Source organism: Medicago truncatula, chromosome 3 (genome assembly GCF_003473485.1).
Source record: "Medicago truncatula cultivar Jemalong A17 chromosome 3, MtrunA17r5.0-ANR, whole genome shotgun sequence".
In the NCBI taxonomy this organism is placed as follows: Eukaryota; Viridiplantae; Streptophyta; class Magnoliopsida; order Fabales; family Fabaceae; genus Medicago; species Medicago truncatula.
In genome coordinates, this window is record NC_053044.1 from 6,525,673 (window position 1) to 6,669,851 (window position 144,179).

Sequence of the window (144,179 nt, forward strand, 5' to 3'; positions counted from 1 at the left end):
CTAATGTCCTAGGAGAACGGTTAGCATGACCTCGGGGGCACCAATTAATGCCCTAGGAGAACCGTTTTGAGAGTTTATGAAAACATCTTATGACATGTCTTGAAGTTTTCAACTTATTGATTAACTCTAAAGGATAGCTTATGACAATAGTTTAACTTTATTTTATCTTTTGTTAAAGAAATAGCAAGCATTTGTATGAAAATTTATGCAATAAGTGCACTTAATTATTCTTCCAAACAAAACCTCATTAACGAAAGAGAGACTTTGAATATCAAACTTTGATCAAAAAATTTGTTTTCTAAGTGCCTGAAAAGAAAGACAGAATAGTGTTACTTGGCTATCACTGAACCTCATTTTCTCTACTATCTTTCTCTCAATAAATGTCATCATTCAACTTCTAACAGAAAATTACATATTAATTATGTTATAATCATTACCATATAAAAAACTTGTGAAAGAAATAAACAATTATATCCAAATACTCGTGAAAGAAATAAACAATTATATCCAAATACTCGTGAATAGGCATGACTATCTATAACTGTAACCTGAACCAAATTGTGTTCAATCAATGGAATGTGAAAAGGTGGTTCAAATTATTGATCTCCGTTGTGCCGAACCAGACCAATGTATAAATCTTCTACAAACTTCAAAGAAAAGTCAGGGAGGTCCACACCATCGGAAAATTACAGGAATTCATGAAAAGAAAGATGTATTGGACCAAATGAGCTATCATTTGACAACTAAAGCAGGGAAATTGCATTTTCCTTTACAGATTAATCCAACCGAAGTTGCAAACTCAAAGATGTCAATTTCGAAAACTTGTCTGTGGAAACAGAATATGCTGTTGTAATTACTTCTGTTCTTCAGCTGCATTCTCTCCTCGCCGCTGATGATGAAATGGCTGGGAGAATCTCACCAGCAGGACCAGCATTTATCAATCTGCAGAGAGCAGTACACATAGGTCAGAGGGATTTCGTAAAGTGTCTCGAGAGATATATGATCAATGCATATATCTTGAGTTGTTTTATCCAAAGTTAGCAAACAAGACGGGAAGATGGATGGGGTTTGTACTGTCATATTTCTTTCTTTTCCAAGTTTTAATTTTTTCTGTATAGATTTTATATTTTTGTTCTCTACATTTACTAAGTGTTACAAAGAAGGAAAACAACATATCCATCTTTGTTGAAATATGAAAATAAATCTTTAAGCTGCTCTCAGAAGTATATTGCATGCTGGTTGAAGGTGTATAGAAGGAGTACTAATACTTGCTATTTAATATTGAATATATTCTCCATACTGATTTCTGTTAAAAAAAATATATCTAATTGCTATCAAGACTTTTTTGTTTACACATGCATATCAGATGTAGCAGCGTCATTGTTAGAATTCTCTGGTTGCTTTAAAAAACTTATGTTGCTTGCCTATTTACTGTCATACCTTCAAACATAAAGGCTCTCAATTCCGCAAAAACGTCACTGTTTTCAGAAGACATCGTCATTCAGATATACTTATACGAATCGTGTCTCTTCTAAAAGGTTCATATAGGCATGCTTTGAAAAACTAATTCACCTATGAACAACGAAAAATATGAAAGTTTATCTAATAAAAATAGGACTTCAACAATTAAAATACTTTTATATCAATAGGTAGAATAAGTAAAATTTGAAAATAAAGAATCCCATCAGATGGTTTTAAATAATTTGTGCTAATAATTAATGAAGCACTTAAATTAGAGGCTCAAGAAGCTGTATGTTATGCAAAACCTATGATGATGATAATCTGTTTGGCATATAACATGAATATAGCAGAGAAAAGTGAGAAAATTCTTGCAGCCAGCCAATGTTTCTGTATATTTTATTTTTAATATGCCGGTGCTGAATAATAACAGCCACGAGAAATTTGATTAAATCATGGTTCAACTATGATTAGAAAATACCAAATTTCACTGATAACAAAGTGGCAAAACTTTCAATTTTTTATTTACTATAATATTTTCTATAATATCCTCACCTTATAATTGGTAGACACAAGTAATTCTCGATCAAATGTTTTCTGGGGAACCTGAAATCAGAGTCATAAGAATATTAAGAGACCCCGAAAAAGCAATACAAAGTCACAAGAATAAGAAAGAGAAGATAATATGGTGAATTAAATTAAGAAGAATTACATCATGCACAACTAGCCGCAGCGTCGACACATTCAAATGTGGAGCCTACAATTGGACCATGCATGAGTTTTGTGGAAGTGGAATAAACAGCTACATACTTCTGGTTGTGTGTGAGAGCAGTGGTCAATGGTCATGCCATTCATTTGGTCATGAATGAGAATGGATGGCAACAAAAGAGAACGGTTTCAGGTCACATGTAAGCGGTCAGAAACGCCATTGAAACATATATCACAACAACCGTGCACTGTTCAACATAAAACACAGTAGGCTGTGCATTATTTTTACTATTTAAAAGAAAATTTACTAATGTTTGACAAGTATAAACAGATTGGGAAATGTGGTGCACCTGGCTACAATAACATCTCATCTCAGCTGCCAATCAGGAAATTGTCACATAAGGAATGTGAGAAATTGTATGCCAACGCTCTCCTTGCTCCTTTTGGTACAACTGCTTAATTAATGGACAGTCATGAATGGACAAAGTAGAAAGGGAGATGGGTAGACCCTCCTCTGGCAAGCTCTCAAAACAAGGACAGTCTTCAATATATAGAGATTCAAGTGAAGTGAGGTGGAGAAGACCCTTGTAGTTGATTTTTCTTAGGTTGGAACAATTTGTCAACTCAAGAGAGTTAATAGTTGATGGCAGCATACTCTCCTCTGGAAAGGATTCCAAGATTTCAAAATCATCACTAACACTCAATTGTTTTAAAGATTTGAGTTGGAACAAACCCCACTCCTCTCTCGAAGCCTTTTCAAGGTGGATGGCAATTCATTTATCAAAATGCCATCACATCTCTTTAGTTCTAGCTCACTGATATTACCAGCCTTGGGAATTGACGCCTCCAACTCTTGGCAATCAATAATCTCCAATTTTTGCAAACAAGGAAGGTATTGAGGCAGGTCACTTTTCAACTTGGGACAATGTTTTATACAAAGCTCTTTAAGAAAAGGGAAACCTCCACGACATAACCATACCTTCCATTCAGACATGTTCTTAAAACACAATGTTTCAAGGGATCTAAATGGAACATTTGATGAATTATAGCCGCAAAACTCTGAACCAATGAACGTTATTCCATGACATCCTGATATGGAAAGCTTCTTGAGAGAAGGGAACTGCCCAAGTGGTGGCAACTGGGAACAATATTTACATCCCAACAATTCAAGAGATACTAAATTGGGTAGATGATGATCCCCAAGCCAATTAGGAAAGCTACTACCTCTGTAGTCATTGATGCCGAGCCTCATGAGATTTCTATTTGGTCGAAGAGCCTCCAAGATCGAGACACGTGCTTTAGTTACTGAGTGATGAGTAAATAATGAGTAGTTTTTATATAATATTTGATTTCGTTTTATTTAGATTTAAGTTTATTTTATTTTAATATACGGCCATGCCACCTCCTAGGCCTACTTTTGCTGCTTTTGCTTCATGGACAAGCTGCCTATTTTGACCTAAAAGCCCGTGGTTTCTTGTGGAACATTCTACTGAATAGTTGCTTAGGTTTTAAGTCGACATAAGACTATAAATAAAGTATCTAGCTATCACAACAAATCATCTTTTGTTCTCTGAAATAATAAGTGACAATTGTTTCTTTGAATAAAAGTTCACCTTTATTTTATGTTCTTCTTCCTCTTCTTCTCTTCTATGTCTACAACGAACGTTAGTGAGTAGGCTCTCCTTGTCTTGGGATTGTTGGATAAGTCTAATAACGTAAACCTAATCAAACCAAACCATAAACCCTAGTTTTATATAAATCTACTTCTACTTTCTAATCTAATTTCACCGTTTTTATAATGAATTAACAATTACTAAGCTAAGAAGCGAATGCGGAGGGTTTAGTAATTGTTAATTCATCATCACAAATATTAAGCGAAGGATCGAAAGATGGATTTTTAATATTGAAACAAGTGAAATTAGACAAAGGTTGCGAAACATGAGAATAGTCTAGCAAACCTTGAGACATATAAAGTTTCGTTCTTCAAGGATTCTAATAGAAATCAACCATGAGAATAGGCGTGGTTGCTGGAGGAACACACTCACTGAGACCGAAAGGAGATGTGATAGGCTAAAGAGAAACTTATCTTTAGAAAGTAGATCAAATATAAAGTTAGAAGTTTAGGGTTTGTTGGTGAAGGATTTGTTGTTATGATGAACCAATAATCCCAATGCTCTTTTATTTTTATTCTTTTCTTTTAATTAAAAATCCAAACTTTCTCAAACTCTCATCTAATCATTATTTAAAGTTAATTGAATTCATAACTCCCTGTCGGAACGATACTCTTTTATTGCTACATCGGTAGAACTGTGCACTTGCGGTTTTATCCCATCACTGAGCCATCCATTTCTCTCAATTCATCGTACGACAAACTTAATTCTTCTAAATGTTTCTTATCTTTCAAATTTGCTGCCATAGCATCTGCTGGATCAGCAACATTTACAACCCTGAAATTTGAAGCCTTCCTTTAAGGTGGTTGACTTCTGCCAACTGCTTAATATCATATCCATGTTGCTCTCCCACAACAAAATCAGTCAGAATCTCAAGATTGAATAATTCTCGTATCTCCTTTGGCATCTTCTTAATATGCGTTCCTTTCAAATTAAGATGACGTAAATTGATAAGTTTGCAAAAATTTGATGGGAGCTTAGTCAATTTAAAACATTCTTCCGGTAAGAGCGTATGCAAATTATACAACATGCAAATGGAATTAGGTAAGCTTGTAATTTCAGTGTAAGAAAGGTCTAGATAGCACAAAAGCTTTAAATTTCTTATCAGATCATCAGCTAGCTCTAAAAGATTGGAACCAGAGATAGACAACATCCGCAAATATTTTAATAATTTTAAGAACAAATTAAGCTGTCCGTCGGTGCTTAACTTAAATCCGCAAATATTTTAATAATTTTAAGAACAAATTATAACTGTCTGAAAGTAAAAATTCGACTATTTCCTCTTTTTCACGCTCTCTACCATATACGATAGATTCAGCCATGAATGATGAAGTAGCAAAATCGCTGGCTCCATCTTCATAATAATAAGAACTATGAAGTTGCAATCTATCCTTTTGATTTGCAAGAAACTCTAACCTCTTGAGCAATACTTTAATCCTAGATTCAAATCGATTGATAGAACCTGAAAGATAGCGTTGTATCTTTCCCTTTTGTTGTGCAGCATCAGTAGCAATGACATCCAATACTTGCTCTAATTCTTATACCGCATCACTGCCATCATCTTCACGTCTAGTTTCTCGTACTACTCTGTCTCTTCGTCATCCAGCACTTTATTGATAGACTTCAGTGTGATTTCAAGTTTTTTCACTAGCCCATCATTCAAGTAGTCTCTGAAATCTGTTGAAGCTAACCTCTCATAAATCAATTGAATGATAGGGGAAAGAAATGCCTGACCAACAACAACCTCTGCCATGATATCAATTAATTGAACAAAAACAAAATGATCTGAGCAAGCGTGTTTCACAACTCTGGGATGTAGGCTATATGCAAGCGTATTTATTTATTCATTGATTTGTTTATTGTTACAATACCAACCACCTCAACTCTATTCACTTGTTTCAACCATATATTCTTTTTAAAATGATAAACTTATGTCAAATAACACCTAGAGTGGGAATAAGCTGGCCTAAGCTATAAGTTGTTAGGCATAAGTATGTTGATAAAAAAACAAATAATTCAAGGACTAAATTTAATATGTAGTCTATCATATGCTTATGTTATTGTTGGAGTTTTTTTATTTTATTTTTTTAAATCTGATATGATAAAAGTATTTAAATAAGTAATATCACATGCATGTTTCCCCCCAGCCGATGGAAGATTAGGCGAGTGTTATTGCAACCGAATGAGGACCATCTGATTCTTTCTCAACTCTTATGCATAGTACATGGATCTTGAAGACTTTCGACTAAGTCAAAGCTTAGTAGAACGGAACAATGAGACATGAAACTCAAGATCCTTGTTTTTAGCACCATTAACCACAAAGAGTGACGAGTAAGGAGTTTCGTTTCAAGGAAGATTGTGCACTATGGAACGTTATCAACGGATCAAGTTGTCAAGTTGGAAGATGTCAGCCGAACTAGGGCACTACATGTCATGTCATGTCCTTCCGTCTCCTCCAAAACCCAACTCGCACAAAATCCACAAATTCATGTGTTATTTTGTATCAGAAAAAAAAAACAAATCTAAATTTTTTAGTTTTTGAAGACGGAGATGCTCTAAATTCCAAGTTTTTCCAAGTTAAAAAAAAAGTAAAAAAAACTTCCAAGTCTCTGTTTAGATATATTATCCGGTTCATTGAAAGATATTATCCTTTTTATACTAAAAAAAATTAAAAATAAACTTCGATACATCATACATTAAATAAGATTTACTGTATAAATTAAGAAACATTTGGAAATGTAAAGTGAAAATGGCCAACAATAATTAAGTGGTTAATGAGCTTCCATCGAACAACGAAATTCGGATGGATGGAATAATTCTTAGACAAGTGATATTGCGGAAGAACTTTGGAAAGATTTTATGAGATGAAGGAAAGGAAGAAAAATGTAAAATTTCGGGTTCTTTTTTATATGAGAAGCAATCTAATAGAACAAGTAAGTTGATAAGTAATATGTGTTGTAAAATTAAGCATAAAATATTATCTCTATAAATAATAAACAATATATAAATATAATAATTAATTTATATTGATGAGAATAAACAAAAGAGACAAATCAATTAAACTTATCTGTCTTGATATTGTTGTAGAATTGACCATCTACATAATTCAATCAACATCTTTAAACACCAATTTGATAAGAGAACTGCAACATGAACAAACGGTGGAAGTAGTCTGAGACATGCTGATCACACTGTCTTTAAGGATTTTCCGCTTAATTATACTCTAATCCTAACATACCCTGCTTGGTTTAAAACCAAGGATGCAGAAGTCGCAAGAAGGAAAATTTTCAGGAAGATGAGAACCAAATGTTGTGTATAGACTCATGAAAAATCAAATAATACATGACTTGAAGCTTATGGTTTTTGTTGTGCTATTGCTCACTAACCATGAAAAGGGAGAATTTTCTACAGTACGGTGTAAACTTCTACTCCCTTCTCAAGTGGTAAAACGTGCAGCAATAGAGATACACATATATATTTAGTTTTAGTGAATTAAGGTTTGGCTAAACAATATTATTTTACATTCAAGAGATATTAAAGCAAAAACGGTTACAAAACTTTGGAGTTGAAAATATGTTACAAAACCTGGTCAAAGATTATAAATAATAATTAGATAATGATTTCTATTAAAATATTTTTTATATATTTCTCAATTAAAAATATAGGACACAAAATATTTAAAACTTTTGAAATATACTCAAAATTTACAACAATATGAAATGCAATCTATAGCAGGAAAAAATAATGAACATTTAGCATAGAGAGGAAATGACCTAGGCGTGTTTCAAGTTATCAACTAAGTGAGATGTGATTGATCATCAAAAAAATAAATAAATTGGGAAACATCAATACTTTGTTATTCACTACTAAATTTTTAAATTGATAAGCTTATGAAAAATACTGGCTGGGAATAAATTGGGTTGAGCTAAAAGTTGTTTAGCCTAAACTTGATCTGATAAAAAATTTCAAGGATTAAATCTTGCATGTAATCTCTTATATACTTAAGTTTAGGTATGAATTTGATCTTTTATAAAGTTTGGTATGACTAGTTAACCTACATAAAAAAAATAATTCTAAAGGATAACTTTTGTGAAAACATTTAGAGTTTATGAGAACATTTTATGACATGTCCTGAAGCTGTTTTCAACTTATCGATAAGCTCTAAAGATTGCTTATGAAAATAGTTTGACTTTATTTTAACTTTTGTTATAGAAACAGCAAGCACTTGTATGAAACATTTATGCTTTAAGCACTTAGTTATTTTTCCAAACAAAACCTGATTATGAAAGAGAGACTTTGTATATCAAACTTTGGTCAAAAATATGTTTTCTAAATGCCTGAAAAGAAAGACAGAATAGTGTTACTTGGCTATCACTGAACCTCATTTTCTCTACTATCTTTCTCTCAATAAATGTCATCATTCAACTTCTAACAGAAAATTACATATTAATTATGTTGTAATCATTACCAGTAAAAACCTTGTGAAAGAAATAAACAATTATATCCAAATACTCGTGAATAGGCATAACTATCTATAACTGTAACCTGGACCAAATTTGTTAAATAAATGAAATGTGAAAAGGTGGTTCACATTATTGATCTCCATTTTTCCCATATGAAACTATAAATCTGAAAAATACAGGAATTCATGAAAAGAAAGATGTATTGGACCAAATGAGCTATCATTTGACAACTAAAGCAGGGAAATTGCATTTTCCTTTACAGATTAATCCAACCAAAGTTGCAAACTCAAAGATGTCAATTTCGAAAACTTGTCTGTGAAGACAGAAGATGCTGTTGTAATTACTTCTAATCTTCAGCTACATTCTCTCCTCGCCCTTGATGATGAAACGGCTGGGAGAATCTCACCAGCAGGACCAGCATTTATCAATCTGCAGTGAGAAGTACACATAGGTCAGAGGGATTCCGTAAAGTGGCTCGAGAGAGATATGATCAATGCATATATCTTGAGTCCTGATTCGCCATTGTTGGATCTATTTTTAGGCAGTTCACCTAAGAAGGATATTTGCTTAACACTACGCAAAATCTACAACCGCAACTTTTAGTGATTACTGAACAGGATCAAATCTATATAGATGTAATTTAATGAAGAGAATCAACCGAGCATTTAAAATTCACTTTTTGACTGCTTGGACTCAACTGGTACGAGGACATCAGTGGATCAACAAAAGAATGAGCCCATGCTTCAATAATAACAGCCACAAGAAATTTGATTAAATCATGGTTCAACTATGATTAAAAAACACCAAATTTCACTGATAACAAAGTGGCATAAAAAAAGGGCAACCCGGTGCACTAGAGCTCCTGCATATGCAGGGTCCGGGTTTCAATTTTTTATTTTCTGCAATATTTTCTACCACTTCTTTCTAACAATAAAAAGTAAAACAGAAAATCAAAGTTAAAGGACATGTCATATCCTCACCTTATAATTGGTAGACACAAGTAATTCTCACGCCTCTTTTTTCAAGTCTCATGTTTTCTGGGAACCTGAAATTAATACAGAGTCACAATATTAAGAGACCCCGAAAAAGGGATACAAAGTCACAAGAATAACAAAGAGAAGATTATATGGTGACTTAAATTAAAAACAATTACATCATGCACAACAAGTCGCAGCGTCGACACATCCAAATGCGGAGCCTACAATTAGACCATGCATGAGCTTTGTGGAAGTAAAATAAACAGCAACATACTTTTGGTTGTGTGTGAGAGCAGTGGTCATGCCATTCGTTTGGTCACGAATGAGAATGGATCGCAACAAGAGAGCATGGTTTCAGGTCACATGTAAGCAGTCAGAAACACCATTGAAACATATATCACAAACACAGTGCACTGTTCAACATAAAACACAGTATGTTGTGCATTATTTTTACTGTTTAAAAGAAAATATACTAATGTTTGACAACTATAAACAGATTGGTGAATGTGCTGCACCTGGCTACAATAACATCTCAGCCGCCAATCAGGAAATTGTCACGTTAGGGATGTGACAAATTGTATGCCAACGCTCTCCTTGCTCCTTTTGGTACAACTGCTTAAGTAATGGACAGTCATGAATTGACAAAGTAGAAAGAGAGATAGGTAGACCCTCCTCTGGCAAGCTCTCAAGACAAGGGCAATCTTCAATATATAGAGATTCAAGTGAAGTGAGGTGGAGAAGACCCTTGCAGTTTATTTTTCTTAGGCAGGAACAATTTTTCAAATCAAGAGAGTTAATACTTGATGGCAGCATACTCTCCTCTGGAAAGGACTCGAAGATTTCAAAATCATCACTAAGACTGAATTGTTTCAGAGATTTGAGTTGGAACAAACCCCACTCCTCTATTGAAGCCATCAAATTAGGGCATCTTTCTATTCGGAGGCTGCCTAGGTTGGAAGGCAACTGCCTCCCGAAAAATGATTCCAGCAATGGACAATCGTACAACACGAGAGAATTAAGATTGGTGAACAAGTGTAGTGCAAAAGGCAAGGAGGAAGAGTGCCAACTTGTTATGGTTAAAGTGCGAAGAGAATTACAGCTACGCATATCCAAAGAGGACCATTCTAGATTTTGACCAAAGAAGTCTTCAACTTCCAATTCTTCAAGAAAGGTACTGTTAAATAGAATTTTCTCTAGGGCGGATTCAATGATCTGAGTTCCACAAAGGATGACCTTTTTCAAGTTGGATGACAATTTATTTATCAAAATGCCATCACATCTCTTTAGTTCTAGCTGAATGATATTATAAGCAATGGGAATTGAAGCCTCCAAATCTTGGCAATCAATTATCTCCAATTTTTGCAAGCAAGGAAGATGTTGAGGCAGTTTCCTTTTCAACTTGGGACAGTATCTTATTGAAAGCTCTTTCAGCAAAGGGAAACCTTCAATACATAACCAATCTTTCCATTCAGACATATTCTCAAACCGCAAAGTTTCAAGGGATCTAAATGTAAAATTTGATGAATTATAGCGGCAAAACTCTGAACCAATGATACCTATTCCATGACAGCCTGAAATGGAAAGCTTCTTGAGAGATGGGAACTGCTTAATTTGTGGCAACTTGGAACAGAGTTTACATCCCAACAAATGATGATCCCCAAGCCAATTTGGAAAGCTACTACCTCTGTAGTCATTGATGGTGAGCCTCACGAGGTTACTATTTGGTTGAAGAGCCTCCAAGATAGAGACATGTGCTTCAGTTTCTGAGTCATCTATTTCTCTCCATTCATCGTACGACAAACTTAATTCTTCTAAATGTTTCTTATCTTTCAAATTTGCTGCCATAGCATCTGCTGGATCAGCCACATTTTTCAACCCTGAAATTCGAAGTCTTCCTCTAAGGTGGTTGAGTTCTGCCAACTGCTTAATATCAAATCCACGCTGCTCTCCCACAATAAAATCAGTCAGCATCTCAAGGTTGATTAACCCTCTCATCTCCTTTGGCATCTTCTTAATATGGGTGCCTTTCAAATTAAGATGACGTAAATTGATGAGTTTGCAAAAATTTGGCGGGAGCTCAAGTAGTTTAAAACATTCTTCCAGTAAGAGCGTATGCAAATTATACAACATACAAATGGAATTAGGTAAGCTTGTAATCTCGGTGTAAGAAAGGTCTAGATAGCGCAGAAGCTTTAAGTTTCTTATCTCATCAGCTAGCTCTGAGAGATTGCAACCATTGAAAGATAACTTCCGTAAATATTGTACTCTTGAATACAAATTATACTGCACATTGGTGGATATCTTAAAGCGTTTATCACCATAGCCTTGTGCTTCTACCATCAGACTCCGTACTCCTTTAATGTTATGAATCTGCTTTAGTTTTCTATCACCATCTTCCAAATCAAGGCAGCACCAAATGTGACGTGTCCTTTGAGGGATATCTTGCACTTTCACACCCTCTATTCGTAAGCAGAATTCTCCTGACATTGATGTCGCTAAATCATGGACAAGATCATGCATGATGAAATTGTACTTACCAGCCCAGAATGGCATAATTGCTGATTGTTGGAAAAACGACATTGACACTAGATCATTGAAGAATTTATTACCCAACTCTTCTTCATCTTTGGCTATTCCCTTTATCAAACCTTCTGCCATCCAAAGTTTGATTAATCCATCCTTTTCAAACTCATAACCCTTGGGAAATATAGAACAATAAGCAAAACAATGCTTCAGATTGGAAGGGAGGTTAAGGTAACTCATTCTTAGAACGGAATAAATGTTGCTGTCACTCTCAGGTAAACGCCACAAATCAGTCTCTAATATCTTAACCCATTCATTTTCAGAGAATCTTCTTTGCAAGAGAATCCCCAATGTTTTCAGAGCTAAAGGCGACCCCCCACATTTTTCTACTATTTTCATACCAATCGATTCAAGATTTGGATATTCAAACATATTCCTGCCTTCAAAAGCATGTCTTACAAATAAACTCCAAGAGTCACTCTCCTCCAATTGCCTTAAATGAAGTATCTGGGTGTATCTCATGACTGATGCAACTTCTTTATCATGTGTTGTCACTATCATCCTCCCTCGAGAAGGTTCCTGGTTAAAAATAAGTAGTAACCGCTCCAGCATATTGCAATGTTTGATCCATACATCATCTAGAACAAGCAAATATTTCTTCCCTGCTAGCCGCTGTTGCAATTGACGTTTAAGTATTTCCTTGTCGTCATCATATAATGTTGATAAAGAAATTGACTTGAGAACTGATTTGATGAGATGACGATAATTAAAAGATTCTGAAACATGGATCCATCCTATAACTTCAAATTGATCCCTCGTCATGTGGTCATTGTAAACAAGCTGCGCAAGGGTTGTCTTACCTATCCCGTCCAGACCCACTATACTGATTATGGATACCCGGTTGTAACCGTGACTGTCTGAAAGTAAAAATTCAATTATTTCTTCTTTCTCATGCTCTCTACCATATATCACAGATTCAGCCACCAAAGATGCAGTTGAAAATCTGCTGGCTCCATCTTCATAATAATAACGACTTAATTCGTGAAGTCCCAATATATTCTTTTGATCTGCAAGAAACTCTAGCCTCTTGAGCAATACTTTAATCCTAGATTCAAATCGATTGATAGAACCTGAAAGAAAGCGTTGTATCTTTCCCTTTTGTTTTGCAGCGTCACTAGCAATGATGTCCAATAGTTGATCTAATTCGTATACCTCATTACTCGCATCATCAACCCAATTCTTCACGTTTTGATTCTCGTACTTCTTTGTCTCTGCGTCATCCAGCACTTGATTGATAGAAACCAATGTGATTTCAAGTTTTTTCACAAGCTTTTCATGGAGGTAGTCACTGAAATCTGTTGAAGCTAATCTCTCACAAATCAATTGAATGACGGGGGAAAGAAATGCCCGACGAACAACAACCTCTGCCATGATATCAATTAATTCAACAAAACCAAAATGATCAGGCTATATGCAAGAAGATCAGTTTGGTCAACGAATCCCCACACCTACCATATTACCATCATGTTTATTTATTCATTCATTCATTTGTTTATTGTTACAATACCAACCACCTCAACTCTATTCACTTGTTTCAACCATATATTCTTTTTTTAAGGGGTGAATATTTTGTTATTCACTGCATTTTAAAATGATAAACTTATGCCAAATAACACAAAGAGTGGGAATAAACTAGCCTAGGCTAGAAGTTGTTAGTCTATCATATGCTTATGTTTTTGTTTGAGTTTAACCTATTATAAAGTCTAGTATGATATGTTAGTCTACTTAAATGAATTTCTTTTCATATAAAAGTATTTAAATAAGTAATCTGACTTGTATTTGTTTACACATAAAATAATTATCTTGTTAGCCAAAGTCGACTGATAGACAATCATAGGTTAGGCATGTTCCCCCCTCCCCCCCATGGAAGATTAGGCGAGTGTTATTGCAACCCAACGAGGACCATCTGATTCTTTCTCAGTCTAATGCTTAGTAGAACTGGACAATGAGGTACGAAACTAACGATCCTTGTTTTTAGCACCATTAACCAGAAAGAGCGATGAGTAAGGAGTTATGTTTCAAGGAAAATTGTGCACTATGGACGTTATCAACATATCAAGTTGTCAAGTTGAAAGATGTCAGATGAACAAGGGGCGCCCCAAACCCCTCAAAGAGGAGAAAACTAACGCACTACATGTCATGTCATGTCCTTCCCTCTCCTCCAAAATCCAACTCGCACAAAATCCACAAATTCATGTGTTATTTTGTATTAAAAAAAAAAATCTAAATTTTTAGTTTTCGAAGACAGAGATGCTCTAAATTCCAAGTTTTTTTAAGTTAAAAAAAACCAGACCTCCCCTGAGTCCTCTTTAAATAACATAAACACTCACTCTAGTTTTATATTAGACACAAACATCTCTTAAGTTTTTTTAAAGGCTAAAACGCACTTTTTGCCCCCTAAGTTTGCAAAAGTTGCAATTTTGACCCCCTATTAAAAAAAATGGCAAAAGTGACCCCTTATGTTTAGCCCCTTCTGCAAAACCTCAATTTTGACCCAGTCAATCCTATGTGTCATGCCACCTAATTTAAAAATTTGCCAACTATATATTTTTGTAATTTAAAATAAATAGAAATGCCACAATGTATTTTAATAATTAAAAATAAAATAAAAAATGAAAGAGCTTTCTTCTTACCAGATCCAAACGTAAAAACCATTCCTTACTCACAAATCAAAATCCTAATTAAAAATCACAAACAAACTAATGGGTCAAAATCATAGATTTTGAAACTTTCTCAAAAACCCATCCTTTGTACAATAACAATTCAATTCAGAGAACTTGCTTTCACAAAAAATGAAGTTTATCTTCGTGAAATCAGAAACAAAACAATTATTACTTGCTGCTGATGTTGCTGCAATTCTGGGAACCTAGAACAAGGGCGGCGGCGTGAGAATACGAGTTGTTGGAAAGAGATAGATCCAATTCCGAGAGAGAGATGTTTAAGGTTTTAGAGGGAGTTTTCGTAGAATTTATTTATTGTAGATAGATCTGTCAACCACCTCCTCCCTTTTCTTCTTCTCTTTCCGTTCTTTCCATTCTGTTTTCCTCCAAACTAACCGCCGTTTTCTTTTGCTCTTTAGATGAGAGATTTGGAATCTGCGATTTGGTTTCAAAGATGAAAGTTTGAGTTACAGGTATATGAGAGATTTCAGATTTGTTCAAAGGTTGCTGGGTTTTTAGTTGTATTTGATGAAGAAGATGAAGAAGAGATGAAGTTCTTCTAGGTTTGTCGCAAGAAGAGAGATAAATTACCTTTAGTTTCCTTTTTAATTATTTTATTTAAATGAATAATGTGGTGGATTTTGTATTTCATTTAAAATTGAAAAATTGCACAAGTGTCATCTGAATCAGCTAAGTTAAATGCTACCTTTGCGTTGACCTGGTCAAAATTGAGGTTTTGCAGAAGGGGCTAACCATAAGGGGTCACTTTTGCCATTTTTTTTTAATAGGGGGCCAAAATTGCAACTTTTGCAAACTTAGGGGGCAAAAAGTGCGTTTTAGCCTTTTTTAAAATAGATAGACACATCTAGGGGTGGACAAAAACCCGCAGCCCGAGAAAACCCGTCCAACCCGATCTGAAAAATGATAAACGGGCGGGTCGAAACGGGTCTACGGGTCCAAGAAAGAGCATCTTCAGTTTACAACGGGTTGGTACGGGCGGGCCCGGGTAGGAAAAACGGACCCCTCGATACCCGAACCCACCCGCAGATGCATATCATGTGAGAGGAGGATAATACACACGCCCCAACAGCTGTTTCTCGAACAGTGTGATATTCCTTTTCTTTTCTTTTCTTGACAGAGTGAGTGGACAATGCCTTATCAGTGGGATATTTAATTCATTTAATAGTATTATTTTAACTAGGTTTAATTAATTGATGATAAGAGTAGATGAGTAGTACACTCTATATAGGAAATAGGGTAGTCATCAAGTTCAATTTTTTACTTTTACGAAGCACAAGCTTTGAATTAATCCATAAAAATAAAAACAAAAGCTCTAGTATAATAAAAAAATGATGTGATTTTACTATGAAACTCTACCAACACCACAGAGAGATAGACTATGGTATCACTCTTTAGAAAAAATAAAGAATACAAATCATGTGATCCATCTCCTTCATTTCATTTCATCTATATTCTCCCTTTAATTTTGAAGGCTTAGCTTCCATTGTTGTCTATGTAAAACAGAGAATTCCATCAATTTCAAATGCCACTGTCTTAGATCTATGCAAGATCTTCTACTCGATATGTACAACAAAGAAGAAGAAACCAAACAATTCATGATTTCTTATGTCCGGATCTTCCAAAAAGTGTTACCTTCACTTCAATAAAAATTAGAGTTGCTGGAAAAATCACTGAAGGTTTCTCTGCATCTAACCCGCGTTAACCCAACCCGTGAACCGTACGACCCGTAACCCGCTGAACCCGCAACAAAAAAGGGGTTGAAATGGGCTTCTGTAGGACACCCGCGGGTTGGGCAGGGTTGGTGTTTTGAGCCCGAACCCGCCCGACGCCCACCCCTAGACACATCCCTTTGAGACTCAGCAACTTAACACCGTTAGTTTTTTATTTTTATAACTAAAAGGGATACAAAACTTAGGCTAAAGTGCACGCACTTTTTCATCCATAACTTTCAAAAACTTGCAATTTTAATCCCTTAAGTACAAAAACTACAATTTTATCCCTTAAGATTTAGTCTCATTGCAAATTTGATCCTTTTGATCAATTTTGACCTAGTCAACGTCTACGTGGCAGACCACATCTGTAATTAATTAATTAAAAAAATTAAAAAACCAAAAAATGAATTTTTAAATTAAATAAATGAAAAAAGAATTAAAAAATCAGAAAAAGAATTTTTTTCCTTCCTCATCTTCTTCCTTCCTTCCTTCCTCTTCAACATTATCTTCCTACAACTTCATAAAAAACTCAAAAACAACTATATAGGTGAAATATTATTATATAATATATATTCTTCTTCTTATGAAAACACCCCTATCACATAATTTCCAGAATCTGCATATCCCTCTCTCTTAGCTCTCTCTTTGTTCCGTAATTTCCACCGATTTCAATTTCGGTTCACATTTACCATACATATAAATCAAACTAGTTCCCACAAACACATCCTGATCGAAACCACACTTCAAAACCGACTCATGAACCAATTTTCCAACCATAACCCCAAGAAAGTTCATGTCTGCTAACGGTAAACTTCTCCGTCCGATTTTCCAACTGTACCAGTTTTGCAGCAATTTGAAGGAAGGGGGAAGTTGGTGGTAGTTCTGATAGATGTTGATGAAGATGGACATGGAGAGGGATGGCTTTCAAATATCACCTGAGAGAAATGAATCTTGAGTTGAATTGATTGGGTGGAGTTCGGAGAAACGTTAGAGATGAGGATGATTGGATGGAGTTGTTGAATTTTCAATTTGTTTCCTGATTTTTTAATTTTTTAATTTACTTAATTAAAAAAATGATTATAGGTTTTTTTTAATTTTTTTTAAATTCAATTTACATATGTGGCGTGCCATGTAGGCATTGATTAGTCAAAATTGGTCAAAAGGATCAAAGATGCAAATGGTTAAATCTTAGAGGGCTAAAATTTTAGGTTTTGTACATAGGGGACCAAAATCACAATTTTTTAAAACTTAAAAGGGGGAAAGTGCACTTCAGTCTAAGATTTACTGTGTAAATTAAGATACATTGGAAATGTAAAGTGAAAATGGCCAACAACAATTAAGTGGTTGATGAGCTTCAATTGAGTTTGGATGGATGGAATAATTCTTAGCCAAGTAGATATTGCGGAAGAACTTTGGATTACCAACTTCTCATTTTATATGAGGTGAAGCAAAGGAAGAAAAATGTAAAATTTCGAGGGCTTTTCATATGAAAAGCAATCTATTAGAAAAGGTAAGTAAGTAATATGAAATGCAATCTATAGCAGGAAAAAATGATGAACAGTTAGCATAGATAGGAAATGACCTGGGCGTGTTTCAAGTTTCAACTAAGTGAGATATGATTGATTGATCACCAAAATGAGAGAATACAAAAAAAAAAAATATATTGGGAAACGTCAATACTTTATTATTCACAACTACATTTTTAAATTGATAAAAATGAAGATATCACTAAAGTGATATCACCAAAATGAAAATACTATAGAAATTTTAGGGGTCAAACACCCGTATAGGTCACCTCCCTCTATGTCGATCACTATGTTTTCTAAAGCTCCCCTTGTGGTTGAAGTTGACACCGTTCTCAAATGCATTAAATTAATCCTAAAGGGACATCTTGTCGTAGAGATGGGTTGCGAGCCCAACACCTTTTAGATGCATTGTGTGGAGAAGGTTCAACTGTGGCTAGAGATCTTTTGTGTGATATCACTTTAGTGGTTAACCTATGATTAGGAGGAAGATGTGCCTTGAGTTTGGTAGAGTTTGTAGCTTCTTCACCCTTGTCACCATTGTTAAATCCTGATGGTGGAATACACTCTATTGCAGTAGGTACTATTTGGAGGCGTTTGGTATCCAAAGTTGCTATGAAAGGAGTTGGTAAAGATATGGCTATCTCAATGAATTTCAGTTTGGTGTTAGGGTTTGAAGTGGGGCAGAGGCCATTTTGCATAGTGTCAATAGAGTATTGAACCTACGACATGGAGATGGTTCCTTGACAATGCTTATAGTAGATTTTTCGAATGCCTTCAACTTGGTAGATAGGTCAGCACTGCTACGTGATGTGAGATTGAGATGCCCATCTATTTCTCTCTATGGGTTGAGTTTCTTTATGGCGAAGCAACGAGGTTATACGTTGGCGGTGGGCATATTATGTCTGCTTCTGGAGTGCAACAAGGTGACCCATAGGGACGCTCCTTTTTGCTCTTATGTTACACCCTCTTATTCATCAGATTAGAAATAGTTGCAAGCTTCTTCTTCATGTTTGGTATCTTGATGATGGGACTCTTGTAGGGGATTCAAAGTAGGTGGCTAAGGCTTTGGACATCATTCGAGTTTTTGGACTAGAATTGGGTCTGGTATTGAATATTCGTAAGATTAAGATCTTTTGGCCTTCATGTGATGGTAATCAGCATCGCGAGGGGTTTTTCCCTATGGATATTGGGAGGCCGTCATTGGGGGTGAAATTGTTTGGAGGGGTTGTTAGCTGAGATAATGGTTTTATCGAGGGGTTGGTCATGAAGAGAGTTTCCAGTGTTGTTGAGTTAATGCAACTTCTTCCACAGTTACGAGATCCTCAGAGTGAGCATCTTCTACTTCGATCATGCATGGGTATCGCCAAAATTTTCTTTGACCTAAGAACGTGCCAACCGATTCACATGGAGGAGGCGATTGTGTTGTTTGATAAAGAGTTGTGTGGAGTGGTTGAGGATATTGTGGTTTATTGAGGTCCATTCTTTGGGGACCTTCAATGGAGGTTGGCTTTTTTACCTATTAGGTCTCGGGGGTTGGGTTTATACTCACTAGTAGAGGCTTCCTCGTACGCTTTTGTGGCTTCTAGGGCGCAGTCTGTTGAAACAAAATGTGTTTAACATTACCACCTTAAGTTTTAATGATAACAAAGTATTAAAAAGTCAATTGGATATGCTAATATGAAGGTGACAAAAACACAAGAAGGAGAGTTGAATTGTGGTTTCTTTTTCTTTTCTCCTACTGAAGTCACTGTTCAGAAGCAGATAGAGTTCAGCTTCTGAAGTGAGGTTCAGAATCTAAATGCAGCAGATAAGTAATGAGAGAGAGAGAGAGAGAGAGAGAGAGAGAAGAAAGACACAAATCAATTATACAGGTTCCTTCCACAAACCGGAAGTAGTTTCTGTCCCCCTTGCACTTCCAAGGAGATTTCACTAAAATCAATATTTGATTACAACAGCTCACTGCTAAAACTAGCAAGAGACTTGAAACTACTCAATCACAACTGCAAGAGATTTCCTATGCTCAAGAACAAAATCAAGAGACTTCGTATGCTCAAGCACAACTACAAGAGACTTATATTCAAATAGAATTACAAAGAAAGATGTTTGAGGTTGAACACTTGATATATAATCAGTGATGTTCACAATACAAATCAGATACATACTCTTAAGACTCTAGAATTTCTAAGATATAAAAGTTGATAAGAAATTCTAAGTGAACTTTGATGTGAAACAATTTCAGCAGAGTGTTGACACTTGTAAAATTGTTGTGAGTCTCTTTTAAATCTTCAAGTCTTCACTCCTTTATATAGAGGTGTGAAAGAGACGTTGTTGATTGTCAGCACATCAAAAAGAGTTGTTTGAAGCTTGATCAAATCACCAATGATCTGTTGCTTGATTTGGTTATTGTCCTATGAAGGAACAATTTCAAATTCATTCCAAGAATAGAGGAATACCAGCGTAGTCACAGCTATTGTTCTTGTACTATTGCAGACACAAAAATAGAGTAATGGAGGTAGTGGTAGTACAATTGTACTATTGTCCTTTTCCAACGTTCTTCAAAGAATAAGCATCCAATGCCTTTAAAATTCCTCTGAATTAGCCGTTGCTCCAGGCTTCTCCAAAAAATGTGCTTGAGCATTTGTAATCAAATATTGATTTTAGCGAACTCTCCTTGATTTGTATTGCTTTTATTTGAAGTCTATATAGGTCCTAATTTGGAGTGGAATTTTCTCAATCTCAAACCAAAAAGAAGTGTCAATTGGTGATTTAGTTTCTCATATAGGTCCTAATTTGAAGTGGAATTTTATTTGGAGGAGAGAGTTTTTTGTGTGGGAGGGTCATCTTTTCGCAAGTTTATTGGAAGACTTGGAGGGTGTGAGTTTGTCTCAAGAGGAGGATCTGTGGAGTTGGAACTTGGAAGAGTGTGGGATTTTCTCGATGAAATCGGCCTACAAGAAATTGGACGGTTTGATGTCGTCGGAAGTCTTGTGGGGTGAGGAGGAAAAAGGAGTGTTCAAGTCATTGTGGAAGAGTCCAGCGCCTTCAAAGATGATAGCTTTCTCTTGGAAGATTTTGCTTAATCGTATTCCGACCAAAGACAATCTTAGTTTGAGGAATATTTTATCCGGAGGTTTCACGGTCTTGTGTTTTATGTGACGAAAGGGAGGAATCAGCAATTCATATTTTCCTTCATTGTAAGGTGGCGAGTGGGGTGTGGTTGGAGGTTATCCGTTGGTTCGGCTCCTCTTTTATTATGCCTCCGAATATCTTCATTCATTGGGAGTGTTGGAGTGGTATTCATAGAAACAAGAAAATCCGGAGGGGACTGTAGCTTGTTGGCTCACCACAATTTGGGTGTTATGGAATGTTAGAAATAATAAAATCTTCAAAGATTTAAATTGGGAGGCTGGAGAAATAGTGGATGAAATAAAAGTGGTCTCTTGGAGGTGGATGTTGTCTTGGATAAAATATATGGCATGTTTATACTATGAATGGAGGTGGAATCCTAAAGAATGCCTTTTGAGGTAAATGGAGGTTAGCTGCTGTTTGTGCTGAAGGAGGTTCATGTATGCTGTTTGTGATGCTGTTTGCACCTTCTGTTTTTGGTTTGGCAGGCTCCTTTAGCTGTTCAGTGCTGGGCTGCTATCTGCTGGTCCATGCAGCGGCTAGCTGTGTTACGGATCAGCTTCTGTGCTGCTTTTGGACCACCTGCTTTTGCTGTTAAGGTTTGGGGAGGGGTTTTCTGGGAGTTTTTTTTACTGATATGAGCTCTTTCCCCTCAATTAGGAGGTTTTGTGCTGTTGGGTGTTAGGTGGTTTTGGGAAGGGCGTTTTGGACGTTCCTTTTATATATGGTTTGGGTGGTCACCGTTGGGTGTTCCACATATTTACGGCACCTTGTATTTATCGCTTTTCTGTCCAAGTTTGTGGTTTCTTTACACATTCTTTGGCTTAATAAATTTGGTTGTTTCAAAAAAAAAAATTGACAACTGAAGCAGGGAAATTGCATTTTACAGATTAATCCAAAGTTAGCAAACTCAAAGATGTCAAATTCAAAAACTTGTCTGTGAAGACAGAATATGGTGTTGTAATTACTTTTGTTCTTCAGCTGCATTCTCTACTCACCACTGATGATGAGACGGCTGGGAGAATCTCACCAGCAGGACCAGCATTTATCAATCTGCAAAGAGCAGTACACACAGGTCAGAGGGATTTCGTAAAGTGACTCGAGAGAGATATGATCAATGCTTATATCTTGAATCCTGATTCGTCATTGTTGGCTCTCTTTTTAGGCAGTTCACCTAGATGGATATTGTTCTTAACACTATGCAAAATCTACAACCAAAACTTTTAGTGATCAAATCTATATAGTTGATCGAAAGGAGATTAGAAGGCTTGAAATGGTTGGGGTAGTGAAGGCACCTTTGAGTTACAACGGGAGAATCGAAGCAACAAATCTATTGCAGCAATATATAGTCATAAAAACAAGTTTAAAGAAGAAAATGATTGTTTGCTTGTCTGTTGGAGTGATAGACTGCTATCAACCTGGAATTTTAGGAGATGAAGTTGATATATATGTTGGAATATATGAAGGTCACCTTGCATCGTTTTGAAAGATGAAGTTGATATTTATGTTGGAATTAAAAGACTGTTATATCAATTTGAAAAATATGAATAAGTAAAATTTGAAAATGAAGAATCCCATCGGATGGTTTTAAATAATTTGTGCTAATAATTAATGAAGCACTTAAATTAGAGGCTCAAGAAGCTGTATGTTATGCAAAACTTATGATGATGATTATCTATTTGACGTATAACATGAATATAGCAGAGAAAAATGAGAAAATTCTTTCCGGCAGCCACCGTTTCTGTATTGGGGCTACATCAATCGAGAGAGCCAAAACGACAAGTATATTTTATTTTTAATATGCCGGTGCAGAATAATAACAGCCACAAGAAATTTGATTAAATCATTGTCGATATTAGAGATAAAGGCAAAGCTGCCTTAATATTGTGTTAGAATCTGATTAACAGAACCTAAACTAGTTCAATAGTCTTAATCTAGCATTAGTGATCTAAGTACAGCTGCCATATCCATGTAAGCCAGCTGTCCTATATATACTAGTGAGCCCTTTGTATTCTGATTCAGATTGAATAATACAATACAGTTACACATTCAGTTACAACTCTCTCTCTCTCTCTCTTCTCTCTCACTGTGTTCAAGGTTCTTCCACATTCATCAATGACGGAATTCTAACAGTTCAACTATGATTAGAAAAACCAAATTTCACTGGTAACAAAGTGACATAACTTTCAATTTTTTTATTTTCTACAATATTTTGTACCACTTCTTTCTAACAATAAAAAGTAAAACTGAAAATCACAGTTAAAGGTCATATCCTCACCTTATAATTGGTAGACGCAAGTTATTCTCAAGCCTCTTTTTTCAAGTCTCATGTTTTCTGGGAACCTGAAATCACAAAGTCACAAGAATATTAAAGAGAACTCGAAAAAGGGATACAAAATCACAAGAATAACAAAGAGAAGATTATATGGTGAATTATATTAAAAAGAATTACATGTGCAATAAACCTCCGCGTCAACATATCCAAATGCGGGGCCTACAATTGGACCATGCATGAGCTTTGTGGAAGTGGAACAAACAGCGACATCCTTCTGGTTGTGCATGAGAGCGGTGGTCATGCCATTGATCTGGTCATGAATGATAATGGATGCCAACAAAAGAGCATGGTTTCAGGTCACGATGACAATATATATCACAAAAGGCATGCATTGTTCAAAATAAAACACAGTACGTTATGCATAATTTTTACTATTCGAAAGGAAATTTACTAATGTTTGACAACTATAAACAGATTGGTGAATGTTGTGCACCTGTCTACAATAAAATCTGATCTCAGCTGCCAATCAGGAAATTATCACATAAGGGATGTGAGAAATTGTATGCCAATGCTCGCCTTGCTCCTTTTGGTACAGCTGCTTAATTAATGGACAATCATGAATCGACAAAGTAGAAAGGGAGCTGGGTAGACCCTCCTCTGGCAAGCTATCAAGACAAGGACAATCTTCAATATATAGAGATTCAAGTGAAGTGAGGTGGAGAAGACCCTTGTAGTTTATTTTTGTTAGGTTTGAACAATTTGTCAACTCAAGAGAGTTAATAGTTGATGGCAGCATACTCTCCTCTGGAAAGGATTCGAAGATTTCAAAATCGTCACTAAGAGTGAATTGTTTCAGAGATTTGAGTTGGAACAAACCCCACTCCTCTATTGAAGCCATCAAATTAGGGCATCTTTCTATCCGGAGGCTGCCTAGGTTGCAAGGCAACTGCCTCCCAAAAAACGATTCCAGCCATGGACAATCGTACAACACGAGAGAATTAAGATTGGTGAACAAGTGTAGTGCAAAAGGCAAGGAAGAAGAGTGCCAACCTGTTATAGTTAGAGTGCAAAGGGAATAACAGCTACACACATGCAAAGAGGACCATTCCATATTTCGACCAAAGAAGTCTTCAACTTCCAACTCTTCAAGAAAGGCACTATTAATTAGAACTTTCTCTAGGGTGGATTCAATGACGTGAGTGCCACAAAGGATGGCCGTTTTCAAGCTTGATGGCAATTCATTTATCAAAATGCCATCACATCTCTTTAGTTCTATATCACTGATATTAGCAGCCTTTGGAATTAAAGCCTCCAACTCTTCGCAATCAATAATCTCCAACTTTTGCAAACAAGGAAGATGATGAGGCAGGGCACTTTTCAACTTGGGACATTGTTTTAGACAAAGCTCTTGAAGCAGAGGGAAACCTTCAAGGCATAACCATTCCTTCCATTCAGACATATACTCAACCCGCAAAGTTTCAAGGGATCTAAATGCAACATTTGATGAATTATAGCCGCAAAACTCTGAACCAATGATCTTTATTCCATGACAGCCTGAAATGGAAAGCTTCTTGAGAGAAGGGAACTTCCCAAGTGGTGGCAACTGGGAACAATGTTTACATCCCACTAATTCAAGAGATACTAAATTTGGTAGATTAAGATCCCCAAGCCAATTTGGAAAGCTACTACCTCTGTAGTCATTGATGGTGAGCCTCATGAGGTTTCTATTAGGTTGAAGAGCCTCCAAGACCGATACACGTGCTTCAGTTTCTGAGCCATCCATTTCTCTCCATTCATCATACGACAAACTTAATTCTTCTAAATGTTTCTTCTCTTTCAAATTTGCTGCCATAGCAACTGCTGGATCCGCCACGTTTTTCAACCCTGAAATTCGAAGCCTTCCTTTAAGGTGGTTGAGTTCTGCCAACTGCTTAATATCATATCCATGTTGCTCTTCCACAACAAAATCAGTCAGCATCTCAAGATTGATTAATTCTCTTATCTTCTTTGGCATCTTCTTAATATGCGTGCCTTTCAAATTAAGATGACATAAATTGATGAGATTGTGAAAATTTGATGGGAGCTCAGTCAGTTTAAAACATTCTTCCAGTAAGAGTGTATGCAAATTATACAACATACAAATGGAATCAGGTAAACTTGTAATCTCGGTGTAAGAAAGGTCTAGATAGCGCAGAAGCTTTAAGTTTCTTATCTCATCAGCTAGCTCTAAGAGATTGCAACCAGAGAAAGACAATATCCGCAAATATTTTAGTCTTGAAAACAAACTCTGCTGCACATTGGTGGATATCTTAAAGCGTTTCTCACCATATCCTTGTTCTTCTACCATCAGACTCTGTAGTCCTTTAATGTTATGAATCTGCTTTAGTTTTCTATCACCATCTTCCAAATCAAGGCGGCACCAAATGTGACGTGTCCTTTGAGGGATATCTTGCACTTTCACACCCTCTATTCGTAAGCAGAATTCTCCTGACATTGATGTCGCTAAATCATTGATAAGATCATGCATGATGAAATAGTACTTACCAGCCCAGAATGGCATAATCGCTGATGGTTGGAAAAAAGACATTGACACTAGATCATTGAAGAATTTATTACCCAACTCTTCTTCTTTTTTGGTTATTCCCTTTAGCAAACCTTTTGCCATCCAAAGCTTGATTAATTCACCCTTTTCAAACTCATAACCCTTGGGAAATATAGAACAATAAGCAAAACAATGCTTCAGATTGGAAGGGAGGCTAAGGTAACTCATTCTCAAAGCGGAATAAATGTTGCTGTTGTCACCCTTGGGTAAACGCCACAAATCAGTCTCCAATATCTTAACCCATTCATTTTCAGAGAACTTTCTTTGCAAGAGAATCCCCAATGTTTTCAGAGCTGAAGGCAACCCCCCACATTTTTCTACTATTTTCTTGCCGATCGATTCAAGATTTGGATATTCAAACATATTCCTGCCTTCAAAAGCATGTCTTACAAATAAATTCCAAGAGTCACTCTCCTCCAATTGCCTTAGATGAATTATCCGGGTGGATCTCATGACTGATGCTACTTCTTTATCATTTGTCGTCACAATCATTTTGCCTCGAATGTATCCCTGGTTAAAAAGAAGTAGTAAACGCTCCAACATATTCCTATTTTTAATCCAGGCATCATCTAGAACAAGTAAATATTTATTCCCTGCTAGCCATTTTTGCAGTTGATGATTGAGTATTTCTTTGTTGAGACGAAGACAATCAAAAGATTCATCAGAAACATGGACCCAAGCTTTAAATTCAAACTGCTCCTGTATCCTATGGTCATTGTAAACAAGCTGGGCAAGGGCTGTCTTACCCATCCCCGTCAGACCCACTATACTGATTATGGATACCTGGTTTCGGTTGTAACTGTCTGAAAGTAAAAATTTGATTATTTCCTCTTTTTCACGTTCTCTACCATATATGATAGATTCAGCCATGAATGAAGTAGCGAAACCGCTGGCTCTTTCTTCATATAAATAATTAGTAAACTCTTGAAGTTCCAATCTAGATTTTTCCATTGCAAGAAACTCTAGCCTCTTAAGCAATACTTTAATCCTAGATTCAAATCGATTGATAGAACCTGAAAGAAAGCGTTGTATCTTTCCCTTTTGTTGTGCGGCGTCAGTAGCAATGACATCCAATAGTTGTTCCAATTCGTATACCTCATTACTCACATCATCAAGCCAACACTTCACGCCTAGATCCTCGTACTGCTTTGTCTCTGCGTCATCTAGTACTAGATTGATAAAATTCAGTGTGGTTTCAAGTTTATTCACAAGCCCTTTGTCGAAGTAGTCTCTGAAATCTGTTGAAGCTAAACTCTTACAAATCAATCGAATCACAGGGGAAAGAAATGCCCCACCATGAAAAACATCTTCCATGATATTCATTATTTTAATCTTAACTAAAAAAGCACAAAAAGCACAAGGGAAAGCCATTAATTAAAGATATGATCAATAATTCAGCTGCTACCGCATGAGCATAAGTAATCACAAGAAAACATTCTATAAATAACAGGTGGATATATAATTAAAATCTTATATCAAACTTTGATATAAAAAATAAAATGTTAATGTTCAATGAAACAGTAGAAAATGAAGAAACATTTGGAAGAAAATATTACCTCTAGAATTAATGAAGAAACTTTGATTTTTTTTTTTTAAGGCAAATATTAGTGTACTTGGTCAACAGGATGAGTGTTACGAAGCTACTTGCATATAGGTGGAGCCATCTGGTAGCTGAAACAGTGTTATCTACTGGGGAGAGGGTGATTGGTCCAGATTGCCAGCTGTGTGGCTTCCCTAGAACCAGTCACCAGGCTGATTGTGAGATGTGTGATAAGGTGGCCTATTTTGAAGAGGCTCACACAGCCAGCGGGCTTTCCAGTTCGATCCAATAGCTCAAACACACCAGGAAAATACAATTTTGCCCCCAACAATAGCATTCTGTCGTCCGGCCTATGCTGCAACGGTAGTTACCTATCATTGTCCCAGCGGCAGTTAGCTACTGTTGCTGTCAGTTTTGCAGACAATGCTTGCTGTAAATTCAACCAAGCCAAAATGTGGTTACATAAGGGATTTCCACCAAATTGCCAAAATGGATCAGCATGCACATACTCACTTGGATTTCCACCAACATCTTTATGTATAGCAATTGTGTTACAAAAAATAACCAAGTCTGTTCAGCTTCTCAACATTACAGAAAAGATGGCTTCCATGGCATGGATTGCACCCATCATTGGTGTGCCGCAGGGGTTCCAGATAGTTGGAATGACATTTTGTATGCGTCAATCATGAGCTGGAATTAATTGATCACCAATCAGCAATGGTTTACATGGATGTTACATTTTGCATAGTCCATGAGAAAACTTTATTACCAATAAAAGGAGATATTAGGACATCTTATTTGAAACAATTCAAACTCCCATTATTGATGAAAATATAACCAAAATAAAATTTTACCTCAATTAAGTTTGGATATTTTTGTATCTCTTCAAAATTGCTGTAATTGGAAGGTTTGAATCTATTATGTTCCTTAATTTGGGATATGCTCAAGGTTCGAAGAGGAAAACACTTTCACTCGAATTCAGCCATGTTTCTTTTGACAAGAGTAATTTATCAGCATAGATTAAAAATGTTGATGTCAAACTAAGCAGTGATGGTGTATAAAAATTCAGTGACAAGAATATAAAAAGATGGGCTTCCATAGCAAAACCGACAATGATTTACTCTCAAATTAATTGATATACTTCATAACATTGTTCTTCTAAAAGCTCATCTAATAATATAGAGCTTTGCTATTTTATGTACCAAAATTTCACTACAGAATTTTACAAATTAAGTGAATAGCTTACAATGCACAAAGGAAGGATAATCCCGAAAACCGTTCATAAGGATAGAAAAGTAACTCTACTTCAATAATTGCATTTCACGCGAGTCTTATTTTTATTTAATTTTTTTTTGCCAAATTTTAGCATTTTCCAATGGAATAAAATTTTGATTTACACAAAACACTAACAATGAATCTGATCACAAGAAAACAATATTAGAATCAATTACTTGTCAAGAATCAAATTGCATGTTATATACCTATCATGTATCTATGGAATTAGTTTATCCTAATCAAAAAGAAAAAGGCTATTTACACAAATAGTTAGTCCAAATAAACCCTTCAATCATCTGCAACCGCCAGGTTGTACTTTCTTGCCAAAGTATGGGCAGTTTTGTCATCCATAATGCCATCAATCATCCTAAACTTTTTGTAATGCACTTTAAGAGTTTCAGCCTGCTGGGCTGCCAACTTCTCTTCTTCTTTTAGCAGCACCTAAAAAAATGCACTTAGAATAACTTAACACAGAATCTCTCATAGAATACATCAACAAACATAATTTTAATCAGTGGCAGTACATGAGTTAATATAAAGTGTTGCTAAATAGTGGCTTTAGCTACAATATAGCACTATAGGGCAGTGGAATTTGAATAAACCGTTATAATCTGCGATCCGGATTGACTACAATGCTTTTAATGATTTAACAAGTCAGTTTGGCACCACAGAGGTGACTAGATGATCTTCCATACAAATTAAAATAAGAGTGTGTGTAATCTACTACGAAGCAATACCATTTAGAGTTCAAACATATATACTATCAACTGTTAAAAAATATGAAAAAAGTGAGTTCTTCAGCCAGAAGAAGTAAAAGGATGCATTTTGATTTCAGTTTTTGCATCAGTAATATACAATTTTTTTTTAGGGAGAGGGTTTTTTTTTACTTCAACTCTCCCAAAACAAACACATTTTAAACATGAGTGCTTCCTTCCAGTAATTTCCTCTCACAGAACAATGTCAGGGTATGGATTATACAGAGCAAACTGGCTTCACATGACATATGGTAGTGATAAAACAAATCAACCGATGTAACAACCAGTTTCTTGAAAATAAATAAAATAAATTATCACAATCCTGTATTAACAAATCAACCGATGATCCAAACAGTTTTTTGAGTTCCACCTCCTCGTAGAATTTGAAATCCATAGTTTCTGATATTTTTGATATGAAAAGACCATTTTTTTTCCATCTCGACATTTTGCCTATTTAAAATGGATACAAAGTCAAAAGAATAACAAAGTGTATATGGTGAATTAAATTAAAAAGAATTACAAGCGCAACAAGTCTCCGCGTCCACACATCCAAACGTGGGGCCTGCAACTGGACCATGCATCAACTTTGTGGAAGTGGAACAAACAGCCACATCCTTCTGGTTGTGCGAGAGGGTGGTCATGAATGAGAAAGGTTTCAGGTCAGATGTAAGCAGACAGAAACACGATTGCAATATGTATCAAAAAAGGCATGCGCTTTTCAACATAAAACACTGTATGTTATCATTGTTTTTACTATTCAAATGGAAATTTTCTATAAACAGATTGGTGAATGTTGTGCACCTGGCTACAATAACATCTCATCTCAGCTGCCAATCAGGAAATTGTCACATAAGGAATGTGAGAAATTGTATGCCAACGCTCGCCTTGCTCCGTTTGGTACAACTGCTTAATTAATGGACAATCATGAATTGACAAAGTAGAAAGGGAGCTGGGTAGACCCTCCTCTGGCAAGCTCTCAAGACAAGGGCAATCTTCAATATATAGAGATTTGAGTGAAGTGAGGTGGAGAAGACCCTTGCAGTTTATTTTTCTTAGGTTGGGACAATTTGTCAACTCAAAAGAGTTAATACTTGATGGCAGCATACTCTCCTCTGGAAAGGATTCCAAGATTTCAAAATCATCACTAAGACTGAATTGTTTCAGAGATTTGAGTTGGAACAAACCCCACTCCTCTATTGTAGCCATCAAATTACGGCATCTTTCTATTCGGAGGCTGCTTAGGTTGGAAGGCAACTGCCTCTCAAAAAACGATTCCAGCCACGGACAATTGTACAACACGAGAGAATTAAGATTGGTGAACAAATGTAGTGCAAAAGGAAAGGAAGAAGAGTGCCAACCTGTTATAGTTAAAGTGCGAAGGGAATTACAGCTACACATATTCAAAGAGGACCATTCTAGATTTGGACCAAAGAAGTCTTCAACTTCCAGTTCTTCAAGAAAGGCACTGCTAACTAGAATTTTCTCTAGGGTGGTTTCAATGACATGAGTTCCACAAAGGATGGCCCTTTCCAAGCTTGATGGCAATTTATTTATAAAAATGCCATCACATCTCTTTAGCTCTATATCACTGATATTAGCAGCATTAGGAATTGAAGCCTCCAACTCTTGGCAATCAATAATCTCCAATTTTAGCAAAGAAGGGAGGTGATAAGGCAGGGTACTTTTCAATTTGGGACAATGATTTAGAGAAAGCTCTTTAACTAAAGGGAAACCATCAAGACATAACCATTCCTTCCATTCAGACATGTTCTTGAAACACAAAGTTTCAAGGGATCTAAATGGAACATTTGCTGAATTATAGCGGCAAAACTCTGAACCAATGATCTCTACTCCATGACAGCCTGAAATGGAAAGCTTCTTGAGAGAAGGGAACTGCCCAAGTGGTGGCAACTGGGAACAGTGTGTACATCCCAACAATTCAAGAGATAATAAATTGGCTAGATGATGATGATCCCCAAGCCAATTAGGAAAGCTACTACCTCTGTAGTCATTGATGCTGAGCCTCGTGAGATTTCTATTTGGTCGCAGAGCCTCCAAGACCGAGAAACATGCTTCAGTTACTGAGCCATCCATTTCTCTCCATTCATCATACGACAAACTTAATTCTTCTAAATGTTTCTTATGTTTCAAATTTGCTGCCATAGCATCTGCTGGATCAGCCACATTTTTCAACCCTGAAATTTGAAGCCTTCCTTTAAGGTGGTTGAGTTCTGCCAACTGCTTAATATCAAATCCATGTTGCTCTCCCACAACAAAATCGGTCAGCATCTCAAGGTTTATTAACCCTCTCATCTCCTTTGGCATCTTCTTAATATGTGTGCCTTTCAAATTAAGATGACGTAAATTGACGAGTTTGCAAAAATTTGATGGGAGCTCAGTCAATTTAAAACATTCTTCCAGTAAGAGGGTATGCAAACTATACAGCTTACAAATGGAATTAGGTAAGCTTGTAATCTCTGTGTAAGAAAGGTCTAGATAGCGCAGAAGCTTTAAATTTCTTATCTCATCAGCTAGCTCTAAGAGATTGCAACCCGAGAAAGACAACATTCGCAAATATTTTAGTCTTAAAAACAAATTAAGCTGCACATCGGTGCGTACCTTAAAGCGTTGGTCACCATAGCCTTGTGCTTCTACCATCAGACTGTGTAGTCCCTTGATTTTTTTAACATTCTCTAGTTTTCTATCACCATCTTCCAAATCAAGGCAGCACCATACGTGACGTGTCCTTTTAGGTATATCTTTCATGTTATCACCCTCTATTCGTATTCGCAATCGGAACTCTCCTGACACTGATTTCGCTAAATCATTGACAAGATCATGCATGATAAAGTAGCACTTACCGGTCCATAATGGCATCAATACTGATTGTTGGAAAAATGACATTGACACTAGTTGATCGAAGAATTCATTCCCTAACTCTTCTTTGCTTTTGTTTCTTCCGCAACAATTTAACAAACCTTCTGCCATCCAAAGCCTGATTAATTCACCCTCCTCAAACTCATAACCCTTGGGAAGATTAGACCAACAAGCAAAACAACGCTTCAGATTGGGAGGGAGGCTAAGGTAATGCATCCTCAGAGCAAAATTAATGCAGTTGTCACCCTCGGGTAAACACCACAAATCAGTCTCCAATATCTCAACCCATTCAGTTACAGAGAATTTTCTTTGGAAGAGAATCCCCAATGTTTTCAGAGTTAAAGGCAACCCCCCACATTTTGCTACTATTTTCTTGCCAATCAATTCAAGATTTGGATATTCAAACACATTCTTGCCTTGAAAAGCATATCTCACAAATAAACTCCAAGAGTCACTCTCCTCCAATTGCTTTAAATGAAGTAGTCGTGTGGATCTCATAACTAACGCTACCTCACTGTCATGTGTTGTCACGATCATCTTACCTCGAGAAGATCCACGGTTAAGAGGAAGTAGTAAATGCTCCAGCATATTTCCATTTTTTATCCCGACATCATCTAGAACAAGCAAATATTTCTTCCCTGCTAGCTGCTGTTGCAATTGACTGTTGAGTATTTCCGTGCCTTCATCACCTACTTCTGCTGAAGAAATTGACCTGAGAATTGATTTGATGAGATGATCATAATTAAAAGTTTCTGAAACATGGACCCAAGCTTTAAATTCAAACTGCTCCTGTATCCTATGGTCATTGTAAACAAGCTGGGCAAGGGCTGTCTTACCAATCCCCGTCAGACCCACTATACTGATTATGGGTAGCTGGTTCTCACCGTGACTATCTGAAAGTAAAAAATCAATCATTTCCTCTTGCTCATGCTCTCTACCATATATGACATATTCATGCCCCAAAGATGCAGCTGAAAATCTGCTGGCTCCACCTTCATGAAGTCCCAATCTTTCCGTTTGCTCTGCAAAACCTACGAGCCTCTTGAGCAATACTTTAATCCTAGATTCAAACCGATTGATAGAACCTGAAAGAAAGCGTTGTATCTTTCCCTTTTGATTTGCAGAGTCACTAGCAATGATGTCCAACAGTTGATCTAATTCGTATACCTCATTACTCGCATCATCAACCCAATTCTTCACGTTTTGATTCTCGTACTTCTTTGTCTCTGCGTCATCCAGCACTTGATTGATAGAAACCAGTGTGATTTCAAGTTTTTTCCCCAGCTCTTCACGGACGTAGCCTCCGAAATCTGTTGAAGATAACCTCTCACAAATCTCTTGGATGATAGGGGAAAGAAATGCCATGATATTGAACAAAAACAAAATTATCACAGATGAGCGAGCGTGGTTTCTGGGAGGCTGGCTGACTTATATGCAAGAAGACCAGTTTCATCAACCAATCCGATAACCAAATGCTGTAGAAATTTCACGCAGTTACACACTTCAGTGGATGTCAAACGTAGATTTCGATTCTTCCTGGTTAAAAGAAAAAAAATTATTAATTTTGAACAGATTCTTTTTCAATATTTTTTTAAAAAACTTCTTGTTCAATATTATAGTCTAAAGTGAAATTCTATATTTCACAAATAAACAAAACCAAGTTAGATCTTAAATATGAAAGAGTACTTGAATTTAGGTTGAGAAATTAAAGGATCGATGAAGAAGTGCAAAAACAAATTACAATTTAAAATTCATCAATTTTTTTAGTAGGAATCAAAGTATAACTATAAAATTATTATTTTAATCTTAACTATAAAAGCACAAGGGAAAGCCACCAATTAAAGATATGAAGGCTTGAATATATTAGAAGATGGGATGTATAATTCAGCTGTTACGACATGAGCAAGTAATCACAAGAAAACATTCTATAAATAACAGGTTGATATATAATAAAAATCTTATATCAAACTTTGATATAAAAAATAAAATCTTAATGTTCAATGAACAGAAGAAAATGAAGAAACATTTGGAAGAAAATCTTACCTCTAGAATTAATGGTTGCTGTGGAGTTCAACAGTGACTGAACACGAGAGCATGCAAGATTAGGTTGGATGCTTTTTTTTAGGCAATATTAAGTAGGATGGCAATCAGTCGCGGAGCCAGAAAATTTATTTATGAGGCTGGGCGAAAAATTAATCGTGTGATATAATGAGTTTTTCTGATTACACCCAAATTTTTTTTAAAAAAAATTTATAATACTAAAATTGCCATTTTATATAAATTTTCTTAAAACCCTAATTTTATTCATTGTCAGTGAGTTTCACCCCACAAAGCTATCGATCAAACAATTTGATGTTCAATATCAATCTCCATGAAAATTAAAGAGTGAATCAAAATATTTTTCATCCATCCTCAATTGGATATAAGTAAGTGAATTTCTTCTTCTATTTGCTAGTTTCAATTTTTTTCCTTCAACTGCAATGATGCACTGTACGATTACGGTTTTAATTTACATTGGCAATGTTAACTTAAACTCAGTTTAAGTAGGTTCATGTAAACTCAGTTTAAGTAGGTTCATGTAAACTCAGTTTAAGTAGGTTCATGTTAACTCAATTTAAGTAGGTTCATGTAAACTCAGTTTAAGTAGGTTCATGTTAACTCAGTTTACATGAACTACTTAAATTGAGTTAACATGAACCTACTTAAATTGAGTTAACATGAACCTACTTAAACTGAGTTTACAAAATCGCAGAACTGTGAATCGCAGAACAAGGAAAACACAAAATCAGAACTAAGAACCCACAACAAGAAAAACACAATCGATTGAAGAACAACACTTGCTAACCTGATTTGCTTCGAATTTTCTTTGAAATCATGAATGGACGTGAGAAAGTATGGTTTTGAAAATCTTCGTAGAACACAATCGATCGATTGGAGAATTATGGTTTTGGAAGAACGGTTTTGGGGTGTAATAAAAAAAGAAGGAATAGGCTTTTTGAAAATCAAATTTTAGGAAAGGGTAATCTTGTCATTTTGGGGTGCAAGTAGAAAACTCTGACATAATATATAAACAGTCATAAATCGATTTTTTTTTTAATTTTTATTATTTTACCTAAAAAAATCAAAATAAATGAAGTTTATCATTTTATCAACAAAAGTACAATTTAAAATAGGGTTATTAATTGAAATTAACCACGTAATATACGTGAAGTCTGAAAATTGACCTTGTAATTAAATAACATGTATTCTGACCATGTAATTCGAGATTTTTATTTATTATTTATAACCTGTAATATACGTGAAGTCCAAAAAAGCAACTGAGAGATTGAATTTTTTCATGATTTCCCAGCGGCGAGTTAAGAACGTTAAAATATGGCTTTAACAAAAAAATTATAAATTTTCGACAAACGACAAATTAATTATGAATTTTTAAAGTGTCAAAAGCTCAAAAAATAAAACAACAGAAATCTCGATCTATAAATCAAATTTTGAGCTCATTATTTGTAAAGACATCTATAAAAATACATAAAAGGGATTTGTAAAGTTTCATAGCATTTCGAAGTCGTTTAAATTTATTTTGATTTTTCAACTGAAACGTGCAAAATTGAAATTTTGTTCCGCGTAAGCGTATACTCACAAGTCAAATTTAGTTCCCTAATTTTGTAGGCATGACTAGAACATGATAAGAAACATTCACAATGAAATTTTGTAAATTTTAAACGAGATACAAATTAATTATAAATTGTTTAAGAAATTCATAATTATGAGGGAATAAAAATTCATAATTAATTTATCCCTGGTCGAAGAAATTTAATTTTATGTAAAGCTATATTTTAACGTGCTAAACATGTAAGAAAAAAATAGTGAAAAAATTCAACATTTAGGTCACATGTTTAGACTACACGTATATTATAGGGTGGTCAAAATTAAATAAGAAGAAATTCAAGTTGCAATGTTAGAATATATGTTTTGTATTTTATTGGGTCATTTTTCAAACATAAAGTATATTACAGAGTCAATTTGAACAATTAACCCGTTAAAATAAGATAGATGAAACTGTCAATAGTGTGCTAAATAAAATTCCAAGACCTATTTACGTGTGACAATTTTCAGATTGCCCAAATTTTTCTTTTTGTAAATGTGTTAATGGGCTTTTGGGTTGAGTCTAATGTGCAAAAATTATCGATCGAGTCCGGACGACCGCCCGGGATCGCTACACGGTAGAACCGCCCATGATGTCAATCATAGTGCGTTGATGCCCTTTTAAATCAAAAAGAAAAAGGTTTAAACAAATGTAAAATTGCTCCCGACAAAAAAAAAAACACTCACTCTCATACAATCCGACTAAAACAGGCTCCCACGTGACTTAAGTATGTACGTGTTAAATTCAAAGTGACCTAAGTCACGTTCGCTATATTGGTACATCTCACGTGAGTTAACTCACGTAGATTATAATCTAACGTGAGTTAACTCATGTAGATTATATTTCAACTTACCGAACTTAAGTTAACTCACATAAAAGGTATTTTCGTTAGTTTGCATGAGAGTTGACGTTTTTTGTTGGGAGAAGAGTAGTTTTCAAACAAGTGGTAGGAAGGAAGGTTCCACTTGGTCAACAATCAACATGACCCAAGAACAAGAAGGTTGTTACGAAACTACTTGCATAGAGGTGGACCCATGTGGTATCAACTAGCTAGTTTCATCCAGTCTGGGGAGTGGGTGATGGTCCAGATTGCCCGCTGTGTGGCTTCCCTAGAACCAGTCACCAGGCTAAGTGTGAGATAAGGTGGAAAGAGGAAAGGGAGGTGTGAATAGGGTAATAGTCAAGGCTGATTGTGAGATGTGTGATAAGGTGGCCTATTTTGAAGAGACTCATACACACAGCCAGCGGGCCTTCCAATTCGATCCAATTGCTCAAACACACCTGGAAAATACAATTTTGCCCCCAACAGTAGCATACTATCGTCCGGCCTGTGCTGCAACGGTAGTTACCTATCATTGTCCCAGCGGTAGTTAGCCTGTCAGTTTTGCAGACAATGCTTGCTGTAAATTCAACCAAGCCAAAGTCTGGTTACATAAGGGATTTCAACCAAAATGCGAAAATGGATCAGCATACACATACTCACTTGGATTTCCACCAACATCTTTATGTATTGCAAAATGTGTTACAAAATATAACCAAGTTTGTTCAGCTTCTCAACATTACAGATCTCTTAGAATAGAGAAAAGATGGCTTCCATGGATAGTTGGAATGAGATTCTGTATGGGTCAATCATGACTCATGGGTTGGAATTAATTGATCACCATTCAACAATGGTTTACATGGATGTTACATTTTGCATAGTCCATGAGAAAACTTAGTTACCAATAATCTCAAATACAAATCAGTTTCATCAAAACAAACGACTACACAAAAGGAGATATTAGGACATGTTATTTGAAATAATTCAAAATCCCATTATTGATGAAATTATAACCAAAATAAAATTCTACCTCCATTAAGTTTGGATATTTTTGTAGCTTTTCAAAATTGTTGTAATTGGAACTTTGGAAGGTTTAAATCTATTATGTTGTTCCTTAATTTGGGATATGATCAAGGTTTCAGAAGGAAAACACTTCCACTCAAATTCAACCATATTTCAGAACGTGTGTAACAGAGTAATGTATAGATTAAAAATGTTGATGTCAAACTAAGAAGTGATGGTGTCTAAAAAATTCAGCGATAAAAATTTAAGTGAATAGATTACCATGCACAGAGAAAGGATAATCCAGAAAACTGTTCATAAGGATAGAAAAGTAACTCTACTTCAATAATTGCATTTCGTGTGAGTCTTATTTTTTGGCAATTTGTAGTATTTTCCAATGGAAAAAATATTCGATTTACACAAAACACTAACAATGAATCTGATCACAAGATAACAATTTTAGAATCAATTACTAGTCAAGCATCAAATTGCATGTTATATACCTATCATGTATCTATGGAATTTCTTTTGCAGCAGTAGCAGGGTGCAAATTAGTTTATCCTAAAAAAATAAAGAAAAGGCTATTTACACAAATAGTTAATCCAAATGAACCCTTCACTCATCTGCAACAGCCAGATTGTACTTTCTTGCCAAAGTATGGGCAGTTTTGTCACCCATAATGCCATCTATCATCCTAAACTTTTTGTAATGCACTTTAAGAGTTTCAGCCTGCTGGGCTGCCAACTTCTCTTCTTCTTTTAGCAGCACCTAATAAAATGCATGCAAATAAACACACTTAGAATAATAACTTAACACAGAATCTCTCATAGAATACATCAACAAACATAATTTTAATCAGTGGCAGTACATGAGTTAATATAAAGTGTTGCTAAATAGTGGCATTAGCTACAATATAGCACTATAGGGCAGTGGAATTTGAATAACTGTTATAATCTGCGATCCGGATTGACAACAATGCTTTTAATGATTAACAAGTCAGTTTGGCACCACAGAGGTGACTAGATGCTCTTCCATACAAATTAAAATAAGAGTGTGTGTAATCTACTACGAAGCAATAACATTTAGAGTTCAAACATATATACTATCAACTGTTAAAAAATATGAAAAAAGTGAGTTCTTCAGCCAGAAGAAGTAAAAGGATGCATTTTGATTTCAGTTTTTGCATCAGTAACATACAATTTTTTTTTAGGGGGAGGGTTTTTTTTTTTTTTACTTCAACTCTCCCAGAACAAACACATTTTAAACATGAGTGTTTCCTTGAGTTCCACCTCCTCGTAGAATTTGAAATCCATAGTTTCTGATATTTTTGATATGAAATGACCATTTTTTTTCCATCTCGACATTTTGCCTATTTAAAATTTTGCACCTAATGTTTTCTGTTATTTCGATTTCACCCGAAGCTCTCTTATCATCAGTATAAGTGATAAAGACTATGTGCTAATGGTCTAAAAGAAATCCAGCATCACTACGTACATCACCATTTCCACCGGCTGCTCCCACAAACTTACTAGTAAGTTTCATACTTGCAATAAACATGCTTAAGGTTACTACTAACTACTATTCCGTTAGAAAAAAATGTAGTTGGACATTCATATGTTCAACATCTACTTCCAGAGGCTTACTCTGCAGATCGAATAAGTTATTGGAATAGTAATAGCAATAAGAGAAAGAAAATATGATAATTAGGAATGAACTTACTCTGTGCATGAGTGCTATTTCTGAAGAATGTTTACGTGTAAGATTCTTCAGCTCCACTGCCACCTCAAAGTCAGGGTCACTTTGCTCCAACCAACAACACTTCATCTTTCTCTTCGGCTTCATTGGCCGATCATCAAACATTTCCATTACACCAGGACGAGCTCTTACAGGCCGTGGCATCCCTGACATCATGAAAGGATACTGCTTAATCATTGCTATCACTTCCTTGACCTTCTTGGCAGAATCCAATTCCACCAATGCACATTGTGGCATGCTGCTTGGTCCTAGGTAGTTGGGGATAAACTTGACACTTTTGACAGATGCAAACTGGTCAAGCGCAGTTCTAATCACGGATTCCGTAACTTGCGGAGACATGTTGTCAATGTACACTGTCCTTTGAACTTTCTCTTCAAATGCAGCATAATCTTCAGCTGATGATTCCATGTATCAAGTGAATGAAACCTAAGAATAAAAAATTTCTTATGTTAGGGCTAAAGTGAATGAAACTAAACATTATGTGGCAAGAGTCCAAAAAGGAAAATAAACTTAATGTTGCAAGGGAAGAGAATGATACGATGAATGAGTGATTGTGTAAGACAATATAGGATTAGAAATACAATTGTAAAGAAAAATTTGAGATAACCCTCATAGTAGAGAAGATGGTAGAATCTCCTCTTAGATGATTTGGAACATGGACATATATGGAGAAGACCTATAAAAGTACCAGTAGAGAGAATAGACCAGATATACTATATTCTAATAGCTAGTTCGAGGTAGATAAAGCCAAAAGAAAACTACGGATCAAACCATTGAGAGAAATTTAAAGGTAAATGGTCTATCTTGACCTAATTGATAACAGGATAAAAGAAAACAGATATCAGAATCATTTCCCCGTTATCCCAGAAACAAGTCATTAGCATGCACAAAAGCTTAAGGTCTTAAAAAGATAATTATCCGTATTCACAACTCATAAGCCATTTTATAAAGTGTAAAACAATATATATAATGTCTCTGAAATATAACTTCTGAGCTAATGTAGAAATGACTGAATCATACCAAATGCAGAGAAATGAACTTTAGTTTGAACAAAATCCCATGTTCATTGCTAAGAGTTCTAGAGAAAAATTTATACAAGCTTTGTAACAGTAAAAAACACAGAATCAAAGCTACAGTTTACATGAAACTTCGAACCAATCACAAGACACAATAGAACTTTTTAAGAATGTATCAATTTTTATCTCTGTAGCACATACACCAGACAAGACACAGACATGTCGACACCAGTTAAAACTTGAAAAAATGAATTAATTGAATGTATCACATATGGTTGTGTCCTGCCGGTTCCATTAGAAGTGTCGGTGCTAAAATGGTTTCTATTCAATATTCAAGCGATGATTCTAATAGCTAGTTCGAGGTAGATGAAGACAAAATAAAACTACGGAGCAAAACCATTGAGAGAAATTTAAAGGTAAATGGTCTATCTTGACCTAATTGATAACAGGATAAAAGAAAACAGATATCAGAATCATTTCCTGGTTATCCCAGAAACAAGTCATTAGCATGCACAAAAGCTTAAGGTCTTAAAAAGATAATTATCCGTATTCACAACTCATAAGCCATTTTATAAAGTGTAAAACAATATATATAATGTCTCTGAAATATAACTTCTGAGCTAATGTAGAAATGACAGAATCATACCAAATGCAGAGAAATGAACTTTAGTTTGAACAAAATCCCATGTTCATTGCTAAGAGTTCTAGAGAAAAATTTATACAAGCTTTGTAACAGTAAAAAACACAGAATCAAAGCTACAGTTTACATGAAACTTCGAACCAATCACAAGACACAATAGAACTTTTTAAGAATATATCAAATTTTATCTATGTAGCACATACACCAGACACGACACAGACATGTCGACACCAGTTAAAACTTGAAAAAATGAATTAATTGAATGTATCGCATATGGTTGTGTCCTGCCGGTTCCATTAGAAGTGTCGGTGCTATAATGGTTTCTATTCAATATTCAAGCGATGATTCTAATAGCTAGTTCGAGGTAGATGAAGACAAAATAAAACTACGGATCAAACCATTGAGAGAAATTTAAAGGTAAATGGTCTATTTTGACCTAATCGATAACAGGATAAAAGAAACAAGTTCAGGTGTCAGAATCATGTCCCCGTTATCCCAGAAACAAGCCATTAGCATGCACAAAAGCTTAAAGTCTTAAACAGATAATTAGTCGTATTCACAGCTCGCAAGCCATTTTATAAAACGTAAAACAATATAATGTCTCTCAAATTCATAACTCTGAGCTAATGTGGAAATGACTGAATCATACCAAATGCAGAGAAGTGCACTTATTTTGAACAAAATCCCATGTTCATTGCTAAGGGTTCCAGAGAAAAAATTATACATGCTTTGTAACAGTAAAAAAACGCAGATCAAAGCTCCAGTTTACATGAAACTTCGAACCAATCACAAGACATTATAGAACTTTTTAAGAATATATCAATTTCTATATATGTAGCACAGACACCAGGCCCGACACTGACATGTTAAAATTTGAAAAAATGAATTAATCGAATGTATCACCCATGTCCTGCCAGTTCCATCTGAAGTGTCGGTGTTACAGTGATTTATATTCAACATTCAGGCAATGGTTCTAAATTGCAATCAGCAACAGCAATATTAAAAGTTTTAGATATCTACTCAACAGCATTGCAGCTTCGGTCTCATCGGCCACAATTTGCCACAATATCATGATTCAAGGAGTAACCATGACCGCAATATCATGATTCACAGAGTAACCGTGATCGCAATTTAGACCCATGACTTGTCAAGAATACAAACAGTGCATCATGAACAATCCTCTATGAATTGAATCCAAATGCACCAACAACAAGCCGAAGAACTTATACAATGTTTAATTCGAAAAATCAATCAATAAAATTACAACTAGGTAAACCATTCATAGAAAATCCAAAAATCAATTTAAGAGACAAAAATCCTGAACATTCAAAACCCCTAAATTAAGATACACATATATATAGAGTTATACGTAAAACCGCAATTTTCAAAATTTGCAATGCAATGTGCGAAGCTAGAATCCTCAATCGCGTCAGTTTAGCGCCGTACGGAGAATGGAACTCTCCGGCAAGTCGGGGACGGGAATCGCGGAGGAATCGTATCCGCGGGTGATACAGGAGAAGAAAAGGAAATTATGAAAAATGGAGAAAAATGAACCTGGACGAGTTTGTTTGATTTTCCGGTGGCCGGCGACCTACTCCGATGGATTTTCCGGCGAGTTGGTTATTGTTTCCGTGTTTAGAATTTTCTTATCAAGTTTTTTTGGGAAAAATAATATTCAGAATTATAAATTAATCCTCGAAAATTCTTGTGTCAAATCATGACTATACTCATATGCCTAACCTAAGTGTGAAAAGTGTGTAACTATCAAGTACCAACTCAAAAATAACTTGATCATAATAATTTAACTTAAATGCTCTTTTGGTCCCTTAAGTATTTATTTGGTATCGCTTTGATCCAATAAGTAATAAAAGGTCCGTTTAGATCCCAAAACTTTATTTAAAGTATCAGTTTGATCCTTTCGGTTAATTTAATTCAAAAAAACATTAAATTTAAATACTAATTAAATAAGTTAAGGGATCAAACTAATGTTAATTAAATAAGATAAGGGACCAAAATTTAACTTTTTTCTAATTAAATCAACAGAAATGATCAAACCGATACTTTCAATAAAGTTAAGGGACCAAAACAGACATTTTATTAATTGTGGGACTAAATCGATACTAAATAAATACTTAAGAGATCAAAAGAGCATTTAAGTCTAAAAACTTGCAAACACTTTTATATATCTAAATTACAATGGAAATGCTAACATAAGCCTTCAAAGCATAAGTTAAGAAACCAAAGATAAATCATTTATGTTGTATTCAACCTTTACTGTAATTTCTTAGTCTATTTTTTGTCTGATTCTGACTTAACTTTGATGTAATTCTTTTTATCAGCTGCTCGTAAGCACACATTGTGCTTGTCGAACTGTCTGTTTCTTTATTAATATATTGTTTAGTTTCTTCCAACAACAAAAAAAAAAACTAAAGATAAAAATATTTTATTAGAAATTATGCATTTAAGATTCTAGATTATTTTTTTTGAAGAAAACATTCTAGAAATTTTAAATCTTATATTTTCAAGACATAATTTATAATTTAATTATATTTTTCCTAGAGCACAAGTTAACACTATTCAAATTCTAATAATCTAACATTGTTCTAATTTTTTTACATACTAACATCGTTGGAGCTAGACAACAATATTCAATATTTTTGTAAGGAAAAAAAAAATCTTACTCATTACGATAGAGAGAGTAATTTGTTTTCATATGAAAATATGATAGACTACGTCAAATTTTGTTAGTCTTGTTAATAAATTATTTCTACATTCTTATTTTTAATCATTAAAAAGACTATTATCATGAATGTTTAATACAAAATAAAATAATATTTTCACAACTAAAAGTAATAGACAACAACACAAAAAACTGAAACATATACCATTATTTTATGTAATATAGAACTCACACATTTTAAATTTGAAGAAATGGAGTGTCAGAAATTCGAACCTCAACCTCTGTATAAATTACAATATCTATATCAATTGAGCTAACATTCTCATGTATGATATGTATCAATTTTTCTGGGTAGAATGGATTGACTTTTTTTTATTATGCTCATACATAAATTATTGTACTAATAATAAAATATATGGATTATTGTACTAAACATATATTATTTTTCATTTAAGAAATTCCATCACTCCCAAAGAAGAAAAAGCCAAGCAAACAATTTCAAAACTAGAAAATCCAGAGCTTTTGCACAAACTCTCAAATTCTTTCTTTGTTCTTTCACTCCCACCACCCATAAACATAAGATTGTCATAACCAGTAACCAATTTATCTTTTTCTGTTGTTTGAATTTCTTCAGGCATTATAAGCTCCACAACAATTACCTTCCCATTTTGTGGTAAAGCTTTGTAGCAATTGTGTAAAGCTTTTAAACAATCTTTGTCTGACCAATTGTGTAATACTGCCTACAATTATTAATCAATCACATGGAAATATTATTCAATTTAAAGAAAATGATTTTATATCATTAGGAAAAATATAATCACAAATATTAATAAGTAGGTATGATAGAGTTTAGACCTAACCTTCAATATTATGGCGTCACCATTTGGCACACTTTCAAACACGTTGCCTCCAACATGCTCTATCCCTTCACATTGTTTGAAAAAATTCACTTATTAGCATTTTTTATTTATTTTGTTTTGACAAATATATGGATAAGATATTCACACAACTAGATTTTTTTTCTTCTTCAAATTAGCATGTAAAATTTAAAAGAAAAAAGTGGTATTCATTTTATAATAAATATGTTATTTTCTCAACAAAAAAAATCTATAAATATGTTATCAATTTTTTATTTTGATAAAATATTTAAATTTAGTGACAAGAAAATTAGAAGTACCTTCATTTGTTTCTATCACTATTTTATCCTCCTAATTTTATTTTTTATTTTTTTGTGTGTTAAGCATAGGAAGAAGTGAATGTGTGGGACATATCAATTCCTCCCCCACGTGATAACAAAATTTTAAATTTATATATCACTCATATATGAATTTTTTAGACTTTATTTGAGTATTTGAAAGGAGGAGAATGTTTAGGGGTGAAAAACGAGTAGAGATCTTTTTCGATTCTCAAAATAAATGAAGGTGTTTTTGAAAAATAAAGAAATATTTACATTTTTTTTTTTAAAATTATTTTTGTAGAGAATAATAAATTTTATTCCCTAATCAGACGAAATTTTTATTATGAAGAAAAATGAATTCTCTGGAACCATTCTTTTTCAAAGTTCTCAATTTTTTTCACTTGCTTCTTCCTTTTTTTTTAAAGTCTTCACTCCCTTTTTCTTCAAACTTGTAAATAAGTCCTTGGAAATTGTCATATTGAGATGTTATCGATCAATTAATTTCAAAGTCTTACGAAATGCATAAAAAAATGTTTCTTAAAAATATAAGTTAAATACTTTTCAAAATCATAATTACATAATTATTAATAGTTTCCCTAACTTTATTGTACTGAATTTGTTAGGAGATAAACAAATAAAGTTACTCATACTCTGGGCATGTTCAAAGGTAGTCTTTCATATATGTTTTGTTTTGTTAATATTATATTATGTTAGTAATTGAATTTCTGTTAAAAATCATCTATAAGAAAATCAAAAAATTTAAATTATTTTCCCATATAATTTCAATTTCAATAGCTGTTCATTTTATTTTATTTTTGGCTCAGTAAATAGATGACCTAATGTAAAAGATATACCTGGATAATCTGGAGCGTTTTCTATCACTGGTGGCAGATCAAAATTAATACCCTTTATGTAAGGATATTTGGAGATTATCATATTCAAATTTTGGCCAAAACCACCACCCACATCAACCAACAATGATATGTCTTCAAATCCATTATATATTTCAAGTATTTTGTTCATCTCCAATGTGCACATAGTTGTCATTGTTTTGTTGAAAACATTGTTCATTGCTGGATCTGATTGTATAGCTTGATAAATTGGCGTTCCATGAACTTTTTCGAATAAGGCAGAATCACAGTCTAGAAGCACTTCTTTAAAATTGAAACTAGCAAAAAAATATAACACATAAAACTACAATAAGTTTATGTGTTTGACAGTTTGAGTAAAGTTTTTCATATTTTATATCGATTACAAAGGTTTTTGTTTTAAGAAACTAAATTAGTTCACTTAAATTAACATCGTTAAGAATCCAAACTCAGACTTTGAAAAGAGTACGGAAGAAATATCATCAAACCAATCTAAATGAGTTTATATCGGTTGCAAAAAGGTAATTTATAGATCAGCTCAGCCCAACAACTACTATTTTGATTCAATATTAATCAAATTTGGAGATTTAGAGAAATTAAATTGATATATGGCTAAAAAAACAACCATTTGTATCCCAAACGTAGCTCATGAAATGAAGCTACGAGTTAGAGAACTTAATTCCTAAAATTAAAAAAAATTCTATAATAAAATTAAAATTCTTTTATTAAATTAGTCTCTTTGAAATTTCAGAGACTAAATTGACCGATCCAAAAAGGATTAATGTGATCCAAAAAGTTTTAATCTTGGAGATATTGAAATTTTCCGATAATTTTGTTGTCCAAATTATCCAACATCAAACACTAAATTGGTAATATGCACTCAAATTTACCCAAATGAAAGGGTTGAAAGTACCTTTAATTTCATAAATTAATATCACCAAGGTTTAAAAGAAAATAATTTTTAAATTATAAGGTTAAACTTTCAAAAGTCATTTTCACATAATAATCTAAAACTCGTTCAAATGGCAAAGGACAAATGTGATTTTAACTTTACTTTTAAACTGTTGCAACAATACAATAATGTAAAAGTTTCTGCAACATCACAAAACCTCAATTGTAGCTACATAACCGAGGTCGGACCAGGGTAAGGATACTAAAGCCATCGCTTTATTCGAATAAAAAATTATTTTTCATTAATTTTACAAATAAAAAGGCCTCATATTGTAAAAAGGCTTCATATTTTAACAGAAAAGAAATTCGTATATATTCAAACTTGCTTTACGATTCACTTACTATTAAAAATTATTAAACCGGCCCTCTTATATAATTGCAATCACATGCAGTGGTAGTTCTAAGGCCGGCGAGCCCGGACTCCGGCCTAAATTTTGTGCAATTTCTTATGTAAATTTCCCTGAATTTCTTATATAAACCTCTATAAATTTGACAATTTATTTAGATTTTTGATAATTTGCTTGCCATTTTTTATGTAAACCTTTATAAATGTGTTGCAAATTTTTTTTGTCCAGACTTTATAATAATCCTGGCTCCGCCACTTATCACATGCCACAATTTATAACTATGATTCAAGCTATCAAAGATATATGCAAGAATTTGTCAAAAATGAAAGATATATGCAAAAAGATTGTTACTTACAAAGCATCAACAATGGATCTATGATTCAGAAATGTTGCATGTAAAGAGACAGATCCCTTACTGTTATCACTGACAAAATATTTACCAGCCAATGATAGTTCATAAAGTCTTTCACTCCCACCTTCTTCATCTGTGTGTGTGGAACAAACAAGAAGAGAGTGACTTGCAAGAAGACAAAGCATTCGATCAAGCCTTCGAGGCAATTGAGGATGTTGTGTTGTTGGTAGTTTTGAAGCAACATAGGATGCTGAAACACCACGTGGACTTGCTTTAGATATGATCTCAAATAAGTTTAGTTCAATTGCAGCTTTCAATACTGAATTAAAAACCAATGGTTCAAATGAAAGTTGTAAAGCTAAAAGGCATGCATTATTATCATCTTCAGTGTTAGTGGAATTCATTGTTTCTTTTCTTTGTATGTTGGTTGCTTGAGTTTTTAACCTTTTATGGATGAAATTATTCTACACCATATGGTTTTGATTTTTGTTGTTAAATTATTATTGGTGCTTTTAATTTTATAAGATGCGATTCCGGGTCAAATTTTATGAGTACGTTCAATTAATTACTTGAACACGGCAATGGTATATTATATTAAAGAGTGATGTGTTTTTTAAGGAATAATAATGAGTTAGGTTAACGAGTGTCCTAAGGGTAATCGTTAAAAAATAATATAGAAATTTAATATTAAAAAACAAAATTCATTGGGGATAAATGCAATCCTTGAAATAATGACAACCCTATTTGGTAATCACCAATTGTTGCTTGATGCTTTGGTTTAACATGGTATAGTTTGCCTAATTTTGATAGATACTTGAGATATGTCTTCAATTATTTTCCTAGTTACGATTTTCTTTGAGTTTATGGTATAACAATTTCGATATTTTGTAGTCGAGTTAGAATTTGTAGAGAATGTTACTCTTATTTATTCATAACAAATCAATATTCAATAATAGATATCATATATACATTACATAACAAATTATAAACATGTATTGAAATATGAACCCTTTATTTTATAACTTTATTCTATGATCACTTTTAGACAAGCCAAATTTATGGTATAAATACTATCTATTATATTCCTTACATAATACTTGCTTATTTATTTAGAAAATTCCATCACTCCTAGGGCAGAAAAGGCAAGACAAACAACCTCAAAACTAGAAAATCCAGAACATTTGCATAACTTTTCAAATTCTTTCTCTGTTCTTTCAACACCACTATCCAAGAACATGAGGTTGTCAAAGCTAGTTATCATCTTATCTGCTTTTGTATGCTGAATTTCTTGAGGCATAATGAAGTCCACAACAATCACTTTCCCATGTTGTGGCAAAGCTTTGTAGCACTTAGTTAGAACTTTCAAACAGTTTTCATCAGACCAGTTATGCAATATAGCCTAAAATCACATTGAAAATGTTATTGTTACTCAATTGTGTATATGGTTTGATGAACACAATTAATTTATGTCATATTAATATAAATATGGTATGATAAAGTCTTGACTAACCTTCAATATTATGGCATCACCTGTTGGGACACTTTTAAACATGTCTCCTTCAATTTGCTCAATTCCTTCATAAAATCGATAATTCACTCATTTAGTGACAAACATGATATACATATTAAAGACATTAGGGTAATCATATTTTTTTTGTCCCCAATGTCTTCCTAAAAAAAAGTTAAAATATATTTTTAATGTCACTAAAATTCAGAGGGCATGGATAGATCACTTAGTTGAACTAAGAGATTAAGACATTAAAAGAGTCAGGGGTCTAGGGTTACAAATCCTGACACGAAAGAAAATACTAATATGACAATTACCATAATCTCTGTAAAATTCACCATCTTTTTTAATTTAGTCTTTATAAATTTTATTCTATTTGTCAACATAGGATAGGGGTTGATCGGAGGTGTCAACTTAGTTGTGATGTCCGCTCTCCCCTTGATGCTATTTCTCTCTCCTAGCTTATCGAAAAAATTTCTTATTCTATTTTAGTTCTCATTTTTTTATGTGCAAAATAGTTTAACGACAAAACTCACACACACTAATAGAAGAGGGGAATTGTAAAATAGTTGCACTTACATGATAATTATTTTTCTTTTATAAGGACTAAAAACACATATTTTTCGTAAGAGTTAATAAATGTAGGCACCAAAATTGAATAAAATTTAATGTAGGGACTAAACTTAAAAATCGTTGTATTAGTGGAACTAAAAGTATATTTAACCTTAGAAAAAATAACATATTAATAAAAAAAAAAATAGTATTAAGTGATAAAGTTAGATAAGAAAAGAGAAACATTTGAGTAGTTTTATCAATTTTTCACTAGAGAGAAATTGGGAAGAAACATATATACAACATGAATCCTCAAATACATATTTATGGAAAGTGATATACCTGGATAAATTGGAGCATGTTGTATAACTTGGGGCAAATCAAAATTAATGCCCTTTATAGAAGGATACTTAGAGATTATCATATTCAAACTTTGCCCAATTCCTCCTCCAACATCAACCAATATTGATATTCCTTCAAATCCTTTGTATTTTTCTAATATCTTCTTCATTTCAATTGTGCAAATATTAGCCATTGCTTTGTTAAACACATTATTCCAAGCTGGGTCAGATTGTATGCCTTGATAAACTGGCATTCCATGAACTTTCATGTATAGTCCATTATCACAGTCTGAAAGTACCTCTTTAAAATTGTTGCTGACAAATATGAAACATAACTTGGTCAAAATTATTATCGTTAAATTCGTTAGAAAAAGAGGAAAACTTAGTTTTGCATTGTTGTTCGCAATATTGCAATGGCAGTCACAATTTATATTAATTTCAAAATTCTCCTCCATAATTGTAGAAATTTGTCTTCAATTTTCTACAATATCAAATGTTAACCGCAACTGCAACATTTACGGGTGCAAACTAGACGAGTAGAGTCAAAACTCGAAGTTTGTATTATGAAACAAAGAAATGAATGAAATAAATTCTCATTATTTGATCCAAGAGAACAATACACCTTATATATAGTTCATAGAGGTGTAGGATAGTTATAGTACAAGTGTTGTATATGCTATACAAATTCTTAGACAATTAGTTATAACTAACTGGCTAGATAACTTGCTACACAAGTTATCTCTATAGAAGAGGTTAAGAAGCTTCAATGTCTTCATGAGCCAATAGTTTGAACTTATCTTGTAAAAAGGATGGGTGGATCAAACTTGACTAGAGATTTTTATTGTAGTTGTTTAGCCTAGAGGTTTTTATTGTCTTGATCTTAGAAGTCCAAACATTATTTTTAAGTAGTATAGTAATACCCTTTGGGGTTATTCAAGAGCTGTTATGTCGAGGATATCGGGTTTATGTTTGATTTATTTAAATAATTGGCGTCAAATTTAACTTGAGCTCTTGTATTTAATTAAAATAACCAAGTTTGATAGAAAATTTAATTAACGAATTGATCCTGAGAAATTTATGAATAGTTTCACCTCATTTATACATCTCTAGTGAATACAACTACAATTTAAAATCTTGATAAAAATGATGATGCAGTTGACTTTCTGACTTTTTTTATTTGCATCCTTTATCATTATAAACACTAAATAATTGCGGTTTAATTTATTGATTTCTGCTTAAGGGTTTTTGGAGCACCATTTTTGTATATTTTTGCAGTAACACAACTTATATATAATACATGCTTCAAATAAACTTATATATAATACATCTTTAAAAAACTTATATATAGTATAATTCAAGAGTTTAACGAATAGGTGTTGATAATGTATTTTTTTTTTACAAAATCATATCATATCTAACTATGATACCTGTTTTTTTTTTTTTTTTTTTTACGAACTATGATACCTTTTTTTAAGACAATATCTTTGTAGTAAAATATGAATAAATGAATGTATAATTCTCTTTCTATTTTGCTGGTCCACAAGTCACTAAACATATTTTTTTTTTTTGGCAATTCATTCAATTTAAAAATAATATAAATTTTGACGAGAGAATTATTTGTGGTAAATATAAGAATATCAAATTATATATGTCACTGTTGTTATGTTATGATTTCATTGAGAAGGAAAAAATATAAATTCAAAGCATAGTTGAAATATGCTACAACAATAAAAATCAAAGGGTGAATACGAGCGACAAAACCAATGAGCTATCAATACTAAAGAGATGGTTACTAAACACAAATAGAACCCAGACACCCCACTCATTTAGAGATGAAATTGTCCTCGTGAGCATAATTCAGTTGGCAGGGACATGCATTATTACACACAGGGGTCGGGGTTCGAACCCCAGACACCCCACTAGCTCATTCATCTTGAATAAGATGAATTCTAGCCACTAGGCACTAGGCTACTTGACAAAAAAAAACATAGAATTATGGACTACATTAGAGATAGATAAAAATGTCACTAATTTATTTATTACTACTGAAAAAATTGAGACAATTTTTTTTTGGTTCAAAATTGAGACAAAATTTCATATATTATCTTTCTAACTTTTTTTTTTTTAAATTTGATTTTTTTAACTCTATAAAGAGAATATAATAGATAAATAGCTTTGTATATTGTATAGATAAATTACTTACAATGCATCCACAAGCTTTTGGTGACTCATAAACGTTGAGAACAAAGCAACAGAACCATTCTTCTCATCATTGACAAAATATTTACCAACCAATGACAATTCATAAACTCTTTCAATCACACCTTCTTCATTTGTTCTTGTAGAGCAAATAAGAAGAGAGTGACTTGCAAGCAGACACAACATTCGATCGAGCCTTCGAGGTAATTGAGGATGTTGTGTTGTTTGTAACTTTGAAGCAACATAGGATGCTGAAACACCTGGTGGATTTGCCTTTGATATAATATCAAATAGGTTTAATTCAATTGCAGATTTTAACACAGAAGTATAAATCATTGGACCACAACAAAGAAGCATAGCAGAGAGACATGCATCATCATCTTCTACTACTTCAAAAGGTGAACATTTTGGAAGAACATGAATATCTTCAGAAATAGATCCCATGTTTTGGTTTCTTTTAGTTTTTGAGTTTACAATGCATGTTGGTAACATGCATTTATATCATATATGTATTGATCTTATTGGTGAAAGTTATTACCTATGTTGTATATGTTTGTCTTTAAGTGTGTGATGATGTTGGTTGTTTTAACGTATTGTACATCATTAGAGATTGACAAAAAATGACTGTGACTGCAATATACAATGTGTTGTGAAATTATTGGTGTATGCGCTTTTCTTTGAGCACTAAATATGGTAAGTATAATTACTAAAGTTAAGTTTATATGAGATGACATTGAAGATGTCATAAGCAAATTTTCAAAAGATGCTTCGGCCGGCTTGAAGTGCAAACAAATATACATATATTATGTCCATTGTCAACAAAAAAAAAAAAAAACTAATCAAATTGTTTGGGCTTTAGTGACAAGGAGCTCCTTCCAAGGAAGTATCAGGGGAATACCAGATTCGATTTCCAGAAGGAACAACACTTGACAGTGCGCATGCCTCTACACATAAGCCGGTTATCCCCCACGGATGGGTCAAAAAGAAAAAAAAAATTAACTTAAATTGGTAGAGTTTTTTTTTTTTTTTAGAGGGGGGCGTGTGTGTGTGGTGGTTTCTTCTTAACCAAGTAACTAGAGGGTAGTATTTTGATTTATATTGGACATTTTTTTCAAATGGGGTGATGTATGCAACTTTCTAAATCGATTCAAATAGCAAGGGAAAATACAAAAGTTGAGGGACATAAAGTCTAACCCATTAAAAGCAAAAAACAAGAAAAACAAATTAGTCCAACAGACAGATCATAGAATTTAATCTAAAACAAATTATTATACACCACACACAATTCAGCGCACCCGTGTACAGACATAAAATCAAATTGCATAGTTGACAAACATTAGGCTAGGTCTTTAAAGTCGGAAGTGCATCTAATCGCCAACATGATAACTAATAAAATTCACACGCATCTACTATTTACTACGTACAATGAACAACAAAAAATTAACTCATCATTAAAAGCTAGATTGTGAGTTAAGAAATCTCATTTTTTTTTATCATGGCCGTCTATCATATTTTGAGGCCGAAGCTGTATAGATACATAGAGCCTTCATATTGTTTATCATGGTCGTCTAACATATTTTGAGGCCTAAACTGAATAGATACATGGAGCCTTCATAAATGTGGTAATATAAATTTATATTTTTTCCAGCATTATCTTTTAGGTTGATATAAACATTATTGTATCAATACACTAATGGAGGGGGACCAATATAAGAAGCAAATGGTTAGATAATATATATCTAGCAATAATTCTATATAAATCAAACATATTACTCACATAAAGTGCAATATGCTTTGGCGTGGTGGTTGTAACTTGTAAGCATGTATGAGAGCAATAGCTCTAAATAAATCCAACATATAACTCATGGGATCAAAACCTACGAGATGCTTTCCACTATTTCGAACCTTTATTTGAAAAGTCACAAATAAAATTGCAAAAAAAAATAAAAAAAATAACATTTTGGTTTGGAAACCGTCACCACTTTATGGAGTTGGTCACCTTATTTTAAAATCAATAATGTTTGATAGACACCCTTTTTATTCTACCATCAATAAACACAAGCTGATTGGGTTTTAATAAAAAAAAATAAAAATAACAAAAAAAGAGAAGAGAAATGACTAAACCAAATTGTGTTTTTTAGTATAATGAATTTAGTTGTAATATAGACTAGTTTTCAATAATAGAAAATAATGTGCCCATCCCCATAAACGTAGTTAAGTTAGTAGGGATATTACAGTATGCAATGGCGGGATTCAAACTTTAGATTTCTCACTTATTTAAATTTAAGGGTGAATTTCAAACCGTTATACAGCTATACTACATGATAAAAATAAAAATAAAATGATGAGTATATAAAGAAAGTTAAGATTAGATAACTGCAATTAAATTCGGGTTGGAAAGTAGTGTGAATCAATTTTGTAAAAAAGCTAATAACTTCAATTTAATTTGTGTTTGATTCTTCCATTTTTTAATTTTTTTTTTTTTGTTGTTCGGTTAGTTCACGACAATCTTTATGTGCCAATATCATGTCTCATTTTTAGTTTTAAATGTTCATATATAAACGGCGAAAATATAAAAATAACTAAGTGAAAATAAAGTGACATTTTTAGTTTAAGAAAGCATTTCTAATGGTGCTGAAAATGCATGTTAATGAATGATGAGTTTATAATGGGTGAAAGTCTCAAGAAAATCTTTAAAAATTTACCTATATAATTTGTGAATTTAACTAATAATATAACATATGCCACTTAATAACAAGGTAAACTTTTCAACCTTATTGGCAAGTGGCTCAATTCATTGGAAAGGGTCTACCGCCCTAAGCTTCTAAATACTATAGTTTGAGTTTTACAAATACTATATTCATTGTAGGTTAGTCTTCCTCTTAATTTATTTTTCTTTTCATTTTATGTATGTGATTTTTACTAATATTGTCTATGAGTGATAGGTGCTGGATTTTAAAAGGGGTTTTTCAAAATTTTAATCCTCTTAGTAGAATAAATCTCGATGAACGGATCTTGATTAAATCATTAATCACAAATTAAACAACAACTTAAAAAAATTATGTGTTTACCTCAAAGAGTGAGTGATCACAAGTAATACTCGATGACATCACATCTACTCAGTCCATACGAACAACTTCCTTCACTCATAATGCTAGCTGCTTACGAATGAAGGCTTAGAGAGAAGGGACAGTTTTAAGGTTTAAAAAACTAGGCTTTCTGAATTAGTTTAAGTGTGTTCTCTTTCTTCAGAACAATGGTTTTATTTATAGAGTCACTTATGTGTTTTGCAAGTCAAGCAGTCCCTATTGAGCTTATGTAAGCCCAATAACTCATTCGTTGTACTTTGCTAACTAATTAGATTCATGTGCTAATTGCTCCCCCAAGTTATAAGTCTCAATTATATCTCTCAATCAACTGTTCTTTTGTGTGTTACCATGTAGGTTCTTGTCACATTAACAATAATATTAAATAGTGATCCAAATCAAATATTTGAGTCAAACAATCCAAATCAAATATTTGATCTCTGTAATAGAAACAACAACAACAACTCTTCTTTTTTTGAAAGATCAGCAACAACTCTCTGAAACTTGTACTTTTACAACTTACATAATTGATATCCATGCATAAAATTTATTCCAGATTTTGGTCTGGATATACTATACACCGATGTGGAAGTTGTCATCCTTATAACTCCTTTACAATGATCCTTTCGTTTGTGTTCAAGAAATAATCCTTAGTCCTTTAAGACATCCATGAATGTTCTTGATATTAATTGTGGTGCTTACTTTTGTTAAGCAACAATTTTTTAATCATGTTTCACATATGTAGATAAATTAATTTGGTGACCAGTATGTATCTACATACTATACTAGATTAATATATATGCTTCCAGTAATTTACTAGTGTAATAAACTAAATAATTCAACTTCAAGAAGCTTGCTCCAATCCATACATGAATTTTCTAATATATACACCTTTCTAGCATCCTCTATATTATTGAAACCTACATATATAAGGTAATTCTTATTAAGGACTATAACCTCATCGCCCATCTTCCAAAACACGCATTATAAAACTATAGCAAGTGGAATCATTAGATTTAAGCATTATGATGATGTAATGGTTTCATCATTATTTGCATCATGAGCTTACAGGAAATCTTCTACAATCAATCGCATCTTAAGGATATTAATAATATCATCCATGTCAGTTTTCTATAAGAAAACCCACTTTCATCCTAGGGGTCCTACCCATTTGCATGATATTAACCAATATCCTTATATGATTTGTGTACATGGACTCTATATAAGATCACATGACATCTTTCCATTTCTTAAAATTTAGGCTATTTACGACCTTCTAGTAAGACATGGCTCATCTTATATGAGCATCATATCACCTTGTTGAGTCATGACAAAATAATGTTTCTGATCCTAATGATATGACATATCAAAATAATGTTTCTGATCCTAGTGATATGACATATCAAACATGTATTTTGTGGTACTTGACTTAATCCAAGTTCTACAACCCTCTCACTGGCTCATGTAAAGACATAATCCTTCAAGAGGAATATTTCAATTCTAGCGACAAACAACTTTTATCAAAGAAGGTGTAGAATTAGTATCCCCTAGTTTCTTAAGGGTACCTCTGATGGTCGGATTAGGCAAATGTATCAAATCGTTTACCAAGTAATAAAGTGATAAGTAGAGTATCATATCCACATGGATTATCATTTCGTGTAGACAATTCGCATTACTTATTTGGAACAAAATAATAAATAAAGAGATAGTGGTTTAGATTTTTCAATTTATTCTGTTTGCAACAGAGCAAAGTTACTTGTTTTAATTGCAGAATGTTAGCGGTGGTTAGGATTATTTGAATCCCCCTACTCATTTGTAGGAATTAATTAACATTATAGTCAAGTTCAATTAGTCTAAGTAGACTATCTAAGTGATGAGTCCGCCTGGACATGATAAACTAATCAGTTTCTCAAGTTTCACGTGCTGGTTGCACGGTGATCCTTATGTGCATGGTCCTACTCTCTCATGGATAATTGAAACATAATCCTAAATTAAAGTTCCTAAATTTCCAAAGGTATGGTTTCTAGTGTTCCTAAAGGTTCTCTCATCTATGAATCTTAGAAGTGCATAACATACTCTCCTTCTTGGTAGTTCTACAAACAGACATCTCTATCAGCGTCTACCTTACCAAGGTGCGAGTAGAATGAAGTTATTGTGCTGATTTAAGTCATGAAGTCACTTGGTTCCTTAATTACTTACTAATTACTACCTGATTTCAGCTGATGTTCATCAATATTAGGTATGTCACCTCCCTAAATACTTACTATCAGGGTACGCTCGCTTTCGGTTTGTTTCGCTAGTTAGACATATATAAATATCAAGATATGAATATCAATATTAGGCTCTATCACTACCTAAGTGCCTAAATCATGGTTATGCTTCAAAGGAGACGAATCTTACGCACTACAGTAAAACTAAATAACGAACATAAAATAACTGAATAAAAGATTTTAAATTAAATAATTATCCAACAAACATAAAATAGGTTAATCTTAGAACCCTAGCCTAAAGAGATTTAGTTACTCATGGTAACTAAAATTACAAAATAAATAAGGGTTAATAGTGTTTTTCACCCCTGTAATATAGGCCATTTCCGGCTTTCGCCCTTATAAAATTTTCGGTTTGATTTCTGTCCTTGTAAATTTTTTTTTTTTTTTCCGGCATACCCCCCTCCTCCCTCCAACTCAGCAAATCAACCTATGTGGCGCTGACATAGAATTTTTTTATTTTTTTATTTTTTTCACTTGCCACGTGTATAATTCGTTTTTTTTTAATTGTGAAATTTTAATTTCGTTTTTTAATTTTAATTTTAAAAAACTCAATTTTTTTTCTAATTATCTACATCAGATTTTATTTTTTAAAATATTTGAAAATTAATTTTCAAAAATAAAAAAAATATTCGGTTTTTTTTCGAAATTAGAAGAAACAAATTCGAAATTTTTAAAAAAAAGTCATATTTTTTTTTTTATGGAAAATATTTTATTTTTAATAATCTGGATACAGATTTTTTTAAAAATTCAGATTTTATTTTCGGAAATTTTATTCTAGATTTTTATAAAATCATTTTTGAAATTAAAATTTTAAAAAAATCATTTTCTAAAATTTTGAAAATTCTAAAAAATCATATTTTTAATATTTGAATTTTTTTTAATATTTTTAAATTTTTGGAAAAAAATCTGAATTTTTTTTTTTTTGAAAATTAATTTTCAAATATTTTAAAAAATAAAACAATTAAAACAAAAATTGAGTTTTTTAAAATTAAAATTTCACAATTTTTTTTTAAAAAAAAAAACGAATTATACACGTGGCAAGTGAAAAAATAAATAAATAAATAAATTCCTTGTCAGCGCCACATAGGCTGATTTGCTGATTTGGAGGGAGGAGGGGGGTATTCCGGAAAAAAAAAAAAAAAATTTATAAGGACAGAAATCAAACCGAAAATTTTATAAGGGCGAAAACCAGAAATGGCCTATATTACAGGGGTGAAAAACACTATTAACCCAATAAATAAAAACATATAGAGACTCCTCCCTTGAATAGTGATTGCCTTCCTTTTGAACCGCTTCATTCTGAATGAGAAATTATGAATGAGGAATGTGGTATTTATAGGTAGAGTTTTCACTTGAACTTGGCTAAATTTGCGGGTTTTTTGCACCAAAAAGTCACAAGTGCCAGGCGCCTAGGGCCATGTGCCAGGCCCCCATTGTAAGGGTCTAGGTGCCTAGCACGTCACTCTGTACGTTGGATGCATGAAAGTGGCATCCAGTGTTGAAAATGTTTGTTTCTTTGCCTTTCTGTGTGTTTGCTTCTATGTAAGATGTCTTGGAACATAATTCCTCCCTCTATAACGTATTTTGAGGCCTCTTGAATCTTCATTCTTCATCGTCCCAAGTTCTGCAAAAATCTTCAGATGCATGATCTCTTGTGAATTTACAACATAAGATCATAAAATTGTTATGTTTCACGACCTATTGTTATAATCTTTATACTCTTTAAGAATTACTTCTTTTACTCCATTTTTGAAGTCTTTGAACCAATTCAAATATTTCTAACTCGTGTCAAACACTCATTCACATTTACTAATTTAATTAGTAATCTAAATGAAGTAAAAGAAATAAACATCTCTAGCAAATATGTATGGTGATTCATATACATCATATGTATATTGGTTCGAATAAATCAGATGTTCTTTCATAGTGAAATAATTTTTAAAGATGACACTCGCATCCTTCAAATGATATAAAATCAAACGAGTCCAATAGTCTACATTCATGGAATTTGGAATTGTGAATCGCACTTATTTATACTAAACAATAATGTCAATGATATACAAAAGTTCAAATCTCATTTGATATTTTTCACATATGTTATAGATAAGCTTATCAAGATCATGAAACTCAAGTTCATTACTTGATTAGCACACTTGTACAGAAAATATTGTTTAGATAATTGGACAGCAATTGTCTATTATTCAAACGCGTAATCCTTCACTTGTCAATACAAGATTTGGGATTAATACTTCTATTTTAAATGGAACTTAACGATACTTATTTGGTTTCATACCAAATTTAAATTTAAGTCCAAACATAAACTCCCAGAGTTAACGAAACAACGTGTTCCATTCTAGACTTAAGTCCAAGCATAACACTTATTTTTTAATTATTTTTTTATATTTAAGAACCTACAAAATATACCTTTTTGTATTTAAAAAATTTCCAAACCAAATAAATCTGGGTTGAAATTCAATCCCACCGTAACTTTCAATTTACTTTTATTCACGTCACTAAAACACTTTTATAAAACCTTGTTTAAAAAATTTGTCGTTACGAGCAAAAATTAAGATAAGCGCGCGGGGTCTTTTTGGATTCGATATTTTATTTTGAGTAAATTACACTCCCCTTCCTTCAAAGATGTTTGAATTACATTTCCCTCCCCTCTTATGTTAAAATATACACTCCGCTCCTCTCTTATTCAAAATATATTAGAATTTTTTTCACTCCCCTCCCCTAAGAGAAGCTTGAATTACATTCCCCTCCCCTCTTATGTTAAAATCTACACTTTAATCTCTCAATATTTTTTTTTTATTTCTAATAATCTAGCAAATAATTAAAATCTAACACACTTCGGGAAAAAAATAGTATTGTGGATCTATTTTAATATAATCAAAATTTGAATACGTATTTTTTCGCTATTGTGCTCCCCGATTTTCGGATGTCAAACCATTAATTGATTTGAATCGTCGATCTTTGAACTCTCGATTTTTATTCTTGGGAAGGGAAAAAATGAGTAAAAACCCTTATCGAGACTTTGGATTCGGGGGTTGGTTACGCGAAGGGAAGGTGCTAGCATCCTAAGCGTCTATGGTATTCCATAGGAACCTCTTACTTAGATTATTTTGTGCTAAGTTACTCGTTTATTTGAAAAATTATTGCCTAATGTCTAAGTGAAAGAATGGAGGGAGAAGAAGTATGTTTTTGGTTATTTTTATTTGATTTGGAAGGATAAAAATCCTATGCCTACATACCCTTAAAGAAAGGGATCAAAACCAATGTAGTTCACCTCAAAAATTTCTTTGATGGGTTAGGTTGATTTTAAGATTTTTGAAGATGGTTTTAAGAAGAGAAAGAGGCCTCAAGGCATGAGATAAAAGAAATGAGTGAAGTTGATTGATTTTAAATTTTGAAAATGATTGAAGTTGAATTAAAATTGATTAAAAATTTGATTAAGAAAATAAAGAGAAAATGTTGCTAAGAAAAAAAGATTTTTTTTGAAGTTTTGCATATTTGATTTTTTTTTTAAGAAAAATGATTTTTCTAAACTAACGTAACGTCGTAAAAATTAACGGAAAGCGGTAAATAAAATGTGGTAGTATCGGTGCATGTGTCGGTGCTTGTGTTACCTATATTATTACATCAATTCCTAAATACAACCCTAAGGCCTTTATGCCAAAATAAAAATGCAAGAAATAAAATTACATCAATTTCCTATTTATACACACTAAGTCAATGACAAAATAAAATAATGAGAAAATTAAATGTGCATGCTATGATTCAAGACAAAAATTAAATAGTTAGTAATCACAAGAAATATCATGATGAATGAGACATAAGAAATAATAAGCAAGAATTAAGACAAATAAAAATTAAGGTCATCATATAAGAAATAAACAAAAAAACATAAAAAGAAAACAAATAGAAAGGATTTTTAAAATTAGGGAAAATTAAAATAGTGAGAAAAATATTTTTTGGAATTTTTCTAAACACGAAAATGTCAAAAAGTGTAAAAACAGTATTTTAAAAATAAAGATAATTAAAAATAAAAAAATAATAAAACATTGGCTCAGCAGGATTAATTCTGGACCATTGGATTAATCCAGAGGTCCAGATCTGAATCCCAAGATCTCATCACAGCCATAGGATCTAAGATCCAACGGTCACAAAAACAACATAGAAACAAAGGGATTATACTGAAAACACAGTGACCGTCAGATCAACGATCTGACGGTCCAAACAGAAACTACACTACATTCACGCAGAATAACACACACATGATCCAAGATCAAGAGACACAGGAGCCCTCAGATCAAGGAATGATCCAGATCCAAGGGCTGTAACGCGATGGAACACTGAATTGCAGTATGCGCATGTGCACAAGATCAAACCAAAAAAGAAAGCACTATAAAAGGGTTTTAACAAAAAAAACACAACATAAATCACACAATTCCTCTTTCTAAGAAAAAACCTAGAGAGAGAAGCTCCCCCTTCTCTCTACAAAGCTCGCCGGAGAAGAAGGTGGGGGAGGGGCGGCCGGAGCTGCTCCGGCGCGGTGGTCGGCCAGAGCGCCGCCGCGCCGGAGTTTTTTTTTTGCTTTTTTTCGAAAAAATTTTTTACATCAAATCACTCCTCTTCCCTTCCTCTACTCGAATCCGGACTCATAATCTCGAAAACATGCGCCAAAAATCCTAGATCTACAAATGAAGGTGTGAAAATTTTTACCTCTTTTTCCGGTCTCCTTCTCTCCTTTGAATCCGGTCCGTTTCGTTCCCTTCCTTTTCCGGTTCGGCCTCCTCCTTTGAATCCGGTCCGGTCCTGTTTCCTTCCTTTTCCGGTCCGATTCTGTTTTGGTTTGGATGATGATGATTTGTGTGGTTGTATGGGTTGATTTGAGGTTTTGTTGTTGTTATGCGATTCGGATTTGTAGTGATACAGATCCGGATTTGTGTTGTTGGGTTCGGATTTGTGTTGTTGCCGTGTTTGTTGTTATTGTGTGTTTCTGGAAATGATTGTGGTTCATGTTCATGATGAACAACTATGAACATTCATGATGATTATTGTGTATTTTTATTTTTGATCTGAAAAAGTTGAGAGAGATGAAAGATTAGGGTTTCTGAATGATTGCTGCAGCTGCTACAGTGATTCTCTCTGACCCATTTCCCAATGATTGACAGTGTATTTATAGTGACAAATTAGGGTTGGCTCTGGTACAAATCAATGACCAAAATGCCCCTGCAGCTGAGACTTGGAGAAAAAGACTTTAACAAATAAATAAATAAATAAAACAAAAACAAAATGAATAAAAAAATAAAAAAAGAGGAAGGAAGAAAGTCACTCACGTGACTTTCATTTCTTTGTTTTTTTTTCTAAAAAATAAAAAAATAAAATAATAATAAACAAACTAACCTAAAAAAAAGAAAATAAAAAGTCCCTTCGAAATCTGACATGAGGTACTTCAAAGTATCCTCCCTGCCGAAATTTCGGTTGAAATGATTAAAAAGACACGCCTTTTAAAATACAATTAGCCATTTTAAAATGACTTGCCTGTTATGACTAAAAGGATTATAAAATGCGTTTATAAAAATTCAAATGAAGTGATTTTAAATATTGTAAAAAAAGCAAGCGAGGACTTAAATGCCAGATGAAAGCCTTTAAATGATTAATGACGAAAAACACGAGTTTTAAAAGGTAAAAAAAACGCATAAAAGAGAATCTGGACTAATATAAAATGCGGACAAGAAAGATTTCAAATGGTCCAAATTTGGGGTATGACAGCTATTTTTTATTCACAATTTCATTAACGTGTAGTTTTCAACCCAATAATAACATATGAAATAACCCAAAATAAAATTAAAATATGTGAAAAATTACTAAAGACAATAAAACATGGTTATTTAAAAGTTAATTTTATACTCTAAATTATAAAATCAATAGAAAAATATTTAAATTTAATTACCATTGACATTTAAATTATAAGGAATTTAATTTATTTTTCTTAAATGGTAGTTCAAAATTAGTATATATCGTAAAAATATTTGTTTATGTTAAAATAGATTAAAGTGTAGTGCATATTTAATTATTAAGGGAGAGAGTTGCAATTCAAATATCTTATAAGGGAGGGGAGTATAAATTTTACTTTTGAAGGGAGAGGAGTGTAGATTTTAACATAAGATGAGAGGGGAGTGTAGATTTTACTCTTTTATTTTTTATAAAAACCCGCAGACAACTGTTTTACAAGGATAATCAAAATCCTCTTTTATCAGAGATACTATGTGATACCTCAAATTTAAAAAAAATTCCAAATCAAATAAAACTAGTTATATTGCAAAAAAAATTAGTTATATTTTCCCACAATTTTTTTAATTAAGTTTTTTTTTTAAAAAAAAAACAATCACACATTCCATTGTTATTTTAGTTTTAAGAATATTGACTAATTTTGGGAGGGGGAAGAAAGATGAAGAGGATAGAAAAATTATTTGGACAGTAAACCAGAAGTTAGGTGATATATATTCAAAATTTTAACACTCATATCGCATTTTTCCAAAACAATAAAGTCAATTTTAGCATTCAAATGTCATGAAAACAAACCATATCAATTTGTATCATTCTCCATCATTTCTTTCCAACCAAAACATTGTTTTCGTTTTATTACAATTTAAAAAGAAACAACTCGTTACCCTTAATTTGTCACAAAAGTTGTTTGTTTCTTTGGCAACACCAAGTGAAACCAAAAATAAACATTATTAAGTTTCAAGAGTTGGTATATGATATATATATATATTGAAGACCTTAATATCATTCATCCATCTTTATATACGTTGTGCAACAAAATATGTTTATCTTTAAAGTTTTTTGGGTTATTTATCTTCTAACTCTACAAGTTTTCTTGGCCAATTCTTATCGTGCAAAGAGCCTTGTGCCAGCTTTGTATGTTTTTGGTGATTCAAGCGTAGATGCTGGAAACAATAACAATTTGAATACAATTGCTAAGGTTAATACATTTCCATATGGCATAGATTTCAATAATTGTTCTACAGGAAGGTTTAGCAATGGTAAAACCTTTGCAGATATTATTGGTAAGTTTTAGTTAGGTTCACCAGTTATTCTTGCTTCATCTAACTCACTCAACACAATAAAAAAACATTGAGTTCATTTTTTTGAGTTGACTGTATGAGAAGCAATCAAATCCTAGTATAAAAAAAATAAGATGTCTCATCGATGATTCGAAAATTAGTCTCATAACACACTCTCTAAGGGTCTATGTTGTCGGGATAACTACGTACAATTTGTCAATTGATGTCTCATTTAGCTCTTCAAGTGTAAAAAGCCGGGGAATTGGATATGTTGTGGCGCGTGTTCAAACTTGTAATACATTTCTTTGTGTTTTTGAGTTAAGTTTCTCTGTTCGACTCTTTGATGAAAAAAGAGGATTAAAAGTATAATATTTAATCAGAATCATAAATATTATTATTTTTTTGACAAAATTACTATTAATATAAGATATATAACTTGAATGATTTTCAAATATTTTATGATCTATTTATGAAATTATTTTTTGCAGCTCTTAAATTGGGTTTACCAATGCCACCTGCATACCTAGGTGTCTCTACAACCGAGAGATATCAAATAGTCTCAGGCATCAACTATGCCTCAGGCTCATGTGGAATCTTGAATACAACGAGAAATGTAAAGAAATTTTCTGCACTGATTTATTGTTCAAGTTAAAAAAAAATAAAAAAATAAATTCACTAACCATTTAAATATTTTCTATGTCATAGGGTGAATGCTTATCATTGGACAAACAAATCGAATATTTCACTTCAACGGTGACGAATGATCTTCCAAGAAACTTTAGAAGAAAGGCAAAATTGAGTCATTACTTATCTAAATCTATATTCCTTTTATCCATTGGTTCAAATGATTACATTCTCAACTATTTTAAACAAGAAATGGAAACCAATCAAAAAGGAAATCCTGAAGAATTTGCAGATTATCTTCTTGAGCAATTGGGTTCAAAAATAACGGTAAACTTATGTTTGATGAATTTTAACATTTTTGGCTTAAATTAAAAGATTTTCACTTTTACATCCCTCAAACATTTTTCCTTTATTAATCTCTAATTTCTATTACTCCCTTTTCTTTTCTGTTCATAATATTTTAATGGCAAAAATTACACACTTAAGTGTTGAAAATATGGAGAATTAGAGTTCGAACTTGTGTCGGAACATATCAAATATCCATACAACTATTGTTTGGAATATAATTATGAGACGATTAATCTCAATATATATGACTATAACATAATTAAAAATTATACTCATCATTTTTGCTACATAATTAAAGAGAAAAATAATTGATGTTGAAGTTTGGAGTCTCTAATATTTATAGATGAAATTTGAAACAAACTTCATTGTTTTACGTTCTAATTTTTATTTCACGGATTCAACATTTCTATGATTTTAATTCTTTTCACCAACCTTTGATTTTTAGAAAATTTATGATCTTGGTGGTCGAAAATTTGTGATCGGTAGCATTGGTCCAATTGGGTGTGCCCCATCATTTATTAATAGAACATCAAGTTCAAAAGATTGCAATGAAGATATGAATCAAAAGGTTAAACCCTTCTCAAACAAACTCCCATGGAAGCTTCAAGAGTTGCAGACTCAACTCTCAGGTTCAATCTTCACTATTTCAGACAATTTAAAAATGTTCAAGAAGATAAAAAATTCCCCTGAACAATTTGGTGAGTTAATAATCCGCTTTTTCGAAAGAAAAAAAAATTAGACAAATGGTTTTTCTTTATTTTTATTGTTTGTTATTTAACATTTTATTTTAAATTTTACAGGATTTACAAATATTTGGGACTCGTGTGTTGGTCAAGATGCAAAACCATGTGAAAATCGGAAACAATACCTATTTTACGATTTTGGACACAGCACCGAAGCCACAAATGAAATATGTGCAAATAATTGTTTTAGTGGAAGAGATGCATGTTTTCCTCTAAATATTGAACAATTAGTTCGTGCACATTGATGTTTTTTTTACTTTGTTTTCAATATTTGTTTATCCATAATTGGTTTAGGTGATTTAGTCCATTCATTTTATTTTGTTGTGCCTATGATGCATAGGCTCTCTTTTATATCTCTTTGTAATTTTTGTTTCCTCATAGTATTGTTTGTGCTTTGTAGTTCTCTTTTTATTAAAATTTATTTGCATTTTCAAAGATATCAAAGATATAAGATTTGGGAACTCGAGTTCAAATTTTAGTAGAGTTATTCAGATCAAGCGGTTGAGAAAGGAAAAGATAATTTCCTCCCCCCAATCATTATGGATTAATTTCATAGTCACTAATAGACTCGTTGAAGTCTAAAACCCTTTTTTTTTTTTTTTTCTTCCAAAATCAAAATTAAAAAAAGGTACAAATTTGTATTTTCAAATTTTTCATTCAAGATTTTTAATCGATGCTCATTTTGTGCCGTATTTTCAACAAGGTCTATGACTTTCATTTATGATTTAGTCTTCATTGTACCTCCAGTTGAGGCATTCAAGAACATCCTTGTTTATGCCTTTATCCCTTGTATGAAAATTTGCATTGAATTAAGTTCATTAAGTGTATTCCCTAGGCACCTTTGAGTAGTCACTTCAGGCTTTCCCAAACATCGTAGAGAGACTCCTCATCTTCTTGTTCATAGTAATTTCAGCATGCTTCGCCGTGAACTTTATGACTAGAAAGAACCATTCAAGAAAATTCTTTTCAAGCTCTTCCCAATTTCAATGGTTCCACTTGGTAAATCTAACGACCAATCTTTAGCTCTTCCAATTAGTGTCATTGGGAAAAGTTGCAGCCTCTTCCTATCCTCCGTTATCAACACCGAATGTTTTATGTCAAATGACACTGGATGGGTTGGTTAAAGTTCATGAGTAATATGTCCTCGATTGGTCCTTCTTACAAAGTCTTACAAGGTACACACTCCGGTCACATATATAAGCAAAAAAAAACATCAATCTTTGGTCACAAATATAAGCAAAACTAACCACTTTTACACTGTTATTCCTAATATACCCCTTTAAAGTCTTTTGTAGTTTTCAATCACCTATTGAAATACACGTACACCAATACATTTCAATTCAATTCTCCATAATGCATTCATTTGAATTCTTCATAACAGCTTTTCATAACTCTTGGTGTACCCAATACATCTTCTTCTTTTCAATTATAAAAATTCATTTAACTTATATTTGGTGTTAAGAAGCTGAAATGTCTTGCATATAATTGAATTGATGTTTCCAATGCCTTGCATATTTTCAACGTGAGGTGGGAAACCAGAAGGTATTTCAACGTGAGGTACAATATTAAATTTCTCTAATGCAGTTGTACAATCATGTTGGTGTACATTAATTTTAAGAGAAGGGCAATATAGTCAATTTAACTTATGTTTTATACAAAATTTAGAAAATCAACTATACTTAACTGCATTTCTTAATCACCGTGAAAGCTGTTTTTTTTGCTTATATATGTGACCGGAGGGTGTATGTCTTGAGGGTGTTGGTGGTTGATTTGCTTCCATCTCGATTTCCTCGATGAATTTGAGTTGTTTCACAACCTTTTGATTTGCACTAGTTTTCTCGATTTCAGGATCATGAAGAAGTGGTTCAACACCTTTCTTGTTGTGCATAAACAAAAATATACCTTTTTATTTTGTCAAAAAAAACTTTTTATAGCACGGCAGAAGATAATTAGAATAGGGCGTATTAAAAACAAAATTTAACAATAATAAAATAAACTAAAAGAATCAAAGTATATATATATATATATATATAGACACACACAAACAAAAAAATTAAACTCATATCTTAAAAAATGTCGCGGTTTCTTGTTGAAATGAATCAACAATTCTAAACAATAGTGTCGATGACAAAATACTAGCAAGTGTACTAGTGGTTCGACAAGTAGTAATATTTTAAAAGTATTCCTTTCCTCAGGGGTTGTCTAGTTTCCACTTCACTAATGTGATTATGATTAGGGTATTTGTAATAAAATTTACATAATCAAACAATTACAGAGAAGTTCGTCTTCCATGATGAAACCTAGCGAGGATTAGCTACTCATAGTTCCTAACCATATACAAATAGATATGAATAATGAAACATATGAAAAGGATCACCGGTTGATGATTCTTTAGCTTCAGAATGGCTTCGGTCGTTCCAATCCTTTTGAAATCTCGTTTTTGTCTTCGTCTTCTCGTTTTTCCCTACATTTTAGAGGAAGTTGGCTCATGATGCAAGCCCAAATATCACGATGTTAGATAGATTGTGAGCTTCTCTATGACTCGTCGTTCCATATTTATGATGCATGACTCAAAGCCCATGATGCAAGATTGGCAATAGCAAACTCCTTTGTTTCTTCAGCCCTTGCTCCATTTATTCTCACCAAAACATCCATAATGACTATGCCCCAAGCAACATCAGTGATAAACTTGTAAAAAAGACAACATGGTTGCAAAGTTGTCTCTGCTTCTAGTGGATTTCAATGGTTTTAAGGCTTTTTCCATCACGATGATGAGGATTAATGTTTTAACACACATTGAGGTATTTGAATCCCTTTGTTGATGTCCATATACATGCTTTGCTGAAATTGTTAGAAGAATTTGTCATGGTGCCTTATTTTGATCAAATTGGTATTGAATGGTTATTCAGATTGTTGACATTCAAGTTGGTCCTTATATTAATGCTTTACTTGAGCTATATAATCTTTTAGAACTCTCCATTGTTGATGTGAATATACATGATCTTCAGGAACTGTCAAATGGATTTCCTTGGGTTCCTTCTATTAATCAACTTGTTTTTTTTCATGGGATGGTCCACTTGACTTGTTTTATTTCATGGGATGCTTTACTTGTTTTTTTTTAATAGAAATATTAATGTAATGAGTCAAAGAGCTTAAAAGGGCAATATAGAAAATATGAATGTGAACTCTTATAAATAAGAGAAGACCAAGAAAATAAGACATGAAAAATTATGATGTCATAATCATCTTCTTTTCTACCTGTATTCTCCTTCTCTAGATACTCTCTAATTCATCCTAATTTATAAAACTCATTCTAGCTTATACATTAGCTATGAAACTTATTTTACTTTTCATATTTTACTTCATCAATATAAGACAATTTAAGGATTCTACTCGATTTTAAGTCTGTTACAGTGGACGGGTAAAACTAAACGCTCAACAACATTATTTAAACCACGAGTAAACTTAGGTACGAAACTCCTTAACATAATGAATTCTCTTTTGGTTGATTCATATGATATGATTGAGTAAGGTTTTATGATTAAGGAGAATTCAACATATGTTAGTTTCTCTTTTGGTATTCTCATAATGAATTCTGTGAGAGTTAACTTAAAATCAGAAATCTGGAGCATCGCGCCACGATGGTTGAAGCAAGATTCCTGGGAAGCTACTGGAAAAATCGTGCCACGATGAAGCAGGGTCGTGCCACGATGGTCGCGCTGAAGATAAAAATAAAACGTATTTTCAGTTAGATTTGTTTCAGTTTTATAAGGGTTTACTTTCCACTATAAATACAGCCTTGTATCAGATGATAAAAGTGTGTAGAAAAACAAGGTTTAGACCAACAAACAAACTAGGGTTTATAGAGAATCTCTCTTGGCAACAACTCTAGGGTTGGGATTGTTTTGATTCACCTTGAACAAAACACTATTAGGATTGAGTCTCTTGGTCACGGGAAGAGGCTGGGACTTGGGTATAGTTAGGTTTGAAGACTGATTCTTGAAACTCATTATCTCTTTGTAAAGAAACTCATTCATTATAGTGGATCGGAGAGCTGCTCTCTCCCCCAGACTAGGTCATCATTAAACCAAACTGGGTAAACAAATATCTTGTGTTCTTTCTCTCTCTCTCTCTCTTTTATCTCTTGCTGTTTTTGTTTGGATTATTTGCTACCCGCTTGATTTGATTACTTGGTATTAATTTGCTCCACGCATCAAGTTTTTATTGGTGTGGTTTTCTCAACGAATTCACAACAATTGGCGCCCACCGTGGGGCAAAGGTCAAATCAATAGCCAGGTATCATGGGTTCCAAGTGGGATATTGAAAAGTTCACCGGTAGTAACGACTTCGGGTTGTGGAAGGTGAAGATGAGGGCAATCTTAATTCAACAAAAGTGCGTTGAAGCACTAAAGGGAGAAGCACAGATGTCTGCACATCTGACACCTGCTGAGAAGACGGAGATGAATGATAAGGCGGTCAACGCTATCATTCTGTGTCTTGGGGATAAGGTGTTGAGAGAAGTATCAAGGGAGGCTACTGCTGTGTCTATGTGGAATAAGCTTGATTCATTATACATGACCAAGTCTTTGGCACATAGACAGTGTCTGAAACAACAACTCTACTTTTATCGTATGGTGGAGTCAAAACCTATAATGGAGCAACTGACGGAGTTCAATAAGATTATTGATAATTTGGCGAACATAGATGTTAATCTGGAAGACGAGGATAAAGCCTTACACCTATTGTGTGCTTTACCTAGGTCCTTTGAGAATTTCAAGGATACTATGCTTTATGGCAAAGAGGGCACTATCACTTTGGAGGAAGTTCAAGCAGCTTTGAGAACCAAAGAGTTAACCAAGTTCAAAGAGTTGAAGGTTGATGATAGTGGAGAAGGCTTGAATATCTCAAGGGGGAGAAGTCACAACAAAGGAAAAGGGAAAGGCAAGAATTCCAGGTCAAAGTCTAGGTCGAAGGGTGATGGCAATAAAACACAGTACAAATGTTTTATTTGTCATAATCCAGGTCACTTCAAAAAGGATTGTCCGGAGAGAAAGGACAATGGAGGTGGAGAATCATCCGTTCAGATTGCAAGCAAAGATGAAGGTTATGAGAGTGCTGGAGCACTAACTGTGACAAGTTGGGAACCTGAAAAGAGCTGGGTCTTTGACTCTGGGTGCTCTTATCACATTTGTCCAAGAAAGGAGTACTTTGAAACGTTAGAGCTGAAAGAAGGTGGAGTAGTTCGCCTTGGTAATAATAAGGCTTGTAAAATTCAAGGTATGGGTACTATCCGACTCAAAATGTTTGATGATCGTGATTTCCTTTTGAAGAATGTGAGGTATATTCCTGAACTTAGGAGAAATTTAATATCCATAAGCATGTTTGATGGTCTAGGCTATTGCACTAGAATTGAACGTGGTGTGATGAGAATTTCTCATGGTGCATTGGTTATGGCTAAGGGGTCTGAAATACAAGGTCTATATATTTTAGAAGGTTCTACCGTAATAGCAAATGCATCGGTTGCTAGTGTTGACACTCGGGACATAACTAAACTTTGGCATTTGAGGTTAGGTCATGTCAGTGAAAGGGGTTTGGTGGAGCGAGCTAAACAAGGTTTGCTAGGGAATGAAAAATTGAACAAGCTAGATTTCTGTGATAACTGCACATTAGGCAAACAACACAAGGTGAAGTTTGGAGTGGGGGTGCATAAATCTAGTAGGCCTTTTGAGTATGTTCATTCGGATCTTTGGGGTCCAGCATCGACGAAGACTCATGGGGGAGGTTCATATTTCATGTCTATCATTGATGATTATTCTAGAAGAGTATGGGTTTACATTCTCAAGAAGAAAAGTGATGCTTTTGAAAAATTCAAGGAATGGGATACACTTGTAGAAAATCAGATTGGTACCAAACTGAAAGTATTGAGAACTGACAATGGCTTGGAGTTTGTTTCAGAACAGTTTAATGAGTTTTGCAGGAAGAAAGGTATAAAGAGGCATAGAACCGTGGCATACACACCTCAACAGAATGGTCTTGCTGAAAGAATGAACAGGACTCTGTTAGAGCGTGTGAGGTGTATGCTGTTGGGAGCTGGATTGTCCAAGAGTTTCTGGGGAGAGGCTGTTAGTACTGCAGCATATTTGATTAACATATGTCCATCAACAGGGATAGATCTCAAGACACCTATGGAGGTTTGGAGTGGGAGACCGGCAGACTACTCTAACTTGAAAGTCTTCGGAGCTTTAGCGTTTGCCCATGTCAGGCAAGACAAACTTGATGCTAGAGCTGTGAAGTGTATTTTCATGGGTTATCCTGAAGGTGTGAAAGGTTATAGACTGTGGAAGATGGAACCTGGAGAATCAAAATTTATTATAAGCAGGGATGTTACTTTTGATGAGACCCGCATGGGGATGAAGTGCAAAGACCTGGATACAAGCTCAGAAACGCACTACAAGAAATATGACATTTTGCCAGGGATTTTGACAGGGGTTTGGTACCCCTGGCAAATTTGTCAGGGAAAATGCCAAGGACAACACCTGGCATATAACACAAGGGTTTTCCCTCACAAAACCCCTCACTTATTGCAAGGTGGGAAATTGAAATTCAAGAATCTACTACATGCAGGCTTGAAGTGACTAAAGTAGGTGGCTGTCAGGCAAAAACCGAGGGAATATGCCAGGGAAAGCCCCTGGGATGGGAAAAAAGGTGATGAATCTCTGCATTGTTTCCTGTTGATTTGACAAGGCTCTGAAAAGCCTGTCCGGTCCAGTTGAGACAGGGGCAATACCCCTCGTTTATTGCGTGAATCCCTGGCTTTTTTCCTGTCGTTCTGCTGCTATCTGTTACCTAGCTATATGCTAGGATTTGACCAAGCATGCGAGGGGCATTCCCTCGAATAGGCAGTGGCTTTTTTTGCTCCCTATATAAATCCATGCACCGATCCTGTAACAGACTTCACAACTCTTATAAAATTTTCTTCACATAAAACACAACACATTCAACATACTTCATTAATTATATGTTTTTATCATGATATTAATTTTTACTACTTATTAATGTTATTTATTTTGTATGTTATTTGTAGTTGTGTTACTTATCTGCCTCCTTTGGTTAGCTATTGCTCCAACTCTTGTTGTTTTTGGATTGCATTGCAGATCTGCTATTGTAAAGCTTCAACAAGTTAGTGATTTTTTTTCCTCATAACACCATAACTAATATACATGTTGATGATATGTTCTAAAATATGCTAGCTGTCCAATAAATTGATGTTTTTTTTTTCTTTACAAAATCTGAAGAAAACAAATTTAATTATGATTTTTTTTTTCGTTTTTTCATATTATGCATGAAATTTGGTTTATTTTATTCGAATTTTTCAATGTTAATTGTCCAGAAATTTATGCTGAATATATGCATGTTGTTATGGGATATATGCATGTTTTTTTTGTGATAAAATGAAATATATATGCATGCTGCTTTCTTTTTGTGATTGAAATATGCATGTTTTTTTTTGTGATAAAATTAAATATATGCATGTTGCTAAATATATTGTTATTAGGTGGATTTTTATATATTATCGAATATGGTTTATTTAGTTAAATAGTTTCTTTTATTTTATTTTTAATTTAGGACTCTATTTTAAATTTCTGTAGTAAAACATAAATTACAACATAATCTGTTTTTTTCTAATTTAGGGCAACTCTTTTTTTGATATTTAAAAAAAACTATTTGTTAAACATAATATGTTTTTAAAAATTTATTATTTATTCAATTTTAAAAAGTGATTATAAATAATAATATATATGAAAAAGGAATGTATTAAAAAGGTTTATTGTTGGAAAACTGTTATTAAGTATAATTTCTATTTCATGCCTATTAATTAGACTTAGTAGTGTTTGGGTGACTAAACTTTATTTATATGCATTTAATTGTGTTTTAAAAAATATTTTTAATTTTTTTAAAAATATATTTTATTAATTAAATTGATTTTTGAACCATTTATTTGTATTTCAAAAACAACTTTTAAAAAAAACGATTTATTAATTAATTAATAAAAAATTTGTTTTTATAAATAAACATTTTTTTAAAAAAATAATTTGGACGTTTGCTAGGGGTTAAACCCCTCGCATATCCTTGATTTTTTGCTCATCTTACTTGCCTTTCCGTCAATCAGTCACGTCAGTCAGCGCAGTCGCAGAGTCTGCAAAGTTGCAGGAAAGTTGCAGACGAAAGTGAGGGAATATGCCAGGGGTTCTGCCAGGGAGAAAACCTGGCGATATACCAGGGGTTCAGCCCCTCGTTTTTCTCCCAGGGGTGTAGCCCCTGGCAAAATGTTTGCGATTAGCGCTTTTGCCAGGCCATCTGCCCCTCGTTTTTTCCCTCACAAATGTCCCGTTTGCCAGGGATTTTGTCCTTTTGACAGGGATTTTGCCCCTGGCAAAAGGCAATGTTTCTTGTAGTGACGGGGACAGAGAAACTTCAGTTTGAGGTGGAGTCTATCACTGATGAAAGGGAAGAGGAGGATCAGACTCCAGAACCTGATGAGGGTGAAGGCCAAGAGATAGTGAATCCTGACTATCAGCTAGCAAGAGATAGGGAGAGGAGACACATTAATCCACCTAAGAGATACGGTTATGCTGACCTTATTTATTATGCTTTGAATGTGGCTGAAGAATTGCAAGACTCGGAACCAAAGAACTTCAGGGAGGCATTAGAAAGCAATGAAAACAAGGACTGGCTGAAGGCAATGAATGAGGAAATGCGTTCATTGGAGAAGAACCAGACTTGGAGACTTGTTTCATTACCTAAGAATCAAAGGGTAGTGGGAAGCAAGTGGGTGTTCAAGAAGAAAGAAGGTATACCAGGGGTCGAAGCACCAAGGTATAAGGCAAGACTTGTAGCAAAGGGTTTTACTCAGGTGGAAGGGATTGATTACAATGAAATCTTTTCACCGGTGGTAAAACATTGTTCTATAAGGGTACTTATGGCGATTGTTAACATGTATGATCTTGAGTTAGAACAAATGGATGTGAAGACCGCATTTCTACATGGAGAGTTGGAAGAGACTATCTATATGCAACAACCAAAAGGTTTTGTAAAAGACAATACAAAAGTGTGTTTGTTGAAGAAATCTTTGTATGGGTTGAAGCAAAGTCCAAGGCAGTGGTATCGTCGGTTTGATGAGTTCCTGGTAAAGGCTGGTTTTGTGAGAAGCAACTATGATAGTTGTGTTTACATGATGAGAAGGAATGAGAAAGTCATTCTCTACCTTCTCCTTTATGTAGATGATATTCTTATGGCAAGTTCTGATATGCAAGAGATTCAGAAGCTCAAGCAAAGATTGAATGATGAATTTGAGATGAAGGATCTTGGTAATGCAAAGAAGATTCTTGGTATGGATATCATAAGGGACCGGAACAAAGGTGAATTGTTCTTATCTCAGCAGGGGTACTTGAGGAAAGTGGTGGAACGGTTTAGAATGAAAGATTCTAATGTCGTTAGCACTCCTCTTGGTCACCACACTAAGCTATCTATAATGCAGTGTCCTCAATCCGATGAAGAGAAAAACAAGATGGAGGGTACTCCCTATGCAAGTGGGTTGGAAGCATCATGTATGGTATGGTTTGTAGTAGACCGGACTTATCCTACGCAATCAGTGTGATAAGTCGGTTTATGGCAAATCCGGGTCAAGTGCACTGACAAGCTTTGAAGTGGGTTCTGAGATATTTGAATGGATCTTTGAGAGGTGGTCTAAGGTATACAAAGTCACAACCAGGTAGGGATGCTTTGGAGGGATATGTGGATGCGGACTATGCAGGTAACGTAGACACTAGAAAATCTTTGTCAGGATTTGTGTTTACATTATTCGGTACAGCGGTAACTTCGAAGGCAAATCAACAATCAGTTGTAGCACTTTCAACAACTCAAGCAGAGTACATAGCCCTTGTTGAAGGGGTCAAGGAAGCCATATGGTTGAAAGGTATGATTGGAGAAATGGGGGTTGGTCAAGGATGTGTGAAGATACATTGTGATAGCCAAAGTGCCATTCATTTGGCAAATCATCAGGTGTATCATGAAAGGACAAAGCACATTGACATTCGTTTGCACTTCGTCAGAGACATGATTGAGACTAAGGAGATCATGGTAGAGAAAGTGGCATCGGAAGACAATCCAGCAGACATGTTCACCAAATCATTACCAAGATCAAGATTCAAGCATTGCTTGGACTTGATAAACTTCATTGAAGCATAGATGAAGGATTGGAGAGAGCAGCAAGGTGATTGATGGTTAAATTGGCATCATCACTGATTTGAAGTCAAGGTGGAGAATTGTGAGAGTTAACTTAAAATCAGAAATCTGGAGCATCGCGCCACGATGGTTGAAGCAAGATTCCTGGGAAGCTACTGGAAAAATCGTGCCACGATGAAGCAGGGTCGTGCCACGATGGTCGCGCTGAAGATAAAAATAAAACGTATTTTCAGTTAGATTTGTTTCAGTTTTATAAGGGTTTACTTTCCACTATAAATACAGCCTTGTATCAGATGATAAAAGTGTGTAGAAAAACAAGGTTTAGACCAACAAGCAAACTAGGGTTTATAGAGAATCTCTCTTGGCAACAACTCTAGGGTTGAGATTGTTTTGATTCACCTTGAACAAAACACTATTAGGATTGAGTCTCTTGGTCACGGGAAGAGGCTGGGACTTGGGTAGAGTTAGGTTTGAAGACTGATTCTTGAAACTCATTATCTCTTTGTAAAGAAACTCATTCATTATAGTGGATCGGAGAGCTGCTCTCTCCCCCAGACTAGGTCATCATTAGACCGAGCTGGGTAAACAGATATCTTGTGTTCTTTCTCTCTCTCTCTCTCTCTCTCTCTCTCTCTCTCTCTCTCTCTCTCTCTCTCTCTTTTATCTCTTGCTGTTTTTGTTTGGATTATTTTGCTACCCGCTTGATTTGATTACTTGGTATTAATTTGCTCCACGCATCAAGTTTTTATTGGTGTGGTTTTCTCAACGAATTCACAACAAATTCTCTTTTGGTTGACTCATATGATATGATTGATTAAGGAGACAAAAAACTAACATTATTTTTGTCTTAAAGGTTGATTCATATGATACGATTGAGTAAGGTTTTATGTTCCCCCAATTTTTTGGTTTTTTTTTTCTTTTTTTAATAATATATATGAGAAATTGGCAAAAAATTAGAGTGGGATGCAACTTAGTTAATACATCTTCTATTCTCTTTTGGTGTCAATTTGCTCTTAATTAAAAAAAATTAAAATATTTCTCATTATTTTTATTTAATTTTTTCTTTGCATGTAACAGTTTGCCATCTCAACTAGTTTTTTTTTTTTTATATAAGCAAGGAGAGAGGACAGGCGTCAAGAGGCAACATCGACATCCCAACTAGGTTGGTACCTTGAGTAGCCTCCACCCTATGCCGCAAAACTCTAAAGATTTTATTAAAAAAGGGGGAAAAGAATTACAAAGGAGGGGGGGACTAGGCCAAAACCCTCAAAGAAAGAAAAATAAAACAGAAAGCAAAAAACAAATAACAAAAACTCCCCAAAAACAAACTATGGAAATATGTTGTTGGGTAATACACATCTTTCCCGAAAGAAATCGACGGACAACTCAGAAACAGTTGACTTTAATAGTCCAACAATTCATTGGGCAGTTGTAGAAGGATCACCCCCAACACGGGTTTTTGTAGGCTGCTTCCGTAAGACTTGTTGTAATTTTAATTTCTGTTTCCTTGTTAGAACCAATGTGAAGTCTTTAACAGCTGATCTCTCATCATATTGACGCACCCTTTCCCACAAATCTAAACCATGCTGAATATTTTTGCTAGGAGGAACTTATTGTTGTTGAATTTCGCCAGCCACATGTTCATCCTGATTATGAGATACATTAATATTAACATCTGCTTGCACAACCTCTTCATTCCCTTCAAGTGATATCACGACAGCCTCATGGGACACTACATAATTATCAATGGAACGAGCAGCCATGGGGGATTGGTTAGGAACAGAATGCACGTCAACGTGCTCAACGAAATTCTTTGTCTGAACCTGTGGAGATTCCACATATACCTCGTGCACGTCATCGTGATCAACAATTGATGAATGTGTTACATGCTCATGGTCACCCTTGGGATTCTTCACCAACTCCCGGGGGCGCGAATGATTATGTTCCACATCATCCGAGAACGTCGCAGTAACATCGTCAACCGCGGGGTTCTCCAACTTCTCCTGTGATGTCGGATGCGACTGCTCCAGTCCACTCTCTCAAAATGAACTTCATCCTGCGCAAACCGGGGAAAATTTTTCAAACACTGGCTTAGCTAGTGGCAGCTCCTCACTAGAAATGTTGTCATACACATTATGTAGTGGAAAGCTTAAAGATGTTGACAACAATGACGTCCTGGTCATAGGGACCGTCATCTGAGAAGTAATAGTAGTTGAAGTAGAAGTAACAACCGGCCTCATGTGTGAGCTAGCAATAATAGGGTCCTGAATAGCCTGAGAAGGCGGAGCCAGTGGTGAAGGGGCAGTAGTAACCGGAACTCTCTTAGAAGTGGTGACTGTCAAAGTAATCGGAACCGGAACCCAAGTCCAGGTACTACCATTGGCCGAAGTGGAAGCCCCCCCATCTGTGTGCTGCCAAGTTGTTGTAGGGGGTGCTTTCTCAAACATAACGATTTGTTTCCCACGATCATCTTTATCCTTTGGTTGTTGAGGATGTATCCATCGGCAAGAGGAGACATTATGTCCAATGGAGTAACAGTGATGGGAAAACAACGGTCTCCTCTCATATTGCACTTCCACCTTAAAAGTGAAGCCCTCACGGTCCACAAGGATCTCATCGTAAGCTCTCTTTGATAGGTCAATGTCAACTAGGATCCTTGCATAGTGGCCAAAAGTGTGGTTTCTTGTCGGTCCATCAATGTCTATCGGAGTGCCAACTGCACTTGCTATTTCCTTCAACGTTCTCTTCCGCCAATATTCTTGTGGTAACTCAACCAGTTGAATCCAAAGCGATACATGAGTCTTCTTCGGAGCAAGATATTTGAAATCTTTGGTCCACTAAGATAGTCTTATCAAACCCGGCTTGAGATTGATTGTACCAGCTGCCCATATTTTACGAAGATCAAGATCCTCCGCCGAATCAAAATGGAAATCATAATATCCTTTGCCTAAAGGAACCATTTCCACACCGCCATTGTTTTCCAAAGCTTCCCCAATTTGGTGCTTAGGTCACATGCAGAGTACGGTTTCTCACCCTTTTGCAGCCTTGGCTTGAAAAACACAATTGATGACAGACCATTCCCAATTCCTCCTGCCCAATACGGATGCTCAAAATGTCTCCTTTAATGCATGGAATTGGGAATGGTCAGTCATCAATTGTGTTTTGACAAGCCAAGGCTGCTGCAAATGATTTTGTTGGTACAACTTGTGCTTGCACCATCGCTGAGGGAGTTGTATCAGACACACACGACCAGGGGCACGTGTATGCCATCCAAAGTCTGTCAACAATTCACCAGGCCTGATACTAGTAATGAATAGTGCGTGGACGTAAGATTCAGGTAACGTGAATTATGGAAGGTGTGAATGAGTGGTGGAAACTTGCAATCATGCGTGAATGAATTTTGAAGAACTAGCAAAGTGAAGGAAAAACAAGCAAATAAATGTTTAAATTTCAGGACCTGTCCTTCTCAATTGTGTGCACCATAAGAACAAGAGTGTTCATTATACTTGTTACATCCTTGAGAAGTTTGTTGCTTTTTCCTCAACTAGATTGTCCCCATGGTGGAAAGTGGAAACATATAACAACGACAAGGAAAGGAAAGATAACAGATTTTAAAGATAAATGATATTTAAACAACCATTTTTTGATTATTTTGTGACAACTTTTTCTCTCATTAATTACATTATGATCTATTGTTTTGGTTTTGTGTTCAAATATCAAAAAATTTATCAAATTTTGGTTGTCTCAAAAGTTGTCATATAAATGTTCAGATAACAAAACTCGATTTTAAATTCTTATTAAAAAAAGATTTTTTCTTTTAAAAAAAAAATTATTGATAGTTATTATAAACCTTACTATAATTTATTGTAGCATTTATCAATGGGTATAATTTCTTGATACCAATAAGCACTAACTAGATTAATAATCACGTCTTGTACAACAAATAATCTCATCTTAATGTTTACTTCTTCTTAAAGTTAAGTTCAAGATTATGAAGTTAAAAAAATCTTTAATCTTAATTCATATGAATTTAATATTTGTTTTTTTTAGTAATGTGAATTTAACATTAAATCCTTAATGTTAATTGAACTAAAAAACTAATTGGATTCAAGAGATTCTCTTCATAAATATAATCAACGAAAGATAGACTTTATTAAATAAGATTAGTGTATACTAATAGTATGTTAGCTAGCTATCGGTTATGTTCCAATTTCACACCATACATAAAGAGGGTTTTACACAAATGTTTTTTTTTTTTTTTTGAGCAATTACACAAATGTTTTGTAAACGGTTGGTTGATTAGTACAGTTTAATTGCATTTTTAGTATTTTTGTAATTATTATTATTAATTTCAAGAAGTAGTATATGTGTGTGTGTTATTTTGAGGAATTGAGGAAATAAAAAAATACCAAGGCCTCGCGAACTCATTTCTCCCATTGGATCTTCTTTGGAGGAATTTATGGATGGTTGGATATAAAGAAGAGATACGCTACAATTGCAAGTAGGAAAACTGACAAAGGGGTAATGAAGTTTTCATGAGAAATATTTTCGCGAGAAGTGTCATTTTCCACACACAGTGTGTGGGTGTGGAAAAGAGCGGTGCTATTTATCAAGAAAATATACATCGCAAATGCAAAGCCGTTGGATCCTGAAATTGTTTAGAATACACCGAGTAGATTTTTTTTTTTTTTTTGAAGGAAAATACACTGAGTAGATGAAAATGAATAAAGCCTGCCACAATTATATTTACATAGTGTATGGGAAATTATATATCTCGCGACCAAATATATAACGAATGGATCAAAATGTGTTTATTAGTGCTTGTATAATTTTGACCCCATCCATGATTCCCATGATCTCCTTGAAATCGCAAAATTATGCGAAGCATACCTTATATGAATTATATATATATATATATATATATATATATATATATATATATATATATCCAACCTAACGCAAAGTGTGCATAGAGAGAGAATTTGAAAAAGTGTTAAGATACAAAGATCACCACAAAGGGCATTGCTTAATGAATACATAAAAGAAAAATTTGTGTTAAAAATATAAGTCAAATACACTTGTCAAAATCATAATTATATTATTTTATGGGTTTTTCTATCATGTGCAAATTTACATATATTAAGAAGTTTAAAGTAGTAACTTTAACTTGAAACTTGTGTTTTTTATATTAAATATGTGGCAAATTCTATGGTACACCCAATAAATTTGGGTGTATCGGTACACCAAGTCGTAAAATTAATAATAAATGTGTTGTTTTTTTGAAGAAAAATAATTATTTTCTATCATTGACAACTAAGATAATTAAATTTTATTTACCAAAAGCTTCGACGAAATAAAATTTAATTTTTAAGAATTTTTATTACTCATAACAATGAATATTGATTATTTTTTATGACAAAATGTAAATTTTTTAATATGATCCTTATAAACAATGAAATGATGATTTTTCTTATGAAATGATGTTTTCTAAAATATAAATATTGACAAATACCTTTTTATTTCATTAAAGTGATCGTTAATTTATATATTTTGTGAAACAAGAGTACCAATACACTCAAAATTGTGAGTGTACCATAGAAGTTCCCTAAATATGTAGCTTTTAATCAATAATTGTTGGTTTTCAATGAAAAATTACTACTTTTAGTTACCTTAACATGTGCAATATTGCACATGTTAGACAAACCCTTATTTTATATGCAAAAGTTACTTGTTTTAGACTCTTAAATAATGTCATAAAGTCGGTTGATAGAATTTTCAAAAGATAAATTCAAAGGCTTTGCTTTCAACCACTAAAAGACCCTAACTTTCGCTTTATCCAACACAAGTAAGGTATAGAAGCTTCCTTTTGACGAAATATACAAGAGTTTATTTCCTTCTAAATAACTCAAACACAAATCATCAAATGAAGACATGAACGGATCTCTTTAGAAAACAAAATAGAACCGTTAAATTGAAGAATATGATTAAAAGGAGACATCGGAAGAACACAAGAAATACATAATCACCTCAAAACAAGTAGTCAGATATTCCCAAAGAATGCACACCTAAATAAAAAACGATCAATGTTTTCATCCAATCCACAACCACCAACACTTAATGTAGAATCATAATGTAGTACCATGCGGCAAACCATGTTATCCTTAGTTGGAGTCCTATTGATCAACAAACTTCACGCAAACAAAGAAACCTTCAACGAGGAAACTTTGTTCCAAATGATGTCCGAGAAAGTTGAAGGTGTGTCGTACTTCATAGTAATCAACAAATTATATACTACTTCCTACCCATCTTCGTCAAAATATCATCCCAATCCACACATATCAGCAACCGTCACCAAATGATTCTTAGAAACCTCAATAAGTATTCTAATCTTAACGCATAAATTACATTTATTATTATTATTATTATTAATATCATTATTGTTATTAATGAGTTTTTTTTTGTATTCATCAGTAATTTTTAGAGGAAAAATGGATTTTTTTTTTTTTAAATGAAAGAAAAGTAGATTAAAGAAAAGGAAAGACAACAATCTTGGATAAAAAATTATGAGTTAGTAAGTACATATAAAATTGTACACCAACCCTAAAGGGTAATAAAGACAATGTCAAAAACATAGATAAGTGGAGAAGCCCTAACATGTAAAAACAAAAACAACATACTACCATAAACTGAAGTTGTTTGGATGGAAATCAAAATCTGAAGCACATGGATACACGACACGAGCACAACCCAGCGAACCCACATACGAGAACAAAACCAGATTGCAAAAAAATATGGTGTGTGACCATTCTACCCCAAATAAAATCACAAACCACAAACGATCCAAACAAACATGAATTCAAATATTGAAAGCAAACCAATGAAGTTGACCACCAACACATAATCATATCATGAACTAACAACTAACTACGACGAAATCACGACAACAACAAGCAACAACGACCATTAAATGATTTGAAACGCCGAAAAGCTTCCAGTTCACAAACTCAAGGCCCTTTGAAGACAACTGTTCGAAGGTAAAAGCCAACAATGGAGCAAACTAGAACCCATTGGAAACTACACAAAGACATGTACCCGATAACGAGAACGCATAAGACGGTCTGAGAAACCCAAATGGTGGATTTCAAGAAGCAACAGCTAACACCAGGAAAGAAACAACAACATCACAAAGAATCAACAACCATAAAGTGCATGAGGGATCTGCAAATGAACCCACCACTCAAGCTCATAAAAGAACGAATCAGATTAAAAAAAAAATCACGCCAGATCTAACGATCCTGGATCGAACAACCCCCGATTTAAAACCAGTAGTGAACCCACAAGCTAAGCCAAAGTCAAACTTAACGAGAGAGATATAAAGAGTGGGGGAGAGATAGAGTGAGATAGAGATAGATAGAGAGAGAGAGAGAGAGAGAGAGAGAGAGAGCGAAAAGTTTGTTTGAATAAGCAATAATTTGATGATCTCGCACAAAAACTGGCAACTGCTTGCAACAACCCCAACTAGGGTTTGAAAGAGTTGTTATAGAGGAGAGAGACCTCCAAAGATGAGCACCAGATCGGAACCCTACACTTATCAAATCTAGCTTTATTATAGCATAACCATTCACCCAAATAACATTTAAAACATTACTAAGAATCACATCCTAGCATTGAGAGGGCAATTCTTGTTCACGAAAAAAAGGATTTATGAGAAGCAAAATGTCCACATGACAATTGGCTAAAATTGAGCCTAACCAATTTCAAAGTAAAGGGACTTGCACAAAATACATTATCTAAAACCTCAACAATAGCACCGCAAAGGCCATACAACCGTTATACAACCACGCTATCAGAGATTATCAATAGAGTTCGAATCTAGATTCTTTTGATCAATTCTCCTGAACTTGATTATATTAACCACTTGTGTCAAATCAACGTTCATGTTAAGTTGATATACTAGAAAGAATATACAATGCTTTGTATATATGTGTATAAGTAGAAATGATTATATTTTTTTTTGGTAATAAAAGTGGAAATGATTTATATGAATATGAATATAAAACTCACATGACTTTTACAACAACGAGAATACAAATATACAATCAATGAGAATGTAAAATTTTATTGCTAAATAGTCCTTGGACAAAGGACAAATTATTCTCAAACATACTTGTTATTTTACATTTATTTATTTTATTAAAAAAGGATACCAATTGTTATTTTACATTTATTTATTTTCTTAAAAAAGGATACCAATTGTTATTTTACATTTATTTATTTTATTAAAAGAGGGAACCAATAGGAAGAATAAAACTAGTGAGGTGCCGTTATGTGATTCACTCCTTTGGATCCAAAACCAAGCTCAAATGAAAATAAAAAATTCAAAGATACCCATTCCGAAATCCAAGATAATAGGCATTAGGAAGTGGGGGAGCAATATTAATCCCAAATTTGTTGTCAAGGGAATCATAACGTACAAATCCACTTGCTCCCATATTTGATGAAGACGCATTAGATTGTTCCATCATGCATTTGTTAGCAAATTTTCCAATGTTCTTCTTCAGCCCATCAATAGAACCCTTTAATTGAACCAATTCATTCAGGCCAAGCTCATCAATAGGGCTCTCCCACCAAAATTGCCTTTGCCTAGCTTTCCTCATGTGCTCAATCTCTTCCCCTTGTTTCTTTTCAATCTCCAAATGGTTAAGAAGTTGAGTCAATTGGATGTTGAGATCGCGCACATTAGCATTTCTATGAGCCTCGACAAGTTGGTGAGCACCAGATTCTTGTGGAGGATTGCGAGTCAAATAACGATCGACGATCGACTCAACTTCTGGATGACCAAAAGAGAATGCCTTATCAGCAGGAGAGAAAACAACGATCGCAATCTCAACACCACACAGAGTGCAAAGTTCACTAGCTTTTTTGAATAGTCCTGAACGACGTTTAGAGAAAGTAACTTGTAAATGGCTTTTTTTGGGTATTTTTTCAATAGGGATTTTTTGTCTACCTAAACTAGTCTTCTTTGACATGGTGGAAAAAAATGGGTTGTGAAAGAGAAATGGAAGAATAAGAAGAAAGACCGAAAACTTTTTGTTTTGTTGTTGGTCTTCATGTGTGGAAACTAACATCAGTATATATATTGCCAGATCTTTGATTTAGACATAACCCAATTAATTTTCCTTTTGATGTGTTTTATTTCTTTTTATTAATTAGTCTAAAACTAGGAAGTTATATAATCTTTAATCTTAATACCCAATTGATATGTGAGAAGGATTTGGTTGGCATCATAAAGGGATATTTATCATTGCAATACTACACTTCTGTAAAAGAAAAACATGATTGCAATATTACAAGACAATAAAAAAAACTATTATATTCTCGATATTTAAAGCATTATATGTTAATGAGTTTTTTCCTGTCAATTTTTTTATGTGCCTTGTATAGATAAGTTTTTAATTTTAATTTTTTTTTGAAGAAAAGTTTTTAATTGAAATCCATATATTTAAAATCATATTACAATTTATTTACTGTATTAAAAATGATTTAAATTTTTTAAAATTACAATATTAATAATACTAGAAAAATTAAAATATTATAGAACTAGAAATATTATAAACGTTTTTTACACTGAAATATTACATTTTTAAAGACTATAATATAAATATTATTTTAGAGAAGGTTGTCCTAACTACTCTAGCATTGCCTCCAACAAGGTTTAATATTAAAAATCTAATCAACATAATTGTTTTTCTTTAAATAGGTTTTATAAAATATATTTTCGATATAAATTTATTTCCTATATCATTAAAATGAGATAATATATTTTCATGGAGATTATTCTCAATCAAAACAATTTTTAAAAGGTGACGTATGTAGCCACGTAGGCCTCTTATTTTTTTAATGTTTGATTTGTTAACAAAAATGGCTTCTGTTTTTTTCCCTTTGAAGGTTGGCCAGCATTGATTCATTTAAATAGCTTTTTTTTCTCCTTTGAAGGTTGACCTGCAAAATATTTTTCATTGATTCATTTAAATATCTTTTTCATTTAAAAATAGAGAAACTTATATATTTTGAAGGTTACATTCCAATTTCGCTATACACATTAATAGGAGGATTTGATAATCAAATATCAATGGTTGAAATTGCATTTTTTATCTTTGCGCTTGTGGCAATGACGTAGCTAGTAAAGTTTTAATTCGAAGCGCGTCTATTAATGGTTGAAAACTATTTTTAGACCTCCATAGCCTAGGGTTCTAAAAGGACTCCCTTATGCATGAAGTTTTGAAAGAAAAATTGTCATTCTCTGCGTTGTTCAACTTAGAAAAACCGAATATGATACAACTTAGCTATAATCGTAATTTGTTAAATTAAAGATGATGTGAACTACTATAAACAAGTGAAACAAAAAGATATGGTGCTTTTTTATGTGTATATTTAGAAGACTTAAAATGAAGACTTCATATAATGTTGTAGACTAAAATTAGAACTTTTGGCAAATTGAACAACTATTTATTTAGTATTTATCTTTGTCTGCAAACTAAATTTCCAAATTTCAGCAAGGCTTGAAATTTTGTTTTTGATTGGGCTTCATAAAAATTTAGGCAGCATCTAACACGTAATATACCTCTTGAACTTTCCTGTTACAATCAGTTACTAAAATAAGCTTACTCATTTGGAAATGTTTTTTCTTTGGAATAAAAGAGAGCTAAGCCCCAATTTGGAAGTGTTTTTTTAAAAAACATTAATAAGCCAAAATAATTTGAATAAGAGGATGGCTGGAGAAAATAATATTAAGTTAGGGTTGGAGTTGTTGGAGCTATGCGAAGAATGGAGACGAAGAGCGAAGAAGATCATAACTGATCAGGATCAAAAAATAATGACGATAATGAAGAATGATGAACACGGAGAAGAAGAATAAAATTTGAGAATTTAGAGTTGACTCGCTCAAGTCAATTGTTACTTGAGTTGGGTTATATTGAAATATTTGACCAAAATCTGATTTAAATGTTGACAAGAAAAGAAATATATAAAAAGTAAGGAGTGTTAAGAAAATTTTGTTAAGGAAGTTTAGATTTTTTTGTCTAAGTAGTTTAGTGGTTAAAATTCACCTTTTTTAAGATGAATAAGTGTGATGTATGGAGTTCAAACTCCGACCTCTGCATATAATAATGCATGTGTCTGTCAACCGATCTATATTTACGGGGACTAAGAAATTCTAGTTCAAAGTAAGAGGAAAATATAGTTAACCCGTATGCTACATCAATATTATGAGAGTGTTGAGATGTCCTTAATTATTTGGGGGTGTAATTTCATTAGAATTTAGAGTCCCAACAATAAGGTTGCAGTTTCTCATCTTCGCTTAAAAAAGGATACAAAGATATTCCATAATGGGAGCATTTACATTTTTTTTAGCAAATAATGGGAGCATTTATATAAAATCGTATTTTTGGATGAAAATTACATGAATAAAATTTCTACAAAATCACGTGAAATGTATTGAAGGGAAAATGATTAATTAAGAAATGGATTTGAGGAGGTAGAACAAAGGGAAAAGGTAAATTTTTAAAATAGTGAAAAAGTAATGAAGTAGGATAAAACTAGAAAGTAAAGTGAAAAATATATTTTTCTTGGTTATTTACTATATTGAAATATTTTTCATTATTTTATTTAATTATTTCTTTGTGTGGACTTTTTTCCATCTTCACTAGATTATCACCCATAGTTGAAACATAGATAAAAAACGACAGGGTAAGGAAAGAGAAATGATTTCAAAATGCTTATCTAACTAGATTATTAATGACATCTTGTAAAAGAAACAATCTCATCTTAATGTTTTCTTCTTCTTCTTAAGATTAATTAAGTTCAAGATTATGAAGTTATAAAATCTTTAATGTTAATTCATATGATTATAGGAAACCCTCTTGTTCTTCTTGTTGGACATTATTAGAAGATTCTGACTTTTGCAAAATCAATAATAATTGTGGGGTGTCAAATATACTTTGTTGCGATGTGAATTTAACCTTAAAATCCTTATGTTAATTAGACTAAACAAGTAATTAGATTCAAAAGATTTTTTTCTTAAATATATACACGGAATATAGACTTTATTAAATAAGATTAGTACACTCCTAAAAAATTTAGTACTAAGAAGTTGGTTAGCTAACTATCGGTTATGTTCCAAATTTCTAATTTCACTCTATACATAAAAGAGGGATTTTACACAAATGTTTTGTTAACGGTTGGTTGATTGTTATTGGTATTCATCCGTTTGGATCTAAGGAGATGGGTGATTGAGTTTGGGAAAGATCCGTTGTGTAGAGGGAACGAGTTTTAGTTTGTTTGCTGCCAATCCTTCTTGTTTCAGGGAGGTGGTGTATTTACATGCGTTTCAATGCCCAAATCAGTAAGGGGTTCAAGAGATTATGCGGTTGTATAGATCTCATACCTAACTAATGACTTGAGCAAAGGTTTATATAGTGGATAAGTAGAATTCTAGCCCATAGTCATTTACCTAGACAACTGTCCTAAAGAGGACGTGCGTGACCATCGGAGTGGACTGCTGCATAAGTCTCAGACTGAGAGGTGAAGAACCCTCAGACCAGACCATTATCTAGTGGGGCTAGGGCATGCCATCTTATGTTGTCTTCTGCACCTGAGCCCCGGGTTGGACCCAAACCCAATTAGATTGGACATTGGACCAGTCCGAAACATGTATCATCTAGTCTAGTATACTATACTATATGCAAAATCAAAAGAAATTATTAATAGTAATCTATGTTGTTGTGTCCATCATAATTTATTTTACGAAAATTTTACTCAATAATTATCCATATCATCATTTTTTTTTTGTGGTGGTCTTGGTTTAAACCCTGAACCTTGCATATATTATGCATTGTTCCTACCAACATATATCATCTATGTTGTTGTTTTTCATATAATTTATAATTTATTTTAAGAAAAATTCGGAGGCTTTTGAAAGGTAAGAATAACCAATTAGGAATCACACCTGGGCAAAGGACGATGCTGAAATCATAGTTTTGAAAATCGGACCGGACCGGCCGGTTGAACTGGTCCGACCAAGAACCGGTGGGGTGACCGGTTCGAGTTGATAAACGGATCGGTCATGTAATTAAACCGGATTGAACCGGCGTGACTCGGTCAAATTCGGAAAAAACCGGTGAACCGACGGGTTTGACAAACCGGACCGGTTTGAAGTAAAGCAGAACTTAATTGAATTAATTAAGCCAAAAAATGGCAACGCTGGGTGTTGCTGGTCCAATGTCCAATCTAATTGGGTTTGGGTCCAACCCGGGGCTCAGGTGCAGAAGACAACATAAGATGGCATGCCCGAAACATGTATCATCTAGTCTAGTATACTATACTATACTACTATATGCAAAATCAAAAGAAATTATTAATAGTAATCTATGTTGTTGTGTCTATCATAATTTATTTTACGAAAATTTTACTCAATAATTATCCATATCATCATTTTTTTTGTGGTGGTCGAGGTTTGAACCCCGAACCTTGCATATATTATGCATTGTTCCTACCAACATACATCATCTATGTTGTTGTTTTTCATATAATTTATAATTTATTTTAAGAAAAATTCGGAGGCTTTTGAAAGGTAAGAATAACCAATTAGGAATCACACCTGGGCAAAGGGCGATAAAAATGGCAACGCTGGGTGTTGAACCCACACCCCCCAGCTTTCAAGGCAATCACTTATCGACTGTAACATGAACCTCTTTTGTTTTAAAATTACTTCTTATTATTTATATATAATAACTGAACAATTTTTTTTAGGGGAACGAAGTACACTCTATTTTTTTTAAGTAACCAAGCACACTCTTATCATTTAAATATTATTGTCCGACATCTCAAATATTTTAATAAACTTTTTTTTTTTACAATATTTTTTTTGAAAGAATTTTTTATTTTACTATATTTATTTGAATATGTATTACTCTCTTCGTCCATATATTTAAACACCCGTTTGATTTTATTTTTGTCCTTAAATGTAAACCTTTTTTAAATTACAACACTCATTATTATTTTAGTTTCTAAAGTGACCGAGTCACCGATTCAATCCGAGTTAATCCGGTTAAATAACTATATAAATTTAATCTAAGGACCGAGTTATCTAACCGAGTCATCCGAGTGGTTCTGATTCAGTTATGCGGTTCGACCAATGACTCAGTGGTTCGACCATTGACCCATTGACCCAGTACCCCCGCCGAGTCGATGACCGAGCCGAGTTTTAAAACTATGGCTGAAATTTCTTAAAAGCTCATCAACAAAGTTTAATATTAAAAATAGGCAAAATTACACAATTAGTCCCTTAACTTTATATTAGATAACACTTTCATCCTTTATCTTTTTTTTGTCACGATTTAGTCCTTTATGTTATAAAATGACAATATCTTATCATTTTTTATGAGATTTTTTTCAAAGAAATTTGATTTTCTAGACTTGTATATTTTATAACATAGAGGACTAAATCGTGACAAAAAAAAAAATAAAGGACGAAAGTGTTACCTAAAATAAAGTTAAGAGACTAATTGTGTAATTTTGCCTTAAAAATATAATCAACATATCTCTGTGAGCTTAGTTCAGTTGGTAGGGATATTGCATATTATATGCAGGGGCCGGAGTTCGAACCCCGGACGACCCATTTCTCCACATTAAAAATATGTGAGCTCTAGCCACTAGGCTACTAGAAAAAAAAAAAATTTCTAATCAACATAATTGTTTTCTTTATCTTGTCAAAAAAAAAAAAATCGCTTTCTTTATATAGGTTTTATAAAAGATATTTTCAATATAAATTTATTTACTATAATCATTAAAATGAGATAATATATTTTCATGGAGATTATTCTCAGTCAAAACAATTTTTAAAAGGTGACGTACGTAGGACTATTTTTTTTAATGTTTGATTTGTTAACAAAAATGGCTTTCTTTTTTCCTTTGAAGGTTGGCCAGCAAAATATTTTCCATTGATTCATTAAAATATCTATTTTCATTTAAAAAAAGAGATATTTATATGTTTTGAAGGTTACATTCCAATTTCGCTATACACATTATTAGGAGGATTTGGTAATCAAATATCAATGGTTGAAATTGCATTTTTTATCTTTGCGCTTGTGGCAATGACGTAGCTAGTAAAGTTTTAATTCGAAGCGCGTCTATTAATGGTTGAAAACTATTTTTAAACCTCCATAGCCTAGGGTTTTAAAAGGACTTCCTCATGCCTGAAGTTTTGAAAGAAAAGTTGTCATTCTCTGCATTGTTCAACTTGAAAAAACCGAATATGATACAACTTAGCTATAATCGTAATCTGTTAAATTAAAGATGATGTGAACTACTATAAACAAGTGAAACAAAAAGATATGGTGCTTTTTTATGTGTATATTTAGAAGACTTAAAATGAAGACTTCATATAATGTTGTAGACTAAAATTAGAACTTTAGGCAAATTGAACTACTATTTATTTAGTATTTATCTTTGTCTGCTGACTAAATTTCCAAATTTCAGCAAGACTGGAAATTTTGTTTTCGATTGGGATTCATAAAAAATTTAGGCAGCATCTAACAAGTAATATACCTCTTGAACTTTCCAGTTACAATCAATTACTAAAATAAGCTTACTCATTTGGAAATGTTTCTTCTTTGGAATAAAAGAGAATGCCCCAATTTGGAAGTGTTTATTTAAAAAGATTAATAGGCAAAAATAATTTGAATAAAAGGATGGTTCCTTAGAAGATAATATTATGTTGGGGTTGGTATTGTTGGATCTATGTGAAGAATGGATATGAAGAGCGAAGAAGATGACAACTCAGGTTTAAGAAATAATGACGATGGTGAAGAATGATGAAAACGGAGAAGAAGAATAAAATTTGGGAATTTAGAGTTGACTCACTCAAGTCAATTGTTACTTGAGTTGGGTTATATTGAAATATTTGACCCAAATCTGGTTTAAATGTTGACATGAAAAGAAATATCTAAAAAGTAAGGAGTTCGAGGTAAATAAGTAGAGTGTTTGGAGTTCAAATCTCGAACTCTGTATATAACAATGTATGTGATCTCTGTCAACTGAGTTATGTTCACAGGGATTAAGAAAGTCTGGTTTAAAAGTAAGAGAAAAAAATAGTTAGCTCGTATGCTATATCAATATTACGAGAGTGATGAGATGTCCTTAATTATTTGTGGGTGTGTTTTCATTGGAGTTTAGAGTCTCAACAATAAGGTTGCAGTTTCTTATCTTTGCTTAAAAAAGTATTCAGAAATATTCCATAATGGGATCATTTGCAAGCCAATAATGGGAGCATTTATATAAAATCGTACTTTTGGATGAAAATTACATGAATAAAATTTCTACAAAATCACATGAAAGGTATTGAAGGGAAAATGATTAATAAAGAAATGGATTTGAGGAGGTAGAACAAAGGGAAAAGGTAAAATTTTTAAATACAGGGAAAAGTAATGAAGTAGGATAAAACTAGAAGGTAAAGTGAAAATAGTTTTCTTGGTTATTTACTATAATGAAATATTTCTCAATATTTTCATTTAATTATTTCTTTGTATGTACATTTTCCATCTCAACTAGATTGTCACCCATAGTTGAAACATAGATAACAATGACAGGGAAATGAAAGAGAAAAAAGAAAAATGGTTTTTTAAAAAATAAAAATAGCATGATAGTTTTTTTTTTGTAATGTGTTGTCATTTATAAATGGGTATAAACCTGATTTTATTAAGTTTTTTTTGCCTCGAATGCACTAACTAGATTTTTTTTTTTACCAAGAAGCACTAACTAGATTATTAATCACATCTTGTAAAAGAAACAATCTTATCTTAATGTTTTCTTCTTCTTATAATTGATTATGTTCAAGATTATGAAGTTATAAAATCTTTAATATTAAAGCATATGATTATATGAAAGTTGAAACCCTCTTGTTCTCCTTGTTGGACATTATTAGAAGATTTTGACTTTTGCAAAATCAATAATAATTGCGGGGTGTCAAATATACTTTGTTCCAACGTGAATTTAATCTTAAAATCCTTAGGTTAATTGAACTAAACAAGTAATTAGATTCAAAAGATTTTTTCATAAATATATACACGAAATATAGACTTTATTAAATAAGATTAGTACACCCCTAAAACAAAGTACTAAGAAGTGCGGTAGTTCTTTAAAAAGAAAGTATAAAAAGTGCGGTAGTTAACTATCGGTGATGTTCCAATTTCACTTTATACATAAAGAGGGTTTTTAAACAAATATTTTGTTAACGGTTTGTTGATTATTATTGGTATACATCCATTGGGATCTAAGGAGATTGGTGATTAGGTTTGGGTGAGATTCATTGTGTAGAGGGATCGAGCTTTAGTCCGTCTGCCGCCAATCCTTCTTGTTTGAGGAAGGTGATGTACCTGCATGCGCTTCGACGTCCAAAGTCAGTAGAGGGTTCAAGAGATTATGTGGTTGTACAGGGGTAAGAAGTGTCACATCTGACCCAAGACTTGAGCAAGGGTATATATGGTGGATAAGTAGGTTTTAGCCCGTAGTCATTTACCTTGACAGTTGTCCTAAAGAGGACGTGAGTGACCATCGGAGTGGTCTCCTATATAAGACTCAGACTGGGAGGTGATGAACCCTCATACCAGAACATGATCTCAGGGCCGGCCCTAGGCATAGGTTGAGGGTGCGGCGGCCTAAGGCCCATGCCCATAGAGGGGAGAAATTTTTTTATGGTAGGGGTCGTATATAACAATATTTGGTTTAAAGGGGGTATATATAGCACTAAACGTGTAGAGGGCCAAAATATTTACCAGACTTCAGCCCATCAGCCATTTCACTTTTTTTTATTTTCACACCCCCAACCCAGCGCTTTCATTTTCACCCTCTACATTTTATTAGCCAAAAACTCAAAACTTAGAAGTAAAACATAAATCGCATAAGCAACACATAAAACACAAAATATCTACTCCTTTCCAAAGTCCAATTTCGTTTTTATTTTGAGGATGCTTTTTGGTGTTTTAGATTGAAGCTAACTTGAATATGTATTTCATAAGATAATTATATGACTTTCATCATGAAAGTTTCATATATCTCATGATTAACGTATATCTCAATCACCGTTTATAAAAAAAAAAAAAATTATTTATTATCCCCATTAACCATTCATACAATCCTTGAATTTTCAAAGTAGCCTCTTTCTATGAAAGGCCAACGATGGAAAAACGTTGTTGTAGAAGGAAGAGGGGGAGCAAGTGTGGGATGATGATGTGAGAAACGGTGAAGGTTGGAAGGGTATTTATAGGGGAAATTTGTGAAAAATGGGTGCATAGATTATAACGACTCTTAATGTTGAGCCAAAAAACATGTTTCAAAAGGGTTTTACCAGTCATTAAAGTTGGTAAAAACCTTTGAAAAATGTGTTCAATGAGTTACATAACACCGTTCAAAACATTGACTTGTTTTAGATTATATAATCTGAAAACTATCGAAGTTTTTTGAAGTATACAACCCGAAATGCTTCAATAATGGGTGAAAATGAGAGAAACTTCGTAATTTGTGTAGGGTGGGGGACGTTTCGGATTATATAATCCGAAATAGTTCAGGAACTGTTTTTTTTTTGTGATCCGCATTGCACCGACAATTTATGTGGTCCACGACGTCGATAAAATTCTATAAATAGGTGTCCCTGTTTTCATAACCAGTAAACCACACAAAAAAAAAAGGATAAACTATGTCTGATCTGAACACCAAGCTAGCTGCAGTTTATTACAACAGTGAAAAACCACCCCATATGTTCAGGGTTCGCACTAATGTCACCCTCTCCGAGTTGAAGGATCAACTAGATTAAACTAACCACTAACTCAACCACAAAGACACATAGAGGGTACACGATTTTGAGTATTGATGTCCATCAATCGACTCAGACGGAAGTGTGTGGTTCAACAGACGAAGACAGACGAAGAGATCAAGGCACTCCTGAACGCGACAGACGAAGACATTAGTTTAGCTGATCTGTGATCTGTTATGTTTTATTTTATTATGTATTTTATGTTGTGTTTACTACGTGTTTTAAGTTGTTGAATAATGTTTTTAAATTCAAATCTATGGTAATTTTTATGTTGTTGAATTATGTTGCTTGGTTATGTTGTTTGATTTTGTTTCTAAAGATCTTCATCGTGCTGTCAAAAATCTTGTTGTTGAACTTTACGCTAAAGATGTTCATTATAAAAGATAGATAGATAAAAAATTTGAAGATCTTCATCATATTGTCAATATACCAAGAAATATAGGGTTTAAGTCTTGTTCGTACTATATAATCTGAAATAGTTCAAGACATGCTTTTTTTGTATGGTCCACATTGCACCGACAGTTTCTATGGTCCACGACACACAGAAACTTCTATAAATAAGTGTGCTTGGTTCATTTTTGTAAAACACAAAAAAAAAAAAAAAAAACTTTGAACACCACGAGGTTTCAATGAGCTAGATCTTGGTGCCTTGACGATATAAATATTTTTGTTGGCAAGGCAGCAAGATTTAACTCAAAACAATCCTCTTGACAGACCTTGTCTTTCATCATTATGTTGCAGATCTGACTTCGAATAGGTTCTTATGAACTTGATTCAGTTGACATGTCGATTGAAATATGCCAGTTGACAGGCCATCAAGATCAAGTACAAAATCATCTCTTTGAACACCTTCTAAGAAGATTCATCAGTTCTGTTATTTTCTTATTTTAATTTAAGCTGTTTAATTATTTTTGTACCTTTTTTTTAAAAAAATTCCTATGTCATTGGCCATGAAAACCTACCAAAAATGAAATTTAAACACAGTCTTGTATTGTTCGGATTATACAATCCGAAATTACTTAGACAGGTTTGAATTATATAATCCAAAACCTCTTAGTTTAGTTGGATGGTGGCGTTTCACCAAAGGTTTAGACGGTTTGTGGTGTGTTTAATGCATTTTTGGACGGTTGAGCCATGGAATCAGGGGCGTCCCTGAGGGGGTGCAAACAGCTCAAACGAGTTGGGCCTCCCTCAATGATGGGCCTCAAGAGTGGGGGTTCCTCATGATTGATTTTGGTGTTAGGTGGGGGTTTCTCATGCATACGATAGTCATTTTCACCTCTGGGTGCACCGCATATATACGGCACCTTGTATTTTTCTTTTAAAAAATATAAATAGAACATCGCTCTTTAAAAGAAATACGTTTTGATTTTATCACTGGCCTCTTTTCATTCCCAGAGCCGAGCCTCCGAATTCTCAGGGACGGCCCTGCATGGAATACGTATCATTTGATTGTAAATATGATCTAGGAGTAATTTACGGCTATAAATAGGTTTGCATCTTCAACAAATTCATTCGTTCTCCACTTCCCATTTATACGATGGTCAACATTGACCTTTGAGATAAAATACAAAACAAAAAATGCAATTCGTAATATTTTGGATTTTAGAATCCGGAAAATGCTAACAGTCTGGTTCGGATTATATAATTCAAACCAATGATATTTTTGGAAATTTTGTAAAACACATGAGAATGTCAGAGTGGAAAAAGTATTAGTCGTATTATTATACTATACTATATGAAAATCGAAAGCTATTATTAATAGTAATCTATAGACTGATGCTAGTCACACCCAAAAAAACAAGTTACATTCTAGAATGACTAATATATCCCTAAATTGAACATAAGTAAACTTAATTTACATTAACCTAGATTGAACGTAAGTAAACTGAATTTACACTACCTCTTATATACATACGATATACACACGTAAACTAAATTTACATTAACCTAACTGAACATAAGTAAACTTAATTTACATTAACCTAGATTGAACGTAAGTAAACTGAATTTACACTAACCTAAATTGAACATACGTAAATTTGAATTTACATTAACCTACATACGTAAACTACACTAACGCCTTTTATAGACATACACGTAAACTTAATTTACACTAACCTCTCACTTAAAATCAAATTGACAAGCATATCTCATACCAAAACAAACAATAAACAAATAGAAACTCATCGAAAATGAAATTCATAAAATTCACTAACCTTTATGAATATAATACATATCATTATCAATAACAAAGATGTTGATTCAGATCTTGGTTGCACATCTATGGTGATTTGTGGATGAAAGAGAGTAAGAGTTCGGAATGATCATAAAAGATGGATTTTGTAGTATTTTAAAATTTTAAATAAATTTAAGTGTAACTTATTTTTTTTTTTTTGATGTGACTAACACGAGTCTAATCTATATTGTTGTTTCCATCATAATTTATTTTACGAAAAATTTACTCAATAATTATCAGTATCATCTATGTTGTTGTTTCCCATCATAATTTATTTTTAATAAAATTCGGAGGCTTTTGAAAAGAAAGAATAACCAATTGAGATTTCACACTTCCCTTCCATATCGAAACAAAAGCCCTTCCCTTCCATATCACTTGCAACCGCCGCCGTCACTTCTCCGACGATCCCAAACCTAGTTTCACGGTTTCAACTCCATCGTTCACCTTTACAGTTATCAAAAACTCTCAAAGGTTTCTTCTCGTAACCTTTCTCCCTTCTTTCTTAATTTCATATATCATTTTTATTCTTTTATTCCTTCACCAATTTTGCTACTGTTATCGTTTTTTTTTTTTTTTTTTTTTGTTTCTGAAGTTTTCTCTCTTCTTGGTTTTTGCTTTTTTGGTGTTTAATGTATATTTGATTGGTTCTGTTAGTATATTTATTTTGATTTGATTTGATTGAAATGTAGTGTTCATACATGTGTATATTACTTGTTTGTTGAAATGCCTGAATGATTACAATCTAAAACACGTTTGTTTCTGTTTGTGCTTTATAACTATGCCACAAATTTGAGCTTATAGCTTATGTCTTGTAGTGGTTATACCTTATTTTTTCTAACTTGTAGTGGTTTTTGATAAGCTAATTCAAGTAGCTTATAGCTTATTATTTTTTATCTCAATTTTACCCTTGTAGCCATAATTGAAGGGTGAAAATAGTGTTTCGGTTCTACTAATTTGCTTTGGCAAAGTTAAGTTGCAATATATGTATGTAGTTGATTTGTGAATTTCTGTCAAGAAGGGTGAAAATAGGATTCTATCAGTTGGAATTTGGAATTTTCTTTATTAGCATAAACTTATCATCAATGAGATAAGAATCTAACTTACATACAACTTAAGAATAAATCAGTTAAATTAGTAAGGTAGGTAAAGTTTGTTGGCGAGGTTTTGAGAAAAGCAAGGATAATCTCTAATTAACATTAATTAATTAGTAGACCAATAATTCACGTTGTTGAAAGTCGTGTGACCAAAATAAGAATTCAATTTTCATTTAACAATTTTAGTCTCTTTTCTGTGAGTCTATATTTTTCTGCTAAATCATGTCTCTCTTGTCATAGTTAGCTTCTTTGAAAAGTGTTCATTTTCTGTTGATGCATTTAAAATCATCATTTTGCATTTATGTAGTTGTGTAGCTCATGAGTATGACCTGTCTTTATGTGTGACATATAGGTTGAATTATAAAACAATTCATGGCTGACGTAACGCAAGTGGTTGAGCATGGAAGTGAGCTGGGAAAGAGGAAGTTTGGTAGGAACCAAGGCCGTAAAAAGTCAAGTAAGAAACCAAAAGTGATGAAGCCACCACACGGACAGAAGAAAGTTAAAATCAACCAACAAATGAAGAAACTTTACAACAAGCGAGCACGCGAGTATAATTCTGATGATGATGAAGATGAGACAACTGCCCCTGCTACTGGGAGTACTAGACATGTTGCATCTATGAAGAATCGAGGCGTCACATCTTTCACCAAAAATAAGCATGAGGAGGAAGACATGGAAAGTGAAGATCTATCCGAAGATGAAGGAGCAGCAGAAGGACAAAGAACACAGAAGAAGCATGTTACTGATAAGAAAGTTAATTTCGCTGAGGATGAAGAAGAAGAGGAGGATGAAATTCAGCCAGGAATTACTAAATTCATGGAAGGTTGTAAAGCATTCAAGATGGCCTTCAAGAGTATTATAAAGAAGAGTGTTTCTGATGACTTGTTGGTAAGCTAGGTGCTCATATATCATGCTAATGTTTTATTAGAGAAATAAAAAATTGGTATTCTAAAACTTGAACAACTCTATAGGGTCCAGTATTGTCAGATCACAAGAATCTTGTTATAGAAAAGCTTGCGGAAGAGGAGACAGAGCGCAAGATCAAGGGAGAGACAAAAAAGGAAAAGCTGATGGTAATTTTAAATTTCAAGTTCACTGTGATTTTTATGATATTCCAATTAGCACTAAAATTTATGTGTATCTCCAATTATCGTAGACCAAAATATTATCTATCAGGTAAGCAATCTGGCAATTGCTAACTTATTGCTTGTTACAGCTAGCAGAAAAGGGACATGTCACACCTGCTAATTATTTGGACGCGCACGAAAAGTTTCTTATAAGTGTAGCGACAAAAGGAGGTAAATGAGTTTCTTTTTCTTTTAAATAGAGGTCTATTTTATGCTTCTTTATTTTTATCAGTGACTTACATTTCCTCTTACTTATTTAACTGTTGCTGTGAACATGGACTACTTCTGATTTCTTTCAGTGGTCAAGCTGTTCAATGCTGTAAGTTTTATCCTAACATTTGCAAATTTTGTTTTCTCCAAATTTTCCTCCTCTCTTTGTCGTTTGTATGATTATCATTATTAAATTGAAGGTTTTATACACACTTGTTGCAGGTCAACAAAGCTCAAGTTGCTCAGAAAGGGCTGGACCCCTCAAAGAACAGGGATGCAAAGGGTAAGTTGTTTTATGCTGCAACAACAAAATGCGAGACATTAGAAAGATTCAAGTTAGTAGTTTACTTTCAGCATAACTGTCTCAAGTAAAGAAAAAGGAATCTCATTTGGGGATTCATTGTTTCAGTTTATCTTTTATACAGGGAAATTTAACACAACTGTTTTGGCCAAAGCTCATTTTTATTCGTTCTGTCATTGTTATCAAATAGTGGCTCTTTAGTGTAGATGATTTTGACGAATTCACTATGAAAACAGTGAGCTGCATACAACCTCTTTGGGCCTTTGGCCATAGTGGTTGTAGCATCTATAGGGAAAAGAAAATGTTTTCTTTAATAATAAAACTTGAGGCAGCATGCGAGCTGTATATGACCTATTTTTAAAATAGAAAACTTAAGAGTCAGGATGTTATTATTCCCTATAATCACCTTAATACGTAAACTTCTCTCAATGTTTAAACCATGCTCTGCCACATTTTTTTTCAACACATCGTCCTCATCCTCTATTTCCAGTGAGGAGGGTGATCCTTCAATTCATTTTTTTTAAAGAGGCAGCATGTGAGGTGCACAACCTTTTTTTAAACCTCAATAAACATTATTATGCAGCATACCATTGTTTTTTAGATAATTAATTTCTTTCAACCACTATGCTGCGTCTGCTATTTGCCTACAATGCTATGCTATTCCACTATTTTCCACTATCCTCTATTGATAACACTGATTTTTGTATATGATATGACTACCATGCTGAAGATTTGTTTGTGATATGATGTTCTAAGAATGAGGGGAAAGAGTTAACAATTAACCTATTTAAGTATTTAATTGTTGAAAAATAAGAGGGGTCGGGACTTGGAACCATGCTCCTCCAAATAGAACCATCCCTGTCAGAGTTCTCGGTTTCACTTTTTCTTTTGTTAATACCTATCTGTTCTATTTATGTGGTTCCTAATATATTCAAAATGTTTGCCCAATTCTTACTATCTAATTTGTGTGTTCTGTCAGTTATAAAGAAGCGCACCAAAGAAGCCTTCTTTTCAGCGTTAGGGAAGCCAGCTATTGGCACCTCTGCAAAGGTGATTGTTACGGACTCTTTGGTTCCCTTTATTCGAAAAATGAAAGAAACTCAGAGCTTGAAGAAATTTGAATTTCTTTTTTGCAATTCTATACATCCGATTTTCTGAATTTTTATGCATCTATACATCGGATTTTATGAATTTATATGCATAAATGTCTATTTTCTCTTTAGAACTATTAGTTTATGATCTCTAAATTAATGTGATATGGAACATGTTTAATTTGATATTATTTTCTTTTTTATCAGGTCTTCCACTTTAAAATTTTGAACATGATGTTTTTAGTACTCTGCTTTCATTGAAGCAGTAACAGAATAAGAAAAATCTTATATATATATCGACATTATTATGTTTAAATAAATGCTAATTTTCATTGCGTAACTGCTACACGTGTTTCTTGAATGAGTTATAGATTCCATCATGTCCCTAATTATCAAATTGCTTGGATTTTGGATATGCAGGCCAATGCAAGCACAAACAAGGGAGAAGATGAACAACCTTCTTGGGCTCCATTACGCGATAATTATATGCTGACAAGTTCGAGAATAAAGGATTGGGACAAAAACGCACCAGTAAGTTTATTTTAAAGTTACTATTATACGATGATCCAGCTACCTTGTACTCATCATGTTGCTTAACTGCAGGGTAAAAATGAATCAGATGACATTGAAAAGATTTCCCAAGATAGCAGTTCCGATGAAGATTAAGGTTTTGAAACTTGAAAAGGCAGCATCGGCGTGTTTCTAGTGGGATAATCGGTCAAATTTTCAAAATTGTTCCATTTCTGCTCATTACGTTACTAAAGAATGGAATTGGAGAAACTTGATGGCTGATTGGCCGGCCTTTGGTATAAACCAACCAATTTTGAATTTGTTCACTGAACCAAAGTTACTGAACATGATGAATAGAGTCTCTTTATTATTATCCAATTGTATTAGGAATATGATTCTCTGTAGTAATAGACTATTTATGGTTTTATTGCCGAAAAGTAAATCATCCAATTAATCGAAAGCTTGGAAAATCTTTAATTTCCCATTTTGATGAGGAACTTTTATGTAAACGATTTAGTATTTGATTTCGTCGTAGGGTATTAGAATTGTTTTTTCTTTTTAACAGAAGAATGTTACTGAGTTTGATTAATAATTAGAGAAATGATACAATGCGGAATGGAAAGTCCGAGTAACTAGCCATAAATGGGGTTTGTTTACCATAATACTGAAGGCTGCCCTCAAGCTGGAGAATGTATGTTTGAGAGTTCGCAGCTTGTGAAGAGATGCAGGTTCAAGAGATTTGGTGAAAAAACCTGCTAACATGTTGGTTGAAGAAATAGGAAGTAATTTGAATAGTCCAACTAGAATTTTCCCACACAATATGACACTCATCAATGTGTTTAGTTCTTTCTTGGAATGTTGGATATAGAAACTTGAAGATCATGCTGAAAAGAACTTTATTTGGCTCACATGTCGTAGATGTGAGAGCTCTATATTTTGTCAACTTAGCATTGGTGAAAACGTATAAAAAATAAATTGACTGACACCCTCAAGTTAGGTCAATGGTGTTATCTGCTTGGTGTTTAACTTTATAGACCTACCATGCTTACCTCTGTACCTCAACTAATTGCTATGTATTATTGGATTCAAGAGCTTTTAACTCTTTGCATGATAGCAACACACTGAGTTTATTTACAGCCTCATCAAAAGTTTGAGGTTCAATAACATTAGAAATAGTAAGTAGATACTTTAGCTGAGCAGGTGAAATAGAATATTAAGTCTGGGTGGAATCTCTTCCAAAGGGTATCACCCAGCTACGCGAATCACAGTATGTGTTATTAAGTACGGCTGGTACCATTTCAATGTGTTTTGATTCTTCCTAACAAGAGAGGTTAGGGTTCCTTCCTATTCTTTACATAACCTTAACTAGCTTCCAGGTAGCTCTTACCTTACTTGAATCTGGTGAGGAAGATGTATCTGCTGTATGCAGCTGAGGGCAGTTAAAGTCTTCAGGAAAGGCTGGAACCTTTTCAGATCTAGTAGATTTTCTCAGACTTTGTTCTTCATGTATGAGTGTGAAACATGCTGATTTATATGCAATGTGGATGTTTCATTTTCTTTAATTTTGTTCTAGTCATAGTTTCAGTTTTAGCTTGATCAACATGATCAAGAAGAAATTAAAAGAGTCTAAATCATTATCACATCTCATATCATGATTATACGAATCAACTTTGTAGAAATAAGGAAAATATGTCTATAAAAAATAACATTCCTAGATATGGTTCTATTTTGCTGCCTTCTGCAATGTGGTGTGCACTGTGAATGAAGTCCCTTTTTCTGTTACCTTACCTATAGGAACCAAAGTAGAGAGAAGAAGAGTTTAAAACTCATAAAAGAAAATAAAATATTGCATGCAACCTTGTTAAGAAAGAGTTTTTCTGGTTACTTTGTTCACACATTACAACCATGTGAGTATTAGAAGAAAAGAAAGGGAAAGAGCACAAATTAAATGACGTATTAAGTGTGAGGATAGTCTTATGTCAGCGGGTACACAACAAATAAATCCTTGTTTGCTCTCATTTACATGCAAATAAAATGCTCTCTCAATTTTTTTTTATATATGTTATTTTAAATTTTGAAAGCATTAATTGCTATATAAATTCTTAGTAAAGTATTTATATTTACTTCTTCTGAGTATTGTGCAATGTGCACCACATTGTTTAAGAGTTCTACATTACATGAGATAAGGTTTGAAAAGTGGTTTATAAGCGAGTGCAATAAGTAAGTGCAATCTTCATTCTACAAGTTGATTTTGTAAAAGTTGAGTTAAATCAGCCCAAATTAACATTTTTTTTTTTTTTTTAGCAACCCACAAAGGATAGATTAAAAGAGAAAAGGAAACAAAGAAGAGGGAGGGGACCAAACCAAAAAACTCCCTCAGGAAGAAAACCTAAATTCAGGTAAACCAATTTTGTTCCTAACATAGGATTCCCTAGCAAACAAAGGTATATGATCCAAAAAATCAAAGTGATCCAGAGACAGCCCAAAGTTTGCGAGGGAATCAGCTACTTGGTTTCCTTCCCTGAAAATGTGAGTAACTATACAATTCATATTAGTTAATTTAAGTTGAACATTGTTCCATCTGTTTCTGACTTGCCAAGGCACTAGAGTGGAATTCTTAAAAGCTTGAACCACCAACATAGAATCTGTCTCTAACCAAAGAAAGTTCCAATGTTTCTGATACGCCACTTCTATAGCTCTCATGGCCCCACATAATTCAGCCTGATAAGAAGTGAGAATACCTAAACTTTCAGCAAAACAACCCATACAGGTACCTTCAAAATCTCTGAAAACACCACCACAAGAGGCTAAACCAGGATTTCCCAATGATGCTCCATCTGTATTGCACTTAACCCAATGAAACAAAGGAGGCTTCCAGATTACTTCTGTGATTGTAGGAGCGTTTGGATGACGAATTGTGACATTGAAAGTTTTTAAAATTATGAAGTCTCTGATAGAATTGTTAGATGCCTTGCTAGTGAAGTTACCAGAGAGAGATGTGTTAGCAATAATGATTGAAATGGCTGACTTCCAGTGAATTAACTTGTTGTTGAATCTGGCTTCATTCCTCACAAACCAAATTGTGTTAAGTAAATTGATCAGAGCAGCTATGATAACAATTTTACATTGTGGGGACCAAGCTCTTTCACAAAAGTTCCAAATGTCATCCATGTCTCTAAATTGCATATTCATACTTAAAGATGCAGATAACCAGGACCACAATTTTAAAGCAAAAGGGCAGAAAAAGAAGAGATGCATAAAAGAGTCAGAATTCTTACAACAGAGGTTACACATGGAAACCAGCTGGCAGCCTCTATCCATCAATCTATCATCAGTAGGAATCTTCCCTTGCATCAGCCTCCAGACCATAAGAGACTTTGAGGGAGGAATATCCTTATTCCAAATTAACTTTGGCCACTTCAGATCTTCATTATTATTTCTCTTGAAAACATAAGCTTGCTTGAGGTCCAAGAAACCATTAGCTGAATGCTTCCAAATTAATTGATCATCTTTATCTTCCAGTGGGATAGTAGCTTGTTGCACAAGTTGACTGAGAAGAGGAAACATTTGACAAAGAGTTTCAGGAATACTCCATTCACCATTAACAATGTAATCACTAACAGTTGAAGATAAATGAACTGATATTGCATCAGGAATGCTTAAGGCTTGAGAAAGGGGTGCTCCACACCAGCTATCATTCCAGAAACTGATATTTTGACCATTACCAAGGAGCCAAATAGAGTTATTGTTGATATCACTGAATTCCTCTTTGATGCTATTCCATAATGAGGAGTAAATGTGGTATTGAATTGGTTTTCTGCACCTCAAAACTCTAGATCTCAACAAGATTGCCCAATCATCTGTTGAATGCAACATCTTCCAGAGAAGATTAAGGTTTGTTGATGTGTTGAGAGTTTTAATGGACCTCAGACTTAAACCACCCTGAGAGAAAGGCAAGCAGATATCAAAGTCTATCCAAGATTTGTTGGGTCACCGATTATCAAGCCATTGATATCAAACCACTTGGATAACGCTCAAAATATTCAGTCATGGACGTGAGGGGTTTGTGTTAAGAGTCCCACAATGAATGAGATAAATAATTTGACATGGATAATGAATGATTGCAATCCTAACGCTACATAACACCTTAATGAATTCACATGATGAGACCTTTCGGGCAAGTATGACTTGTTAGTATCACGTCAATTATTAATGGTTTAATGTTTGATACATAAGAGAGATAACACATATTCCTAATGTCTTAAATTTTTGGATGAAGATGTCTTGTCTCACTCTTGTGGCTTTAGAGCAATGGCACGCTGTTACTTTTGTCGCTACTCTAGACTTCCTAACAAATGCTATCATAGTTTGGTTCAACTTGGTGGAGCGGGGGTGTGATTGTATTATTTGAATCATGTTTAGGACATTAGAGACTCGTATTTGAAAGAGAGGTTGTTGGGTTTATGTCTGAGCAATTAGTTCTATATCGACTATGAATGAGTACAATATTGGATATATAAGAGAGATGACACATATTTTCAATGCCTTAAATTTTGGTTGGAGGTGTGATGTCTTACTCTCTTGTGGTAGTATTGACTTGTTGTTAGGTCCAGACCTCTCAACAATGCTTATATCGTGTCTTTAATTTTATGTTAGTTGTTGCGTGTTAAAAAATCTCAACAATGCTTATATCATATCTTTAATTTTATGTTAGTTGTTGCGTGTTAAAATCACAACAATGCTTATATTGTGTCTTTAATTTTTTTTGTCATTTCAAATAACAAACCAAAAATCAAAATCTATAACAAAGGAGTTGAACTTCGTGCCCCTACCATCATTGCCAATATATGCAACCACCAAACAAAACAACACATTGTGCCAATTTCGTTGCCAATATGGTCCTATTAGCACGATGTGTTGGTTTGGTTGTAACATCTTATATTAACTTTGTATGTGGCTGTGTTTGACTTTCTTGTGTATGATTGTGTGTGTTTTCTATAACCCTTCTTAAAAGGTTAGTTTTTTTTTTTACTATAATGTTGGGTCTTTGTCCCATATTTTTTGACATAGTTGACTCCATTACAGATACAAATGCACAATTTTGATCTTAAATATCTTTAATAATTTATTAAAAAAACCTTTAATTCTTATGGATTAGGGAAATTTTGATACAATAACTCGTAAGGAGTTAGGTGATTATTGGAAGATGAAGTAATCTATTAATCAAATGAGTTGCAAGTTGAACAGCAATTTAAATTCTTTTAGAAGATTAACATGTAATAACAAACTTATAGTTACATTCACCAATATGTCTACCTTTCCAGAAGTGGTGTTTCAATGCAGAAAGGTTAGTGGATGATACCAAACTTTGCATAAAAATCAAGATAAACAAGTTCACTTTGATTCCTTCAAAATAAAAATAAAAATCACTTTGATTGCCGGACCTAATAATTTTAATGTTATTTTTAAATTTAGTTTTTGCATAAATAACAAAATTAGAGAATACAAAATTTGATTGTGGGTTTTATATAAGGTTAAATAAGTTTTTCGTCCTTATAAATAAAGCGAATTTTGATTTTAGTTTCTAACCTACCGAGTCGAACTACATATAGCTCAAGTTCAACTCATTTATTTAACGAACTTAATTTTCAGCTCAAATTCAGCTCGTTTGGTTCATGAACAAAGTTTGACGAGCAAATTATCGAGTCGAGTTCCGAATTATATTCGAGTTGGTTCGGTTCATTGCCAACCCTACCTTCCTATTTCCTCCTCCATCAAAGTTTAATTTTTTTAATTTTTTTTTTGAAAAAAGAGTGTCTCAAATCATTAAGCAATCACTATTTCTATACTCATTTGACGTTAAATAACAAATATTACATCTTTTGAACATATTATATTATAGTTTTGCGTATTTCAATCTGAAGTACTCCATCCGTCCCTTAATAAATGACCTAGTTGACAATATGCATTATTGACTTGATATACTTTGACCATACTTTTCTACTAATTCACAAAGATAAATAATATCATGTAAGATGTTGTTGGATTCGTCTCGATGAATATTTTTAAAATATTAAATTTTTATAATTTTTTTTAGTAGAGAATTGAAGATATCAAAGATAAAAGATATGCATTGATATGTGTGTCAGAGTCAACTAGGTCATTTATTTAGGGACGGAGGGAGTATTTTTTTTTTTATCAGGAGCTAAGACTCAAACCTGGATCAGGTCTTAAACCCCGAACCAGTCAACCTTGAAAGTCTCAATTTATTTGCAATATTTTGTTGCTAAATTATATTATATTTTTTTTTCTTTTAAATTTTGTTTTGTCTTTTATTGATAGTTATGGATGAAACCATGAAACCCAACATTGTTGAGGTTTCAATTTATTTGAAATAAACAATTGATTCTAAAGAGAACATTAGCAGTCAACACTTCGGTTTCCTTGCACAAAGTATGAAGAACTTGAACTTACCAATCCAAATTAAAAAGATTGCGAATATGTCTCTTTAAAATGGGAACAATCCCCCGAGATTGCATTTACATGTTATCATATCAATCAAGAGCTTTGAATCACTCTGCACAATAAGTTGTGCAATGTGGTCTCTCCAAGCCATCTTCAATCCTAGATACACGCCCCACATCTCCGCATGTAGAGCATCACACTAACCAATCTTCTTAATGTAGCCTTTAATCCAACGCCCATCTGAGTTGCGAAACAAGCCTCCACAACCTAAAGCCTCGTTATTCCCTTTGCAAGCACCATCACTATTGAGTTTGATCCAACCCTCAGGAGGTCTTCCAGCCAATGTGAATAATCTCCTTATTTTTGAGGATTTCGATGAAGATGTTGATACGTGCTCTCTTCAATGTTTTTTGAGTAGCTATGAATCACTCCGACCGGATCATAAGGCCACTGAAAATTGTCTTAAAAAATAACTTTATTTCTCCACGCCCAAAGAAACCAACATGTCGTCATGAAAGTTGTTTGCCAACAATCGTTGTTAGGACCAATATTGTGCTTGTTAGGACCAACATGTCGTCATGCCCGCTTGTTTGTTTTAGCATTGGTTAATCTTGCCTTATATGTTTTCTCTTTGAGCAAGTTTTGTTTATAAATTTTTTTCGTATTCTTTAACACATCTTGTGCTATTGAGACGCTTTGTTGGGTGTTAAATATATTCCAATTTTACGTCTTAAAAGAAAAGATTATTTATACACTTTTAATTTTTTCATTATATGCCACTTTATACTCATTTAATATTTTAGTCTTTTCATCTCGTCGAAAAAAGAAATATTAGTGTTTTCATTGTATCTAACTTTTTATTTATTCAGAGTAAAAAAAAAAACCCAATTTTTTATGAAAGAAATATGCTTATAACATTTCATTAATAATAAGAGTTTCAATACAATCGGGTATGTGAAAATAAACAACAGGATTAGCTAGTAACGTCATTTAATATTTTAGTCTTTTCATCTCGCCGAAAAAAGAAATATTAGTGTTTTCATTGTATCTAACTTTTTATTTATTCAGAGTAAAAAAAAACCCCATTTTTTATGAAAGAAATATGCTTATAACATTTCATTAATAATAAGAGTTTCAATACAATCGGGTATGTGAAAATAAACAATAGGATTAGCTATAACGTGGCTTCACCTGCAAGAACATGAGCAACTTCGTTTGCTTGTCGCCTAACAAACTCCACCCAGAGTTGGTAAAGAAAGAACTAAACAGAGACCGACATGATGAGATAATGCACCCAAATTCAGAAGTGTCATCTCGATTAGCATGGAAGGCATCACAAGTAAGCTTGGAATTCGTTTCAAAATCAACATTGTCAAATTGCATATCACTTAGCCACTGCAAGGCAGAATGAAGACCCAACGCTTCACCGACGTCCACAAAATAGAAACACGGGTAGCTAGCAACCTTAGCCAAGACAAATGTACCTTCTGAATCCTGAACACACACGCCAGTACGGTTAAGATGAGAGGAAAATGCAACATCAATATTACACTTATACCTACCCGGTAAAGGGTGCTGCCAACTAGAAGTGTCACAAATGTCGAGGTGCCAACTGCGGCCGAAGTTCCCCCCTCTGGCGGATGGCTGCAGTTGTTGTTGGGGAATAAGATCAACAACAGTGGGAACATTAGCAAACTGCCAATCAACGACCAAATTCTTATCTTGCTCAACAACCGTGGCGTTTACCTCCGTAACATCATCGCAAACTCGAAGATTTCGATACTTCCAGATACTCCAAAACGTTGATGCTAATTGTTGATTAAAACCCAAACTTTTTATTTACGTCATGAATTTTATTTTCTTACCTGTGCTCGTGATTTTCGAATATCAAACGATTAATTGATTTGAATCGTCAATCTTTGAACTCTCGATTTTTATTTGAAGGGCAAAAATGAGTAAAAACCCTTATCGAGACTTTGGATTCGGGGGTTGGTTACGCAAAGGGAAGGTGCTAGCACCCTAAGCGTCTACGGTATTCCGTAGGAACCTCTTACCTAGATCATCTTGTGCTAAATTGATTTGTTTATTTGAAAATTATTACCTAAAAGTCTAAGTGAAAGAATGGAGGGAGAAGAAGTATGTTTTTGGTTATTTTTATTTGATTTGGAATGATAAAAAATCCTCTGCCTACATACCCTTAAAGAAAAGGATCAAAACCAATGTAGTTCACCTAAAAAGTTTCTTTTTGGTGGGTTGGTTGATTTTAAATTTTAGAAAATGGTTTTAAGAAGGGATAAGAGGCATCAAGGCTTGAGAGAAAGTAAGGTGAGGTTGCTCAAATTTTAATTACAAGAAAATTAAGTCTAGTATGAACATTAATTCAATTAAGCATTTGATTAAGAAAATAAAAGGAAAAACCAAACTTGGGTTACAAACCAAGGTTTATTAAGAAAATACTTTTGAAGTTTTTTTTTTATTTGAATGTTTTTGTTATTTTCGATAATATATAAAACTAACGTAGCAAAGAAAAGTATGAGAATTTTGTAGTTAGAGAATTTTGTAGTGACGTTGGATCACCACAAAATCTTCTTTTTTTTTTGTATTTTTTTTATAACAATAAACAAAATGAAAATAAAATAAAATACCTTGAAACCGAAAGGGACAGAAAGAAGTAGAAAAAGAAGAAAGACTCGTTAACACAAGTCAAAAGAGGGAGAAGAGAAGAAAGGCACATGAATCATCAATTGTGAATTTCCGGTGTCCTAAATGCATTGTGTGAGCCCTCTATTTATTGAGAAACTTCACAACTAATAGGTGAGAAACTTTGGGAACAAGTAATTCATCTAGTACAAAAATATGCTAACTGTGTACCAAAATATATCATATTGAGTACAAAAATATATTATTCAGTACATAAATATGTTATTCAGTACATAAATATATATTATTGAGTATCAAAATATATTTCAGATCAAGCACTAAAATATATTAGATTGCCTACCAAAATATTTTAGATTTGTTCCAAAATATTCTAGATTGCATTCTAAAATAATTTAGCAAAACTTGGGGACCAAGAAAGCACTTTTTAATAATGACCAAATTTATTATTTAAATTATCATTTCCAAATAAATTTCGTCTAAAACGACGGACATTTCCGGTTTTAAAAGTACGAACAAAATGTGTAAAAATAAAAAAAAATGGTCAAAATTTGAGATATGATATTACCTTGTGGCGGAACTTCACAAATTTTATTTTCTTACCTTGCGGTGGAGAAAGACATATTTGAGTGAACAAATCCCTTTCAATTTCTTGTAAAAAAAAAATCCCTTTCGATTTAAAGACGACATAACTAGTCTTATTCGAAAATTGTTTTTAATATTTTTGTTGAATATTTGTTACAAATATTATAAAATTCATACACAATCTTTCAAAATCCTCAAGACTTTTTACGTCTAAATAATTTTTTTTTAAATCTCCATCCACTCCACCTATATTCCAATTAAATTGAAATGTTATACTTATATTTGTTTCCTTTATATATATTCTTTTTTTTTCTTTCTTTCTAATATGCATGTTTTTTATTTCAGGGGCTGCAAGATCATTGGCTACATTAGCATTACACATTCTGTGTTTTTCTTCATTATACATGTTGCAACTTGCAACATCAGAGTGAGTAAAAGCAAAGTAAAGAGAGAAACACTCTTCAAGTTCAAGAACCAACCATAGCCATGTTAGAACCTCTCTTAGGAACAATCACCAATGTAACGTTCTTCTATATGATTTTGATATGGGTTTTATTCAATAGTTTGAAACTAAGCAAGCATAACAATAATCTACGTTTCAAACACAAACCAACCCTATTTGCTTCGATCACTGTTTTGTTCAATGGTGTTATGTCTATTTTGAACGTAGCTACTGTTTTCTATGATCATAGTTACACAACTAGTGGAGTCATAGGGTATAACCCTAACCCTATTTCATTGTCTTTTACTTGGGTTTTAGCAACATTGGTTTCATACTATTCAATGAAGAAAACACTTGGGGAGTGTAAAAGGTTTCCTATTGTTCTAATTCTTTGGTGGGTCTTTGCTACTATAATTGATATCATCTCATTGTCTTTAAAGCTAGTAAAAAATTCAGAATCCATGAACTTTAGGGTTTTTCTGCTGGAGAATATAGTTGGTGCAGTTTCTTTTCCTATTTTGTTACTTCTATGCATCAATGCACTTCCCAATGTGTGCACAAAGGAGCAAAGCGAAACCGAACAAAGGTTACTTGAAGAAGAGTTTGAATCTTCTACTTTGGGAGAAGAAGATGAAGAGGCTTTCACAAAAGCTAGTTTATGGAGTCTCCTCACATTCACTTGGTTGAATCCTATTTTTAAAATCGGTCGGATTCAGAAGCTTGAACATGTCCATGTTCCTTGTGTTCCTAACTCTGAAACTGCTGCTATTGCTTCTTCTATGTTGAAAGAATCTATTCACAATCAAACACTTAAAGGTGGTTCCTTGGCAAAAGCTATTATCTTCTTTATTTGGAAATCCATGGCCTTCAATGCAGTTTTAGCAGGTTTGCTTATTTTATTTTAATGCCCTAAATAATATGTGCAACATTAAGTTATTTACATGCTACTATATGTTTTGTTTGTTTTATATTTCATCCATGTAATAGTAGATTATATTGAAATATTTTACTTCAAAGAAAATTATGAACCACTTTTAAATATTTTTATTAAGAAATAAAAAACTTCTTTTTCCCTTTGGATACATATTTGTTTAAATAGTATTTATATACTGTGATTACCAATATGATTTTATTATTATTCGTACTTTCAGGAGTTAATACTATTGCATCCTATATTGGTCCATTGTTGATATCAAACTTCGTAAACTTTTTGTTATCCAAAAATGATAATTCAAGCAATCAATATGGACTGATTATTGCCTCCATTCTCTTCCTCTCAAAAACCGTGGAGTCATTGAGTCAGAGACAATTGTACTTTGGTGCTCAAAGAATTGGAATTCGAGTCCGTGCAGCTCTTATGGCCCAAGTTTATAGCAAGTCTCTATTAGTCAAGTGTCGTGTACCGGCAGATGGTAACATAACCAATTTGATTAACATAGATATCGATAGAGTTGGAGACTTCTGCAATCATATTCATGGAATTTGGCTGATTCCGGTTCAGACATTTTTGGCCTTGATCATCTTATGCATAAATCTAGGTTGGATACCATCTCTTGTTGCCTTTGCCGTCACAACTTTGGTTATGATGTGTAACACACCTTTGGCCATCATGCAAAAAGGTTTGCAGTCCAAAATCATGGAAGCCACAGATGCAAGAATGAAAATGACATCAGAGACCATCAAGAACATGGGAATTTTGAAGTTGCATTCATGGGAATTAACATTCATGCAGAAACTTCTCCGGTTTAGGGACACTGAAATGAGCTGGGTGAAAAAATTCCTCCATGCAAGTTCCGCAGTAGCCACTCTTTTTTGGACAACTCCAACTTTGGTTTCTGTTTTCACTTTTGGGGCATGTATATTGGTGAAGACTGAGCTAACTGCGGCAACAGTCCTCTCAGCTCTTGCAACATTCCGCATTCTACAAGAACCAATTTGCAATATGCCTGAGCTTATATCCATGATTACTCAAACCAAAGTATCAATTGATCGTATCCACAAGTTCATAGAAAAAGAGGATCAAAATCCATTCATTAATAGGCCTGCTTCCGAATCTTCAACAGTTTCTATTGAAATCAAGCCGGCAGAATATGCATGGGAAGCAACCGATCAAACCACCACCAAGAAAGCAACAATTACAATTAAAGAATCATTTATGATAAAGAAAGGTCACAAGGTAGCGATTTGTGGACCAGTAGGGTCGGGAAAATCAAGTTTACTTCTCAGTATGCTTGGTGAGATTCCATTGATTTCTGGGGAAGCAACCGAAGTGTATGGAACCAGAAGCTATGTGCCACAAAGTCCATGGATCCAATCAGGAACTGTGAGAGAAAACATACTCTTCGGAAACAAAATGGATACAATTTTATATGAAAATGTCCTGGATGGTTGTGCGTTGAACCATGATATCAAAATATGGAGGCCATACGGAGATTCAATCCCTGTGGAGGAGAGGGGCATTAACTTAAGTGGAGGGCAGAAACAACGAATTCAACTGGCAAGGGCGGTCTATAATAACTCGGATATTTATTTCCTTGACGATCCTTTTAGTGCTGTTGATGCTCACACCGGAAGTCATTTGTTTAAGGTTAGTAGTGCTACTGATTGTTTCTTTTCATTCATGCATTTTCTAATCTAACTTTAATTTCGTTCAAATAACTTACCAAGAAGTGAAAATTTTGTGCAGGAATGTCTTGTGAAATTGTTGTGTGATAAAACAGTTGTTTATGCCACACATCAGATGGAATTTTTGGAAGCCGCAGACGTTATTTTGGTAAGCTATACTGATCAAGTTTTTGCCATCGATGAAATTACTTTCATCACTGCACTGCACCTATTTAATTTTTATTGAACTCCCGTCTCACCGATAATTAACTTATGGTCAGGTTATGAAAGATGGACAAATAGTGGAGTCGGGAAGCTATAGAGATCTCATAGCATGTCCTGATAGAAAACTTGTCCGACAAATGGCGGCTCATAAAGAAACAATAAAACAAATTCCATCCCTAGAAGAAGATGACACTGTTAGCTGCAGAAGCAGACCCTGCCCTAAAAATCTAATTGAAATTGATGAACAGAATGGTCAGGAGATCGCCAAGGATGAGAAGAGAACGAGAGAAGAGGAATCAATGACCGGTCGAGTAAAATGGAGTGTTTACTCAACCTTTGTCACATTGGCTTACAATGGAGCACTTGTTCCGGTTATTCTCCTATGTCAAATTCTCTTTCAAGCTATGCAGATGGGAAGCAACTATTGGATTTCTTGGGCTGCAGAACAAAGGGGAAGATTCAACAATGGGCGGCTTATTGGAATATTTACCCTTCTGTCTGGTGGGAGCTCCATCTTCATCTTGGGAAGGACTGTTTTAATGACAATAGTTTCGGTCGAAACAGCCAGACGCCTTTATCATGGAATGACCACATCAGTTTTCAGGGCACCTATTTCCTTTTTTGATAACACACCTTCAAGCCGAGTTTTGAGTAGGGTAAGTTTCACAAGTATTCTCTATCTAATGAGATTATTTCAGTTTTATTCAAATTATCACAATTGCGTTCTTTTTTATTGTTACAGTCATCTACAGATCAAACAAGGGCAGATAGTGACATTCCATACAGATTAGCTGGACTAGTCTTTGCACTTATCCAGTTATTAAGTATCATTGCCTTAATGTCTCACGCCGCATGGCAAGTCCTTCTTGTCTTTTTTGCGGTTTTTGCCATCTCCATCTGGTATCAAGTAAGAGCTGTCAAACATCGGAAATTTGTCAAGACTTTTTTGAATGCATGTGTTAATCATCTGCTTTTGGACACAGCTTTTCTTTATGTTAATCTTCTATTGTTTCAATTTTAATATTAGTCAATAAGTGGTTTCTATACTTTAGGAGCAGTAATTTGTTATTTGCTAAAATCTTTTCTAGTGTTGGCCTTTGTTATTAAAAGGATCATATATTTAAATATTTGCATTGCATGTGCTCACTCTTGCATGAATTATCCTAGTATTCAAATGATGATGGAAATTATGTACTTTTTTTGAAGGTGTATTATATCACTACAGCAAGGGAATTGGCCAGGATGGTAGGGATTCGAAAGACACCAATCTTGCATCACTTCTCGGAATCAATTGTTGGGGCTACCACAATCCGGTGTTTCAATCAAGAGAGAATATTCTTGACCAAGGCTATGTCTTTAATCGATGATTATTCTCGTGTAGCCTTTCACAACTATGCCACCATGGAATGGTTGTCTGTTAGAATTAATTTTCTCTTTAATTTGGTCTTCTATTTTGTTCTCGTCATCTTGGTTACTTTGCCGAGGTCTTCCATTGATCCGAGTAAGTTCCTTCCCTACCCTTTCATCCTATATAAGAAGTGATAGCTTTTCAAATTTCGTACATGTATGTCAGAGTTTATTTTCAATAGTCCAATTAAGAAACTACATTAGAATTTTTGTGACTCTACAACTAAATGGGAACCTGCCGATATGAATATCAAGTTTACACTTATCAACATTCAACATCGACATAGTCTCTCTAAAGCACAAAAGAGATTACTAAGATTAGAATCAGATTCCATGGTTTCTTCTAGTAGAGATCAGATCTACCGGTTAATAGTTTCCTATATTTTCAGGCTTAGCAGGTCTTGTAGCTACTTATGGTTTGAGCCTCAATGTACTTCAGGCTTGGGTGATATGGAACCTTTGTAACGTCGAGAACAAAATGATATCAGTAGAGAGAATATTACAATTCTCGACTATACCTTCTGAAGCACCACTAGTTATTCAAGATTGTAGGCCGACACCAGAGTGGCCTAGCGAAGGAAAAATCGAACTCAACAACCTGCATATACAATATGATCCTGCTGCTCCCATTGTTCTCAAAGGTGTCACTTGTGTCTTCCCAGGACATAAAAAAATTGGTATAGTAGGCCGGACAGGGAGTGGGAAATCTACTATGGTGCGAGCTCTCTTTCGAGCAGTGGAGCCTTTAAGAGGATGCATAGTTATCGATGGTGTAAATATTTCAAATATTGGCCTGCATGATTTAAGGTCCAAGCTTGGCATAATTCCTCAGGATCCGACCTTGTTTTTAGGCACCGTAAGGACTAACTTGGATCCTTTGGAAGAACAAACAGACGAAGAGCTATGGGAGGTGAGAATTAGAATATTTTCTTGAAAATGCGATTATTATGGATACGACTTCTACAAAAAATCAAAATGATAAACTGCTTTTATTTTAGGTTCTCCGCAAGTGCCATCTCGCTGAATTAGTACGACAAGATCCAAGGCTTCTCGATGCACCAGGTATACATATATTTGTTAAATCACATTTGGTTTTGTTTTATCTTTGTTCCAATAAAAAAACATGTTATTAATATGAAACATCCTTTTAATAATCGTCACAAACACCTGCGCAGTGGCTGAGAATGGAGAAAATTGGAGCCTTGGACAGCGACAACTAGTTTGCCTTGCTAGATTATTGCTGAATAAAAGACGAATTTTGGTCCTAGATGAGGCAACTGCATCCATAGACACCGCAACTGATAGTTTAATTCAAAAGACTATCAGGGAAGAAACGAGTGATTGCACCGTCATTACAGTAGCACACAGAATTCCCACCGTCATTGATAACGATATGGTTCTAGTCCTTAACGAAGGTACAAAATGAACCGAGTAGACAGTATGTAATTCAATAATATATCATTTTTGGTTTAGTAATATTCTCAAAAAGTATAAGAACATATATTAATGCACACCATTTTGTAAGATTGGAGCTGATCAACACTCTACTATTTTGATGTATACAGGTAGAATTTTGGAGTATGATAATCCAGCTCGATTGCTACGGGACCAATCTTCTTCGTTCTCAAAGCTGGTGTCAGAATATTCAAGGAGATCATCTCAAAGTTAACTCATTACACTAACAAACTAAAGATGAAGGTTACTAGAGTGATTGTTTCCCTAGTTTTTATACTTGTTTCATTCAAAATTATTGAATGAGGCCTCAGCAGAACTCAACTGTTTTATACCATTGTAAATATTTATGGAGGTTCAATTTCATATAGCATTCTGTTATCTCATGGGAATTAAATACTTATGTTATTTCATATAGCATTCAAAATATGCATTTCTGAATGACTTTAATTCATGCCTTAGAAATCCAGGTATTAAACATGTGGTTGATGACAATCAACCACAATGTCACCCAAGTGCTACTCATTAAAAAACACAGCCTATAAAGGGACTAAAATAGTCAAAATGTTATATTAATTGAAAAACACTTTAAGAAGGTATTTTTTGTAAGGGAATTTTAAGAAGGTTTTGTAAGGATGCTCCTCCTCAAGTCTCAGATTTGATTTTCTCTGGTACTAATTTGGATGGACTAATTTACCTTTTTCAAAAAAAAAAAAAAAAAAACTTAAAGTAACAAGCTTTAGACCGGTTAAAAAATGTATAACTGACTTAGAGTTTCGATTATTACTGTGTTATTGTTTACAAACAACCGTCTAATATTGAATTGTTTTGGCTGTATAGCCAAACTAAATTAAAATATTGAATTGTTTTGAATGTTTAGACCCAATTTTTTTCATTTTTTTAATCTATGAAAACTTCTTACGAGACCCTGCCTCTCAAAATTCAAAATTTAATCATGTAGACCTATTTTTTTATTTTTTTTTAACTTTTTGAGTTTTTCAAATTTTCAAAAAAATTCAAAACTATTTGCGTTTGTCATATTTTCTATTTTTTGTATTTTTATATTATTTAGATTTTATTTGATAGGGTTTTTCATTTTTCACTTTGTTTTTAGTATTAGGGATATCATTGGTATTTCCTGAATCATTACTTTTCCTAGTTTTAGAGCATGATGATGCATGACTGGGTCCAAACCTGAAGTAGTTTAGCAAGGTAAGCAATAGTAATAACACAAAACGATGAGAAGACTCTAACAGAGCTAACAATTGAAAATTCTGAATCTAGTTAATTTTGTTGGTAACACAAGTGATTATGTCGGTTGTTTCAAAGCGATCAGAGCATTTATGGAGTAGAGGAATCATCCATCAGTGATTATGTTCTTATGTTTATTTATTCATATGCATTAATATTTGTTTGAGAAATGATATTTGAACATTTTTGCAACAACTTTCTCTCTTATACTCACATTATTTTCTATTTTATCTCTCTATTGTTATGGTTTCCGTGCCAATACCACTTTTTTCTTTGTAAAATATGATTGTCAAATAAGTTGTCACCAAATTGATTGTTCAAATAACACTCCTCAACATAAAAATAGAGTATAAGTGAATAGTTTGTATATGGTGTTGGATTTGTGTCTATCATTTGTGTTTAGTTATCATTTCTCTTAACATAAAAATGGAGGGTAATGTACTTTAAATATCTTTTTATAAAATAAATTGTAATTTACTCTAAAAATAGAGTGTATGTTTTTCTAATTTATTTCATTTGTTAATTTTGTCTTATTATCTCTAAACGCACTTACAAGATCTTTATTTAAATTTTGCATTAGGCCTAAAAATACATTGGACTGGCCCTCTTTTGTAGTCATTTGAGTCTCTTTTAGTTTTATTTTAATTACAAATTCAATCACTCTAGTTTAAGCTTTTGAGTTGTTTATCCAGTATAAAATGTCTGTTAATTTGCACAAATTTGTTAACTTAGACTCACTTTTTGTTATGAACATATTTATATCACAATTACAAACATTAAAAAAAAAAAATAATTCAATGGTTTTGACAACCTAAAATAAGGCAAAACAGTTTTGCCAAAAAAAACGGTTATATTTTTCATTTTTTTAAAAAAATACATAATTATTCTTCGTTAATAAATGATTTATAATAATAATAGGTGTATATTTTTATCCAAATAAAAAGGTGCATATTATTTGCTAACTTAAACCTTCATATTTTTTATCGGTCTAAGTTAACAAACTTTATATATATTTTGCATCACACCAGCACACAAGTTTCGAATGTTAGCATTCATCTATTTTGCATCAATTTTTAATGTATTAAATTCATAAATTTTTATAAAAAATTACTATGTAAAAAATCCTTAACAAAGTTTCTTAAGAACACTCATTAATATTTCTCATACAATAAATATAAGTTAGCACCTAGGGAAAGAGTAACACATATGTAGATTAACGTGTCATCTTGTTCTTATGTGGTGCCAATCGTGCCATATAGCAACTATGAGTAATCAATAATGAGAGGGTAAATATTGTAAAAAAAATATAAAAAAATCATGAGAGGGTAAATAAAACATGACAATATTTGTTAATCGAGTATCGTGAAGATCGTGGATGAATAAAATATTCAATATCTATCCCTGTGAGCTTAGCTCAGTTGGTAGGGATATTGCATATTATATGCAGGAGCCGTGGTTCGAACCCCGGACACTCCACTTCTCCACAATTAAATTGTGTGAGCTCTAGCCACTAGACTATTTGACCAAAAAAAATAAAATAAAAATATTCAATATCTACAACGTTATCTTTTCTCCTTTTGGAAAAATATCTACTACTTACGTCTTTATAAGTAAGTGTCAATTGTTACACATTATCGTAAAGTTATATCCACTTATACTCAAATGGCTACATCTCTTAGATTCTTCTTTCTCTTCACTGTCACTTTCATATTTGCTCAATTTTTCACTACCAATGGAATGTTCTCCGAACAATCCAACATCATGTTACCAACAAATAAACAAAGCACTGAAAAATTAACCCACTTGCACTTTTTTTACCATGACATATTAGAAGGTAAAAATCCAACGGTTGTACAAATTATTGATCCATCAAATACGATTGGTTTCGGAGCAAGTTACATGATGGACAACCTCTTAACTGAAGAACAAGAGATAACCTCAAAACCTGTTGGTAGAGCTCAAGGGATGTTTGGTTTGGCATCTTTGCATGACCGTGGAATGGTTATGTTAATTAATCTTGCTTTCACTGAAGGTGATTTTGCTGGTAGTACTCTTAGTATGCTTGGAAGGAATCCTGTTCAAGACACTGTTAGAGAACTGCCTATTGTCGGCGGCACCGGCGTCTTTAGGTTTGCTAGGGGATATGCTATTGCTAAGAGTGTCTGGGAGATTTCAACATCTGAGCATTTTGTTGTTGAGTATGATGTCACTGTTTCTCATCCATAGAACTCTTGCAAGTTCTTGTTGTTTGAATAAATAATTGTGTATCTCTTACATCCTAGTGGTTTGATTTGAGAACATTTTATGTACCTATTTGGGTTTCGATTTCGGATTGTGTTTTATTTGAGTTTGTGTTGGCCACTAGGCCAATACCAAAATAAAAACAAATTCCGTTTCCCTTCACATTTTGAGCAATGAAGCAGAAGTAGTTGTCATGGATTTTCATAAATCGAAATTTCTAGATTGAAAAATCTCTTGTAATATGTAAGCAAGCATCCATGCGTAATCTAGTTTTTTCTATAACATTTTCTTCGATTAGGAGGTGGTTTTGGGTAATTTTTTTACCCAAAATTACGCATCTTCATCGTTCTTTATCTATTTCAATGTAAATATGTGATTTTCATGTAGATTTAAGTTTTTATTTTTTATTTTTTTTATTTTATAATTTTGTCGTATGACTGCGCCAGTTTGTTGTTTGTCGTCTTCTGCGACATTGTTTTATTTCTCGTCTTGTTGAAGTGTTTATTTGCTTCATATTGAAAGATAAGTTATTCAATAGTAATTTAGACGTCAATGTTACATATCCAGAGACATGAGTATTCTAGTCACATTAATTTTGGTATATTATTTCTAGACATTTTGCCGTGGTATTCTATTAATTTAGATGTTGTGAGTATGTTTGTAGATTCATCCTCTATATTTTTAGCGCTACTAGATGATTTACTCTATCAATTTGAACGAAGGAATGAATATCGTTTTGCTTTTATAAAAAAACAATAGCTTGCCCTAATTTTTTAGTGAGAGAAACTCTGTCTTCTCTCTAAGTTTTCTTCCTCTTTCACTCATCGAGGAGGGGTGATTTTAGGTCAATTTTTGACCTAGAATCACCCATCTGCATCTTTTTTCCCCTTTCTTTCAATCTAAATAAGTGATTTTCACATACATCAAGTTTTTCTTTCGTGTTTTTTCGTGATTTCGTCGTCTTAGTGCAACATTGTGTTGTTCATCGTCTTGTGCGGCGTTGTTTGATTTCGCATCTTTTGTTGTGTAGTGTTCGTTTGGTTCGTATTGAAAGATCAGCTTTAGACAATCACAAATTCAATCAATAATTTAGACGTCAACGTTCAGATCCAGAAGCATGGGTATTTTGGTGATTTAGATTTCATCATATTATTTGTAGGCATTTTGCCGTTGGATGCTATTAACTTGGGTGCTATGAGTTTGTTCGCAGATTCATCCTATACGATTTTAGCGATATTGATCATGTTATTGTCTCTAATGTATTCTATCAATTTGAATGAATGAATATCCTTTTTTTTTTGTAAAAAAAAAAAAAAACAATATTAATTGTTGTTAACTGAAAAAAAAAAATATTAACTGTTATTGGATTCAACAAAATTTTGACTAAGAAAAGTATTTCCTTAATTCATCACTTTTCACCATTTTTCAATATAATATTTCAATTTTTATCCACTTATTCAAAGCTCCAAAGACACTTTTGAGCATTTTCTTAATTGTTGTTATTCTCAATTCAAAATTGTTAGACTTGTAAAAAAAAAACTTGTATGAATAAAAGTGATGGACGTTAGTGTATGGTCTTGACAATTCATTTATGCCCCAATTCAAGAAAAGCTCTTTAGTCCGCATACACTTGAACTTGCACATCAGTTGTTAGAGGCAACAACAGGACACGCCGCCTAAACACGTTACCAATAAGACTTTTGACATAAGAAGTCGATCAAACACTTGTTCAATCTCGGCTTTGATACCACTATTAGGTCATGAGGGAGATCCGAACATCAAATACAATATGATAAAGACCGCACAAGTAAGTTTATGCAATATCTCACTTATAAAATTTTGCTAAATTACACTAGAGGTCTTTTAAATTAGGGTTAATAGGTCTTTACACCCCTGTAATATAGGTCATTTCCAGTTTTTCCCCATGTAAAATAATTTTTTTGATTACCCCATGTAATTTTTTTTTTTGTTTTGATTTACCCCCTAATAGACCAAATAAAAAGCAATTTTATTTTTTTTTCCTAGCAATTTTAATAAAAATATCATTGTCTCACATTTAATTATACAATTTTTTTTACTTTATGACATGATGAAAAGTGATACTCGATTTAGTACGAGGGGATAATCTTGTCGAAGACATGGCATGTGACATTATCTTAGACCACTTTATTTCAGACAGGTTAAAGTTATCCAACTTTGTTTGTAGGGTAATGAGGTTGGCACCATACGTTATTGAAAATTTTGAATAGAATGAAAAGTATTGCCTCGTGTGCCATCACTCAAATAAACAATCATATTTTCTCTGTAAATATGGTCCTCGGGAACAATTTTTTCTATAAAATAATCAACACAAACATTCACATGAAAAAATAAAAAATCAACACAAATATTATTTCCAAAAAAGGAAAAATCCTATAAACATTGCATAATCTTCATTACAAGAAATGTATAACATGGAGGGTGATGGTGAACGACTTCCTGTGCATAAACTTAATCATTTTGTTTTGGATCTCTCTAAGTTGAGAAAGAATGTAAATCAAAATACAAGGAAAGAAATTCGCAAGACTCAACGCAAGCTTAAAGCTATTCGTAAACATGTGGATGCTTCTAATGTGAATCGTTTTAATATGCTACGTCATAGACTGGATACATAGTTGATTAAAGATGTTGTCTATTCCTTCAAAAAAAAAAAAAAGATGTTGTCTATTTAAAAGAGAGCAAAAATATTTTGGGGACCTTAATACGAAATTTTTCCATGCGGTAGCCACTACAAGAATAAAGTTGAATAAAATTGAGTATTTTTAGAGTATGGAAATGGCTTTGAATGTCGGTCTGAAGATGGTCTGAAGCATATTGCAGGTGACTATTTCATGCAGTTATTTCAAAGATCAAATGGCTCCCGTGCCAATGTTATTAATTTGGTTCATGCCTCCCTCATCGGGGAATATAATGCTATGTCAACTGCTTCCTTTACTATAGAATAGTTCAAACATGCAGCTTTTTCTATGCAAGCAGATAAATGTCCAGAGTTAGATGGATTTAATCCGGGTTTTTACCAACATTTTTGGGACACTTGTGGTCATGAAGTATATCAAGCAGGGTGCAAATAGTTTGCAAACTGTGTTTTCCCGCCTCATGTCAATTCTACTAATTTTACACTTATCCCTAAAGGTGATACTCAGGTATTCATGAATGATTGGCGGCCTACTACACTTTGTAATGTTATGTATATAATATAATTGTAGCCAAGTTTCTTGCTAATAGATTCAAATAGGTGCTTGATCGGTGTATTTCTATTAGTCAATCAACTTTCGTCCTAGGTAGATATATCCTCCATAATGCAATGGTGGCCATTGAGATTGTTCATTTTGTGAAGGCAAAAGCTAGAGGGAAAAGTAGAGAGGTTGCACTTAACTTGGATATTGGCAAAACATATGATCGACTGGACTGGGAATATTTACGTGATATTATGGTTCAAATGAGTTTTTTCTCTCATTTGGTTAGTTGGATCATACTTTGTATTGACTCAATTAATTGATCTTTGTTAATGGAGCATCTGTAGGCCCTATTGTGCTAGATCACGGTCTCTGCCAGTGTGATCCCCTTTCACCATATCTTTCATTATTTGTGTTAAAGGTATCCTTCCTAATTCGTGAAGTTAATGCCGTAATGAGACAAGGGGTGCCATGATATGCACGAATTATTTCACATCTTCTCTTTCTCGATGATTGTTTTCTTTTCTTTAAAGCTTGTGAAAGAGAGAAATTTGTTATGAAAAATATTTTGGCCACATATGAAGCGGCTTCGGGGCAAGCCATTAATATACAAAAATCAGAACTATTTTGTTGCCGCAATATTCAAGAACCTCATTGTCACCACTCTTGGTGTTTGTCAAGTTCTAGGCACCTGTAAATACCTTGGGTTGCCGTCTATGATTGGAATAAGTAAACATGCAAATTTTTAAGTTTATAAATGACCACATGTTGAGTAAAATAAATTTTTGAAGTAGTAGGTCTCTCTCACAAGCTGGAAGGAAATTCATTATTAAATCAGTATTGTAGTCTTTCCTATCATACGTGATGAGTGTTTTTCTCCTTCCGAGATCACTCAATAATGAAATTGAGAGAATGTTAAATTCCTTTTGATGGGGTCATAATTCAGCAAACTCTCGAGGCATGCACTAGTTGTCATGATAAATACTTTATACTCCTAAGATGTTTGGTGGAATGGGTTTTAAGAGTTTAAGGCGTTTAATATGGCTATGGTTGGAAAGCATGCTTGGAAGTTGGTTGCTAATCATAGTCTTTAATCAAGATGATTAATTACTTTCGAGCTAATATATGCCATAATCCCTGGTATGTTTGGCGTAGTATCTGGAGTTTGAAAGATGTAATTCGGCAAGGTTTACATCGGAGTATAGGTATGAGATAACGAATATCGGTCTGGGACCATCCTCGACTTTGTAATGTTGCGCGTATTTTGCCAACCACTCCTCAACATTTGGCGTGGCCACATATCGGTGTTGCAAACTTGATGGTTACACCTTTGAATCAGGTTGGCCTTTGCATGTGTATTCGAGATGATGAGGGTCGTTTTCGGCTGGACAAACCTGAATGGTTGAACCCACTCCTTGATGTGGACTTGAGGGAGGCTTTAGGTTTATTATCAGCACTTCATTCGGTGCGTGACCTGTGGTTTGGTATTGTGAATTTTGAGCTTGATTCCAAAATTCTGGTGGATAGTATCTATGGTGGTAAGAGTGACGTTTGTAATTATAGTACAATGATCAATGATTGTAGATTCATGTTAGCTTTTGATTTAGTAATCTCCGATGTTAGGTTTATTACGAGATAAACCAACGAAGTCACTCATAGTTTCGCTAAAGGGGCTCTGTGGAATGCTTGTTTCCATATTCATATGCTATAAGTTTCTTCTGGTAAAAAAAATAAAAAATAGAACTTTTTTTAGGAAGAAAAAAAGTACATACGCCTATATAGCATTGCTCTCTCTTTGAATTTAAACAAAAACCAAATAGGAAGGAAAAAAATGTATCTTAGAACAATGACTCTTTCACATAGTTTCATCTTCCTCTTCTCACTCACACTCATTTCCACTCAACTAACAACCACAAATGGAGTTTTCTCAAAACAATCAAACATCATATTACCCTCCGAACAACAAACTACAGAGAAGCTAACACATATCCATTTCTACTATCATGACATTAGAGGCAACAAAAACCCCACCATGTTACAAATCATTGACACACCACAAAATGTAGCTAATGGATTTGGTTCAACTTTTATGATGGATGATGCAATGACTGAAGGACCAGAATTAAGTTCAAAACACATTGGAAGAGCTCAAGGGATGTTTGGTCTTTGTTCACTACATGATATTGCAGAGTGTATGTTGATAAATATGGTTTTTAATGAAGGGAAATATGCTGGAAGTACTCTAAGCATGTTGGGAAGGAATCCTATTACCAAACAAAATAGAGAAACCTCTATTGTTGGTGGAACTGGTATTTTTAGATTTGCTAGAGGGTATGCTATTGCAAATAGTGTTAACTCCATTTCTACACCTGAACATTATGTTGTTGAGTATAATATTACTGTTTCTCATCCTTAAAATGCTCTTTTGAAAAAGAGTTAGAGATGGTGTTAATAAAGCTTCAGCTACTTTTTTATTTTTTTTGTGAGTGAGGACTTTGATTGTTTTGTTTGCTGCATGTGTTTATTTCTTATATATTTTAATTAATATATACTATGTTGATGTGTTTTGTTAAGTTTCTGAATGATTTTGATTTGATTGTTAACATTATAAGAATAAAAATCGAGTTAAGAATGAGTGAAATTGATAATTTTTTATAGTTAGAAAAAGGACAAATAACATAAGGTGGAATCTCTCAAACTTGAGACGAATAAAACAAAACATGTTAACATCTAAAGGACACCTGAAATTTTGAGTGAGTTCGCATGTTTCATTTCATAAGTTCCAAATCACACTGGCTGTGGTGATAGTAACTAGTAAAAGGTACTTCAAAAAATGAATGATAAGAAAACAAAATGAATTGGACAAAAGTTACAAAAATTAAAGAAACGAAAATTACAACAAATATTATGAATAGTTAAGCCAGCAAACATTGTTCTCTATTTCCTACACAACAATCTAGTCAATTAATTAAGACCAAGTTTTTGGTTTTTTGAAATGGACAAAAAGAGTTCTTAACTATACTAGGTTAGTACTATTGTTTCAATTATAAGGGTTTGAACTCTATTCTTCAACTCTTTTATCTTAACTCAAATCAGATTTAAGTTAATATGTTTTTGCCGTATAAAATGATGTCTACTCTAATTTTAATATCTAACTATAAACGTTGATTACTTGTGGAAAACCATTTTCATCCTTACTTGTGGACAAGACATTTGCTTTCTCATTAGCAGCAAGACTACAACCCATCAAAATCTCAACTTTCACCCAAGGATACAATTTTAACTTCAAACGTTTACAAATAGAGCTTAAAAAAATATGGCACGGGCACAAATGTTAGATATTTCACTAGTAAAAAAAGAAAAATTAGCGATGGAAATTTCCAAAGGAAAAAATGAAACCCCACACAAATTTTCTCATCGCAAAATTTAGTGTAGAAATAGAGAAGGATTTCACGTTTTTCCTTGCTGATTTTTGTTCTTATAGTAGTGTTTAAAAGAAAGTGTTTCTTAGAGACCTCAAATGTGTATACATTGAGAGCGATATAGATAACAAAGAATGATGCAATAGATTGATGATGCGATAAGAAGAGAGAGATGGAGAGAAAAAAAAAAGTGTTGACACTACATGAAAAATGGGTTATAGCTTTGGCCGATGTGAGAGTTAACTTAAAATCAGGTTTATGCAGAATCGTGGCACGACGGCTGAGCTTCGCGGCACGATGGAGGTTTTAGTTTTTTGGGCAAGGCACTGGAAAAATCGTGGCACGATGGGGTCGCATCGTGGCACGATGGTGCGCTGGCGGATAAAAATAAAACGGATTTTTGGGAGCAGATTTGTTACAGTTTTTGTTACAGATTTGTTACAAATTTTAGACAGATTTGTTATAGATTTTAAGCAGGACTTTTACTATAAATATAGACATTGTATCAAAGCAAACTCTGAGAGAGATAGAGAGAATCACTATTAGGATTGGAGTCTCTTGGTTACGGGAAGAGATCGAGACTTTGGGTAGAATTAGGCGGGAGACTATTCTTGTAATCCATTGATTTCTCTTTGTAACGTTACTCATCAAATAGTGGATCGGAGGGCTGCTCTCTCCCCCAGACTAGGTCAGATTGGACCGAACTGGGTCAACAAATTTCTTTGTGTTCTTCTTCTTCTTTGTGTTCTTCTCGCCGTTGTTTTCTACTTTTGGCTTGTATTTATTATTCCATACGCTTTGATTTTGGTTGCTTAATTATCCCTTGCTCCACACATCAAGTTGTTATTGGTATGATTTTTCATCGAATTCACAACAGCCGAAAATATGATGCTAAAATGCAACAACAAAAAAACGAGACAGTACTAATATCCTTTTAAGAAGCTGAACATTAATACATCAGAGACTCTAAAGTCCCTAGCCAAGCAAAGAAGAAACAAACAATAAGCAGGCCAACTAAAACTAATGTCTGCGAAATCAAAATTATTCTATGAATATGAGGGAAATTCAAATCTATGCTAGATATAAAAACAACTGATACTCCTAAAGCTAAAGCTCCAAGGTTGAATGTTAATCCTGGTATCTAACAATCTAGAAGAATCAAGAAAGTGAAACATAACAAGTTAAGCCACATGCAACAGAAAAACGGAGGGAATACGACACCCTACAAAAAAGGATCTTCAAGGTTGAACAACTTTAGAGGTACCCTTCTGGCCACGTGTTCTCATTTCTGCCGAGTTGAAACTAGCATGTTTCTCCTTGTATTACATCATGAAGATAAACAAGAGAATATGTGATTACTTGCGTAGCAAGTTATCAAGATAGTTAGCAATATTAGTTTCTATATTAGTTAGCTATCTTATTTTCTATCTTCAATGTTACTACTACTACTATATTACTGTGCTCCTCCACCATGCCTATATAAGTTGTAACCTCTATCATTTGATCAATAACAAGAATATTATTCTCTCATCTCTTCTCTCATAATATGGTATCAGTAACTTTTCCCTAAGAGTTGGGAAAGTTAGTTACGACTCAGTTATAGTGCTTCCGCCATTAAAGCTTCCATTTGAAGCTTTCTTCTTCTTCTTTGCTTCACCTTGAAGCTTCTTCCTTTTCTTTTCTCTCTTCTTTGTGTATTATCGCATTTTCTTCTTCACTTTCTCTTGCGCTTTTCTTCGCAATTTTCATTGCTCTTTACTTGAGCTCTGCTTCCATGGCTCCTCGTCAAATTTCTCCTAATTCTGACACATATTCACTTCACTTCTATATGTGCATCCTAGTGAGGGCCCTAATTCCCTCGCAATTTCACCAAAATTGAACGGTTCTAACTACCTTGCATGGAGCCTTTCAATGCAACATGCTTTAGGTGCGAAGAACAAGATATCTTTCATTGACGGTTCCATTCCAATTCCTGATCATGAAGATCTCAATCGCAATGCTTGGGATCGCTGCAATCACATTCTTCATTCATGGATCTTGAACTCTGCTTCAGATTCCATTGCTCATACTATCGTTTTTCATGACAATGTTATCTTAGCTTGGGTTGATTTGAAAGAACGCTTTGCTAAAGTTGATCGTGTTCGAATTTCATCTTTACGTTCCACCATTAACAACCTCAAGCAAGGTAACAAGTCCATTTTGGAATATTTCATTGAACTTCGCACTCTTTGGGATGAATTGAACTGTCATAGACCAATTCCCAACTGCACTTGTGTTCATCCATGTCATTGTGATTCTATTCGTCTTGCTAAGCATTATAGAATTAAAGACCAAATTATCCAGTTTTTAACCGGATTGAATGAGTCTTTCTCTGTTGTTAAGACTCAAATTCTTCTCATGGACCCTCTCCCACCTATCAACAAAGTGTACTATTTGGTTGTCAGGAAGAAAGCCATAATACTTTACTTCCTTCACCTATCTCTATTGATGAATCAAGCATCTCTGTCAATGCTTCTGATTCTAGGAAATATACTAGTAACAAGGGCAAGGGTTTTTCTGGCAATGGTGGTAAAAAAACTGGTAGTAGGTTCTGCACTTTCTTCCACTGTTACAATCACATAGTTGAATTTTGCTATCAAAAACATGGTCATCCCAATTTTAACAAGGCTAGCTCTTCTTCTCATATTGCTAATGCTGAAACTTCTGAAGCAAGTAAGCATATAAACTCTTCTGATGTGGTAGCAGCAAGTTCCAATTTCAGTTTGACACAAGAAAAGTATGATCATCTTGTGTCTTTGCTGCAACAGGCAAATTTACTTTCCTTAGCTTCACCTCCTTGTGGACCTGTCTCCAATCATATCAACACTTCTTCTTCTCTAGGTCATCACCTGGTGATGCTTCTCAGTCATGTATCTATGGTATTATTTCATGTTCTCTTCAAACAAATTTTGAGTATTGACTTTTAGATTCAGGTGCTAATGGTCATATATGCTCCTCTTTGTCTAGTTTTAATTCATTTTACAAAATAAAACCTATTAATGTTAATCTACCCAATGGTACATATGTGTTAGTTCATCATGCTGGTAACATTTCTTTTTCTTCCAATTTATATCTCACTAATGTTCTATATTCTCCTGCCTTTACTTTGAATCTCATTTCTGTTTCAAAACTATGTGATTCTCTTTCTTGTTTTGTACAATTCAGGATTTGAGTACCCAGAAGATGATTGGTTTGGGTGAAAAGTTGAATGGCTTATACAAATTGGTGGTGAATGCTTCTGCTTCAAATCATCCTCCTTCGTCTTCTTTCAATGAAGTTTCCCATACTCTTTGTAATTCTACTAGTTCTTCAATTTCTTATGTAAATGTTTCCAATGTAATTCCTACTTCAGTCTTATGGCATTTTAGATTGGGGCATCTCTCTCATCAGAGACTAGCTCAAATGCATACTTTGTATCCCTCTATTTCATGTGATAATAAAGCTATATGTGATGTTTGTCACTTTGCCAGACACAAGAAATTATCTTTTACTCATAGTATTTCTCATGTTACTTCTAAATTTGAATTATTGCTTTTGACATTTGGGGTCCTCTTGCTATTTCTTCTATCCATAATCATAGATATTTTCTGACCATTGTAGATGATTTTAGCAGATTTGTTTGGACAATTTTACTCAAAACTAAATCTGAAGTTTTTCATCATGTCAAACAATTTATCACTATGATTGAAAATCAATATCACATTGTTCCTAGGGTTGTTAGATCAGATAATGGTTCTGAGTTTCTCATTCCTGACTTTTATGCTTCTAAAGGAATTGAACATCAAAGATCTTATGTTGAGACTCCCCAACAAAATGGGAGAGTTGAAAGAAAGCATCAACATATATTTAATGTTGCTAGGACTCTTTTGTTTCAATTTAAACTCCCTAAGAATTTTTTGTCTTCTGTTGTTAATCATGCAACTTTTCTGATCAATGGAGTCTCTACACCTTTACTAAATAATCTTTCTCCTTATCAGCTTCTATATGATTCCCTTCCTAATGTTAATGTCTTTAAAGTTTTTGGTTCACTTTGTTATGCCTCAACTCTTCAATCCCATATAACTAAGCTTGATTCTAGGGCCTGAAAATGTGTTTTCTTGGGATACAAGTCAGGATATAAGGGTTATGTTCTCTTTGATTTACATTCTAGAGAAATTTTCATCACCAGACATGTCACATTTCATGACCATATTTTACCTTATGTCTCTCATAGTGCTAAACATTGGGAATATTTTCCTTCTCAATCTTTTACTACTTCTCAACATGTTTCTGATAACCTTGAACCTATTCTTCCTTCTCCTCCTCTTGTCATTGACTCTCCTTCCAATATCATTTCTTCTGATCAGTCTTCTCCTGATATACAAGTTCTTAAGAGATCCTCAATAGCTAGGCATCCACCACCACATCGCAATGAATTTGTATGTCATATTTCAAATCAATCATCTCCTATATCTTCTGATAATGTCTTTTATTCTATTACAGATTCTCTTGCAATAATTTGTCTAATGCTCATCTTCATTATGTTTTGTCCCTACAAACACACACTGAACCCAATAATTTTGCATCTTTTTTCTCTTTCTTTCAATCTAAAAAGGTGGTTTATACATATATCAAGTTTTTCTTTTGTTTTTCGTGATTTTGCCGTCTGAGTGTGGTGATGTGTTGGTTGTCGTCTTGTACAGCGTTGGTTGATTTCGCGTTTTGTTGCGATGTTCGTTTGGTTTCTATTGAAAGATCGGTTTCAGGCAATTACAAATTTAAACAATGATTTGGGACGTCAACGTTGCAGATCCGGAAGCTTGGGTATTCTTGGGACTTAGATTTTATCATATTATTTGTAGACATTTTGTCGTTGTATGCTATTAACTTGAGTGTCGTGAGTTTAATTGCATATTCACCCTTTACGTTTTTAGCAATGTTAGATATATCATTGTATTTGATGTACTCTATCCGTTTGAATGAATGAATATCGTTTTGGTTTTGGTTTTGTTCCAACTTAGTTTTTATGCAACAAAATACTTTTAGAAATATCACAAGAAGCAAGTGACATATAGTGAATGGTGGCTTTAAAAAAACTAAATAACATCACTCAAAATTATATAAATCAACCCAATCATTCCAAAGAAGCAACTACAATAAAGTCACATATTCACTTAATAAGGAAATTCAAAACATATCTAAAATTCAGCATAATAACAGTACAAGACCACTTTGAATGCAACAATGAGATAACATAGTCATTTGCAATGTAACAGATTCATGATAGAGTCATTTATAGAACATACCAAAGCCATTTTTAATATTACAGAGTCATAACATATTCATAATAGCATAACAAAATCATAACTGAGCATGGTAAAATCAGCAGTAATAAGTATACATTTAACAACACTTAATTTAAGATAAATTACACCGTAACTTAAAAAAATTAGTGATCAATATTTTAACTTTCTCGGTCAATATTCTTAGATTTATCAATTTAAAAACTCAATAGAAATTAACATCATGAAAAATAAACATTCCCTAATTCATCCTCAACAATTATTACACAATACTCAATTGAAACTCGTCTCACAAGTCACAACCTTTAGGCTTTATCACAAAAGTGAGTTTTAGACACCAAAGGCAAAATGACAAGAATAGAAGCAACTATCTCTAACAATAATAAAAAACATGTATTTGAATCTTAACTTATAAGGTTCTAAATCATTTGACAAATGTATAATCGTACTCACTTGAAGAAAAACTAGATCTACAACTTCGAAGTGGATATAGTGAGATTTCTAACTCTCAAAAGAAAGTATATGAATGAATAAAGAATCAAAAGAATAAGATATTATATGATGTAATGTGATAGAAAATTGCTTGTGTGACCGTTTAATATTCAGGTGATAGGTACAAAAAAATAATTATGACACCACATATGATTATTTACATACATGTTTTCTTCTTCTTATTTTCAAATTCAAAACTAATTTTTCAAATATATATTTCAACAACGACCTTATAAATCAAGTAATCCATCAATTTCGTTACAAACCAATACTGACTAATACATTTAAAACCGTTAACCTTGAGAGCGGTGAAGTTGAATATATAAACAATAGTGCAGACATTTTATGACTATAAAGATCAATTTATTACAAAAAGAAATTAACTGATTACCTTGTTACAAACATAACATCTGATTCAAAGAACTTTCAAAAATCTGATTTAAATAACTAAATAATAATATATCATCAACAAAAATAACCAAGTCTCTTAGATGTTTTTTAGTAATTATTATTTTACTAGTTTGCATATCTACCAAATAACAGGTAAACCCTTGAACACGTTGTTACGTGCTACGTGTCTTTATCTCCACCATCTAAAAGAAATAAAAATATTCGGATTATTTATATTATAATATAATATAATGCCTTGCAAAGATCGTGACCTCGTGGGTGAATAAAATATTCAAAATCTATCATACATTTAATTTCAAGCCAAATAAAAAAAAATTCTAGGACACCAAAAAAAAAAAAAAAAAAATTCTCTATTAATACCGAAAGAAAAATATTCTCTACATATAAGTGTCACTTACCACACTTTATTGTAACATTATCGTCCATGGCTACCTCTCTTAGGTTCTTCTTTCTCTTCACTCTCACTCTCATATTTGCTCAATTTTTCACTATCAATGGATTATTCTCCGAACAATCCAACATAATGTTACCAACAAATCAACAAAGCACTGAAAAATTAACCCACTTGCACTTTTTTTACCATGACATCTTAGAAGGTAAAAATCCAACGGTTGTACAAATTATAGATCCATCAACTAGTTCACCAAGTGGATTTGGAACAACATTCATGATGGACAACCTCTTAACTGAAGAACAAGAGCTAACCTCAAAACCAGTTGGTAGAGCTCAAGGGATGTTTGGTTTGGCATCTTTGCATGACCGTGGAATGGTTATGTTAATTAATCTTGCTTTCACTGAAGGTGATTTTGCTGGTAGTACTCTTAGTATGCTTGGAAGGAATCCTGTTCAAGACACTGTTAGAGAACTGCCTATTGTCGGCGGCACCGGCGTGTTTAGGTTTGCTAGAGGTTATGCTGTTGCTAAGAGTCTTTGGGAGATTTCAACTTCTGAGCATTTTGTTGTTGAGTATGATGTCACTGTTTCTCATCCATAGACCTCTTGCAAGTTCTTGTTTTTGGATTGTTATTACTATGTGTCCATAGGCTTTATGCGTTTATGGCATAAATAATTGTGTATCTCTTCACATTTTGAGCAATGAAATAGTTGTCATGAATTTCATAAATTAAAATTTCTAGTTTGAAAAATCTTATGGTAATGTGAAATTAAGTATCCATGTAGGTACTCTAGCTATTTTATATTTAATGATACAGTTATTGTCTACTCATTATATATTTAAGTTGAAAATTCATGAATGATTTAATTCCTTGATTCAAATTGGGGTTTAACCTGGACAAGTAGAGCTTGCCATTGGTAAACTTAACTCTGCTAAAATAGAAAATGTTCAGTATGGAGAAGGTTTAAAACACAACTTACTTAGCATAAATCAATTGTGGGATAGTGGTTTTGAAGTTGTTTTTAAACCTAACATATATGAAATAAGACAAACCTCCTCTATAAAACTATTTTTTCAGGATCAAGTAAAAAGAACTTATATGTCTTAGATTTAGATGAAATATCAGTTGAATCATGTTTTATATCTCTTGAAAAAGATAAATGAATTTGGCACAAAAGAGCTAGTCATATAAGTATGAAAACTATTGTTAAACTTTATCAACTTGATCTAATAGAGGTTTGCCTAAGATTAGTTTTGAAAAGGAGAAGATCTGTGAAGCTTGTGTTAAAGAAAACAAGTTAAAAGCAGTTTTAAAACAATTGAATTTATTTCAACTCAAAAACATTTAGAGCTTCTTCACATTGACAACGTCGCACAAAGAAAAACAAACAACGTCGCACAAAGAAGACGAACAAACCAACGTCGCACGAAGACGACGAGATCACAAAATAATAAACGAAAAAGATGTGAAAATCACTTATTTCAATAAAAGGGAAAGATAAAAACGAGTTAGAGGGGTGATTTTGTCACGCCTCTTTGATGGATAAAGGAGAAAAAACTAGAGTTTTGCTGACGGCCCACAAGAAAGAAATGGAAAAGAGAATTATTAGACCAAAATTACATATAAAGCAATCTTAATGATCAAAATTAAAACAACGCTTTGTGTCATTTTAAAGTTAGAACTAAGCCTTTTATTTTGGATTGTTGCTCTTTAAGATTCAAAATTGCTCTTTCGCAAAAAATGGTTAGAACAATATTAAATGAATCAAACGTTGTTATTTTTGGACAAAAGCCATTAATACATTCAACTACATTTTAAATAGAGTTTCAATAAAAATGTTGTTAATAAAATCTCATGAATTCCGGAAAACATCAGACTTGACCTATCTTATTGTCAAACTTAAGTACATTGCCTTAATTATGATGCTTCCTGTTCTTTTGTGAGATTTTGGCACTCTCATTTTTTTTTTTCGAACGATTGTAGTTCTCTTTCTTCAAAGTTAACGACGTAGTATTCTACAATCAATATTATTTCACATAGATCATGTAAAGTACAATTTTTTATTAAAATATTTGGGTTTTTTTTTAAGAAACTAAGCGAAATATATTAAAGAAACAAGCAGTCCCTCAAGCACAAGGCGTGCCTAAGGAAGCTGGAAAGTGTTAATTACAATACTGACAGGCTAGAAACAGCCCAAAAAACAAAAACAGACATTACAAAACAACATGTAAACAAGCTAAAGGGTTTTTCCTCCAATGGGGGTAGTCAAAGTCGAACATAATGTAATTCGCTTTCAACCACCAATACGTTTGAAGTTTAACCATCTCAAAAAGAGCATCAATATGATAAAATATTTGGGGTTCGATAATGAATTTTGAATATTTAAAAATATTAGAAGTTCAAAACAAAGAAATTTGATAAAAATTGAAGAATTTGGTAGGAATTGAAGAGAAAAAATTTGGGATTTTTTATTTGTAGTTAATTTGATATTTTAAATTGTAAATTTTAGGTGAAATAATTTTTAAAACAATTGAACGTTCTAATAGATTATGAGAAGTTTAGTGTTTTACGAAAAAGACTGATGGATGTACTTAATTGAGACATATAATATCTACAGTTTGTTCACATATTCATCCTTCACGTTTTTAGTGATGTTAAATATGTTGTTATATTTATTGTAGTCTATCAATTTAAATGAATGAATATCATTTTTATTTGTCAAACAAAATAAAATAATAAAATATTTTTTTTATCAGGGACGAGAAATCATTATTAAATCTAGATAGACCAAAATTACATATAAAGCAAACTTAATGATCAAAATTAAAATAACGCTTTCTTGAACAAAAAAAATAACGCTTTGTGTCATTTTAAAGTTAGAACTAAGCCTTTACTTTGGATTGTTGCTCTTTAAGCTTCAAAATTGCTCTTTCGCATAAATTATCTTGATACTCTCAATGACATTTGACTACTGTTCACTAATTATATTATATCAGCCACTTCAATAGCTAATTTTACCAAACACTTCAATTTTAATAAACCATCTTTTCATATATAAGCTATCAGTTATAAGACATCAGCTATAAACTAGTTTTTCAGCTTTCAACTAGCTTATAGTTTATTTTTAACAAACACACCCCACATACGTTCATAAATTTTGTTCCAATCCAAAACCTAGAACACACATAACGCGCAATTTCTTCTTCATTCTTCTTCCCATCTTGATTGTTCAATTCTCTCGTTCGAGAATTGCCGTCGTTTCCATTTATCGTGAGAATCGTTGTCGTCCATTTGATTTCAGACATTGCGAGAATTGATTCTCACAATGTCGGGAATCAAAAGGACGACAATGATTCTCACGATAATTGGAAACGACAGCAATTCTCGAACGAGAGAATTGAACAATCAAGATGGGAAGAAGAATGAAGAAGAAATTGCACGTTATGTATGTTCTAGGTTTTGGAATGGAACAAAATTTATGAACGTATGTGGGATGTGTTTGGTAAAAATAAGCTGGAAGCTGAAAAACAAGCTTATAACTGATAGCTTATAGCTGAAAAAATGATTTTTTAAAATTGAAGTGTTCGGTAAAATTAGTTGTTGAAGTGGCTAATAAGTATAAAATGACATAAAAGGACATGTTTATATATATATATATATATATATATATATATATATATATATATATATATATATATATATATATATATATATAGACATTTTTTCTAATTTATTTATTTTTAATATTTTAATTTATGGTTAACTATGTTTTTGATCCTTATAAATATTCAAACTTTTGGTTTTAGTCTCCAATAAAATTTCACCGACAATTTTGATCTCTGTTTTTTTTTTGTATAAAAGAGGGCAAAAGCTCATTGATCTTTACTTTTATGAATCCCAAAAATAAGAGGAAGGTGAAAAAAATGCAAGCAAGAATATATAAAATTTTACAATGTACCGTAGGCTAGTTATAGTTAAATATCAAACATTTCTTTTAAGAAATATATATAAAGTGTTCATTAAAAGATAAAATAAAGCATGACAGTTTTTTTTTCCAAAGGAGAAAACGTGGCAGTTGTTTTATTTAAAAATAAGTTATGAACTTGACAGTTATTTTTTAAGCCATGAACATGTTGTTTTATTAAAAAAAATAATTATATTAAATTAATAGGGTTAAAATTGAAAGAAAATATAAAAAAACTATCAGCTATAAGCTCAAAAGCTACTTGAAATAGCTTCTCAAAAAACGTAATAAGCTAGTGAAAAAAACTTTTTACCAAACACATCTTATTATATCAAAACACGCTTATAAACTAGTCCAACAAGCTATAATCTAGCTTATTCGTATTACCAAATGCATCCATGATGGGTTGAATTTGATGTGAAATTTTAATTGTTACAAGTCATATAGTGTAAATTAATTAAGATTGTATACCTAAATATAATTAAATAAAAATTAAAAGTTACCTTATTAAAATTGATTTTTTTTTTATAGAAAAATTGACTCATTTATTTGACATTTAATATTACATTTGTATATTACATTTTAATTGGTTGATATCTTAAAAGGATAAATATTTCCTAAACAAGATAGGGTAATCTAGGCCAATTGGTTTTGGGCAAACAAAATATATTTACTCTAAACACGTGTCTCAAGTGTTGCGCCTCGTGTGCAAAGAAGTGAAATCACACTCAAATAAACAATTAAACTTTCCCTTTAAACGCTCCTCGCGAAGTACGTGGGCAATAAAATATTCAACACAATTTTTTAATCTCGAAAAAACCCCTAAAACAACATTGTTTCTCTTTATATACTTCAACGGAAAGAAAATTATTGAGGAAGAAAAAACAGTATCTTACAACAAACAATGGCTCTTTCACGTAGTTTCTTTTTTCTCTTATCTCTTACACTCATTTCCACTCAAATAACAACCACAAATGGAGTTTTGTCACAACAATCCAACATCATATTACCCTCAGAACAACCAAGAACAGAAAAACTAACACATATCCATTTCTTCTACCATGACATTAGAGACAACAAAAATCCCACCATAGTACAAATCATTGACACACCAAAAAATGTACCTAATGGATTTGGTTCAACTTTTATGATGGATGATGCAATGACTGAAGGGCCAGAGTTAAGTTCAAACCATATTGGAAGAGCTCAAGGGTTGTTTGGTCTTTCTTCACTTCAAGATCTTGGAATGTTTATGTTGACAAATTTTGTTTTTAAGGAAGGGGAATATGGTGGAAGTAGTCTTAGTATGTTGGGAAGGAATCCTATTTCTGAACAAAATAGAGAAATGCCTATTGTTGGTGGAACTGGTTTTTTTAGATTTGCTAGAGGGTTTGCTATTGCAAATAGTGTTGATTCCATTTCTACCCCTGAACATTTTGTTGTTGAGTATAATATTACTGTTTCTCATCCCTAAAATTTCCTTTTGAAAATGGGTTTAGGTTTTTAGTGCTATTTTTGGCATCTACAAGAGAGTTAGAGATAGATATGTACTTTGGTAGATTTGGTGTCAATAATTTGCTTCAGCAACTTTGGTTGTTTTGAAGAAAAAAAAATCAATTTTAATTAATATATTTTGCATTGATATTAATATCTGTTCTGTTTATAATTTCTGAAATTTAATTCTGTAATTTTAATTAACATCTTATTTGGGTAAGAAATAGAATTTTGTAGTTTTTTTATCTCTCGAAATATGAGACAGTTGCACTTTTGATTCTCATTCAATGCTTCATCTTTATACAACTTGTAGACAGACGGGTCAAAACCACTTAAAAACAATGAATGTTTGTAATTAGGTCATTCCACTTCGACGGTCTATAGAGGATCTCAAATCAGTGTTAACCAATCAATATAAAAAGGGGAATTAGTCACTTTAGTCCCTGAATAGGAAAGAAGTCGTCACTTTAGTCCCTTAATGTAGATAAATTGTAAAATAGTCCCTGAATGTTGACTTTGTTAGTCAATTTAATCCTTGAATGCAGACTCCGTTAGTCAATTTAGTCCTGAACGTAGACTCTGTTAGTCACTTTAGTCTTTGAAATTGACCAACAGAGTCTACATTCAAGGACTGTTTTGCAATTTCTCTGCATTCAGGGACTAAAGTGACCACTCATTTCCTATTCATGGACTAAATTGACTAATTCTCCATATAAAAACGTTAAGATAAAATAAATTTTGGAGGGTTTGGTTTATGAAATTTGCTAAACATTTTGCAACCAACTCAAGGACTTGGATTTGGTGCGGTAGTAATTGCACGCAGTTTTAGATCCGAATGGTTCATTTGAGATGAACGGTTAAAATTAAAAACTGCATCTTTTTAATAAAATAATCTTGACCGTACAATTTTGATCGGACAACTGACATGATTTACAGCAGCCTGCTGAGGAAATCCATTTTCCTAATTCAATGGTTATAATGAATTAGTCTTGGATCAATCACCGGTTCCAAGGAATGATTTGTTTAATGATTATAATCTTCTTTGATCATAAAACAAATTAATTAGGCATCAATTAAGTTATTCAGAATATCTACTATATATAATATATTAAGCATCACACAACTTAAGTAATTATAGTCACGGAAAGCTTCGTGAATAGACTATTTCGTCTCCAAATTTGTATAGACCATGTAGGTTTAGAGTTTTGGACCTTGAACCTTTACTTAGTCAGGTGTCTTTGAGTAACATATGTGAGGAAATTATGAGAATATGACATCAAATCCGTACTAGAGGGTCAAGATTGTCTCCAAGGGTCAATATTCCCATATGTGAGGTCCATGTCATGGTGCATATGTGTCATGTACAAAGTGTCACTTGAAATATATCTTGTATTGGGCCTCAACCTATACCGAAATAGTCCTCCCTTAAGCTATTAAATGAGGGACTTAAGTGATAACTTGTTTACAAAGCTGAAAGGAAAAGTCTGGCTTGTCTAAGTTGGTTTAAACTTCGTTCCAATAATCGATCCATTAGGTCCGCTATTGCGAGCTAGAGGTTGTCGGACTATGGACGATAAGTCGATCGGTTTACCTAGCCTGTGGTTGTTGGACGCGTTCCCTTAGACGTTTATATTGTGTTTGTTGTCATTGCTTCATTGGCGTGCTCATTTTACTCTCACCTAACACGTTGGTGAGAGTAAAATGATGAGAATATGACATCAAATCCGTACTATAGGGTCAAGATTGCCTCCAAGGGTCAATATTCCCATATGTGAGATCCATGTCATGGTGCCTATGTGTCATGTACAAAGTGTCAGTTGAAATATATCTTGTAGTGGGCCTCAACCTAGACCGAAATAGTCCTCCCTTAAGCTATTAAATGAGGGACTTAAGTGATAACTTGTTTACAAAGTTGAATGGAAAAGTCTAGCTTGTCTAAGTTGGTTTAAACTTCGTTCCAGTTTTCAATCCATTAGGTCCGATATTGCGAGCTATGTAATACCCCATTTTCCCAACATAAAAATTTCTTAACATAAATCAGAGAAAACATCACAAACGGGATATCACATTTCACATAATCTAAAAACAGTTAAATAACAATTTAACTTCCAACAAAATATCTTAATCAATCGCAGCGAAGTTATTTCAAAATCATAAATTGTCTTGGCACGTAGGCCCCATCATAATATCTCAAATAAACTCAGTTAAACATCATAAATGAACACGTAAAAGAATGAAGTATGCATATTGTTATCATGGTTTTTGGGTGCCAAGCCATTAATTGGACTTGAACCTTTTGACCGTTGATATCTCTCTTTTTTCTTGGGAAGGGTAAAAGGAGAAAAACCCTTGAGTTTCCGGATTCGGGGGTCGTTTTTCGCTACGGGAAGGTGTTAGGCACCCGGAGCGATTATGGTATTCCATAAGAACCGCTTTCCTAAGTTTATTTCTACGCTTTAGTTTTATTGCTTATTTTTGTAAAAAAGGAAGGTATGATTAGTTAAGAATGGGGGTGAGAAGAAGTAGAATTTGATTTTTTATTTCGGCTTGGATGAGTTTTGACTCATTGCCTACGTACCCTTTTAAGGGATCAAAACCGTTCGTAGTTCTTGCTCAAAAAATGGTTTTTGTTTTTGTTGGTTGATTTTAAGTTTGAAAAAAAGATTTTGAAGAATAGAGATGAGAGGCCTCAAGGGCATTAGATTTAGCAAAAAAAGTGAGGTTTGATTAGTGATTAAAAAGAAAGTCTAAATGATTAAGATGAATTGAATTTTTCTTAAGAAAAAAAGAAAGGAAAAAATGAAGTGTTGACTTCATATTTATTATGAAAATTTTTGAAGTGAAGTTCAATTGTTTTTTTTTTGGAAAAAGATGGATTTTCTCTAAGTGTTTAAAACCTAAACGCTTATTTAACCATACAATCCTATGCATACATCTAAAGTGAGTGTGTGCGTGTCGGTGCGTCATAGTGTCCATAGTCCATATTACAACATTTCCTAAATACATTCTATGGCCTCTTTGCCAAGCTACAAACCAATGGTAAAATATTACATCACCGAATGAATTACAATTTGTAAAAGAGAAAACCAAACTAAAGAAGACAATAGTGAAGATAATGAAGGGCTATGAAGTGATCAACATGAAAGGAAATGTTAGTAGAAAATGGTAAAAGAAGAATATGGCATAAAGTGATAGAAGAAAGTATGGCATAAGACGGTAGAGTGACGATGAAAATAAGCCGGAAACGTGTGATGAATAATGCGTATAATGCAAGAATAAAACTCAATACGTCAAAACAGTGACATACGCATAGCAAACAGTAGCAAAATTCATATGAAATAGTATGCAAATCAAACATGACGAATACGAACATTATGCACACGAGGTAACGGGTAAAAATGCGAGAAAAGTGACTTAAAATAGTAAAAACCCTTGACAAATCAACACCAAAATTTTACCAACTTTTCCAAGTAAAATGCCACTGAAATTTATCAAGAAAAAATAGTAAAATGACATGGTAATTTTCTTGGAATTTATTGGTGAAAATTAGCATGAACAAAGGGTGCAAACAGCAGGCAATTATGGTGCAAGTAGCAAAGAGAAAGAGCAAAAAACGTAAAAAACTTCCAGCCCAAACCAAAATCCAATACAGACTGGGCCTGGATCATCCAGAGGCTTCAGAGGCGTTGGATTGATCCAGATTCAGATCTGACGGTTTAGAACACACAGCGCATGGCAACGTAAATCAAGCATACAGCAACAATGCATCACAGCCATTCAACAAAAGAAACCCTAGATCCTACGGTTCAAAATGAAAACGAAATAAACCGGACCGGTTCACGCGTCTATATAAGGACATGGATACCGGTCCAGTCCATTTCTTTCATTTCCTTCTCTCTCTAAACTTCCCTCTCCTCTCACTTCTCTCTAACCTCGCCGCCGGCGAGGATGAAGCTACGGCGGAGACCTTGAAGGTCCGCCGGAAACTTCATCTTCTCCGGCGAGTTCAAGAACTCCGGTGACCTAAAATTTCCAGAATTTCAAAATTTCTTCATCAATCAATTCGTCCTTTAACCCAAAACACGAATCCAGCAGTTGTTTTTTTCAAATTCAATTCGAAACGATGTAGATCTGGAAATTTGTCGTACGGCTTTGAATTTGATTTTGATTTTTTGAAAGAAAACGTTTAGATCCTTGAAGATCTACATCATTTCGTTGTTT

At 33.5% G+C, this 144,179-nt stretch overlaps 14 protein-coding genes and 2 non-coding genes across 24 annotated transcripts; 9 read left to right on the forward strand and 7 right to left on the reverse strand.

Annotated features, from left to right (window-relative positions):
* Nucleotides 1-8,369: 8,369 nt before the first annotated feature.
* LOC11412733 (putative disease resistance RPP13-like protein 1) lies at nucleotides 8,370-15,115 on the reverse strand. Of its 6 annotated transcripts, none has more exons than XM_003598766.4 (4): nucleotides 9,792-15,115; nucleotides 9,551-9,689; nucleotides 9,280-9,344; nucleotides 8,370-8,728 (listed from the first exon to the last, which is right to left on the reverse strand). In XM_003598766.4, exon 1 carries the CDS (start codon nucleotides 13,228-13,230, stop codon nucleotides 9,820-9,822), a length of 3,411 nt encoding a protein of 1,136 aa, XP_003598814.2. In that variant the 5' UTR covers nucleotides 13,231-15,115; the 3' UTR covers nucleotides 8,370-8,728; nucleotides 9,280-9,344; nucleotides 9,551-9,689; nucleotides 9,792-9,819. The 6 variants fall into 6 exon arrangements, with proteins under 6 accessions (XP_003598814.2, XP_024635642.2, XP_024635643.2 ...); XM_024779874.2 differs by having other exon boundaries at nucleotides 9,453-9,689; XM_039831652.1 differs by lacking the exon at nucleotides 8,370-8,728 and adding an exon at nucleotides 8,735-9,040.
* A 4,672-nt stretch (nucleotides 15,116-19,787) lies between these two features.
* On the reverse strand, nucleotides 19,788-27,267 carry LOC11411709 (putative disease resistance RPP13-like protein 1). Its single transcript, XM_003598770.4, has 4 exons — nucleotides 23,673-27,267; nucleotides 23,357-23,489; nucleotides 23,183-23,247; nucleotides 19,788-21,957 (listed from the first exon to the last, which is right to left on the reverse strand). Exon 1 carries the CDS (start codon nucleotides 27,150-27,152, stop codon nucleotides 23,706-23,708), a length of 3,447 nt encoding a protein of 1,148 aa, XP_003598818.3. The 5' UTR covers nucleotides 27,153-27,267; the 3' UTR covers nucleotides 19,788-21,957; nucleotides 23,183-23,247; nucleotides 23,357-23,489; nucleotides 23,673-23,705.
* A 1,468-nt stretch (nucleotides 27,268-28,735) lies between these two features.
* LOC11413203 (putative disease resistance protein At3g14460) lies at nucleotides 28,736-34,356 on the reverse strand. Of its 4 annotated transcripts, XR_003010525.2 has the most exons (4): nucleotides 34,272-34,356; nucleotides 30,153-33,764; nucleotides 29,872-29,968; nucleotides 28,908-29,037 (listed from the first exon to the last, which is right to left on the reverse strand). XR_003010525.2 is itself a non-coding variant. In XM_039831654.1 (3 exons), the coding sequence occupies exons 2-3, from the start codon at nucleotides 33,591-33,593 to the stop codon at nucleotides 28,994-28,996; spliced, it is 2,928 nt and encodes a 975-aa protein (XP_039687588.1). In that variant the 5' UTR covers nucleotides 33,594-33,764; nucleotides 34,272-34,356; the 3' UTR covers nucleotides 28,736-28,993. The 4 variants fall into 4 exon arrangements, 3 of the variants coding, with proteins under 3 accessions (XP_039687588.1, XP_024635647.1, XP_024635646.1); XM_039831654.1 differs by lacking the exon at nucleotides 29,872-29,968 and having other exon boundaries at nucleotides 28,736-29,037; nucleotides 30,710-33,764; XM_024779879.2 differs by lacking the exon at nucleotides 29,872-29,968 and having other exon boundaries at nucleotides 28,902-29,037.
* A 3,777-nt stretch (nucleotides 34,357-38,133) lies between these two features.
* Nucleotides 38,134-42,808, reverse strand: LOC11416237 (uncharacterized). Its single transcript, XM_003598774.4, has 3 exons — nucleotides 42,659-42,808; nucleotides 39,413-39,874; nucleotides 38,134-38,461 (listed from the first exon to the last, which is right to left on the reverse strand). The coding sequence occupies exons 2-3, from the start codon at nucleotides 39,854-39,856 to the stop codon at nucleotides 38,309-38,311; spliced, it is 597 nt and encodes a 198-aa protein (XP_003598822.1). The 5' UTR covers nucleotides 39,857-39,874; nucleotides 42,659-42,808; the 3' UTR covers nucleotides 38,134-38,308.
* Nucleotides 42,809-44,005: 1,197 nt separating this feature from the next.
* Nucleotides 44,006-47,974, reverse strand: LOC11414117 (isoliquiritigenin 2'-O-methyltransferase). The gene is made up of 4 exons (XM_003598775.4): nucleotides 47,484-47,974; nucleotides 45,816-46,129; nucleotides 44,645-44,709; nucleotides 44,006-44,524 (listed from the first exon to the last, which is right to left on the reverse strand). The coding sequence occupies exons 1-4, from the start codon at nucleotides 47,882-47,884 to the stop codon at nucleotides 44,231-44,233; spliced, it is 1,074 nt and encodes a 357-aa protein (XP_003598823.2). The 5' UTR covers nucleotides 47,885-47,974; the 3' UTR covers nucleotides 44,006-44,230.
* Nucleotides 47,975-48,475: 501 nt separating this feature from the next.
* On the reverse strand, nucleotides 48,476-52,752 carry LOC11418328 (isoliquiritigenin 2'-O-methyltransferase). The gene is made up of 4 exons (XM_003598776.3): nucleotides 52,084-52,752; nucleotides 49,882-50,195; nucleotides 48,991-49,055; nucleotides 48,476-48,879 (listed from the first exon to the last, which is right to left on the reverse strand). Exons 1-4 carry the CDS (start codon nucleotides 52,569-52,571, stop codon nucleotides 48,586-48,588), a joined length of 1,161 nt encoding a protein of 386 aa, XP_003598824.2. The 5' UTR covers nucleotides 52,572-52,752; the 3' UTR covers nucleotides 48,476-48,585.
* An 11,511-nt stretch (nucleotides 52,753-64,263) lies between these two features.
* LOC11417746 (GDSL esterase/lipase At1g71691) lies at nucleotides 64,264-66,648 on the forward strand. Its single transcript, XM_003598778.4, has 5 exons — nucleotides 64,264-64,514; nucleotides 65,000-65,124; nucleotides 65,217-65,462; nucleotides 65,929-66,181; nucleotides 66,284-66,648. Exons 1-5 carry the CDS (start codon nucleotides 64,271-64,273, stop codon nucleotides 66,469-66,471), a joined length of 1,056 nt encoding a protein of 351 aa, XP_003598826.1. The 5' UTR covers nucleotides 64,264-64,270; the 3' UTR covers nucleotides 66,472-66,648.
* Nucleotides 66,649-84,849: 18,201 nt separating this feature from the next.
* LOC120579478 (agamous-like MADS-box protein AGL62) lies at nucleotides 84,850-85,500 on the reverse strand. Its single transcript, XM_039831857.1, has one exon. It carries the CDS (start codon nucleotides 85,498-85,500, stop codon nucleotides 84,850-84,852), a length of 651 nt encoding a protein of 216 aa, XP_039687791.1.
* Nucleotides 85,501-86,624: 1,124 nt separating this feature from the next.
* Nucleotides 86,625-86,771, forward strand: LOC120579822 (U4 spliceosomal RNA). Its single transcript, XR_005645565.1, has one exon. It is a non-coding gene; the product is annotated as a U4 spliceosomal RNA (small nuclear RNA).
* Nucleotides 86,772-91,605: 4,834 nt separating this feature from the next.
* On the forward strand, nucleotides 91,606-91,752 carry LOC120579823 (U4 spliceosomal RNA). The gene has a single exon (XR_005645566.1). It is a non-coding gene; the product is annotated as a U4 spliceosomal RNA (small nuclear RNA).
* Nucleotides 91,753-97,826: 6,074 nt separating this feature from the next.
* On the forward strand, nucleotides 97,827-102,459 carry LOC120579661 (RRP15-like protein). Its single transcript, XM_039832289.1, has 9 exons — nucleotides 97,827-98,049; nucleotides 99,025-99,563; nucleotides 99,647-99,748; nucleotides 99,892-99,973; nucleotides 100,102-100,121; nucleotides 100,235-100,295; nucleotides 101,293-101,363; nucleotides 101,825-101,935; nucleotides 102,008-102,459. The coding sequence occupies exons 2-9, from the start codon at nucleotides 99,045-99,047 to the stop codon at nucleotides 102,068-102,070; spliced, it is 1,029 nt and encodes a 342-aa protein (XP_039688223.1). The 5' UTR covers nucleotides 97,827-98,049; nucleotides 99,025-99,044; the 3' UTR covers nucleotides 102,071-102,459.
* A 9,649-nt stretch (nucleotides 102,460-112,108) lies between these two features.
* LOC120579479 (putative ABC transporter C family member 15) lies at nucleotides 112,109-117,969 on the forward strand. Its single transcript, XM_039831858.1, has 10 exons — nucleotides 112,109-112,949; nucleotides 113,216-114,651; nucleotides 114,751-114,837; nucleotides 114,950-115,549; nucleotides 115,636-115,800; nucleotides 116,100-116,394; nucleotides 116,690-117,210; nucleotides 117,299-117,362; nucleotides 117,476-117,715; nucleotides 117,866-117,969. The coding sequence occupies exons 1-10, from the start codon at nucleotides 112,109-112,111 to the stop codon at nucleotides 117,967-117,969; spliced, it is 4,353 nt and encodes a 1,450-aa protein (XP_039687792.1).
* A 2,657-nt stretch (nucleotides 117,970-120,626) lies between these two features.
* Nucleotides 120,627-135,262, forward strand: LOC120579667 (dirigent protein 21). The gene is made up of 2 exons (XM_039832310.1): nucleotides 120,627-121,241; nucleotides 135,112-135,262. The coding sequence occupies exon 1, from the start codon at nucleotides 120,666-120,668 to the stop codon at nucleotides 121,227-121,229; it is 564 nt and encodes a 187-aa protein (XP_039688244.1). The 5' UTR covers nucleotides 120,627-120,665; the 3' UTR covers nucleotides 121,230-121,241; nucleotides 135,112-135,262.
* LOC120579665 (dirigent protein 21) lies at nucleotides 126,258-126,945 on the forward strand. Its single transcript, XM_039832308.1, has one exon. The coding sequence runs from the start codon at nucleotides 126,291-126,293 to the stop codon at nucleotides 126,873-126,875; it is 585 nt and encodes a 194-aa protein (XP_039688242.1). The 5' UTR covers nucleotides 126,258-126,290; the 3' UTR covers nucleotides 126,876-126,945.
* Nucleotides 134,473-135,250, forward strand: LOC120579666 (dirigent protein 21). Its single transcript, XM_039832309.1, has one exon. The coding sequence runs from the start codon at nucleotides 134,530-134,532 to the stop codon at nucleotides 135,097-135,099; it is 570 nt and encodes a 189-aa protein (XP_039688243.1). The 5' UTR covers nucleotides 134,473-134,529; the 3' UTR covers nucleotides 135,100-135,250.
* A 4,043-nt stretch (nucleotides 135,263-139,305) lies between the features above and the next one.
* Nucleotides 139,306-140,112, forward strand: LOC120579769 (dirigent protein 11). Its single transcript, XM_039832498.1, has one exon. The coding sequence runs from the start codon at nucleotides 139,369-139,371 to the stop codon at nucleotides 139,936-139,938; it is 570 nt and encodes a 189-aa protein (XP_039688432.1). The 5' UTR covers nucleotides 139,306-139,368; the 3' UTR covers nucleotides 139,939-140,112.
* Nucleotides 140,113-144,179: the final 4,067 nt, after the last annotated feature.

Coding starts and splice junctions, on each gene's coding strand:
- LOC11411709 (XM_003598770.4), bottom strand. CDS start 27,152: ATGGCTTTCCCTTGTGCTTTTTGTGCTTTTTTAGTTAAGATTAAAATA.
- LOC11418328 (XM_003598776.3), bottom strand. CDS start 52,571: ATGTTACCAACATGCATTGTAAACTCAAAAACTAAAAGAAACCAAAAC. Junction 49,056..49,881: donor ACATGCTCCAATTTATCCAG/GTATATCACTTT, acceptor GATTTTATGAAG/GAATTGAGCAAATTGAAGGA. Junction 48,880..48,990: donor GTGATGCCATAATATTGAAG/GTTAGTCAAGAC, acceptor ATGTGATTTTAG/GCTATATTGCATAACTGGTC.
- LOC120579479 (XM_039831858.1), top strand. CDS start 112,109: ATGTTAGAACCTCTCTTAGGAACAATCACCAATGTAACGTTCTTCTAT. Junction 115,550..115,635: donor CAAGCCGAGTTTTGAGTAGG/GTAAGTTTCACA, acceptor TTATTGTTACAG/TCATCTACAGATCAAACAAG. Junction 116,395..116,689: donor GAGGTCTTCCATTGATCCGA/GTAAGTTCCTTC, acceptor CTATATTTTCAG/GCTTAGCAGGTCTTGTAGCT.
- LOC120579478 (XM_039831857.1), bottom strand. CDS start 85,500: ATGTCAAAGAAGACTAGTTTAGGTAGACAAAAAATCCCTATTGAAAAA.
- LOC120579769 (XM_039832498.1), top strand. CDS start 139,369: ATGGCTCTTTCACGTAGTTTCTTTTTTCTCTTATCTCTTACACTCATT.
- LOC11412733 (XM_024779875.2), bottom strand. CDS start 13,230: ATGGCAGAGGTTGTTGTTCGTCGGGCATTTCTTTCCCCCGTCATTCAA.
- LOC11416237 (XM_003598774.4), bottom strand. CDS start 39,856: ATGGAATCATCAGCTGAAGATTATGCTGCATTTGAAGAGAAAGTTCAA. Junction 38,462..39,412: donor AAATAGCACTCATGCACAGA/GTAAGTTCATTC, acceptor GCATTTTATTAG/GTGCTGCTAAAAGAAGAAGA.
- LOC120579665 (XM_039832308.1), top strand. CDS start 126,291: ATGTATCTTAGAACAATGACTCTTTCACATAGTTTCATCTTCCTCTTC.
- LOC11413203 (XM_024779879.2), bottom strand. CDS start 33,593: ATGGCATTTCTTTCCCCTATCATCCAAGAGATTTGTGAGAGGTTATCT.
- LOC120579661 (XM_039832289.1), top strand. CDS start 99,045: ATGGCTGACGTAACGCAAGTGGTTGAGCATGGAAGTGAGCTGGGAAAG. Junction 100,296..101,292: donor AAAGAACAGGGATGCAAAGG/GTAAGTTGTTTT, acceptor GTGTTCTGTCAG/TTATAAAGAAGCGCACCAAA. Junction 101,364..101,824: donor CTATTGGCACCTCTGCAAAG/GTGATTGTTACG, acceptor TTGGATATGCAG/GCCAATGCAAGCACAAACAA.
- LOC120579666 (XM_039832309.1), top strand. CDS start 134,530: ATGGCTACCTCTCTTAGGTTCTTCTTTCTCTTCACTCTCACTCTCATA.
- LOC11417746 (XM_003598778.4), top strand. CDS start 64,271: ATGTTTATCTTTAAAGTTTTTTGGGTTATTTATCTTCTAACTCTACAA. Junction 64,515..64,999: donor AACCTTTGCAGATATTATTG/GTAAGTTTTAGT, acceptor TATTTTTTGCAG/CTCTTAAATTGGGTTTACCA. Junction 66,182..66,283: donor AAATTCCCCTGAACAATTTG/GTGAGTTAATAA, acceptor TAAATTTTACAG/GATTTACAAATATTTGGGAC.
- LOC11414117 (XM_003598775.4), bottom strand. CDS start 47,884: ATGAATTCCACTAACACTGAAGATGATAATAATGCATGCCTTTTAGCT. Junction 46,130..47,483: donor AGATCCATTGTTGATGCTTT/GTAAGTAACAAT, acceptor TTTTTTTGCTAG/TTTCAATTTTAAAGAAGTGC. Junction 44,710..45,815: donor AAACGCTCCAGATTATCCAG/GTATATCTTTTA, acceptor AACAATGTGAAG/GGATAGAGCATGTTGGAGGC.
- LOC120579667 (XM_039832310.1), top strand. CDS start 120,666: ATGGCTACATCTCTTAGATTCTTCTTTCTCTTCACTGTCACTTTCATA.